This window comes from Pogona vitticeps, chromosome 3 (genome assembly GCF_051106095.1).
Source record: "Pogona vitticeps strain Pit_001003342236 chromosome 3, PviZW2.1, whole genome shotgun sequence".
NCBI lineage: Eukaryota > Metazoa > Chordata > Lepidosauria > Squamata > Agamidae > Pogona > Pogona vitticeps.
Window position 1 is genome coordinate 897,171 of NC_135785.1, and position 139,674 is coordinate 1,036,844.

The following is a 139,674-nucleotide window of genomic DNA, read 5'->3' on the forward strand; positions in this document are numbered from 1 at the left end:
GCAGCAGCCATTTTGGAACAGCCGATCAGCTGTTTCCCAAACATCGCTATGCGAAGATCGGTAAGCGTTTCGCTTACCTATCATCGCAATGCAATGTTTTACCTATTAAAACATTGCAATGCAATTGCAAAAACAATTGCAAAATCTGCATCGCTATGCGGATTCGTCGTTAAACAGTGCACTCATTAAGCGAGGCACCACTGTACTTTTTATCAACTCTGGTTGATGGCCTGGCTGTACCCCAGCTCAGAGAAGAAATGCCTCACAACAGTGGTTCATACATTTGCTAGACTATTGTAACACTCCCTACTTAGGACTGCCCTTGAAGTCAGTACAAGAACGTCAGGAGATCCAGAATGCAGCAGTCAGACTGATCACAGGTACCAACAGATATGAATACATATCTCCAGTTTTGACACATCTCCATCGGCTTCTTGTTAGTTTCCATGCTCAATTCAAGGTGCTGGTCATCACCCATAGCAATTTAGAAACTAAACACCTCTCCGAATGTCTCGCCTACAAAACAGCTACTCGTCCCTCTTGCTCTGGGCAGTTCACAATGTTAAAAATAGTGACACGTAAGGAGGCCAAAGGAGTGAATATCAGGAACAGGGCTTTGGGGGTTGTGACCCCATAGCTCTCAAACTAACTGCCAAGAGAAAGTTCAACCCTTCCATCTACATTTTTAAGAAATTAGTTAAAACAGGGGCCGTCCTTCTGGTTTCTTGATGGCTGGTTGCTGGTCTAAATTCTCTGTTGACTCAGAAATGTTTTTTTTAAATTATGCCTGTTTGGCCGAATGAATTGCTAAGTGAGTACTGATTAAAGTCAGCTAAGAATAATGAGACAAAGATCAAGAGGATTTCACACCATATATCGGTATGAAAGCTGAACAGTAAAGAAAGCTGACGTGAAAAAAATTGATTTGTTTGAAATGTGGCTCTGGAGGAGAGATTTACTGGTACTCTTGGACTGCTAGAAAGGCATACAAGAGTAGATCTTTGGTCTAGGTGGGCGGGATAGAAATAAATCAAACAAACAAAGAAACAAGTGGACCCTAGATCAAATCAAGCCTGACCTCTCTCCTGTTGATCCTGAGGCTGTCCTGCTTTGGTCGCATCCTGAGAAGGGTGCATCCTGGAAAAGACCTGGAAAAGGCCATCAGGTTGAGAAAGGTGGAAGGCAGCAGGAAAAGAGGAAGCCCCAATATGAGATGGACTGACCCCCTAAGAGAAACCATGGGTTTCACTCTGCAAGAGTTGAGCAGGGCAGCTGAAGACAAGACATTCCGGAAGCTTCTCATTCCTAGGGTTGCCTTAAGCCGGGGTGATGTGACAACATCTATCAACAACAACAACAACAACAACAACAACAACAACAACAACAACAACAACAACAACAACAACAACAACAACAACAGCTGCATCGCTAAAACCAACCACAAGGCCGGGAGGGGAGCGTTATCCTTCAGCTGAAGAACCAACGGCGTCCTTCCAGGGGAGGCTTCCGCCAAGCAAGGGCCTCATTCACACCCTTGGACCGGAGGCCGAGGCGTTCCTGTCTTCTGTGGGCCGCCCTTCTGAGCGTTTCTCTAAATTCTTATCGAATACCCTGGAGGCCTCTCTCCATGGTGGAGAGGGGAGGAATCCGATCAGATGGCAAGACACGCCGGGTGGAGGTAGAGCGGCCCCTGCCTGAGACGTTGCAGCCTCCTCAACCCTGCTCTCCCTCCAGCCTTTCTCCAGGGCGGCTGGTGGGCTGGCTCAGTGGTGGTTGTTCACCCAGTTGCTTCATCCTCCATCGCGGCCCCTGACCCTTTTCTTCCTTGCCTGATCCACAACGGAACGGCACCAGATCCCTTTGAAGGGAGGCCACCACATCCATGAGCCTGGGAGCAGCACGCCTGGCTCAGGAGGGCGGCCGCTCTCCGAGGGAGGGCCTTGGCTGGAATGCCTGTCAATTAGACATCTCCTTTTCCCGACACATGTACAGTGAGTGACGGATTTTATCTAGTCTGTATGTGGCCCTTATGAAGTGGGGAAATAAGCCTATAGAACCAGGTATATGGTACATGGTCCCACCCCCATTGTCTCGTCATCGGAGGCAACTGACTCACCCAGCCCAATGGTAGTGCCGGCACTGGGCGACTGCTCCCCTATCAAGTGATGGGAAAGACCCTGGGGAGCCCCCTCAGTGGGTCATGTTGGGTGGCAGAGTTGGTGTGAGGAAACTGTGGTTTTAAAAATAACCTTCCTCTTATAACACAACAGGTAAAATAGTTCAGGCAGGAACCTACTGAGCAGATTGAGGTGCAGTCCCCTTCAGCAGACCTCCCCTGATTTGTTAGTTTACTTCAACTCGTACTTATTGTCTCCATCAGTCTTGAAGGGTCTCTGTTAATGAGAAATAAAAAAATGCTTCAATATACTCATAATTCTTCTTATATAAAAACAAACGTATTGAGTAAAATTGTTAACATGTTACACCATTGATCTTAACTGGTTAAACTGCTTCATTATTAATGGATAATGATAATATGATATTTGCATAATGCTTTTTAAATATTGCAATAATTTATTGTTTGGGTTTTAATTTTGTTTCTTTTAAATACTGTAAGCTGCCTGGGATCCTACAGGAGAAAGGTGACATATAAATGCTTTAAATAAATGTCATAAATAACATTAACTGACTGCTTACGTGGCTGACAGAACACGTCCCTCTAACTGTCCACTTCTGACAGAATCCATTGCTGACACAGACAGAACCTTTTTGGCTGGAAAAAGGTGAGGGGAAGAACCTGAGGCAGAGAGGGAGCCATGGGCTGCTCCTGAGCGGACTGACAGCCACCCCAGTCCTGAAAGGTCCCTGCCAGCCAAAAAACTCCTCCAGGGCATCCTAGGGAGCCTGCACTGGGCTGGGCGGAGTGTGTTTGAGGTTTCATGTCAACATCACCACTACTCTTTTCTGCCCTCCGTCCATGCCCTGCTGCCAAGACTGGATGCCAGCCCCCACCCAGCCTGTTTTCTCGCAGTGGATATTCCCAACTGTGCAATCATTTCCTCCTTCGCAGTACTTAGCCTGGCAAGCCTGCATTCCCAGGAACAGGAGGGTGGCGGGTCAGTTATACTTGGTTTCAGGGAGTTACCTTTCGGCAGCTCTGTGCTTGGCACACACGGAAAAGAAACAGAGACTCATTTCACCTCCAATGGGAGATCAAATCACAACAACCCAAAAGGATTAGCAGCTGCAGGAGCTATTTTTGCCATTGTGAATACCAGAATAGTATTCTGGTAATAAATAACAACACAGAGTCTCTGTGTTGTTTCCCTTCATGTAGTGCAGAGCCCCCCTCTCTCTGGGTGGCCTGACAAAGAGCGCGGGATCTTGGCCAACCAGCAGAAGATAATGGTTGTGCAATGGCACCCTCTCACCTATGCCTTCTCCAGAACCGGAGAGGTGCCCTGATGGATCAGAACAATGTCCAACCTTGTCCTCCAGTGTAAACCAAACCAAACCAAACCAAACCAAACCAAACCAAACCAAACCAACCAACCAACCAACCAACCAACCAACCAACCAACCAACCAACCAACCAACCAACCAACCAACCAACCAACCAACCAACCAGCCAGCCAGCCAACCAGCCAGCCAGCCAGCCAACCAGCCAGCCATCCAACCAACCAACCAACCAACCAACCAACCAACCAACCAACCAACCAACCAACCAACCAACCAACCAACCAACCAACCAACCAACCAACCAACCAACCAACCAACCAACCAACCAACCAACCAACCAACCAACCAACCAACCAACTGCCTTTGGCTGAAGGGTGGGCTTTAAATGTAATACACGAGTAGATATAAATAATAAAGTCACCAGGGGAGTAACCCTGCCTCACAGAGTCCCTGTGCTGTTTTCCTTTTGTGTCGTGCAGACCCCCCCTTCCAATGGCCCAACAGGGAGCGCAGAATCTTGGCCAACCAGCAGAAGATAATGGTTGTGCAATGGCACCTATGCCTTCTCCAGAACCAGAGAGGTGCCCTGAAGGATCAGAACAATGTCCAACCTTGACCTCCAGTGTAAGCTTTAACTTGTAAACCACCCGAGTAGACATGGTCTAGAGGGGTGGGGTATAAATAAATAAATAAATAAATAAATAAATAAATAAATAAATAAATAAATAAATAAATAAATAAATAAATAAATAAATGGGGGTGTTTATAAATCCAATCCAATCCAATCCAATCCAATCCAATCCAATCCATCCATCCATCCATCCATCCATCCATCCATCCATCCATCCATCCAACCAACCAACCAACCAACCAACCAACCAACCAACCAACCAACCAACCAACCAACCAACCAACCAACCAACCAACCAACCAACCAACCAACCAACCAACCAACCAACCAACCAACCAACCAACCAGTCCTCCCTCCATGGCCAACCAGACAGCTGTTGTGGGAGAGACTACTGACATGTCGGCCTCCAGATGCTTTTGGGCCACCCCTCCCCTCCCACTGTTCCTCTGCAGCAGCAGCTCCAACTGAAGGGAGGGGTGGCCCAAAACCTTTATTGTTGTTGTGGGCCAACAGCATCTGGAAGGGCAACACATTCCCATCCTTGGCCTTAGGGAAACACACAAGTAGGACAAGAATAGAACAGCAGCACCTTTCTGCCCATCTCTGCATTCCACTGATGTTCACAAGGACGAGTTTTCCATCAATCTGGCTTTACCACCTTCCTAGCTATCTGGGTTGGGGTTGCATCTGGCCTTGGATGGTCATGAATTCCATAGGTTAAGCATGTGCTTAAAATGGTTAAGACATGCTGCTCTTCGTCTTAAAGCAAATTGCTGGTGGAGGGAGGTCATAATATACATGTCACCATCCTTATGAAATCCAATAAAACACAATGTTCTCTCCTTGCCCAAATGTAGGAGGCCTCACCTTTGCATTTTCTCCATTCTGACGCACTGACGGAGCTGTTGGTCCAAAGGCCTGGCAGAGACGTTCAGTCTTCATTGGCGCTCCAAAGCACCACACACCCTTATTCTGATCTAACTTCCATGTGATGGGAGGTGGGAGGGGTTTTTTTGGACTCCAGCATCTCTGGGCCAGGCCAGCTATGGTGGGTGGGGTGTTCCATTGCCTGAGGGCAACTCTACCACTGAGGGGAACCTTGCCCTCATGGAGAGACCCATTATTTATTGCTGTGGCCCATTCAATTGTTATAGGCCTGGCTGCTTAGATTAGCCAGGCTGGGCAAGGGTCAAGGGAGGAGGTGGTGGCTTGACAGCGGTCAAGTGCTCTGTCTCCCGTATCTGATGTCACAAGCTGAAAGATACTACATCTCATTGGGCAAAGTGGAGTGTTGGACGTCTCTGGACTTCATTTGGTGCAGGCACAAGAGCAGGCCTTTTCAGTGGCTGCTCCCTGAGTCTGGATCTGTCTTCCTCGGAAGGCTTCTTTGGCCCTCACCTCTCTATCCTTCCGTTGAGAGGCAAAACCTTTGTCTATGTAAATGAGCAGCAAACCAACCAACCAAACAACCAAACAACCAACCAGCCCACCCGCCCGCCTGAAGGTTCTCCCCTACAGATCTCAAGTCACAGGCAAGATAACCAAGGGTGAAGGCAGTGATTGTTTGCTTGGTTCCTTTTCTGATCCCCTTTTTTCCTTGCCTTGCCTTGGTTTTCTGGGTTGCTTTTGAGTGTTGCTTTTGTTTATATTCCTGTGCACCTTCGCCATCTCTGCTGTAATAGAACAGGGAAGGAGGGAGTGCACTGGCCAGGACCTGATGGGCAGTGTTTCCAGCAGCCGCCCCCATGAAGAAAAAGTACAAAGCAAGGACTTGCGTAAGGCTGAACGCCCGAGAGGCTCATTAAATGGAACAGGTTTTCTCAGCTACAGGGTTAACCCCAGAAAGGGTGTGTGCGCTGGGAGGCTTAAAGGGAGCCGGCAGCCCCACGGGGAAGGTGCTTCCTGCCCTGGGTTCAGATCAGCTGCAGCCGGAGCCACAACGGTTCCTGCACCTCCAAGGAAGAGGACCCGGCAGAGAGTGACGGCGGCCGAGCCAGATGGCAGCGAAGCCTCCTCCGGGAGACGGCCACCGTGCCCTCCTCTGCCAGGGGAAGGAGGACGAGATGGTAAGCCTTCCCCCGGGATGCCCTCTTTCCAAAATGGGAGTCCTTTCCAGGTAACTCTCCGGAGAGGCCACCCTGGCCCCCACGGAGAACGGCTGGGCTCCAGGAGCATCTTGGCTCTTCATCCGAAGCTCCCCAGGTGGCAAGTGTCTGCCAGAACCGGCACATGAGAGGAAGGAGATGATCTTCTCTGAGTCTTGTTTGACAACCTCTTGCTTTCTCCTCGGGCCATTGGAGGAGCTGCCAGGAATCTAATAATAGTGGTGTGTCGTCAAGTCAGTTCTAACTTAGGGCAACTCTTTCCAGGGTTTTCCAGGCAGAGAATAATCAGAAGGAATTCACCCTTCCCATTCCTTCTGGGCCCTCCCTGGGAGGAATGTGCAGTTTGGGATGGCTTTAAGAGGTTGGCAGGAAAGACGGCAGACTCGGTTGGTTCCCCCAGCTTTCTCTGGGAGGGAGAGATGCTGCATTGGGGTGGGGGTGGGGAGCTTCTTGAAGAGAAGTCCTTGCCAGTCATGCTGGAACTAAGACTATCCTTCAGGTGGCGGGGCTTTATCTGTAATAGAGAGAGAGCTGGAGCACAGTGGTCGGTCTCTGGTCCCACTGACTCAGAGAAGATCTTTGGGCTGGCCTCAGTCACCCTCCAAAACCAGGCACAACTGCTTTGGGCAGCTTTGTCTTTGCAAAACATTATTCCGTTATTCCCCCTTCTCTAATACAACCAGAACCCACTGGGCTCCTGGAGTGAAGCTAACAGATAAAAAGAATGGGTTCTTCTCAGGGCAAACAAAGGAGGTGCCGAATTTGGTGGTGGGGGAGGGCCCTCTACTAGAAGGAGTTTGGGCAGATTCAAGGAGGATCAGGTTGCCTGTGGCTGACCGGTCAGGATGGCTGTTTGCCAATTGTCAACACAGAGCCATCCAGGAGGACCAACCGGTGGACCTCAGGCACATCCCGTGTGCAGAGTAGAGCACGCTGCCACCAAGGTCTAAGGAGGGCTCCTGCCGAAACAGCTTTCTGGCTTCTTCACTGGGCGATGCTCTTTCAAATGCCAAATATCTCATGGCTTCTCAAATCATGATGGATACAGAGTGAAAGAAAGATCAAGTTGAGGCCACACTTTGATATTTAAACGTTAGGCTAGCCCTGCCATGGAGAAAAAATAATCTACCTTTTGTTTTCACTTGTTTGACCTTTTTTACCTGTTGCATCGCTCTGGGATGTTAGCTGGGAGCTGAGTTGGATGCTAGCCTGAGTAGGGGAACGACTGGAAAAAGCAAGAGAAGGAGGAAGAGGAAACCCTGGGAAGTTTGTCGTTGCTGGCGCTGTTGTTCTTCAGATTGTTGTCTTTGTGGTGGCTGTAAATGTTAAGTTTGTGGAAAGAGGTTTTAGATACTGAGGAATTGATAGCATCCTTTTTGGAAGGGCTAGTCCTGCATTTAATGGTCTTGGCAGTAGCTCTTTGAGCTATTTCCTCTAACATGTATCCCAGTAAATTAAACACATCTTACACATGGTGAATGTGCATACTAGTAGGCATCCTTCAGTCTCGAGAGACCATGGTAACGTGCTCTGTTTATATTTATCTATTTATGATTAGTGAAAACATATAAAAATAGGGGGAATAAAGGGCTGTGACCTGAGATGGGAAGGAAGGGTGAAACTCAGTGCCATCAACTACTGCTTGGTCTCCAGGACGCAGGCTAAGCTCCTGCCTGTTTTCTTGCGTCCTCTTCTCCCTACCCCACTGGGAGACATGCAATTTAGATACCTTAGGCCAGTTTTCCCCAACCTTGGGTCTCCAGATGTTCTTGGACCAAAACCCCTGGAAGCCTTCACTACTAGCAGTGCTGGCCAGGATTTCTGGGAATTGTAGTCCAAAAACATCTGAAGATCCAAGGTTGGGAGCCACTGGTTTAGGTAAAGGGCTGCTTTACATGGCTCTTTCTCCCTATTTTCTCCCAGAAACAACCTGTAAGGTAGATTTGGCTGATAGAGAGTGGCAGGGATGTAAATGGGGGGGCGGGTCTTACTACTCCAAATCCAGCACTCTAACCCTTCCAAGTTGCTGGCACGCTCTGATCAGCGCTTACGACAGAAAGGATGCCAAGGTGCTGAAAAAGGGTGAGTTAGAAACAATGCAATCAGCAAACTGCTCTGTCTACATAACGAACAAACAGTAACATTAGCTACTTAGCATAATGTGGAAAGTAATCTAGGCAGACCTGGAGAACTGGAATACAGCAACCCTAGCTGGTGACCTATATTCACTTGGACGTTATGTCCCATAGACCAAGATCCAGGTCTATAGAGCCTGTTTCCTGAGCACACTCCTCTACTGCAGTGAGTCCTGGACCCTTTTTGTGCACAGCCGGAGAGGAAGCTGGACACGTTCCATAGGTGTTGTCGCAGATGCATTTTGGTATCACCTGGACAAAATTCCATATAGAGTAGTCCTAGCACGAGCTGGAATTTTTAGCAGGGGACAGATGGTATTTGTCTTCACTGTGGAAGGGATTGTGTCACTCTCGAATTGGCCTTCTCAGCCACACTAGACGCTGTTCCAAGTCCTCTCTTCTGAGCATGCTCCCATCATCTCTTGAGACTGAAGGATGCCTATGTCCCATTAAGCTCTGTGGGACCTGGTTCTGAGTGGGTCTGCATAGGATGACCCCGTTACCCGCAAGGTTCTGTCTGGCATAGCCTCCCTTGGCAGAACTCCTCCTAACACAGACCTCCAAGAGTCCCCCCCCCCCAGGTGTTGGCCACTTGAACAGCCAAGGTGAAGGAAGGCGATAGATGGGAGATATTCTTAGCCTGTCCAAGCATCCCTGTTTTTGTCCATGGGATGCTGCAAATGTGGGCACCAGGCTCTTCCTAGACATTCCCCAGGGAGGGGCCGAACATGTGCAGGTGCATAAGAAGAGGCAAAGGGCCCCCCTAACCCAAGCTTATGTCCCCACAGCAGGATGTGGCTGCCTCAGTTCCCAGGCAAGGTCAAGGTCCCGGCCTCGTGCCACGTTGGATGGTGCTGGGGATAACATGCAGCCACTGCTCTCTAGTAGCCCCGGAGAGCCTCGCCTGGGAGCAGGTCCAACCCCCTTTTAAGGACAGTCACGCAGCTGGCTGCAGTCTACAGTTGGGGCTGGTGTGATTACGGAACTTGTGCTAATGAAGCAAACATTAGCGGGGCTCCTCGGTAGGTGTGGGGAGATTTGGCCAAGCATGTGGGTTTCCAGGGGAAGAGGGACTGGCTGAGGGAAGGAGAAGGGCAGGAGTGGGGCCTCAGAAATACTACAAGTCAGCTGAGCTGAGCAAGAGAAAGTCAGAGGAAGGAGGACGAGAAGGAGGAAAGTCCTTGGGGCAGGGCCAACTGAGGTCCCTTCTCAAAGGCTGGTTGAGCAGGAGGCGCTGGAAGCACTGAACAGGATGACCCATCTTGGAGGGCCTTCCAAGGTTCAGGGGAAAGCAAGACTGAGCAAGGGTTTCTGGGCCACAGGGAGAAAACCACGTTCTTTCCCAGTCAATCCCTGCCATCAGGAAGGTGAGGCTGGTGCAGGAAAGGCATTGACTGTGGTGGAGAGAAAGCAGACCAGGCTGAAGATCCAGGGAAGCTGCCATGTAGGACAGGGGGTTCAGGAGACCCCCAGGAACCCGCTACACCACAGCGGTCAGGTATTTCTCTGGTTTGCTACCCCTCTGAACAAGAAACCTGGAGGTATAGGCGCTTGACCCTGGTCTTCTTCACAGGAGATATTCGGCTACAGAACTCAGGGCTTCTGGAAGGCGCTGTGCCTGGCTGGGTACGTCCTCTCCTGTGGAGCCCTCTGGCTGGTGTTCTACTGGAAGCCCGAGTGGGGCGTCTGGGCGACCTGCCGGCCGTGTGACCTGGAGGAAGCCAACACCGTCCTGCTACGAACAACGGTAGGTGGCTTGCATTTTCCCCGTCCTCTCCTCTGTGCTGGAAGGCAGGAAGTCCCCCCTCTTGCCTGAGCAGGTGTCTGTGCTCCCCTTCCTTAGGATGAATTTCAGAAATGCACCAAGAAGAAGGTGATCCTGCTCGACCTGTCGAAGGTCCTGGAGAGTGAAAAGCTGGACCACCTCTTCAGTGCCGACCACGAATCCGTCATCACCAGAGCCATCAGGAAGCCTGACTTGAAAGTAAGCCTTCTCTGGCCCTCAAGATGTGAAGAAGGAGAACATCCAGAGGGGCCTCCAAGCTTTTTCTCCTTTGCTTCCTTTTGGGAGAAGAGTAGACCAGGTCCTGAATCCTCCTGAGGGTGGAGGCGGGCCAAATGGAGCGGGTGGCACCTCTGGAAATGTCCAGGCTTCTCCTTCCCCCCCCCCAAGATTTTTATTTTTTTTAACATAAGAGGTGACAAAAGGGAAAAGCGGACTTGGAATTTATGAGGAAGAAGAAAGACAATAACATACTAACAACCATTCTATACTTATCGCCATATCAAAGTTTTAAGTTATTCTGTTTACTCTTTTCTGCCTTCTAGATTAAGTTCTCATTTCAATCTATGCTATTTACACGCTGCCTGTTAATTTAGTCCATTTGTTGAATACGTCCCATCTTTCTGTTGCCTTTTGTAGGGGGTAGTCCTTCATGACTTCTGATAAAATGTCCATTTCGGCTATTTCCCGTATTTTTTCAATAAGATCTTCTTGTTTCGGTACCGTCGGACTTTTCCAATTTTTAGCATTTAAAATTCTAGCTGCCATAACAATATACACAACTATATGTTGCTTTGACTTATCCGTATTGTCAGGTATCATACTCAATAAAAACAATTCTGGGGTTAATGGCACATTGCAGAGCAATATTTATTGTAACATAACATGTACTCTTTTCCAGTATTTTTTCGCTATTCCACATGACCACCACATATGATAATAACTTCCCACGTGTGTTTCACATTTCCAACACTTATTTGGTACATCTGTATACATCTTTGACAGTTTTTCTGGGGTCATGTGCCACCTATAAAACATTTTATATATGTTCTCTTTAAGGTTAACCAATCTTGTAAGTTTTATGTTACTTTGCCATATTTTCAGCCATTGATCAATACAGGCTTCTCCTAATCCCACCTTTGTCTTGTCCATGTGCCACTCCTGTAGGTGAGGTACATCCAGGCACAGAAAATCCGCTACGTCTGGGACATCCTTGGGAAAGAGTTTGTCAGAGTCGGGTGAGTGTCTCGTCTATGATCAGGAGACTCTGAAGGACCCAAGATTCCCCCTTCTGGGACGTTTGTCCACTTTTCTGCTTTGCCTCCTTTCTAGGTCACTTGAGGACAGCAACACCTGTTCGGACATTCACCGCAAATTCGGAGATGGGCTGACGAAGAAAGAGAAGGACCTCAGGTAGGGTCCGTAGGGGAGAGCAGACCCTACTGGTCAGTGCCTGAGACGAGGGAGGTCCCCGCAGGGTCTCTCTCCTTTCTTCCCCTTCCCTTTTCAACCTTCCTTCACTTCTCTGGAATTCTGGAAGTGGGCAAGATTGTGGGATCCCCCATTCAAGTCTGTCCCTAGAAACAAACTTAACAGGAAAATCTGGTGTCTGTAAGAATCTCTGGCATGATGTTGGCTCTCAAGACTATTTTTCCATTTCCCCAGCTTTGATTACTGACTATGACTGAGAGCGTGACTAAATGAGGAAATAGGTCACAATTAGAACTGCTTATGGAGCAAGTCTGTGTGATCTAGTATTTCCCGGTGATCACACAATGCAATGGGGGAATACATACTTCAGCCTGAGCTCCATCCTTGCTCAAGCTGGGTTTGTTTTGGTCTAGCTGTAGGGCTTTTTATTTTTGAGGGCTGGGCTGGGGCGATTCTCCTGCAGACAAAAGGGTCTGTTTAAAGGAGATTGCGCCCATTAAAGTGAACCTTTCCAGTGGGACCAGACGGACACCTTTCCCGCCATCTGATCATACTGGGAGACACTGGGAAAGTGAAAGTGTGTCCCCTTGGAGAGTTTTCAAGGGGAAAGTCACAAACTGGCCCAAATCCTTATTAATTGAGAATGAATGTTTACCCTTTTTTTGAGCTGGCTTTATGATCTACTTAGATAACACAATCCAATTGGTTATAACTTTGTCACACTTATCAGTATATCAGACAAATTAAAAAAAACAAGAGAAAAAATATTGTGACACCTTAAAGACAATGTTTTGGTGGGCTCTTCTAGAGCCTAAGGGAAGAAGTGGGAAGACGCTCTCCCTCCACTGTCCCCGCGCAGACAGATGGCCACCGGAGGAAATCCAAGTTATAGGTAAGCAAGCTGTCCTTTTCACCTGTTTTTCTTTTTCTTTTTTTTTCCAGGAGGCTGGTGTGTGGGCCAAACACAATTGAAATAGAAATCCGCCCCGTCTGGAATCTGCTTTTTAAAGAGGTAACCAAGTGGTTTCCTAGAAACCCCCTGATTCCCCCCCCCCCCCCGGGGACTTTCAACAACTTCCGACAGGCTCCTCTAGCTTGGCAGGCTTTGAGAGAGCAGCAAAAGGGCTTTTGCAACAAGGTGGAGCTTGGCTGCCTTTTAACAGACGGTGCAGATGCCTTTAGGTCAGAATCCCCACCAATGGAGTCCTGCCCCACCTGCCTGGCGACAACCCCCAGAGCCAGCCAGGATCAACAGGTTGGCAGATGGATGGGCATTGCAGCCCAGGGCATCTGGAGGGCACCGGCTCAAGGGAGTCTCTTCTCTCACCTGGGACGACGGGAGCCTTTGGGAGGAGGCAGGTTATCATAACTGGTTTGCCTTTTTAAGCAGCCCTCTTCCCATACGTGCTGCTTCACAGAATAAATGCCCAGAAGCAGGCCCAGCCACCAAGGCAGTCGAGGGAGAGAGGAGTGGCGTGAGCAGCAGCAGCACGGAGAGGGCTGTGAATGGAATTCCTTGGGTTACTGGAGCAAAATGCATTTAAAAAAATATAATGCCGATCTTAAATTCTTCAGCTGCCACTATTGCACATACTGTTTTGTTGAATCAGCAAAAGACGGGTGGCTGCCTCCAGATGGGACCCTCTTTCTTGCGTTTTCTTGAAGTGTGGCATGGGCCTTGTCGAATCTCACTGAAGCACTCTTAGGTTTCTTTTATTTCAGCAGGGAAGAAGGTGGGGTCAGTCAGGGCAAAACCGAGGGCTCTCCTAGCAGCCACACCACTTTCCTTTCCCTAAGTTTGTGACTGTCCGCTGACGGTCGCCGTCTCTCTCTCTCTCTCTCTCTCTGCCTGGGACCCAAGGGGAAAGATTCAAGTAAGATGCAACCTAGCCAAATCCAGATGTCCTGAAAGAGATCTGGCGCCAGGGTGTCCTGAGGCTGCCGAGGGGGCCCAGCTCCCTTCTTCCTGGCTCCACAGTTCGAGGAGAGGTCCAGGGAGAGGCCACAGACCCATGGAGGCCTGGAGGCTTGGCCTGCGGAAGCTGACCCACTTCGGGGGGAGGCTTTCTGCCTCTGAGCTGGGGAGCCCTAGCGAGTCAGAGGCGTGAGAAGTGAGGAGCGTGCGATGGACCTGTGCCTCTGACGTGTCGCAACCTTCATTTGGCAGAGAGAGGACAGCTGGGTCATCTTAGGGCACAGCGCACACACAGAGTGAGTCAGGATCCGTCCAGACGGTTCCTGGACCTCAATCCAGAAGTAGCCTGGTGCATTGAATGGGTGCTGCCTGGCCCTGTGCTCTCTCGGCAGGTTCTGAACCCTTTTTACCTGTTCCAAGCCTTCACCTTGACTCTCTGGCTGTCCCAGGGATACTACGAGTATGCCAGTGCGATCTTAATCCTGACCGTCATCTCCATTGTGGTCACCATCTATGACCTTCGACAGGTGAGTCTCCCTCTTGGACGGGATTTGCCCCCCCCCCCCGCTCTTCCTCTGCAATGCCCAGAGAAGAGACTGCCCTGGCCCTCAATCTGCCCCCCCCCAACACCTCTTGTGCTGAGATGGAATTCAGCACCACCGCGTGTGAGAAGGTGCCGATGGTCCAGCCTCTCAGGGGGTAACAGATTGTGGCCCGTAGGGTGTGAGGGGGCTCTTTATCGCACAAGGTTCCACGTTGTCCTTTCCTTAATTCTTAGATGGCTCCTGGGTCTGTGGAAAGGGCCTCCTCTGGGGACGCCAAAGGCTAAGCCTCCCCCCCACACACACACACTTTCTCTCTGACAGGATGGGGGCGGAAACTCCTGGCCATGGCCACCTTGTTCTTCAACCCGCTCTTCTCCTGCTCCAAAGAGCTTGGAAAGGTGCTGCCAGCCAGCATTCCTTTCCAGCCGCACCGCAAACGCATGAACGTGGCACCCTTTGTGTGGTGTGTTGTTTGGGGGAGGAGAAGAGATTCCTCAAATTATGGCCGGGAAGAATGCCAGTGCTTGAGGCGTCTCTGGGGGTGTCTCTGCAGCTGGCTGAGCCGGCTGGGTTCCTGAGAGAGCCAGCTGGGTCACCTTAGGGCACAGCACACACACAGAGCGAGTCAGGATCCGTCCAGACGGCTCCTGGCCCTTTGCAGGTAAGTGGCGAAGCCTGCTCACAATCTTCTGTGCCTGACACTTTCCAAGAAAATGGCTGAGCTTCAACAAAGAAGCAAGAATTCAAGAAAGGGAGGGAAGAACCCATAGCAGCTGAGAAGCCGGGCATTTGCGCGCATTTGCGCTCTGTGTACAGGAAGCTCTGAGTTCATTCTCCACCTGCCCCCTCCACTTCAGAAATGATGAAGGCATGGGCGAGGTCTTCCTGAGATCCTGAGCACTGTCCATCTGAGCTGGCCATGCTGGGCTAAATGTGTGAATGGCTGGAGGTCTTCAATTCAGCCCCTAACACCAGACTCAGAAGTTTTGGCCAACAATCCGTGATGAAACGCCCTGGAACACAGAGCAACGTCTAACTTAAGAAAATAAGGCTGAACTAAAAAGGCCAAGGATGATCCGGGCCTCTGAGGAAGGGGTGAGAGCCCCAGACAGCGCTCCTCACTTCTGACCCAGGACCAGAGATGAAAACGAGCCCAGCCTGCTCGTAACCTCGGCTTTCATCTCCAGGAGGATAACTGCGTCATAATTTCCACCATGGTATTGGGGGGGGGGGGTAGGCCACCCAAGAGGGCCTGGCGCCAGGTTGAGCGGTTTATTAAGTAGGTTAAGGTGTGCTGTCAAGCGGATCTGTGTGGATGGTGAGGCTTTTATCTCCGGCCACCGGTGTAGCCTTGGGCAAGACGGCGGGTCTCTGGGCTCCAGCGGAAGGAGGGACGGATAGACCATCCCTGAGTTCTGTGGCTAGAAACGCTTAGCAGCTGGAACTGGCATGCGGCTGCAGCGGCAACGGTGGTGGTTGTTGTTCATCTTTACCTGGCAATGAAGTAACATACCTTGGGAACAATCGAGGAGGGACGGGCACACCTTTCCCCGTGTCTGTGGTGCTTCTTGGCCAAGAGTTGCCACAAAACCAGTTGTGCTGATTTTCTCCTGCCTGCTTCCACCCGGGAATCCTAAATTTCATTTCCTTGTGTTAAGTAATTTAGGCATGGGGGGGAGAGAGAAGGAGGGAGGGAGAGAGATTAACTGCTCCTTAGGTTTGCCAGGGGACCAGATCCCAAGTGGTGGTGGACTCTGAATTTCTCTGTCCGGCCTCCGTCCTGCCCTGAGGCTGAGAGGACCGTCCAGCCCACCCCCCCAATGCCCATTCAAGCCTATTCTCCTCCTCTTTCCTGCAGCAATCCGTCAAACTGCACAACCTGGTGGAGGAGCACAACAGGGTCGAGGTCACAGCCTGGTCTAAGTACGAAGGTAGGTGGCGGGACCCTGGCTGGGGACGGAGAAGGGGGCTTCTGGGTTTTCCCCTCCACACCAGCCTCTTCTCGTCCAAGCATCTCTCAACACAGGTGGGGGGGAACTGCAGACACCCACAAAAAAGGGTCTCCCAACGGCTGTTCCTCCACTTTTAGACCACCTCCCAGGGGAGGTCAGCCAAGAAGCCCCCCAAAAGGCCCCCGTGACTCATTTCTAAGGTGTCCCCCTCCTGCACCCGTCGTCCTTTTCTCTCTCTCTCTAGGTGCCCAGAAGATGGAGTCCTGCCACTTAGTCCCCGGGGACATCCTTCTCCTGGAAGGGCAGAAGTTTTCTCTGCCCTGCGACGCCATCCTGCTGGAGGGAGGCTGCGTGGTCAACGAGGGGATGCTGACAGGTACGGAGGCCCCCCCTTGCCCCCTTGCCCCCTCCCACCTGTCCAGCTTGGACCTTCTTTTCCCTGGCCAACTGCTTCCCCTGCCATGGGCCAAGGTCGCCTCTGGCTCAGAGAAAGAAGACCTGGCCAAGCCACAGGGTCTGATCCTGATCAGCTGCGGAAAGGACCGGGGCGGTTCCTGATGGGGGTCGCTGGTCCGGTTGCCAATGAGGCTGAGTTGCCCTGAGCCTGGTGTGATCCGTGCGGCCCTTGCAGGCGAAAGTGTCCCGGTGACCAAGACCTCCTTGCCCCACGCTGACCAGACCCTGCCCTGGAAGAAGCACAGCACGGAGGATTACCGGCGCCACGTCCTCTTCTGCGGCACGGAGATCATCCAGACCAGGAGGGCCAGCAAAGGACCAGCCATAGCGGTTGTGCTGCAGACGGGTGAGTTGAACGGATCCGTGGCTTGGCTCCTTTTCACCGTGAGGCCAGGAGCTCCTTCATACATGAAAAAGGGGGGCATCAGGAAGACCGGGAAGTTGCCGTTGTAGGTGGAAGCGTGAGGCGGAGCCCAGAAGGACAGGGCTGCAGAACTGGCTGGGCTCCCTCAGGGTCATTGAATCCCATGCCCTGGCAATGCAAAGCTTCCCAGTCTTGGGTGCCCAGATGTTCTTGATCCAAAACTCCCACAAGCCTTCACCACCACCAGTGCTGGCCAGCATTTCTGGAAGCTGCAATTCAAGAACATCTGGGGAACCCAGGTTGGGAAGCACTGGCTCAGTGTGAGGAGCGGTTGGCCACCAAGGAATGGGAGACACCAGTTTGGACAAGAGGCATTAATGGGAGGTTTCCATCTGCCGTGGGTCCCAGTTTGGGATGGATCAGGCGATCCCTTTGCCATAGGTCTTATTGGATCCAGCAGAGGATAAAATGAGCAACTAGGAGCAGAGCAGCCTGCGATTTGCCTCCACGTCTCCCTCTTTCTCCTCCTCCTCCTGCAAATATAATAAAGAAGTTGATGTGATATACAGCTGGGCCTTGTCCTTTGTTTAAGAAGGAGCCATGCCAGTAATATAGGGTGTCTTCTGCTGGTGCCCACGAGGTCAGAGTCCCTTTGCGGTGCGAGGCAATCCCAGGCCAGGAGGGGATCCTGCTGCCTTCTGGGGGTTTTCTCCTCTGCCACCCGCATGCAGGCCAGCTCTATTCACCGACCCCACTCAACGTTTTTGCTGCAGGTTTCAACACCGCCAAGGGAGACCTGGTGAGGTCCATCCTCTACCCAAAACCACTGAACTTCAAGCTCCACAGAGAGGCCTTCAAATTCATTATGTTCCTGGTCGTGATTGGCATTGTGGGGCTGGTATATGCAGCCTGTGTCTACACAAAGCACAAGGTACGTTTTGGCAACACAGCTGTGAAGTGAATACAACCCACAAAATATATTAACCGATTGCCATTAGTTCTAAGCAAGTGAAACGCGTATGCTTTGAGTCCTCACCTAGTTGGCTTTTTGGCATTCCTGAGCCACCACCACCCCCTTCAGAGTTCAGCTGAAACGGATTTTAATTGCTTCTAGATCTTAGAAGATGAGGTCTCTCTTTCTGATAGCCCACTGTGCTCATTGGAAGTAAAACTGTAAAGTCATGTATCAAGCTAACATAGTGCAGACCCCTTCATGCATAGTAAAAAGCCTCTCAAGGAATAGAAAAGAGTTTTTGGCCTTAAGTAGATAGAGGAGTGAATATCATGCCAGCCAAAGGTATAGGACAGCTGGTCATCCTTTGTGTTCTGCGTCCCCTGATTTTTGGGCACCTACAATTGCATCTGTGATTTCTAAGTTCAAAATACTGTAAATCATTCCACTCCAAGAAACTCTCTGGTTTCTTTGTCCTCTGCTCAGTTGCCTGAGAGCCGTTAACTTTTCGGAGTTGACAATGACCCTGCCAAGGGGCCAGAAGGGTGCCGTGTCTGAGCACTGCCAACAGTCTAGGAAGCTGAGTGGGTGGGGGCATGGGATTCACCCTCATGCCGGAACGGAGTGCCTTGCTTTCATTCTGCCTGGGCTGAAGGCATTGATCTGAATAGTTTGGCAGGATACCTACCTGCTGTGATCTTTTGGGGAGACACTGATCTATGGGGGCCTGAGCTGAGTGACAGCAGGGTAGCAATGCTTCCTCGCCGTAGATGAGGACTCTGTGGCCTTGTGGTGGGTTGGAAACCAGAGTGCGAACCCGTCCCTTATCCCTGCTTTGCAGAAGAAACTTGCACCCCTTTGTTGTTGCTTTGGTTCTCCCTCTGCCGTGTCCTCCAGTCCTCCCTGGAGTCTCCCTCCGCCCTGACTCTCCGTGGCAGGCTCCATCCGGTGTCCTTCTGCCACATCTGGGGATGAGTCACCATCTCTCCCCCTCCTTCAGACTTCACACTTACGCTCCGTGTTGTGTTGGGTTTTTCCATTTTCCAGCAACCGGTGTCCGACACCGTGATTATGGCCATCCTCCTGCTGACGTGTGCTGTGCCCCCAGCGCTCCCGGTCGCCTTGACCACCGGCATCGTTTACGCCCAGAGGAGGCTGAAGAAGAAGAAGATCTTCTGCATCAGCCCCCAGAGGATCAACATCTGCGGGCAGATCAACCTGGTGTGCTTTGACAAGGTGCGGCCCAAGGAGGACATCTTTGGGGGGGGTGGCGGGTTGGAGCCCTCATGGAGCAGAGAGGGAGAGAGGTTTTGAAGACCTCTATGGTCTCCAGGATGACTCCGTTTGCTAAGGGCTGAGCTGTCAGGGGTTCAGCTTCCATGGACTGTGGGGGTAAAAAGCTTTGCACCCCACAGCGTATCCCATTTTGCCCTGCCTTCCAGGCTCCCACCCTCTGCCCCTCCCCACTCTTGGCTGGTGGCCCCTCCCTGACAGAAGGTCCCGGGCTTGACCCCTTCCACTGAGACCGAGGGGAGGATCCTGGCCGCTCTCTGTTGCACTGACGTCCTCTCCCTCTTTCCTCGAACGCAGACTGGCACCCTGACCGAGGACGGGCTCAATCTCTGGGGCGTCATCCCTTGCCAGAAGAGGAGGTAAGGCGTCTCTCTTGGCCACCCCCCTGGCCTGGGTTCAGGGAATCTCATGATTTCCTTAATTTCCAGAGATCAGGACAGTGTGCAAAGGAGAAGCAGTTCTTCCTAGTTGGGCCCTAGAGATGGGCGCGCTGGTTTGGCATTATGCCCTAAAGGGTGCTGAGGCACAGTGTGGGTTGCTTGTTTTACTCATGGACATCATCCGCAGTGTCGCTTTCAGTTTGTGGCCAGAAGGGCTTCCCTCTCTGGTTCTTCTTGGCCTGCCCTGGTTTTGTCCAGGGCAGGGGCAGCTCTAGGGAGCCCATGGCCCATGGAGAAAGTGTTTGCGTGGCATCTTGGTGGCCACGTTTTTGAGGAACGGCGGTGGTGGAAGGAAGGAGGCTGTCGAGGTGTCTGGTGGCCATTTACCCACTGATCTCAGACCGAGCTGCGAATGGAGACCTCCCCAAGTCCCCGACGTCCTTCCCAAGAGGGGCGGCTGAAGGCTAATTCTCACTTTTTGGGCCAGTTTCCAGGACGTCCACTCCTTCTCCTCCGGCTCCCCTTTGCCCTGGGGCCCCCTGTGCCGAGCCATGGCCACCTGCCACTCCCTGTTGCTCTTGGACGGGAGGATCCAGGGAGACCCGCTGGACCTGGAGATGTTTCAGGGCACCGACTGGGTGAGCAGCATCTCCTCTGCCTATTTATTCCTGCTGTGCTATTTCTTTTTAAAAAATCGGTTTTGAATGGCCTCTGCCCTTATCCCTCGAGGGTTATGCTTGTTCGGCAGTCTTTCATGAAGGACGTGGCCAGAAGCTCTTTGAATGCCTAAACAAAACTGGCCGTGTGGACCATCCTGCTTGCATCCTTATTCCCACTCACCAAAAACACTGACAGTGAGACAAGATTTAGTTTTGTGGAAGTCATGTTGAAACTTGTCCAGCAGGGACTTGTATCACCTTCGTCATTTTATCTTTAATCTGTTTCTCCAGACTTTCCCTTTTTCTAGACCTCAAGTTCACTGGCCTGTGAGCTTCTTGGTTCCCCAGAATCATCCTTCATGTTTCTGTTATGTTAGCCATCCCCAGTCCTCCGTTGCATCTCACAATGTGGCCTTTGATTTCCTTACAAACTCTCATATGGGTACAATCTGGACGTGGTGGTTGTCAAGAATGTCTTTAACTTCAGCTCTTGTCATGATTATTTGCCTCAGCTCACCAAATCATAGAAGCATAGAGTTGGAAAGGGCCTTGTGTTGTTTTTTAGTAATTAAGTTGTGTCTGACTCTTCATGACCCCATGGACCCAGAGCACATGCCAGGCCCTCCTGTCTTCCACTGCCTCCCAGAGTTGGGTCAATTTCATGTTGGTTGCTTCGATGACCCTGTCCAACCATCTCGTCCTCCGTCATCCCCTTCTCCTCTTGCCTTCACTCTTTCCCGACATCAGGGTCTTTTCCAGGGAGTCTTCCTGTCTCATGAGATGGCCAAAGGATTGGAGTCTCAGCTTCAGGATCTGTCCTTCCAGATGACCCTTTTAGTTAATATTAATCTTTAAACTTTTTTCTTCCTTCCTCTCTTCTTCCTCCTTTTTCTTCCTCTCCTTTTCCCCTTTGAGGATCTCAACTGACAGTGAGCCTTGGTTTCCCAATGCCAGCCCTGGCCAGACTATTCGGATCTTTCCTTCAGGCACTCAGTCAGGCCTCCGACCAGGTCTTCAAGGTAAACTCCAACAAAGCAATGATATATAAGGTCCAGTCATTAACAACCATCTCTTAGTTTTTCACAGCAGATAGGGATATTGGTCCTCTGTCTGAGGTTGTTTTGCAAAACCAAAACAAAATCTGCACAGACTTGTGTCCCTCTTCAGCGTACATTTATTCTCCAATAATATTCGTCACCCAACAATCACAACAACAACAACCATTTTTCAGGGTATTTAGTCAGTAACAGCACAGAGTGTCAAGCTGGTTAATAGCTGTATTTTCCAGCTGTAGATATTGAGGAGTTGATGGTCAATTAGGCAGAGTCTTTCCAATTATAAATATTACCGTTGAGAAAGTATCAGCTAAGAAGTTTAGTTGTGTTCATTCGTTATCTGCTTCCTTGAAACAACTTATCGGAGTTTTAAAAAGAAAGAAAGGAGTAAATAGAAAACAGAAATGGGCCTGCCAGCCAGCTGAGCTTACGAATTTCACCCCAGGTTTTGGAAGAACTCCAGTTCTAGAGGGTATCAAAAAAGAAAACAAAAACCATCTGCATTTATAAAATAAATGCATACATCAGCAAGTGGAAGAGAGCAGCAAGCTGTTGCATTCAGCTTGGCAACTAGCCCAGAAGTTCACTCCAGGTCACCATCTGCTTCCTCTCTTTGATTGGGCAGCCGGTGGTAGACTCCAACTCCCATGTTCCTCTTTTTCTTTCTTTCTTTTTTGCCCCAACTACATTGATCCAGATGCTCTCGATGGGACAGCCAATCTCCGCCTCCTGTATTTCTGTGCAGGAATGTGCATTTTTTTATACTCAACTCCTAAAATCCAGTGTACCCATGTGGCTAAGCTCTGTTTTTGTCTCTTTTGAAACTAGGAACTCAAGCAGAATGCTCCAAAGCCCAGTCTCTGGCCCTTCCTGCACCTTCTACAGTAACGGCAGACCCAGAGAACAGATTCAGCCCTTCTTCAGTCCCTTTCTCTGCCCTTGCAGATTCTCTGCCTCTTGCAGATCTTCTCTATCATCTTCCAGTCCAACAACCTCCCCAGCAATGTTGCTCCTTCTGATGTATCTATGGATTTCTCTCTCCCCCCCCCCCCGTTGACATTAATGTTACTAGCAATGCACTTTTCCAGCTGGTCTCCTCTTCCTCCCCTTTTGCTGTTATTTATTAGCTACATACATTTCATTTTGTGTAACACATTGTGTTTTTTAAAAAAAACTTCTTTGGGACAGATTTCCAGGTTTTAAGGGAGCACCTTTTCTCTAATGATCTTCCTTGGTAATTTTCCACTTTTGGTCACTATTCCCAAGTGGTTCAAAAACTCAGTCCCCTCCACCACCACCCAGGAGTGGATTGAGCTTCAAGTCCTGTCCAGCTTGACACGTCGGTGAACTTACACTGGTTCCTTTTGGCTTTTAGGATAAAGCACAGGATGACCTCCACTCTAACTAGTTCTTTGTTGTTTTAAGGCATAAGTGTTTTGTGAGACACACATTTTCTCATTCTTTTTTTGTGAGGATAATTGAAATCCCCCATAAGAACAATGATTTCTCCTCCTGAGAGCTTAGCTGGCAGTTGTCAGGATAAACTCAGCAAGCACAAACACCAGAGAGCTGCATTTTGTCCTTTTTCACATCAGAAACATTGCATTGGCCTTATGCCGAGTTTCCAGGAGCCCCCCCAGAATGCCTTCCAGTGATGCTCTGGGTCTTCCCCCCCCCCCCCCGCCCCTTCTTGCAGGAGATGGAGGAGTCCCCTCGAAAGGGAGGCACAGGCTGCTCATCACAGACACTGTTAACCATCGTTAAGCCAGGACCTGCTGCTTCCCAGGTAAGCACCGCATCTCCCCGCGAAAGGACGTTGCCCCCCCACCCCCTGCAGGACTTTGAAAGCCTTCTTACTCTGCAAAGGGACCGCCTGCCAGGGAAAGATGATGCTGGATTTGCATCATCCCTTGGGATGAGGATGTGAGCCAAGTGATCAAGCTGGCTGGGAAAATGAGGGGAGACCCACACGGGAAGGAGGATGCTGAGTGGGTGAGCCTCAGCTGCCCTCCTGAGCACAGGAGGCGAGGAAGAGGAGAGCCGGGAGGAGGCGCACACAGGGACCTCTACCTGTCCAGAAAAACCATCCTGTTCTGAATGGGGACATGCTGGGGGGGGGGACAAGAGTTCGGGCAGCCGCTGAAAAGAGGGGTGAATCCACAGGTGCAGGTTGGGCTGGGTCAGGGGCTTCTCTTCCAGGGCGGAGCGGAACCCCAAGGGCCAGCGGGCTTTTGGAAAGGACCCGGCTGCTCCGTCTTGCCCACCTTGTCCCCCGGATAGAACCCCTTGGGGGCTCCTCAGGGCAGCCTGGGTGCCAGCTTGCACGGAGATGCCCAGCCGGGCCCTGTCCTCTTTTTGTCCCTCACAGGCCCCGGTGGAAGGGATCGCGATCCTGCGCCAGTTCCCCTTCTCCTCCGCTCTGCAGAGGATGTCCGTCCTGACCCAAGAACTTGGCAAGGAAGCCTACGAGCTCTACATGAAGGGGGCCCCAGAGAGGGTGGCCAGCTTCTGCAACCCAGCAACGGGTAAGGAGCACCGACTCCCCATGTGTGGGGGGATGATCACGACCGCAGGCTGGGAGGGAGCTAATCCTGTACTGAGACATCCACCTGCATACATGACAGCGTGCTCCATGAGACATGAGAGCATTCCAAGGTTGTACCCCAAGAAGCTGCTGCGTAGAGGCCTCTGCCCCAGTCAGGTTTTACGAGACGCATGTACACTCGTGTTTCATCACATGCCTGTGGAATATCTTTACCCGTTATCGTGTTGCTTCAGCACACCTTTCTGAGCATGGAGAAGTGCATGGGAGACCGCTGTCCGTGGTGCTGAAAAGTCCTGGTTTAACTCTTTCCCTGAACAGGACCCCAGCCCTGTTTTTCCTGACTCACTAAGAGAATGGTAGAGGAGGGGAAGGTCCGGGTGGCAGCTTTACCGGGGCCCATTCAGGCCGCACAGGAAGGCGTTCGAGAGGAAGCTGGCTATTAACCCAGAGGGTAGGAGGCTTCCTTCCCTGGAGTCAGTGGTCTGCAGAAGGACTGCAGGGGCCCTTCCTCTCTTCCCAAAGCACTTTCCTCTGCCTTCCATGCTTCACCAGGACCATCTGAGCACACCGGAAGCTCTCGAGGCTCCGGATTCTGTGCCTCAAATGGGAATGTCTTCTTCTTCTCCTCCTCCTCCCCCAGTTCCAGCAGACTTCCAGTCGGAGCTCAAACACTTCACGATGCAAGGCTTCCGAGTTCTTGCCCTGGCACACAAGGAGCTCTCCTCGCAGGGAGGGGTGGACGTGGAAGACCTGGAAAGGTGAGGCCTGCAGGAGGCGAGCCAAACTCCATGTTGACCTGTCTCAGCCAGCTGTCCTCTCCGGAGCACTCCAGCAGTTTAGCTTTAATGAAATAAAACCCAATGCCTGGCACATTTAGTTATAGGTATTTTGAACCCCTAAGTAGTCCCTCTTTTCTGTGACACCTTGAGGTGCCTCCAGACAAGGTTGTCAACTCTCTCTCTCTCTCTCTCTGTGTGTGATTTTCTCCCCAAGTGGCTTCCATGTGTATCTGATCAAATGTGTGCTGAATCCTTTTGCATGGATTGATTTCAGATCCTTAATCCTCTGGGCTGTGGGGCTGCTCTCTGGGAAGGAATTTATTTTCTTATTCCAGTCGTGTTCAGGTGCAAAGAGATTGCACGACCTTTTGTCCAGTGGATAGAGATGTCCTTGGGTAGAATGATGGGACCGATGAGAATGGAGCAACGGAAAATTCTCCGCTTGCTCTCTTGCTGGATTTGAATGTGGGCAATTTGATTCCTTGATGGGAGGAGAAGGCAGTGCTCACCCATCTCCTGGGGTACCAAACACCTTTTGCCAGCCCCTTCTCCAGGCATGTTGTCTTAATCTGGCACGTCTACTGAAGAAAGCTGCCGGTCTGCTTTCTCCGTGGGGCGCATGCTTGCAGCTGCTCTCGCGTTTTCCGAGCTCAGGAGCCCCCCCAGGGCAGCAGGTCCCCTTTGAGATCTGATCGCCTTTATCATGATCTTCAGGGCAGGTCGGCTTTCAGCCGGGCCAGCGACGTCAAAGCCTTCCTCCTGAGTGATTCCCTCGCTGTGGGTGGGGAGCATCTCGGCCTTTTTGTGTCATCCTAGCACCCAAGGCATAGCCTCTTCTTTTCCCCTTGGGGCACTAACTCTTGCCTGGCCCCTTCTCTCCCCCCTCCTCACAAGGGATGAGGTGGAGTCGGACCTGACCTTCCTGGGCCTGCTGGTCATGGAGAACCGGCTGAAGAGCGAGACAAAGCCGGTCCTGGAGGAGCTGAGCAACGCCCGCATCCGGAGCGTGATGGTCACAGGTACAGCCAGGGTGGGTGTGTGTGTGGGGGGGGGAAGATCTCCCTGTCTGGTGCTGGGGAAGGAATAGCGAGCCCGGTGTCACTTCACATCTGCAGGGACTGAAGCTGGTCTTCAGGGACAGGTTAGCTTTCGTGACACTGGCAACAACCCCGGTTCCCACCAGAACACCTCCAGTCACTGGCGACCCAGGCCGGCTCCGAGGTGGTGCCGTTTCCTCTTCACTGGCAGGCGGAAGAACCCCTAGATGAAAATGAGGTTCCTGTTACCCCAGTGGGTAGGCGGGCATAACCAGAAATTATACTAGGGTACTTGCAGGTATAATTAATGGGAAGATGAATTTAAGTTTAACACTGAGAATAGAGAGAAAATAATGTATGTTGTTAATTCAGAAAGGATGGAACATTTTCAAGGTGCAGCCCTTCAAGAAGAAAGTGATAACAGGCACAGAATCAAACCTGTTGTTTCGTACATGAATTTTCCCATGCAAAGGAAACTATGATTCTATTTTCTCTAAAGCTGTTTGAGTAATACAGTCCTGAGCAAACTACTGTATCTTCCCATGTATAAGATGATACTTTTTCCTAAAATAGTTAGAATAAACATTGAGGGTTGTCTTATACATGGAAGTAAGAAGGGGGAAGGGATCAAAGGGCTGCAGGATCACAGCCCTTTCATTGTGCAGCCATATCATGGCTGCTTTACCAACTTCCTAAGCCCTGTGGGGCTTGTTGTTGTTTAGTCACTAAGTCATGTCTGACTCTTCGTGACCCCATGGACCAGAGCACAACAGGCCCTCCTGTCTTCCACTGCCTCCCAGAGTTGGGTCAAATTCATGTTGGTTGCTTCAGTGACCTGTCCAACTGTCTCGTCCTCTGTCGTCCCCTTCTCCTCCAGCCTTCACACTTTCCCAAAATCAGGGTCTTTTCCTGGGAGTTTTTTCTCATGTGATGGGCAAAGTACTTCAGGATCTGTCCTTCCAGTGAGCACTCAGGGTGGATTTCCTTCAAAATGGAGAGGTTTGTTCTCCTTGCAGTCCAGGGGACTCTCAAGAGTCTCCTCCAGTACCACAATTCAGTTCTTCAGTGGTCAGCCTTCTTTATGGTCCAGCTCTCACTTCCATAGATCGCTACTGGGAAAACCATAGCTTTGACTATGCGGACCTTTGTCCAGACTTTCCCATGATGTATTCTGCATATAAATTGAATAAGCAGGGGGACAATATACAGCCTTGTCGTACTCCTTTCCCAATTTTGAACCAATCAGTTGTTCCATATCCAGTTCTAACTGATGCTTCCTGTCCCACATATAGGTTTCTCAGGAGACAGATAAGGTGGTGAGGCACTCCCATTTCTTTAAGGACTTGCCATAGTTTGTTGTGGTCCACACAGTCAAAGGCTTTTGCATAGTCAATGAAGCAGAAGTAGATGTTTTTCTGGAACTCTCTGGCTTTCTCAATAATCCAGTGCATGTTAGCAATTTGGTCTGTAGTTCCTCTGCCCCTTGGAAATCCAGCTTGTACTTCTGGGAGTTCTCGGTCCACATACTGCTGAAGCCTACCTTGGAGGATTTTGAGCATAACCTTGCTAGCGTGTGAAATGAGTGCAATTGTACAGTAGTTGGAGCATTCTTTGGCACTGCCCTTCTTTGGGATTTGGATGTAGACTGATCTTTTTTTCCAGTCCACTGGCCACTGTTGAGTTTTCCAAACTTGCTGGCCTATTGAATGTAGCACCTTAACAGTGTCATCTTTTAAGATTTTAAATAGTTCAACTGGAATGCCATCACCTCCACTGGCCTTGTCATTAGCCATGCTTTCTAAGGCCCACTTGACTTCACTCTTCAGGATATCTGTCTCAGGGTCAGCAACCACACTATCTGGCTTGTCTGGGACATCCAGATCTTCCTGGTATAATTCTTTGTTGTATTCTTGCCACTTCTTCTTGATGTCTTCTGCTTCTGTGAGGTCCCTCCCATTTTTGTCCTTTATCGTGTCCATCTTTGCACAAAATGTTCCTTTAACATCTCCAATTTTCTTGAACAGATCCCTGGTTTTTCCCTTTCTATTATTTTCCTGTATTTCTTTGCATTGTTCATTTAAGAAGGCCCTCTTCTCTCTCCTTGCTCTTCTTTGGAAGTCTGCATTCAATTTTCTGTAACTTTCCCTATCTCCCTTGCATTTTGTTTCCCTTCTCTTCTCTGCGGAGCTTAGGCAATGGGTAAAGCAGCCATGAAAGGGCTGCAGAATCGCAGCCCTTTGATCGTGCAGCCATTTCATCATGCTTTACCCGAAATAGGAACGAAGTAGACGATCCCCACTTTTCTTATTTGGGGTTGGAAAAATTGGAGTAGTCTTATACATTGGGTCATCTTATACAGAGAAAAATACGGTAAATTAACTACACCACTGCAGGAGTATTCCGGATACCTTGTAGTTGTGGTCAGGTATATATTGGAGCAATAAAATGCAGTATCCACACCATAATCAAAGAACATGAAAGACACTGCAGACTAAAACAACTGGAAAAATCGGCAGTAGCTGAACATGCCCTAAAACAAGCTGGACATGAAATTCTATTTCAAAAAAACAGAAGTACTGGACAACATCAGCAATCATTATGTTATACTGCACGGGGAAGCCATTGAAATCCACCAGCACCAGCAGAGCTTCAACAAAAAAGAAGAAAGTTTTAAACTCAACAAAGCCTGGCTCCCAACACTGAAAAATACAGCCTGCAAAAGGTCAACGAATTCTACCCAGCCACAAGGACTGCACACACAAGACTAGCTAACTGGTCACTGCACAGAAAAGACCAACTCGCGACTTCCAGCAATCACAGTGACAGATAATATCTCCTCCTTATCACAACAATACACCCACAACAAAAATGCGCTGATCACCATAATCACCCAATTTCCTGAAAGGGACAAAAGCTGATCCCACAGCTATAAATACTCAACTATCCAACAAACTGCATCAGAGCACAGTCAGAATTCTGAATCCTATCCTCTGAAGATGCCAGCCACAGGGACTGGTGAAACATTAGGAAGAAAAACCTTAAGAACACGACCAAACAGCCCGGAAAACCCACAACAACCACCAAATTAACTAAAGACCTAAAAGTTCCAAGTGCCTAGCAGCAAAGCTGTCAAATTGAAATATGATTAGAATAAAAAATAGTGGAGCATTATATCAACCTGGTTGTGGGGCTGAGGCCGGTGGGTGAGGCCCCGCATGGCTGAACCTCCCTCCTGATACGGGGCGCTTCTTTCCAGGGGACAATCTTGAGACCGCTGTCACCGTTGCCAAGCACTCTGGGATGGTCTCCGGCAGCAGCAAAGTGATCCTCGTGGAGGCCAGCGAGCCCAAGGAGACACAGCCAGCCTCCATCACCTGGCAGCTGGTGGAGGAGACGCAGCCGTGCAAGGGAGAAATCCAGGTAAGGCTGCACTTCCAGAGCCTTTACGAGCATTCAGTCTTGGTGAAAAGGGCAAGCATGTGGAAGTAAGATGGGCAATGTTAGCAACCTTGGGCCGGGAAGCTCTGTCGGCAGCCCCTTCTAGAGACAATGGCATCCTCTTCTGTTGAGGTCTTCCCTACCGGTACATTTTTACTCCGGTAGCCATTACTCTTCAGGATGGTTCTTCCGATTTCTATGATCTTCTCCAAAATGGAAGGCATCAGATAAGAACACTCCCAGTCTTCTTGTCAAGGCATGTGCCACCCGGACACGGCCAGGCACAGTTGTTTTTGCCGCCAGATGTCAGAGAATGTAATGAAGGTTTGACCTTCATTTCCTCGCAATAAAAAGCTTGGGCACCCCCAGGATTTTTAGGGTGGAGGAAAGAGAACAAAGTATAGGTCAGGGTGGGCAACTATCAGCTGCTTTGGCTGAGTCCGAATTATTTGTCTTCCAAATCACAGCTGATTTGCTTCTGGCTGGTTTGTATCCAAGTCATCTGAAGTATTTCTGAGTCTTTGTCTATGACTGATGGAAATGGGAAAAAATTATGTGCTGTGACCTGGGATGGGTTGACATCCAGTGCCTTCAGCTCCTTCTGGACTTCCAGTATGCAGGCATGGATGGATGGATGGATGGATGGATGGATGGATGGATGGATGGATGGATGGATGGATGGATGGATGGATGGATGGATGGATGGATGGATGGATGGATGGCTTTCCTCCCCCCCCCCCCCCGGTTCCCCACCAGAAGCAGTGAAGTTCTGTATCCCACTCAGGTCTTGCTCGATGGCAAGAATTTCACAGATACAGTACAGGAATTCATTTGATTAGATTGAGGTCTGCAGCTGCTAAAGAAGATGTAGAAGAAGAAATCCCCCCAATCTCCTGAAAGCGAAAGAGGGACAGATAACAGTTTTCCTCTGTTCTCTAACCTACCATGCTTACAAAATAGCCAACTGTCACATGACCGAGAAATTTATTCCCGGGGGCTTCATCACTGGAGTTTCTAGGAGAGCTTGGACTTTTCCTTGGCAATCTCCTTTTTGCCTGGTTCCCAATTCTGTTACATGGTTAATTTCATTCTCACTGTAAGGGGGAGTGTTTTTTAAACAAATTGAGGGTTGGCTTGTTTTTTAAATCCAAAAGGTGATGAACCAGTATTGAGGTCTTCAGGAAGTCCTACTTCAATTGAACTGCTCCTTGGACTCTAAAATTAAAATAATTTCCAAAATTCTCTCTCTCTCTCTCTCTCTCTCTCTCTCTGTGTGTGTGTGTGTGTGTGTGTGTTTGTGTGTGTTACACACACACAGAGAGAGAGAGACTGGGGGGGGAGAGCAGGTCCAGGTCCACCAGGTCAACTTCTCATGCCTCCCCATCTGAAGCAGAAAGAGGTCAGATGGGATTCTTACCCCAGCGGAAGGTGGAGACACTTTGCCTGGGACCATCCCCACTTCTGTCCCTTTTGTTTCTATTCACTTCCACGCCTTCCAAAAGAGTTGGAAGGAGATCACGGAGATCAACCGTGGGAATAATTTTCTCCTGACTTTCAGACTCATTGCATTACCGTTGAGACCAACAGCAGCAGCAGCAACTTCCATTTTGCCTTGAGTGGGAAGTCCTATCAGGTCATCAAGAAACACTTCAGCAGTTTCCTACCCAAGGTAACTTGTGGGGAAATGGTTGGGGAGGAAATCTGTGCAGCTGGGACTGGTTGGGAATGTGACCCCCTTTCTGGCTGGGTCAGATCCTAAACAAAGGGGGGGGGGGGGAGACAGGAAAGATACTTAATCATGGCTAGGGTGACACAAAAAGGCTAAGCGTGTACACACAAGCACACACACGTACCAAGCCTTGCCTTGCGTTGCCTGTGACTACATGGTCAAGTACTGTGTGGAATTTACTCCACTTGTGAAACAGGTGAATTTGACATACTTTTTACAGATCACATTGAGCAAAGGTTGATTCGAATTGGTTTAGCGTTTTTGCTCCCAAAGCAACTTTGTTTCTCTGCTACTTTTTCAAGCTGGAATGATTGAGAAAACAGCTTCATGGCAAACCATAAAAGGATCAGCAGAGGAAGGAAGGAAGGAAGGAAGGAAGGAAGGAAGGAAGGAAGGAAGGAAGGAAGGAAGGAAGGAAGGAAGGAAGGAAGGAAGGAAGGAAGGAAGGAAGGATGGATGGATGGATGGATGGATGGATGGATGGATGGATGGATGGATGGATATGGGCAAGAATGTGAATTGCATTGCATCCAGTATGAACAATGAACTCTCTAACATAATGCAGGCTGCAAGTCAAATTGCAACATAGGCACACTAGTAGTTCTACTGGAGCTGTTCCAGAGCAGGGCTTTGATGTTGCCAGCCCAGCTGAAAGCCAGTTTGTTGTTATGATCATTGTAAAGGAGATTATAGCTTAGATGTTACAGTGGGGGAGGGATTTACCTTAGAAGATGATGGTGTGCACAATTCTGTGTTCTTTGGAGAAAGTCAGTAGTTGCTTTGATTGTTGTGATATTGATGTTTTTGTTGATTAATTTGTTCTTCATCTGTTTGCAATTTGTCTTTTGCCTGGCTTAAAGATGTCTGTTACCCAACTGGAGCTCTTAGTCTTCAGGGATGGATGGATTTCCATGGGACAAACAAACAAACAAACAAAAATGTGTTGCTTAAAACTCTTTACTTTCGTCAAATGAATGCTGGTTGTTGCTGAGCATCCCGTTTTCCTTCCTCCAGATCCTTATGAACGCCACGGTATTTGCAAGGATGTCTCCAGGCCAGAAGTCCAGCCTTGTGGAAGAATTTCAGAAACTGGAGTAGGTGGCTTGGCCCAAGGCAGGGAGGGAGGGAGGAAGTGGGGCTTTCACACACATGCACACACACACACACCAAAACCCCAGGATGTGTTTGTGGCTCTCCTAGGAGGGAATGGGGGCGCGGTAAGAAGTGACAGGAGAGGTGACACCTGAACGCCATCCCCCGGTTCAAAGGACTGTGCATAAGTGTGTGTGTGTAAAACCAACCATGTGAAGTGACCACACACCCGTGTCTCTCTTTTTCTTCATGTGTCTTTGGTGGGAGGCTGGGAGTGCCCCCACACTGCTCTGCACATAAGCATGGGTTGGATGATGAGTATAAAATGTGTTGCATCACAGCTGGTTCATCCGTGTCTGATCCTCTGCCGGAGATTAGCTCCAATTTCCTTGTGGCCTCAAAATCTAGGCTAACAGGATGACCTGATCATATGTGGCAAGGCGGAAGGAGGATGCGTGCTGCTTTCTGCCTCAAAGTTGGGGAGCGGCCCCCAAACACCCTGTCCCATGGGTTAGAGGGAGCCCCGTTGCAAAAAAAAAAAAAAAAAGAGTCGACAGCATAAATGTTTCTTTAGGAAAACAACTTTGGTCGGCCGATATGTCAGTCCAGTTTGTGCTCAGGACGCGCAGTTTTGTTGGTGACGCCTACATCATATTCTGTGCGTGCAGAGAGAGAGAGACGCAACATGTTTCCCCGCCTGGATGCCCAAGGGGTAAGGAACGACTCTTTTCTTTTTAAGAGCTTCACGAGCGGCCTCTTCTGTTTTCCAGTTACTGCGTGGGGATGTGCGGAGACGGCGCCAACGACTGCGGGGTAGGCCACCCTCCTTGTTCCCTGTCGTGCTTTTTTGTTAAAAATTGTTCTCCACACCGATTATGACATGCCAAGATTGTTGCACCTTGCAAGATAGGCTGCCGTTCTGTTCTTGTTCAAGTTGACCAAGGGAATAAGACGAGACAGAAAGTCTCTTAAAGATTCAGGTGAGATCATGTTATGGCCGGACGCAACCCTCCGTCAGCCTCTGCCGGCAGCTCCAGAGATACCCGGGTGTGGTCCCTCGGAGCCACCAATCTGCCCAGGTTGCACCGAAAAGCCGTGAACGAGGCCATCTTTAGTCCACCAAGAGAGGTTTGGCTTCTCCGCCCGCCCCCCCCCCCAGCATTTCCCATTTTTAAAATAAGTTTCCTGGTGAAGGATTGTCTCCTCTCCTCCGGAGACTCAGAAGCCATCCTCAGACCATTGCAAAGCCTGAGCCAGGAGAGGGCTTCGGCCCCAGCCCAGCCCAGCCCAGCCAGCAGCTGTCCGGAATAATTTCTCAGGTTCCCTGGTGGCTCGGAGAGGCTGCACTTGGTGAAGGCTGCCCGCTCTTCAGGCAGGGCTTCTTCAGGGGGAGATGACACCCCCCCCCCACTGGTGGGGCTAGGATTCTCTCTCACATGCACACACCCTGCTCATGCTTTCAAGTTAATCCTCTTGAACAGGGCTGCAGTGTCTGGAAGATGGCAGACCCAATCCCCCCCCCCCCAAATCCACCTCCATTTTCCTCCGGCACATGAGAATGCCTTCCTGCTCAGCCGGACGGGCTTTGTTTCATTGTTGTTCCTCAGGCTTTGAAAACAGCTCACGCTGGCATCTCCCTTTCCGAGCAGGAGGCCTCGGTGGCTTCGCCCTTCACCTCCCAAACCCCCAACATCGAGTGCGTGCCGGAGCTGATACGGTGGGTCCTGCTTCACCCCAGTCAGCAGTTGTGATGCTGGTGCCAGCCCCCATTTCACACACCCCCGAAGGGGACAGATAAAGCATGGCGGCTCTCCTGCCCCTTCCCTTCCCATTAGGTGTTTCCAGAATGAACGCACCCGGAGCGAGCCTGGCCCGGCTTCCAGGCTGGCACGTGCTTGGCTGCTTGCGCTCACCACAGCCCTTCCTTTCCGGAGGGCTGAACCTTTCCTTCCGAGCCTTGCGCCGCCTCCTCATCCCTGAGCTGCTCCGGGCAGATCCCTCCGTCCTCTTATCCTCTCCGTTCCTCTCTCCACCCCAGGGAAGGCCGGGCCGCCCTCGTCTCCTCGTTTGCCGTCTTTAAGTTCATCACCCTCTATGCGCTTCAGGCCTTCATTGCCACTGCCCTGCTTTATTGGGTATGTATTTGCCTAGTGAGTTGGCACAACCAACAGAGGGTGGGTCTCAGACGGCATGTCCTGGAAGTGGGAAGATGGAGCATCCTTGTTGATCAAGGGGAGCTGGAGAGTTTGGTCTGGGAGCAAGAGAGAGCAAGGCCACCCTTGGCGTCTTAGGCTGGGCAAGAAGAAGACACGGTCGGGAAGACCCATGTGAGCCTCGCGTTGTGTCTCCACCACTGTTTCCCACCCACCCCCAGGAACCCGCACGCCGTCACGGCCATGCTCCACCTCCAAAGTCCTGGGCTGAGAGTGTGTTATTTTGGGGTATTTCTGTGAAGTTCTTTGCCTCGTGCCTGACAATAAAATGCTAATTTAAAGGCATCTATGCCCTCAAAGCCTTCATTGGGCCCCTCCCTTCACATCCTTTTGGCGACAGCTCAAAACCTGCCTTTTAAAGCAGGCTTTTAAGAACCAAAGTGGGCAAGGCTGGGTCTGTTCTTGAGGCTTTTAGAGGCCTTCTGAAAGCTTTCAGAAGTTTGGATTTTGTTTGCTTTAATTCTTTGTTCAACTTCATTGTGTTTTTAGCCTGACTTCTTTAAAGTCCATCACCTTGTGAGCCACCTCAGGTCCCCCTCATTGGGAAAGGGCAGTAACTATGGACATAACACAAAGAAATGAACAATAAATGTTCACTTTGTTCTTTCAGCAAATACAAATCTTGGGGAATTTCCAGTACCTGGTGCAAGATGGCATTTCCCTTGCAGCTGTCCTAACAAGTAGGTGACTTGCTCTGTTCTCTGTCAAATGGTGAAGGGTCTGTCTCACCTGATCTTACCCAGAAACAGGTACCACTGCATCCCATGATGCAAAAATCACCCTCTTCCGATGTGAGAGATGGAAATGTGTGCGGTTTGAGGATTTGGTCTGCATTTCCCACCTTCCCGAACAAATACTGTTCAGGTTCAAACCAAGAGGGGTTTTCCCTAACTCTAGGGCTGCCCTGGAGAAGGGCTCTGCCAGTGTGGAGACCTGCCCCCCACCCCCCCACCCCCGCCTGGGGCCTCCGTGAACAAAAGGTGTCTTCTCCTCCTCCCTTTTGAGGACACCATTGGGCCAGACTAAGCCCATTCTGGGAGCTCGGCGCTTGTTCCTTTCCACTTGCCCCTCTGCCCGCAACCAGACATGGGCCTTTGGGGGGGGGGGGGCTGTGCTCCTCAAGAGGTGTTTGCTCCTGCTGAAATGGGCAGCGTAGCCCAAATGCCCTCTTCTACCTTCGCGCCCTTCCTTCCTTCCTTTGCCCTCCCCACAAAGGCCCATGTCTGGGCTCTGTAGAGCCTTGGGGCTCTGACCGAGAGGGTCAGGGAGCCGTTCAGAACCCGGCCCACCCAGATCTATGGGGCCCGTTGTCAGGTGAGTGCCCAGAGAGTGAAGGTGGGTCAAAGACAGTGAAGGTCTCAGGTCAAGGAAAGTGTCAGGCTGCCCTCCCTGGGGAGGGCAAGGGCTTTTAAGGGGCTTCCAGGGCACAACGTTGCCTGGGAGCAAGCCAGACGTCTGGTCACGGACAGCCCAGGCTCACACACAGAGTTTCCAGCAGGAGGTCTGGCAGAGGGGTTGGGGGGGGGGGGGAACGACTGAGAGGCAATCCCAGCCTCAGAGGGAAACGTCTCTGCAGAAGCTCCTGGAGACCCACCAAGGTTGGCTGAGGAGAGGCTTCTGGAGAAAGTCCTCCTGATGCCCTCCTGATGGGGGCTCTTGGGTGGGCAGCCTTTTGGCTTGGCGATGCAGGGCTCCCTTCCCGTGGCGGCAGCGATGCTCCCACATCTCCGGACAGCCCAGACCTCCTGGGTCTGTTTGGGTTCAGGCCACTCCAGGGTGCCACAATGTGGTTACAACTCACCCTCTTTGGAAACGATACTGTCTCACCCTCCCACCCACCCGCCGTGGTAGGCGACATGGCCTGGCTTCTGCCAGCCTGCCCTCTCTCCGTCCACCTGGTGCTGATGCTCCGGGCAGTGGGCAGCTTCCCTCCAGGGCTCCTTTCTCTTCCGACAGTGAGCTTGTCCCACGCCTATCCGAAGCTGGCTCCCTACCGCCCGTCCGGACGGCTCCTCTCTCCGCCTCTGATGCTCTCCGTCATCCTCAGCGTCGGCTTCACCCTCACCATCCAGACCTTCGGCTTCCTGTTTGTGAAGCAGCAACCTTGGTTCTCGGAGGCGCGCAGCTATAGGTGAGCCCCCCCACCCCCACCCATCCCCAGAGGGCTCCCAAGGACTAATTCTTAAGACGCAGAGCCGGACCTCACCTTCTAACATGCAAAATCCTTCCCCTTTCGCCCGCCAGGGTGAGTGGCAAACCTTGTCCTGGGTGGGGTTCTTTCCCTCCCGACCAGAAGGCCAAGGCTTGTCCCTTATGATCAGGAGCCTTGGCATTTCTCAAGGGCTCAGCCCTGACAAAATATGGGCCTTCTGGGGCTTGGCCTCGCCCAGAGGTGGCTGGAAAGACAGCCTGCAAGGAGGGGGGGGGGGCGGGAGGTAGGGGCAAAGCCTAGGGTGAAGGCAGGTGGACCCGGGATGGAGAATCTCAGGGATCCTTCTCCTTCCAGGGAGTGTCCTTCTGGAAACCAGCCTGCCTTCCTGGGCAACGGGACAGCCAACTCCACGGCCGAGGCGCACCGAGTGCTGGGCTATGAGGGCACCACCCTTTTCTACCTGATCATCTTTGATGGCGTGATCGTGGCCTTTGTCTTCTCCAAAGGGAAACCCTTCCGGAAGCCCATCTACACCAACTGTAAGTGGCCCTGTCTGAGTCGGCCCTCCTCGTTTGTGGCTAAATGGAAAACAACAACAACAACAACCCTCTCCTCGCCACCTCCCAGTCAGGCTGGAGGCGAAGCACCCTTGGCGGCTGAGCCCACACGCCAAAGGAGGAGGAGACCCGAAGAGATGAGGTTACACTTCTTCTCATGTCATAGGGTGGGTCAGGTTTCCTTACGGAGCTTCCAAACCATTGCCCCATCACCCCTTGGAGTAGCCTGGCCTGTGAGATTCCCACCTTCCCCTTTGGAGGCCTTCCTGGGGCAGAGAACCACCGTTCTCCTCCTCCTCCTCCTCCTCCTCCTCCTCCTCCTCCTCTGGCCAGGCACCCTCCCTGTTCCCTAGGGCAAGATGAGAGGTCCTGTCTACAATCACCCCAAGGGGGGATTAACAGGGGCCCCTTCTTTCCGATTCTCCAGATCTTTTCTCCATCCTGCTGTGCCTCCAGCTCGGGGTTTGCCTCTTTCTCCTCTTTGCGGACATCGATTCTGTGTACAAGGGGTTGGAGGTGAGTGTGGCAAGACACCCACAGGACGGATCTTTCTTCCACTTGTTCTGTAAGCAAGGTCGTCCAGAGCATCCTGCTGGTTTCGGGATTCGGGCCACCAGTAGGAGACGGAAAAGCATGCTGTTGGCTGGCCTGTGAAGGGTCTTTGCTCAGGCTGAGCTGGGGCAGGGGGACGGGGTGGGCGGGATGGGACGGGATGGAGGCAGCAGAAGACCTGCCATGCCAGGTCAATGGAGCTGAGCTGAGGGAGGAGGAAGGGTCTAACTGCCCGGGTCCCTTCTCTTTCCTCACAGCTTCTCTGCACCCCAGTCACCTGGAGGGTTTACGTCCTGATCATGCTGGTGGTCAAGTTTTTGGTCTCCTATTTTGTGGAGGTGAGCAAACTATTCCCCCCCCCCCTTCCTTTATTGGGAAGTGCACCCACCTCCTTCCTTTTGAGCAAAGGGGGTTCCTGGGTGTTGGGTGCAAGGAGGGTGGGAGGATTATGAATTGTTGGAAAAGGAGTCTATGCCTCTCAGCACCTCCATGGCTGTCCACTGTGTCCCCACCCACCCACCCCCAGGCCTCCCAGGTTCACAAGCAGGAGAGGTGTGGGCTGGTACCACAGAGCTCTCCTGCACCATGACAGGACAGGACATCCCTCACGCTTGCATTTGGTTGCAGAAACCACATAGGGAAAGGAAGGAAGGAAGGAAGGAAGGAAGGAAGGAAGGAAGGAAGGAAGGAAGGAAGGAAGAGTTAAGGTTTATAGTTTGGCTTAATGTACACTTCTTGTCATCTCCTGGCTCCTGAGAATTCAGGGTTCGATCAAACAGCTGCAAAGGTGTGTACCTGACTGCACTGGAAAGGTTCACTTCAAGAGACACAATCTCCCTTAAAGCAACCCTTCTTTCTGCTGGGGAATCGCTCCAGCCAGACCCCCAAAAAGGTCCTGCTTGGGCAGGGATCGGGGTCTGGCTGGAGCACGTTTCCCCATTGGTTGTGCTGGAGGTCAGGAGAGAGATCGCACCTGATGGCTCCAGCAAGGATCCAAATTGCAACCTGTCTCTCTGTGTGGTTACACACATAAGTTTCCAAAATCTGCACAACCTGAGTCCTGAGTGTTTGTTTCACCCAGCAGAACCAAGACCAAACAAAACAAAACAAAACAAAACCACAAGGCAAAGGACGTGGCGGTTTCTCTTGTTCACTCCCAGAGTGATGCGCTGCTGTTTCCTTTTGAGTTGGGTGGGAAGAGGTCTCCTTATCTCAAGGTCGAAGGGATGAACCATGGCAGAGGGAGGTTGTGGCCCTTTACTCTGAGGCTTAGGAGTTGTTTTGGAATAGTGGGGAGTGCCTGCCTTTTAAAAAAATGGACACAGCCCTGGCAAAGAAAGAATGAGGCAGCCTGTGAAGGGGTGGGGGGGTTCATGGGAGGGGAATGCCGTCCCACGGTGGGCAGCCAAGCTCCGGGGGAAGGCAAGGTGTTGCTTGCCACTCTCATTGCCTCCCGGACCTGAAAGCAGGGGACCCCATTCCTTCCTAAGCCCTGCCTGGGAGTCGGGCCCTGGAAGACTCCCTGAGATCTCCTGGACTGCCAGGGAGCCTCCCCTTTCCCCCTTCTTATAGAGAGAAGCAGACCGACTCCTTGTCTCTCTATTCCCCCCACCCCACCCAGGACGCCATCCTGCACAACCACCAATTCTGGCTCTGGATCAAGGCTCTCTTCGGAGTCCGTTCCTCCAGCCAGTACCGGAAGCTGCAGCGGCAGCTGGAAGCGGACACCTCGTGGCCTCCCGTGAACCGAAGGGATTGGGCCACCGAGGGGAGAAGCGAGGCCTACATCAACCCCGCCTTCGATGACCAGGAAGAGAAGTAGGCGCCCGGCGGGACGCACCGAGGACTTGGCCCCTCGTCCGCACACGCTGAACTCCTTTTTCAAAGAGACGGGCCATGATTCTCACGGGAAACGGTGTGGCGCAGGAGACCCTGGTGTGTGGACAGCTTTTGGAAACGGGTGGCCAGAGCTGAGCCCCCACCCGAAGGGGACTCAGTTCCTCTCTCTGCTCTGTGGCAAAGTCCTCACAGACATTTCCACAGGGAGCGGGAAGACGACGAAGGCGAAGGGCCAGGGCCTCTGCAGGGCAGAAACACCCCCTAGAGAGGGCTGGCGGTGGCAGCCAGGGCAACCGGGTGGATGGGGTGGGGGACCGGGGTGGGGGGGAGGACGAAGGAAAAGGGTGCTGAGCAATGAGGAGAGCACCAGCTTTTCAAGCAGTGCACATTTGCTGCCAAGGCAAAGAAAGAAAGAAAGAAAGAAAGAAAGAAAGAAAGAAAGAAGAAGAAGAAAGAAAGAAAGAAAGAAAGAAAGAAAGAAAGAAAGAAAGAAAGAAAGAAAGAAAGACAGTCCCGTCCCGTCCCGTCCCGTCCAGTCCAGTCCAGGGCACAGAGATCTCATCACAAGGACTTCAGAAAAAAATAGCCCTGGTTTATTCCCTGGTGGAGGCGAGAGAAAACCCTGCGCTGGGGACAGGAAAGATTGACTGTGGATTTTAGTCCATTTCGAAGGCAGGGTTGGAGATCTGGATGGTGTCTCTCATGGCAGGAGTCTGTGCACGTTTTCTGTGCGGGGAAAAGAAAAGATTGTGCCCATTAAAAAGGCTGTGGTGCCAGAGTCGCCACCCTTTGCCCTTCCAGCGTCTCCGTGGCTGCCCTTGGTCCACAAGACTGCTTCCTCGGCTGGTTCTCTGCTCTTTGGGAAAGGGGAAGTGTGTGGGGGGGGGTTGGAGGGGGAGAGGGGTTTCCGCGGTCGTGGTGTGGACTAGCACTTCTCTGGCCACACACTACTGTGTGAGGGGGTTCCTCATCACCCCTTCCTTGACCTGCTCACTATCCCCTGTTCTTTTAGGGCTCAGCGCTGAGTCTCATAGGCATCCAGTGCTCCCCAGTCCCTTCGTGCCCACAAGTCTCAGATCCCCTTTATACGATCCTGACGGAAGGGCTGATGCTCAAGATCCAAAGGGGGGAACTCCTTCTTACATCCTAAGGCCACCTGGATCCCAGGGAGGGAGGGAAGGACAGCACATAGATAAATTGAATGAATGATGAAAATCAGATGCCCGAGGCTGCGTCTTTCCCTCTGGAAACCACACTGGCCCCCTGTTCCCTATGACCCCACAGTGTGCGGGAAAGCTTCAGCTTCAGAAAGTCTCTCTTCAGCCTAGCTGTTGCTGGACGTTCTCAGGATCACCGCCTGCCTTGTAGACGGTAATCTCTCTCTTCCCCCCCCCCGCCGTCACGCTGCCCTCCTCCCACCGGGACTGAGGGAGGCTTACCTGGGAAGGCACAAGCACAGCACGATGGCAATGACCAAGACAAGGACGATGGTGGCTGCTGAAACGCCCAGAACAATGTAAAGGACGGTGTAGGAGTCCTTCTCTGGGGGAGCTGGGGAGGGAAAAGAAGGAAAAAAGAGATGAGGGAAAACTCCGGAGCGTCTGTGCCGAGGCTGGGGGGTGGGTGGGGGAGAAGGCCCCCTCCCTGGCCTTTGGGGTCGTCCTCCTGGAAAGGCCTTACTGGTTCTCGGGAAGTTCATGAAGGACCTGCTTAGCTCAGACAAAGGAGGAGGTAGCCAGGCGCTCCGTTTTGGTTTTTTAAAAGAGATACGTAGATGAGCAGGTTTTTTTCACCTTCCATGTAGCCCAATGCAAGTGGGAGTAATCCCAGAGGCTCCCTCAAGGCCTCTGTGCATGCCCAGAGACTTAGCTGAGTGGAGACACAGCCGAGATGTAGACACAAGTGGAGAGGAGAGAGCGGAGGCTTCCGGGGTGCAGCGTGAAAACTTAAGGCAACCTGCCTAGTTGGCTGGGCCAGAGCCTTTAAAAAGGAATGGGAGTCTTCTCACGAGAAAAGGACGGGGCAATTCCCTGGCAGAAGAGAAAGAGGCTCCGGCGAGGGGAGCAGCCTAGGGGTGGGTCAATCAAGGCAAAGGCAGAGGAAAGGAGCTTTACCTGTTAGCTGAATTTCATCTTCACAAAGGTATCCCTGGTACCTTTCAGGGCACTGGCAGTAAAAGCCTTGGGGGTGATTGGCTTCTGTGCAAACGCCATCATTCAAGCAAGGACTGGAGAGGCAGGGGCCAGCTAGGGGCGAGAAGGAGGAGGAGGAGGAGAGAGCCGTGAGCGAGGGACTTAGGAAAGAGGGCCACAGGGAGTTGCCCAGCCTGACCTTCCTCTACGTCCAGTCTGGGACAGGCAGAGCCTGTTATTCCAACCAGGCAGGTGGCTCCACCTTGGAGGATGGTCCCCCCATCCCCTCTTGGTGGGAGAAGAAAGGCTCGGCAACTACGCACAGCGATAGCAGCCCCGGGTGAAGTTGGCCACGGTGCAGAGTTCCTTGTCGACACAGGCCGTCCTGGAGCAGGAAAGACCGGAGCTGCTTGTGCACACACAAGACTGGCTGCAGTCGTCGGTCATAAAGCTCTCCCCCACCTGGAACAGAAGGGCAGAGAATCAAACTTGCACAGGGGAGCCAGAACCAAGACTCCTCCTGCCCCTTCATCTCCCCAGCTTAGAAACGTTGATTCGTGGAGGTGGAAGGGGCCCCCTAAGGGGCATTGAGTCCAACCCCCTTGCTCAAGGCAGGAACACAAATCAAAGCAGGCTGGACAGAGGGTGGTCCTATTTTCTCTGGAATGCCTCCAGCATTGAGAGCGCTCACCACCTCCCTCTGAGGTCATGGGTTCCACTGTCGTACTGCTCTAACAGTTAGGAAGTTTTTTTTCCCCCCTGATACTCAGAATCTGTCTCCTTGTCACTTGAGCCCATGGTTGCATGTCCTGCACTCTGGGGTGACCGGGAACCGATCTTGTCCCTCCTCTGTAGGAGAACCTTTCGAGTCTTTGAAGAAGATTGCTATCTCACTCATCTTCTTTCAGCTTCAGGCCTCCCTTTCCCTACAGCTGCTGCTGGAAGTCCTTCACCGTCAGCTTTCAGGGGCAGCTGGTTAACCAGCGGCTGGCCTTCCTGAGCCTTTTCTAAAGGTACTGGAAAGATGTTCAGATTCTGCACCCCAGCCCCACCTCCCAGCTGTGGCTGAATCCATGGGGAGGAAGGGACGGGAAGGAGAAGCCTCTGCCAAGGTTCAGATACGCAGACCTTGGGGGAGGATTCAGCTCATCTCTACACCCACACCCACTAGGTTGTTGGGAGGACTTTGAGAGAGGAGGCACTGGTGCTCTGGACTGGGCGGTGGCTGATGGAAGGCAGAGGGGGCATCATCCCACCGTACCTGGTAATATCTTCCCAAGAAGGTGCAGCCACACTCTCGGAAGGGCACGCAGTCAAAGCCGCTGAGGACATGTCCAGGGAGGCACTCGCACCCTTCCAGGCAAGGGGCCTCGCACTCTGCAGGGGCAGCCAGATCCGCACACGAGGCTGGGCAGGCGGATGTGCAGGGGCTGTATCTGCTGTTGGGGGGGCACTGCGGCGCTGCGAAGAGAACACCGCCGGAGCCTCTGAGCATCCTGGCCCTGGGGAGGGGCAGGGGCTCCCCTGCACACACATGCAATGCCAGGCTCTCTCTTCACTAGCCCAGGTCCCCTGATTCCGAAGGTGATGGCCGAGATGCCAAGGTCACTGAGGGCCACCGGGAAAGGTTACAGACATCTGAGGAGGGGGCTCTCCTCCCCCCCTCCTCTGTCCCCAGAGAAGGAGAGACCCACCAGCCATGTTCTGGCTCCCTAAGCTCTGAAGGAAACGGAGCACTCACTGCACGCGGTCGTCGTTCTCCAGTCCCCGAGGGTGACCCCCTCCACCTGGCAGGCCAGGGCGTATTGCTCCAAGGTGGGGCACAACCGGGCGGTCCTGTTGGCTTCGATGCACATGTCGAAAAGGCAGCCCCTGCAAGAGGACAGGACGGACAACTGAGAGCCGGGATGGCATTACGCGCATGCGCGCGCACACACAGGTTTGCTCGCCCTGAGCTCTGGGATGGCTTCCCTTGCAGAAGGGCTCTGGGCTGAGGAATGGCCGTGCAGGGGGAGTCAAGGAAAGCTGCCAGGAGTGAGAAGGCCATGGAAGGAATCAGATGGAGAAACCGAGGCTCCAAGCATACATTATAGACTGCCTATCATTGGGAGAGGAAATTCCTTATAGGTAGAGAGACATCTGCTTGTCACAGCAGGACCTTTTCACACATCCCCCAGTTTTGCAAATCATCCCACTTTCTTTTGTGATTGGTTATCGGGAGGTAAACTCTACGGTTGGAGGCAGAATTAATCAGGAAGGAAAGTGTGCTGGAGGCATGTCTCTGGAACAATGGAGAGGTTTCAACTTCTAATAACATGCCATCTGGAACTAATGATCAGATCTTCAGAGAAGTCCATGGACAGCAATGGAATAGGCGAGGGCATTCCGAGATGAAGCACCGATCCAGAAGAGGGAGAGCGATCCTATCCAGAACAGGCTGGACTCAACCTTCTTGGTCAGATGGACCAAGAGAACCTCCCCCCCCGGCTTCAGTCAAGTTTTTCTGCTTAAAAGCCCCCTGTTCAGTCAAAGTGGCTGCTCTTGTGAATCCTTTGGTCTACTTCTCAAATAAGTGGTTGTGTTGATTATTGGTTACCTACAGGGTAGGGAGCGCTCCTTGCCTGGGCTGCAAAGGGACAGCCTTCCTTCCTTTCCTCCTCCTCCTCCTCCACGGTTGACCCTCATGCAAGCTGCAGGCCTCTTGGGTCATAAAGGAAGAGCAGGTGAAAGGAAACCCATTGCACCTGGGGGTGGAGGGTGGAGGCTCTCCTCAATCACGGATGAGAGCCTCTTTGAAAGCTGGCCAAAGGGGCCTCTCTGTCTGTCGCTGTCCAGCCTGCTGAATGTTTTTCATTCCCCTTAAATGGAAGTTGTGTAGGGGTAAAGCATGCCACCGGATTTTCTGGTCCTACGAGGATAACTCCCTTCTGCCCGTGTTTTCTGTTCAAACTTCCTTCTAGGGCCCCAATCCCCTTGCTCTGAGGTAGGACCTCAGGACTTCCTGGCTGACGCAAGACATTCTGGGGGCCTTTCATTAAATCAAGGAGCTTCAGGGAGACAGAAAAGGCACCGGAGGGTCACGAGATGTCAGATGTCACAGACTGCAGCGGGCCAAGAAGCAGGGAGCCTTGCCTTCCCCTCCCAGGGACTCTCACCACCCTCTTCCATACACAGGCCAGCCCAGTTTGGATTGTAGACCCACCCATCTCAAAGGCCAAAGGGCTGACCACCCTGGCTGGACGTGGGAAACGTGAACCAGGCCTCAGCGGCTCAGTGGAAGGGTTGCCCCTGGGTGAAGCCCTGAGCTAGTTCCCCAGAGACCCAGCTGCCCCTTGGTGCCAGCGGGAAGATGGTTGTAAAGCCACCTGGATGAGTGGTGGGAGGAAAAGAAGGGCTTCCTCCATTGCCCCATCCTTGAACCAACTCAGTACACACACACACACCCCATGTGTTTGGCCTTGTCCAAAGCTGGCCAAAGGGGCTTTGCAGAAAATGCCCACTGAGGCTAAACATGGAACTCTGGCCATCGATGGCTGTGGGAGGGTGACGGCTGGCTGCTCCGTCCAGCTGCCTCCTTGAGATGCTCACCTCAGGAAGGTGCTCGGAGGGACCACATCAAAGCATGGCTTAAAGGGTCCGCTCGGGTCGGCCAGAATCCCACAGCTGGAGCTGCCGTTGGCTTGGCTCAGCTGCCCGGGGGAGCAACGGAGGGCAAACCCTGTCTCCAGTTCAGGCCCCTCGTCATCGTTGTCTTCTTCTTCTTCTTTTGGAACGGCCTCTCGTCTGGAACAGAGAAGACGGGCTTAGCGAAGGCATTCCGTGATGGTGGAGCAGAACCTGGTCTCCCTTGGGAGAGGTCTTGGCTGTTGTAAAAGCAGGTGCTCTTAGATGCAAGCTCATGAAACATGGAAGGGGCTTTGAGCTGAACACGTCCAGTTGAGCCCTCCAGCCTGCATGGCCTCTATCGCGCCCCCCCTCCAAAAATACCACTGCAGTCCAATCTCTTATTGAAGAACTGCAAGGGACTATGCAGACACACACGACCGACATCAGCCGTCTTTCCTGCCCATGAGGTTACAACCAGGTCATTCCAGAGCTATCGGCACAGGTGTAAACCAGGACCCCAAGCACCCCATGGGCAGGGACCCTGGCGAGCACAACAGAGGCCTCCCGAAGTCTCTCTGGAGCCAGCCGTGAACCTCTGTGGAGGACTGCCCTCCATCCATCCGTCTTTAGGAGAAGGGGAGTCAGATCAGGACCGGGCCAGCTTGTAAAGCACGCAGTCCGATGCGGTCCTCTTTCTGCGTGCTGCCAAATCAGGACGTCTCATCGGAGTCCACAATGCCGTGGCATTCACAGCAGGCAATGCGCTGTGCCTCCCTCCTTGGCCCTATCCACAGGCCAGGATCAGGGGTGATGATCCGGCCCTTTTATGGGCCACCTGCCTCTCTCCCCACACCCTCTCCGGGACAGCTGCTCTTATTCCACAGCGGCTTGTTTTTGAGACTCCCCAGTTTAGTTTCCGAGGAGGCCCTTCGGCTCTCAGCCGCCCATGGGCACTGCTACTCAGGAGAACCGGCGGAGTTGAGCCAGCGCTTTGTCGGGAGAGTCCAGGCCAATTCCCCCTTGCACCCTGATGGCCGCCCTGAACTGGAGGGAGCTTATGGCCTGCCCTCCATTCTCTACTGGATCACCAATTCCTTGGGAGCTATGGGGTGAGATGATCGGGAACCTGCCCCCTCCCCTCTGGTGGGATGATGGGATGCCAGCTGCCATCCAGTTCCTGCTCCCGACTCTTCTTGGAAAGGTCCCTCTGAGCCAAGCTGACTCAGGGTCAAATAATACACCACAAATATCCTGCCGTCAGAGGCTGAACTCTTTTCATGTTTGAGAGAGGGTTAGGGTTCCGCAGACTTTGGGGGATTAACCCTGCCTGCAAAGGAAGCCTCTGCTCGCCTCCTGATGTTCAGTCCCCAAACATGGCAACCTTCAATGCAAACCACAGGAGGCGTCATGCGACAACTGGCTGCCCTCAGCGCCTGCGGGTGTGTGTGTTTGCCCTCCTCCAGCATCCGTCTGGTTGACCCGTACAGCTTGGCTCTCTGCTGCAGATGGAGCAGTGTCTCTGCTCGCCCTGCAACACCTGGCACCGCTCCTTTTATCGCCTTCAGCCTATAAAGTTGGCCCGAAGCCAAGCCCTGTCTCTCCCCATGCACACCTCCCACGCACACGGCCACTCCAGCCCAGGAGCCGAGCGGTCTCAGGGTCATCCTTCCTTCCAAAGAGACCCCTGCCCAGCTCCCGGCCTTCTCTGGGCAGTACCTGAGCCGTGTGTTTCCTCTTTGGACTGGGACCCGCCAGCTCTCCCCAAAGACATCCACGTCCTTGACCCTCGTGCCGTCAGGCGTGGTGAAGTCGTTCTTGTACTTGCCGTCAAAATTGCCACACAACCCCTCGATCTTCTTTTTGTAAGGGTTGGACAGAGTTAGGTCTGAAAGGCCGAAAACAGGCTTACGGTGTGAGTGGGAAGGCACGGAGGGTCAAGCCCTTGAAAGGATTCAGGCCTTTTGTGCTGCATTGACCGCACAACAATTTTATGTTTACCGTACGTCCCCTAAGAGGAGCCGGCCCTGCTGTTAGGGAGAGAGAGAGAGAGAGGCAACCACTGGAGGCAGATGTTTTAAGAAAAGATGCTTGTGGGATTTTCTGCCTTTCAGGTCAAAACAAAGGGACCGGCTTTCCCTACTGTATTCCCTCGGTCACACCATGGTATTGTCTGCAGAGGGCCTGCATTGCTTTGCCTCAGGTGGGGCAATGTATTGGGCTACGCCTCTCCATAGGACCTCTGCCCACCTCTGGATGAACTGGAGGGATTTGCCTCAGCTGCTCCTGCACGGACGGAGCGTGACCCACAGAGGGTCCTGCTTGGGTCCATTGTTCTCCTGCGCTCGCCTGTGCTCGCCTCAATCAGCTGCCTTTAAAGAGCTGCAGCATGCACCCCGTCCTTTAGGATGATGGAATAGGTGAAAACCCCAAGGGACCCTGAAGAAATGCCATCTTCCTCAAAATCACCCCCCCTCCCAGCCCGCTTCTCAACAACGCAGAGCTTCCACTAACCTGCGTTTTCAGCACCGTCAAAGCTGACAGACAGGCCGAAATCGGTCTCCAGGTAAATTCTTGTGGCTCTCTGCTGAACACGAAGGCCCTCGTGAGGCTGTGCGGGAGGCACTGTTTTCACCCCGTCCACCTGTACAGGAGAGACAAAGGTCTTAACGACCTTCGCTTTACAACCTTAAAAACATTCTGGAAAATCAGGCCGGTCCAAACGCCAGCATCCAGCCTCTCCCCCCCCCCCCAGTTCCCCCCCCCAACCCCATGCAGGCTGAAATAATAAGCAGATCCCATCGCTTTGGAAGAACATGGGGGGGGGGGCGGAAGGGGGGAAAAGGAGACAGGTTTTGCAACTCGAGCAAGAAGCGAACCTGGGCCCAGGGCCCAAAGAATGACTTTTGGTATCTGAACACGATACCAAAAGGGGACTGCCCCCCCCCTTTTGCTCCCACCAGGTGGACATCCATCCGTGGACAAGCATCGCAGGACATAAATCCACCGAGCCGAGTGATTCAGAGGCTGGTCTGAAATCTAGTTCTGAGCACACCCTCCTGCATCTCTTCCGTGACTCAGAGGCACAGACCTGCCCTCTGGCAAAGCACCAGGAACCATCTATTTTAGTAGAGGGGGCTAAATGAAGGAGCGGTGCCTTCAGCCCCCTAAGGAGTGGGCCTGAGGCCTCTTGAGGACAGGCAGCCCATCTCTTGAGGGCTCGCTCCCTCCTGGAGTGGGGCAGCTCCTTCTCCCCTTGATCGCACAAGTGGACCCCAGGGAGGGAGGGAGGGAGGGAGGGAGGCCTTCTTCTCACGAGGGTGAAGCACGCAGAGATGCACTGGGACCTACGGGCGCTCGTGAAGGAGAACGGCTTCTGACGGGTGGGCGTCTGTAGCTGCTGCAGGATGAGACCCGCCTCCATTGGGACCTCAGGCCATGAGCAGGTCAGAGGGCCAGGTGGAAGCACCCATCTGTGCCATGCAGCCCGACCCCAGGGGTTGCAGCTGGACGCGGGCTTGGGGAAGGAGGCCTGCGGTCCGACGGGCTGATTTGCCCCTTCAACTTGACCTCCCTTCATCAGTGGGGGGTGGGGGGGTCTCAAGCTGCCTCACGTGGGCCTTGGGCTGACCAAGCTCAGCCAAGCCCAAAGTAACAGAAGGTGTCCTCCAAGGAGCAGCGTGCCGCTTAGCCGCCTCACCAGCGCTCGGAGACCCCTTGCCTTGCCCGTTCAGGCTGCCGGTGACCTCCGGGAGCTGCCCGTGTGGCCAGAGGCCAGCCCCAGGCAACCCCCCCTCGCCCTTACCACAAGCGTCTTTCCCTGCTTGAAGAGCACCGTGTGGTTGTAGACGGTGACCAGCAGCTCCTTCAGAAGGGTGACCCCGGGGAAGTCCGCCTGCGCCTTGTTCTGCCCCTCGATGCTGAAGGGCTCCAGGCGCTCGGGAGCGTCCGGCCGGCTCTGGGACACCACGTAGGTGTGTGCCCCTTGGAAGTGATGCAGCAGGCCGTCGAAAGTGAGGTAGTGGGGGTCCCCGGTGATCAAGCACTTCCCGAAGCCTGCAGGAAGAGTGGGAGTCGGTGGCCACAACGTCCCTCAGGCCACGTGCCAAGGGGAAGGGAGGGGGAAGAACCTTTTGGGAAGCTGGTTTTCACACCCAGGGAGGGGCCCCTGGCGATTCTCCCGCGACTCTTGCACTCTTGTGAATGCTAGACCCGCCCACAGGACCAAAGTGCACCAACTGGGGAGTGAGAGGGGCCCAGGGTCTTCTCTGGCGTGAACTGGACGACCCCCACCCAACCAGTAGGAAATGGAAATGGGTGCCCGGGTGGGAGACCTGGGGACTCGTCCCCCCCCCTGGAAACATGGTTCTCCTGCAGTCCCTTGCGTCCCACCATGCAGAGCTCCGGATCTGCTCTTCGAGGTTCGCTGTGGCCTTATACAGCTGTGTGTGTGTGTTTTTTGTGTGTGTGTGTGTTTTCACTCTCTCACAGGGCGCTCTCGTACCTGTGGGCTTGCAGCCGTACTTCCCGTCCTTCTTGAGCTGGCAGATCTCCCCGACCTCACAGCCAAAGCTCTGGCATTGGATGACACCCCCGGAGCGGCACCAGCATTTCTGGCTGCAGTGCCGAGTGACCCAGCTCTCGCCCACCTGGCAGAAGAGGAACACCCACCCCTCGGTTAGCATCCCAGGATGGGGCCAGACGGAGTGGCCAGACCACGAGCCTGCAGAGCCGCTCACCCACGGGCCCCGTGGACTTTCCTTTTCTCCCCCACCCCCCACCCGGGAGAGGGAGCTTGTTTGCCACCCGCTGGCTCCTTCCCCTTGGAGCGAAGGTGGCACAGGTGGACGGGGGAGGGAAGGGGGCGACAGGGGTGTGGAAGGCGACCGTACCTTGTCAACAGGAGGAGGGGATCGAGACCCTCCTGCCGCGCAGGGGCCCGGGCATACCAACACACACCCAGCCCTCCTCCCCCCCCCCCCGATGAACCTGTCAGCCAAAAGGGAGGGAGGGCTCCCCACCCACCAAGGGCTCACCTTGTAATAATTGTCGTCCTGGTCTCGGCAGCCGCACTCGCTCAGCGGCACACACTGGTCGTCACTGAGGACGTAGCCCTCGCTGCACACGCACCCCTCCATGCACTCCCCGGGGGGCTTCTCGCAGAGGTCGTGGGCGTAAATGTTGCTGCAGGTGGGGGGGCACAGGGGGACGCAGTCCGTGTAGAAGCTATTGGAAGGACAGGGCAGGGCTGGAAGGGACGGGGGGGGAGAGAAAGTGAGGGGCTGGGCTTCTGGGCTGTGCCCCCCCTTCCCATTCCACCCCATTTCCTGAGCTTCTGGATCCCTCCCTCCCCTGCCCACGCCTGGGCCAGGCAAAGAAGCCACCCCCCCCTTTCTGGGACCACCTGGTATTTTATTTTATTTGTTTCATCCTAATGATTTTGCATAAGAAATCCCATCTCCTTTGGGGAGGCATCTTCGGGGCTGGGAGTGAATGGCCCCCAGGGCTGGGGGGGCAGGGAGCCTTTGAACAGCGCATGATTCACAACCCCACACGGCTGCAGAGGTGAAGCCCTCACATCTACAGCAACCCTGGCAAGACGGAACTGGGCTGGACCCTGGGGCATGCCCCCCCTCTTCACTCGCTTCCTGCCATCCTGCAGAGGTCCAGGGTGCTGAACCCTCGTGGAGGCCTCACCACCAAAGAGGCTTTCCGGAATCCCCCCAATGTGACCTCCCCACCGTGACCCCTCCCCCATTGTGACCCATGGAGTGGCTTCCCCTGGCCAGCCCCCCCCCGTTTCTCAGTTGTGGTTCTTCCCGCCCCCCCCGCAACTGTGTTGACGTACGGCAGAAGGTGCTGTTCCTCCAGCGGATGGTGACTCCTTCCGTCTTGCAGGCATCCACGTAGGCTTGCACGAGGGCGCACAGCGTGGAGAGCATCCCCTCAAATTTGCACATGTCGTAGGTGCAGCTCTGGATGAAGAGCTCGGGCCTGACCAGGGGGTGGCAGGGCACAAACGGCCGGGACTGCAGGACCTGGCACTGCTCCTCCACGGACGGCCTCAGCTGAGGGGTGCAGGGGGGCCCCAGGTCCGGGCGGGTGTCCGGCAGGCAACTGCAACAAAGCGAGAAGTGGACCTTCAGGCTGGGCGGAGGCCTTTGCGCAAAGCCATCACCGGGCTCCTCTGAACGAGTGCCTGCTGCAGAGAGACATTTCTGCCCCCTCCCTCTGCCCGAAACCTGCCATTGCAGAGCGCAACTGGGGGGATATTTTGTTTCACTACAAAAAAGGGATGGGATTCTGCTTCTTCCACAGACTTCAGAGGCATCTTATATAACGACTCTTATATACTTCATTCAGTTCCTAAGAAGCTGTAATAAAGTAATTAGAGAAGCACAAGTAGGGATTTGATAAACAAACAAAGCAATCCCCTCTCTCTGCTGTCCGTCAGCCCAAATACAAACAGTTAGGAGCTTTACTCTTGTCTGTTTCAAAAAGCCCACTTGATTTTAAATAACACAACACAGACATATAAGATTTTAATTGGTTGGGCTGAATCATCCATTAATTAGGTAGCGTAAATTCAGTACTCAAAATGCATTCGGTTTGGTCAGGAAAGAACATAATTTTAAACTGTCAAATAGACAGAAGTATTTATTAAAGAATTAAATCAACATAACTCTAATATAATATAAATAGATATTTGTACAATTTTTTTTTTACTCTAAGCAGTTTCCCTCCCCTTCATTGCATTTCTCTAGAAAAATACTTAAACACATTCTCTAAATAAAAAAAAATTATTATCTCACGTCCTTGGATACATCTGGTAAAGCACAGAAGTTTTTTTAGTTGTAGGGATATTTCAGCAACGACTATAAAATCAATCATGTAAATGTTTCTTCAGTCCATCATAAATCTCCATCTTGTCTTCTTCCTCTCAGCAGCAAAAAATGAACTCTCTCCTTGCTGTTTTTTAAACTGTCTTTTTATCTAGGGAAACTCCCACTCCCTTCGGCCAGCTATATTATTTTTTTTTTTCCAGTTACCAGATAAGCAATGTGCAGAAAAAACTAGGTGAAAGTTCTTGCTGCCTAACTTAATTCCTCACACGCCCCCCGAAATTACACAGAAATTCAGATTAGTCTACTTATCTAATTTATAGTAATTTGATACAAGGAATTAAGAAAATATAAAACATGTTATATATCAAAACTCTACTACAAAAGTATATATGAAATAATGAAACACTACATTCTATGAAATTACATCAGATATCTAAGTCAACGCTCAGTGTTGCATGAGTTTTCTTCTTCATACATTCTAGAAAGACTATCTGCTACTATATTCAATTTTCCTGGAATATGTTGGATATTAAAATCAAAATCTTGTAATGCCAAACTCCATCTTAACAATTTTTGGTTATGAGATTTCATACTTTGTAACCACACTAAAGCTCGGTGATCGGTTTGAAGCGTGAATTTGCGCCCCCATAAATACGGTCTCAAAAGATTCAATGCCCAAAAAACTGAAAGTGCCTCTTTTTCAGGAATAGCATAGTGTTTCTCGCGTTCCAGAAGTTTTCTAGAGAAATAGGATATCGGATAAAGGTTTCCATCTTCTCCTTGTTGTAATAAAACAGCTCCTAGACCTAATTCAGATGCATCAGTTTGTAATACGAAAGGTTTGTTGAAATCAGGAGATTTCAAAATAGGCGCATCAACAATTTTAGCTTTTAAGGCATCAAAAGCCTTTTGACATTCAGGAGTTCATTTTACTTTGACAGGTTCTCTTTTTCTAGTTAGCTCTGTCAAAGGTGCTGCCAAATTACTAAAATCCGGAATAAACTTTCTGTAGTAGCCAATTAGACCTAGAAACGAGCGTACTTGTTTCTTAGTTTTAGGAATAGGCCAATTATTGATAGCTTGAACTTTTGCTTGTATAGTTTGAATTTCTCCTTGCCCAATCAAATGTCCTAAATACATGACTTTTCCCTGCATCCATTGACATTTACTGGCTTTTACTGTCAGTCCTGCTTGTTGAAGTCTGGACAAAACAGTTTCAATGTGTGCCAAATGAGATTCAAAATCATTACTAAAAATCGCAACATCGTCAAGATAAGCATTAGCATAAGGTAAACCTTGCAAAAGTTTATCAATCATCCTTTGAAATGAAGCACCTGCATTTTTCAAACCAAATGGCATTCTGCGGAACCGGAAAGTTCCCACATGTGTGATGAAAGCGGTCTTATCTCGTGATTCTTCTGCCATATCTAATTGCCAATAAGCATTCTTTAGGTCAAGGATACTTATAAATTTAGCCTTAGCAAGGTGTTCAATCAAATCATCCATTCTAGGCAAAGGGTAAGGATCCGATTTGGTAACACTGTTCAACTTCCTATAATCAACACAAAATCTCACTTCTTCTTGAATTTCACCTGTAGCAGTCTTTTTAGGGACTAGTACCACAGGTGAAGTCCAAGTAGGGCTGATTGCCTCTTCAATAACTCCTAGAGATAACATCTTTTGAATCTCTTGCTCGATTTGTTTAGCATGATTACCAATTGCTCTGTATGGGCTCGACCGTATAGGTTGAGCATCACTATCTGTAGTGATTTCATGACTGACTAAATTTGTGTAACCTGGTTTGTCTGAGAACACATCTTGATGTCGTTCTAGGACCTGGTACAACTGATCCTTCTGATCTTGATTACCTGTTAAGATAATATTATCAGACCAATCACCCGCATCTTGCAATTCTGACAACATATCAATTGGTTCATTGGAAGAATGGAAATACTCAGCATGATATTGAAAAACCATTGCAGATCTATCTTTGTAACGTTTCAGTCTATTGACATGGTAAAGAACAGGTTTCTTTTTAGAATCCAGCATTTTAACAAGATAATTAACATCTCCAAATCTTTGAACAATTTCTCCTGGACCTTCCCAGACCACTTCTAACTTAGAAGGTCTGAGCGGGTTCAGTACTAACACCAAATCACCCACTGCAAATTCTCTGTGTCGGGATTTCTTGTCATGATAGTATTTCTGTTCAGCTTGAGCGTTCATCAAGTTGTCTCTAGCTAACTCTTGAACAGCTAAAAGTTTCTCTTGAAGTTGTCGGACGAATTCTGCAACTGGTACTGAACTAGATTTGACCGCACCTTCCCATTCGGATTTCAGGATATCCAAAGGTCCTTGAAGATTTCTTCCAAATACCAACTCGCTCGGGGAAAATCCACCTAGTGAAGAATGAGCGGAACTTCTATAGGCAAATAAAGCAAAAGGCAAGAGTTCGTCCCAAATGTTCCCATACTCTTGGGTCATCGTCTTGATCATACGAAGTAAAGTCTGTTGACCTCTTTCCACCATTCCGTGTGATTGAGGATGATGAGAAGTACTGAAGCTAAGGGTGATACCACTTATTTCGCAGATTTTCTTCATGAGTTCACTAGTGAAAGCTCCTGCTTGATCGCAAATGATTTTGGATGGAACACCAATACGTGAGCATAAGTCCACGATGATTCTAGCTATGGTGGTAGCTGACAAGTTGCTGATTGCATAAGCTTCAATCCATCTGCTTGCAGAACAAATAAAAGTGATGATGTACTTCTTCTTGGTCTTAGTAGGGATGAATGGTCCTAACACATCCATTTGTAGATACTTGAACACTTGGTCGGGTATCTCCATAACTTGCACTTCAGCCTTGGTTTGGTCTGTTTGGTGTCCTACTCTTTGGCAAACATCACAGGAACCAACATATTCCTTTACGGCTTTGGAAAGACCAGGCCAGTAAAAATGTTGAGAAATTCTCTTGAGTGTCTTTCTCATACCTTGGTGTCCACTGGAAGGATGATCGTGTGCCATTTCAAGAATTCTCAGTCTATAATCTGAGGGCACTACTAACTGTCGCACGGGTTGAGCTGCCATAAAATCCTTGGGATAGTACTCACGGTATAACAGTCCATTTTCTCCCCATAGAAAGTATGCTGACTGTTGGACAGGCTGTTGAGCGTATTCGTTTGCACGGGTTCTTAAAGATGCTAAAGAGGGATCATTAAATTGCTTTTGTCTAAAGACCTCCGATCCTTTAGGAACGATTTCTTCTATTTCGGCCTCAATTGTAGTTGAGTCATCAGATTCGGTCTCAAAGAGCTGTTGCAGTGTAGACTCTTCTCCTTGAATATCATCAGGAGTAGGCTCTTCCTCTGGAATATCATCTGGAAATACTTGATCTTGTTCATATTCTGAATCTTGTTCCTCATCTGGCTCATAACTTTGATCTGGCTCCTCCTCTTCTGGTTCTAAGTCTAGTTCTTCTATTGGTTCAACTTCTCGCATCTTCTTGCTCTGGGATCGGGTAACTACTTGAATTACAGGTGGACCTTGGCTTTGTATTTCGTCCAACACAGCGAGATCATTTCCTAGAAGAAAGTCAGGTTTCCCCTCATGGGTCAAAATATGTTTTACTCCAGTCCAGGACTTGTATGTAATTTTCAGATACGCGACAGGAATATGTTTTAGCTCATCTCCTTCGCTTGCATAGGTTCTTATGGGGCATCTCAAGTTATACAAGACCAAAGCTGGATCAAGAAACTGACGGCTTATTGAAGAAAGTTCAGCTCCAGAATCTCTGAAAGCACATAAAGCTACATCTCCGGATGGTGTATGCAAAAAAACAGTCTCGGTGAACTTCCTTATAGTCCAGTTCCTTTGGTAATCTGGTATTATGGTGTCAGGATCCAAAATAGAGTATTTTTGTCCATCAGCAGTTTCTCCGATGTAGTCTGAGGTTACAGAATCCATTCGTAAGTTCAAAACACGAGGTACACCATAATTAATTTTGGCTTGAGCCCCATTTGCTTGAGTTGAGGTTCTAGTTGCTCTTCCACCCTCTTGACTATGTGAATGTCGAATGCTTGACTGGAAGGGTACTGATGATGTAGTACTGTGAATATGGTCTTGAACAGTTCCTATTGACTCTATACTCGTATAAGCCATCTTAGGAGCACTAGGTCTGCCTTTGGGTTGTACTGGAGCAGATGTTCTTCTCCCAGGCTCTTTCTCCTGTTTAACCGGAATGTTTAACTTCGGACAGTCTCTTCTCAAATGAGAACCACCACACTCGAAACATTTGAGAGGTGGTCTTGTCTGTCCCGGAGCTATACTCTTACGTGTATCTTCTGTCCTTCGTCTGGGATCTTGCTCAAAAGACTCTCTAGTTTGAAATGAACTCTGTTTCCTGGGGAACGCTGGTGCAGTCTTCGGCCTAACCGTCGGGTCAGGTCGTTTGAAGGAAAGTAACTCATCGGTTCTTAAGGCCAATTCTTGCAGATCCTTGAACCTCTTCTGCATCAAGACACTTCTGATCTCTGCAGGTACTAAAGAAAGAAAATGTTCTTGGTACATCAGTGTTCTCATGTCTTGGAAAGTACTGGCACCTACTGAGTCTAGCCATTGATCCCCAAGTTTTTCTAACCTATCAGCCATTGCAGAGTAGCACTCATTAGGTTGTTTTTTCAGTTTCCTGAAATTTTGTCTCAAAATTTCTGGAGTGTATCCAAATTTTCGTTTGATATATTCACGAAAAATCTCCCACTCGACGTCCTCATTAGGTACAGTTGCCACAATCTCAGCAAGAAGTCCACTACATTGTGTACGAATCAAAGGTATGTACCATTTCTGAGGGATCTTCAAATCTTGGCAAACTTTCTCATACAAAGATAGGAATGATAAAACGTCCATACCCTCGTGATAAAAAGGTAGGTTATTTCTGTTCACACTGGCAATCGATTTGTCATATTCCTCTTTTCGCTTCCTTTCCTTTTCCATTTGCTGGAGTTTTGCTTCTCTGTACTGTTTGGACAACCTTAACTCCAATTCTCTGATTCTCTTCTCTTGATTTTGGTTAGCAATAAAACTAGCAAACATCTTGGATAGTTTGTCAATTGGGTCTAATTCTTCATCCAGTTGGGATGCTGCTGCTGCTGCTGCTGCTGCTTCTTCATCATCTAACCTTACTTCTTCTCCTCTTTGGTCTTCAATAGCTTGATCTTCTTGAACTCCAGCCATCATCTCACTTAGTTGCAACCGTCTGCTTACTGGAGATAGATGAGCTGCACTTTCTGTATCAGCTTCGTAAGAATCTGAAATGTCATGCTGCAATAATGTCTGAAGACCACCAGGTGTCACTTCGACATCTCCTCGGAGCAATGTACCCCGTAGACCATGAGATGTCGCCCTTCTCCTTCTCTCTGATGCCAAAAAAGATGCAAAACTGTCCATGTGCTTTAAAAATGAAATTAGCACATAGGGAAAAAAAATCACTGCAGAAATGCTTGTGAAGTTCAAGGAATTCACTCAGAGAAAAATGTACATTTAATAAGCCAATTTAACTTTAAAAACGTTCTTTCCTACCAAACTCCTGCATGGCTAATGTTTTTATCAAAGAAAACCCATTAGCTTTTCACTTACTCACACAGCTCTGCTTTAAGCAGACACTGCTTTTAATGCCATAAATCAAATATATAGTAGGCTAACGTCTTACTTTTACGATCGTTGCCTAGCTATAAATCTTCAAACTGTTGCCAGCAAAAATAAACAAAGCACGTGTTTCATCCCACCGCTGCCACCATATAACGACTCTTATATACTTCATTCAGTTCCTAAGAAGCTGTAATAAAGTAATTAGAGAAGCACAAGTAGGGATTTGATAAACAAACAAAGCAATCCCCTCTCTCTGCTGTCCGTCAGCCCAAATACAAACAGTTAGGAGCTTTACTCTTGTCTGTTTCAAAAAGCCCACTTGATTTTAAATAACACAACACAGACATATAAGATTTTAATTGGTTGGGCTGAATCATCCATTAATTAGGTAGCGTAAATTCAGTACTCAAAATGCATTCGGTTTGGTCAGGAAAGAACATAATTTTAAACTGTCAAATAGACAGAAGTATTTATTAAAGAATTAAATCAACATAACTCTAATATAATATAAATAGATATTTGTACAATTTTTTTTTTACTCTAAGCAGTTTCCCTCCCCTTCATTGCATTTCTCTAGAAAAATACTTAAACACATTCTCTAAATAAAAAAAAATTATTATCTCACGTCCTTGGATACATCTGGTAAAGCACAGAAGTTTTTTTAGTTGTAGGGATATTTCAGCAACGACTATAAAATCAATCATGTAAATGTTTCTTCAGTCCATCATAAATCTCCATCTTGTCTTCTTCCTCTCAGCAGCAAAAAACGAACTCTCTCCTTGCTGTTTTTTAAACTGTCTTTTTATCTAGGGAAACTCCCACTCCCTTCGGCCAGCTATATTATTTTTTTTTTCCAGTTACCAGATAAGCAATGTGCAGAAAAAACTAGGTGAAAGTTCTTGCTGCCTAACTTAATTCCTCACAACCGCCATTTGGAAATGAGGGAGAATCTGCATGCAAGGCACAGTTAATTAGGAACCTCCCTCCCTCCCTCCCTCCCTTTGCCCCCTTGTCTGTGCTCCTTGAGCATGTTCCGCCTTTGGAAAGGGATGGCACCAGCCATCACGTCTGGGACCCAAAGTTTCCCTGGGTGGGGGAGGCTGAAGCCCTTTCCCCTCCTTTGGGAGGCTGAGAGCAGAAGGAAGTTGGAAGCCCACACGTGGAACAAGCCCAAGGGAGGGGACGGGGTTCTGCCCCCTGGCCCGACACAAAAGCCAACTTCAGGGATCACTTGGTGAACTTCAGGGGCGATCGCACAGGGAAGCAGAGGGCAGTCTGGGCTGCCTGAGGAGCCCCCTGGTGCCATTTGCTCCAGACCCACATCGGATCCCTGCTCAAGCTGGACCGTCTCAGTCTGACAGTAGGGCTTCCTCTCTTTTTTGGAGTCAGAAGCCAGCAGACCGAAGGGTCGGTTTAAAGGGGAGTCACTCCCATGAAAGTGACCCTTTCTGATATCATCCATGTGGGCCTTTGCAGACATCGGATGGCACCCTAAATTGCGGTTTCTCTTCGGACTTGCGCGATTTCCCCCAGACTCTTGAAACGTACGTTTCTTTCCTACTTGCTGGTCCCCCCCCTGACAATTCAGGGGTTTTGTCCATGGAGGAGGCGCAGCCGCAAAGCAGGGTCGGAGGAGCTTTTACCTGGCCTCACTATCTCCGTCCACTTTCCAGCTGTTCCCAAACTGGGTGACGTTCTCGGCCTGGCCTCCGTCGGGCATCAGCAGCTCGTCATCCGGCGAGCCGTTGTAGTTCCCACACAGGCCGCACACCTGCAGGCGAAGCTCTGGTTAGAAAGATGCACTTGGGCCAGAAGGACACCCCAGTGCATTGTCACGAGTCCACCCACTGCCACGGCTGCCCCCCCATGTTGATTACAGTCTGTCCGTTCCCCCCCCCCCCTGCAGTGGTGGCATCATAGCAAATGATCAGTCTGGGGGACACTTAGGAGGGGAACTTGATGTTTCTGGATAGATGAGCAGAACAGAGGCGTTAAGGTCCCTGGAAGGAAAATAAGGGTCACATCCTGAAGACACTCTGAGCCAAGAAGAATACAAAGATGGTTATCAAGTCTCTGAAGGACAACCTCACCCGCTTCCCTCCCTGCCCGCCTACCTCACCAGCACCACCTCTGAGCAAATGCAGTGGAAATAGGCTAACACGAGGCCATAGAGAGAATGGACAGAGACGAACAGTTTTTTAAAAGTGGAATATTAACTGAAATGACTGGAACTAGAGTGCATCTCAGAGGGCAGGACACACAACCATCGGCTCAAGTGAAAGGAAGCCAGATTTTGGGTGAAGATCAGGAGAAACTGGAGTTGGTGAGCGCTCCAACCCTGGAGGCGTTCAAGGAAAACTTAAGATAATCACCTGGCAGATCCGCTTTGATTTGTATTCCTGCGTCAAGCAGGGGGTTGGACTTGATGGCCTTGTAGACCCTTTCCAACTTCACTCTTCTATGTTTCTATGATTCTAACTAATTAACTATCATTACAAATTGAAAATACAATTTTTTTAAATGCTCTTATTTACATTTACACATTTTTAAAAGGCTGTTATTTAGGTTTCTCCATTCACTTTCAGATCAATCCTGCATGAATTTCCCTCATAAATACACACATTCAGGAATGCCACACCAAACAACCTCAGAAGAAAATGCAAAACAGATACATAATCTACTAAGCCTGAGGGGTAGAGAGACTCTGTCCTCAGAATCAGGTACAAAGCAGCCCCTAGACGGAAGACGCATCACGAACATGCAAATGCATTTCTGAAAGAAATTCCACCAAATGGGACTTGGCTGCAACACGTTGTCAGACAAATCTGCAGTCCAGCCGCATGCGGAGTATTTTAGGCTCTTCCCTTTTAGCTGTGGGGATATTTGCAACTTTCGCCGTGGATTCGTGAGATATCCTGTGTGGAGTCGCATATCCCTTCATATTCCACTCTGCTACTTTTAATCAAATTGTATTAATATTTTAATTGCATTTTATGATTATCTATATTTTATAGTGTCCATTTTGTAAGCCGCCCCGAGTAGACATCGTCTAGAGGGGCGGGGTATAAATTTAATAAATAAATAAATAAATAAATAAATAAATAAATAAATAAATAAATAAATAAATAAATAAATAAATATGCGGGAGCCTCCGCATGGTTTTCTCACAAGGAAAGTAATGCTCAGGGGGCCTTTTTATTTCACAAGGAAGGGACGTACAAGAGGGGGTAGGGGTGGGGGCGAGGTGAAGAAGGAGGCACGGTGGGGGCCACAGGCGGAGAAAAGGGGAAAACTTTATCTCTCTTTCTTAACGCCAAGACTCCAGATCATTCCAGAAGATTGGGAATAATTGCTGGACGAGCAGAACGGAGGCCTCCTCCTTCATGAACCCAAGGAATTATCTGCTGGAAGACATGGTTTTAGTAGCCCCTAGCCTTAAAAGGTCACTAGGCCAACCCTTAAGTGGGTGTGGGTGGGTGTGGGTGGGAGGATCGGTTCGATCAACAGCAGCTGTCTTCTGTGAAGGCGAGAAGGGAACCTTCCTGTCCAGAGGTGGTCTACCTTCTCAGCACAGGTATATGGGATGGGCAGAGATGCTGACGCCGTGTGTGTGTGTGTGTGTTGCTTGTGGGCTTCTGGAGACGGCAGCCACCGTGGGGGGAAAGGCGGGAGGCTGAACTCAGTGGTCGGACAGGGCTGCGTTTAAGCTTCCGGCAAAAGGCCCCTTCCTTTCTCACACCAGCGCGGCAGAGGAGGGAAGCTGCGCACGGCCACTTCCTGCACGAGGAGCCAAAGAGGCCTCCGGGATGGGGCGACTCACCTGGGAGAAATAGGTGCTCGGCAGGCTGATCTCCAAGTGCTGGTTCCCGTCATATTTCACCACCAGTCCAAAGTCAGTCTCCACCACCATATAAATGCCCACGTTTCCCACAGCCACGGAGTTTCCACGGGACCTCCTGTCCACGGGCGCGTAGACTCTCTCATTGTCGAACTGTAGGAAATGAGGATCTCTCAGTGGCAGGAGGAGGAGGAGGAGGCTCTTCCACGCTAGGGTTTCTCCCTTTTGCACACCCGCTCACGTGCGTACATACGTGGAAAGAAGGGAGTGGGAATGACCCCCAAATGCAACACGTGGAAAGATTTTAAGAGCACGACAGGGGCTCCCCCCCCAAAAAAAACCCCTGGTGCCCCCATCCATACCAGGATCCTCTTGTTTTTCTGAAGGGTGACACGTGTGCCGTAGACGTCAACGTAGACCTCCCGGAGGTAGGCGGCTCCGCTCTGGCCCCGGTCCTCGTTTCTGCCGCTGACGGTGACGGGGGTGACGCTGCTGTTCTGGCTGCAAACCGTGACCAGGGTGTAGGTGCAAGTGCCCAGAAAGGTGTGCATCACTTTGTCGAAGGTGTAATAGTGGGGATCGCCGACCACCTGGCAGGAGGCTTTGCCTGCGGGAGGACGAAAGGCAACGGGTCGCTCGGAAGGATCAGAGCCAGGCCTTTTTCCTAAATTAGGCAGGGCACTATGGCCAGCACCATCCAACCTGGTGAGCGCAGAAGCCCTTGGATCTGCCTCACATCAAGGGGTGTCCTGCACCTCTTAAAGCCCCGGCTGACATTTCTTTGTTCCCTTGGAAAATTTCGCTCCCAGCGTTTCCCACTTCAAGGCCCCATTGACTGCTTTGCCCCTTCGGGCCCTCCTGTCCCCCCACCCCCAAGAGAGCCCCACCCCACCTACCAGATGCCGTCACCCCCCCCAGGGAACCTCAGCACATCCCCCAACTCACTGCTGGCATGGCAGCCCTGCACGCCTTCTTCGACACTGCACTTCTCCAGCACCCCACATTCCCAGGGGCGGCAGGCGATGGTGCCGCCTTGGCCACAGGTGCAGCGCTCACGGCACGTCTCCTCAGGGAACCAGCTCTCCCCAAGCTGCCAAAGAAAGGAAAGGCGTTAAGCTGTCATGTGGGCCGCTGGGTCGGGAAACCAGAATGGCCGCAACCTCACTGTAGGGTCCTGGAGCGAATGAGTGTGTGTGTGTGTGTGTGTGTGTGTGTGTGTGTGTGTGAGAGAGAGAGAGAGAGAGAGAGAGAGAGAGAGAGAGAGTGATTCCACCTTTCAGCGTGTCTTTGAGAGATTCACCAGGTTTTGATCAAGCTCCCACCTGGATTAGCCCTCCTGACCCCAGGAAACAGTCAGTCCTGGATACCCAGGTCCCTCTGACAAGCTGCCTTATCTCGGATGCTTTGGTTTTAGAAAGGGAGAGAGAGGGTTAGGGCTTGGTGCTAAGTGTGAAAGAGGAACACCTGATCTGTAGAGCAAAAAAGCAGGGAGTTGGGAGACCCTGCTCAGAAGTCTCCAGAAAAGGCTTCCGTGGATAGCAAAGGGGAGAAACGCTGTTCATACATTTAGAGAAGCCCCCAGAGCTGGCTTCCATGGTCAGGTGGACACCATCATGCAAGAGGTGCCCCACCTCTGGTTTTCTCCAGCTGGGAGATCCAGAAAAGAGGAAGAGATCTCGAAGGAGGAGGAGGAGGAGGAGGAAGGAGGGAGTCTCAGAGGAGCAGCCTGGATGCAGGTGCAGAGAAGACCGAGCAGGGAGGGACAAGCCAGAGGAGCTGCCCGCTCCCTGGGAGGGCTGTCCTGCCTTGCACCTTCCTTGGTTTCAGTCATACTTGCTCTGTGAGGTGCAAGGACTCAGCGGGACCCTTTCGCTCCAGCCCCACTTGATCAGATCGGCTTCAGCCGGGGGTCCTGCCCACCCTTGCCTGCCTGCCTGCCTGCCCACCTGCCGGGGCGGCTTCTTCCCTCTTCTTAGACGCACACACCAGTCGGCTCCATGGGTGCCCTATTTCCTATAGGAACCGCGTTGTCATAGGTGGCCAAGGCCTCTCCTCCCCACCCCTGCCCCCTCCCAGTGCCAACCCATTCAGGAGGAACTTGCCGGGTAATAATGGCCGTGGCGATCCACGCAGCCGCAGCTGCTCTCGGGGACGCATCGGTCTCCGCTCAGGATGAATCCCTGGTCACAGAAGCAGCCTTCCACGGGCAGAGCACTGCAGGACCGGAGCAGGGATGAGGCCACACAGCTGGGGGCGCACCTGTTCCCACAACTTTGGTAGTGGCTTCCTGCAGGGCAGGAGATGGCTAGAAGGAAGGAACAGGGCATATGAAGTCAGGAGGGAGGGTGTGTGCCGGGGGGTGGGATGGGGGAGTACCCTTTATCAGAAGGGTCTTTTGCTTGGGGCCTCCTTGGAGGGCAAGCAGGAGGCGCTGTGCATTTGGGGGTTTCCTCCACCCTTCGACCTCCTCTTTTGCTAAAGGGTCCTCCCTGTAAGCCACCCCACCCACATGCTAGGCTGGAGGGGAAGCAGCCAAGGAAGGATCCTGCCTAAGGGCCCTTTCCACCATTTGGCCCTCCAGGGGCAGACCCGTGCTTTTGTCCAGACTGTATTTGATGGGACAGAGAGAGTTTTGGGTGCATGATAAATCATTTAGATAGAAAAGGGCTTGCTACCGCCTGCAGAACAATCACACACAGACACACACGGACAGACGCACAGACAGACACAGACACAGACAAAAGGCAGGTGCATCTGCTCTGGCTTCCACGTGCCTTCATTGGCCCTGAAGACGTTTCTTCCCGGAGGGGCTGCTGGTGATCGGCCAACGACTGCGGAGCCCTCCGAAGGTGGTGGTGCAAAAGCACAGCTGCTGTCGCTGGCCTCCAGCATCCTCCCCGGGGCAGGGAGGTGGGAATGCGGCTCGGGGGGGGGGCTGCCTTAGGAGAAGGCTTTCAGAAGCATGCCACCACATGTGGCCATTTCCTGCTTCCAGGTCTTGAGCCGGGCCTGCCTTTAAGGGAAAGGGAGAAAAGGCTTTCTCCTCTCTTTGGCCCTCACAGGCTCCCAGTTGGGTCCTTGGCCTCACTGCTGGAAAGCTTATTCTTCAGATGTCTGGAATCCCCCGGGATTCCAAAAGGCCCTTCTGCAAGGTCTCCCGGGTCTCGCCTCCCACCCGCCCCTCCCGGCAGGGCTTCTCTGACCGGCCCTGAGCTTGCCCCGGCCGCCCTCTGCCTCACGGGCCCCGTCCCACAGCAGGAAGTGTCGCAGCCCCACTTACGGCAAAGGGTGGCATTCCTCCAGTCCAGGCACGCGCCGGCACGGGCGCACGACTCTGCGTATGCCTGCAGCCCGTTGCAGAGGGCCCTCTGCGGACTGTCCGAGAGGCAGGTGTCATACACGCAGTTCTCCAAGAAAGGTGCAGGATCCACCACTGCGTGGCAGTCGCTGAAGATGCCTGGGCAAAGGGAGAAAGAGAGGTTAGCACACTCATAGGGCCCCTACCACCATCACCACCAAGGAGGCCCTGGACCTCCAGCCATGGCGGTGGCCGAAGGGGGCAAAAGCAGAACCAAAGCATGGGCCTTTCCTGGGAAGGCTCTTCCAGAAGAAGAAGAAGCTGGTGAGTTCCTCTGTTTGGGTGGTGCTTCTCAAGATCTGCCTGCCAAGGGCCTCCTCCTGGTCGGCTATAACACTGGCCCCAGACAACCTAGAGAGACCAAATTTGCAGGGAAGCATCCTCAGACGCTTTCCTACATGTCCTGAAAGTTTGGTGAACATTGGATCATGGAACCCCAAGTCATATGGGGTCAGTGTTACAGCCCTTTAAACTGCAGATGAAGGATGGATTGCTTCGTTGGTTCCCAAGCCCTGTGGCCTGGATTCGTTCAAAGCAGGGAGTGGGGAACCTCTCCGCTCCCCACGCCACTGGCAGGATTTGATTTTGCCTTCTGTGTGGTTGTTGTTTGGTAGCTTTCCACATTTCTTTATACATTTGATGGAGACCACTTGAGACGGGTGGGGTGGGAGACATGGAGGTGTCAGAGGGCAACCTCCTGGAGAGGTCCATTCAGAGAGGCAGACAGAGAAAGAAAGAAAGAAAGAAAGAAAGAAAGAAAGAAAGAAAGAAAGAAAGAAAGAAAGAAAGAAAGAAAGAAAGAAAGAAAGAAAGAAAGAAAGAGAGAGAGAGCTTTGCATGCTTAGCTCTGTCCCTTGTCTCTTGGACCCTGTCAGGGTTGCCACCTCTTTTTCCCCGAGAGGCTCCTCATCTCTAGCAGCCTCACAGCAGGCACAACGTGGGCTTCTCCGCGTGGGGAGTGGGAACCATGGGGCTTGCTGAAGTGATGGAGAATGTTGCCTGGTTCCCTCTGGGAAGGGCATTTCTCCACAACAGGGGAGGAAACAGCTTGAGATTTTGAAAAAAACAAACCTGAAGGTGGGAGGAAGTGAAGCCGACGGATCTGCCTGTCCCTGACCACTCGTTTGCCAGGGGTTTGCAGGCAAACAAGGAACAAAGCCTGGAAGGTCAGCTCCTGGAACCTCCCGCCTGCTCCCACGCTGTCCATCTCTACGGTGTGTGGAGATCTCTCTCTCTCTCTCTCTCTCTCTGTGTGTGTGTGTGTGTGTGTGTGTGCACGTGCGCGCTCAGAAGCCTACCTGTTGGATCGGAGATCATCCTGCAAGCCGAATCCCTCCGGATTTGGTCCTCCTGTTCTGGCGGGCACACCGTTTCCGGTGGCCTGGTGCAACTGCCCAGGGCAAGGAGGCAAGGAGGAGAGAGGAGAGAGCTTGATGGTGCTTCCGTCGGTCGGTCGTCATCGCTGCTCTCAGGGGAGTTACCAAAGGGAGGGGAGGGGAGGGGGCTCTGGGCATGATCTGCACCGCAACTCGGCACCACGTCCCACGGCTCAGGCTCCAGGGGGAGGGATGAGCGGGCAGGGGCTGCTCACCTCCAGTTGAAGAACGACAGCACAGCCGGCCAGCCGAACCCCAAGCCACCTCTTGTGGGTAGACACCTCCCCCCCCCCCAATTCTCTCTCTCCCCCCCCCCGCCCCATGGCTGTGGAGGCTGGCCAGTGCCTTCCCCCTCTCTACGCAGTGATGGGTTGGGGGGTGGGGAACACAGTGGGCAAATCCAAGCCTAACCCCTCCTGGGTCAGGGCTCCCTGGTGCATTCTGGCCAAAGTGAGCCGGGGGGGGCATTAAGAGAGAAGGATGACCACCTACTTCTGGCCGTTTTCGGGGACGAGCCAGCTGTCCCCCAAGTCAGTGGAAGTGTCCGCAGGCTGTCCGTCAGGCTTCAGGTTGTCATCTCTCGGGTCGCCGTTGTAGTTGCCTTTATGGGGAGGTGGGATCAAGACAAGAGGTAAGGCACTCACTCGCCCCCCCCCCCCAGCCGTGCATCTCCACCAAGTCTGCTCTTCACTCCTGGTTTTCAATCTTTTTTGGGGTGGGGGGGAGGCTGGGGAGCGAGTTTGATGAGTGGCTGCTGCCCTCTGCTGGTCAGCTGAAGAGACGCAGGACTTCTCCCCCCAAGTCGGCAAAGAAGTGTCTCTACATAAGTTTGGTGGCCAAAGGGTCCTCCTTTACTCCCCCGTCTCTCCCCACATCTCGCCTGTTCCGGACACCATGAACTAGGGATAGAATGGTAACCTCGGAACAGCAGAGCTGGAAGAGGCCCTTTGGACCATCGAGTCCAGCCTTGGTCAAGGAGGCACCAAGGGGGAGTTGCAGTCAGATGCCTAAGCCCCAGATGGGGTGGGGTGGGGTGGGGTGGCAGGACAGGGGTCAAGGAGAGACTTCCTGCTCCTGGCATCCCACGTATGTTTGCATGGAGCTCTCACAGGCAGAGGCTTCCTGCATGTCCACTAAGCTGACTCTTTCTAACCCTCTTGAAGCCAATGCATTTTTAAAATCGATTTTAGTCTCATTGCTAAGGCTCCCTTTCTCCCAACGGGGAGACTCAGTTATGAAGCCGGTGGAGGTTTCTGTGCTCTGTCTGACAAACACAAATTCTGTTTTCAACAGTTGTTGGTGATACCGTGTGGATTCAGGATTATTAGGAGTGCATAGCAGAGCATTTGCCTTTAACATGAACCCCACGGTGATGTTGATTGACAAATGGCGTCCCCTAACTCTTTTGCAAAAATGCTCGGAACACAGGGAGGAAATGGCCCGTGCATTCCCCCTGTTCCAGCAGCCTGTGGCGGAAGGCTGATTTGAACTCAGGGCTTTAGGCCTCGGGTCGAAGGCAAGAGCCACCAGGAAGCGAAGGAGACCTTTCTCTTCATGCAGGCTTTCCTCTAAGCCAGCTGTTCTCAAGCTTTTTTGGGTCATGGCTCTTTTAGGAGCTCCGCTCGGGCGCCAGGGTCAAACCACGAGAGCCTTTGGCCGTGAGCAAAGCTGGTTGCAACCCAAACAGAAGAAGGTGGGGTGCCCTCCCCATGTGCCAGGGCCCCCCCAAGGGGGCCACGTGGCCCCCGTTGAGCCCAGCTGCTCTGGATGACTGATTGACCAAGAGGATTTTTAATGGGATTGTCTTATTCTGTCTTTTTAACATTGCTTTTATTTATGAGTTTTAATATGGCACCTGTTTAATGTTTTCTAAATGTTGTAATAATTTGCTATTTAGTTTTTAATATTATTTCTTTTCATGTTGTAAGCTGCCTTGGAGCCTTAGGAGAAAGGCGGCATATAAATGAATGAATGAATGAATGAATGAATGAATGAATGAATGAATGAATGAACTCCTTTGATAAGAGCAGAAAATGATTTTTGAATGTAAAGAACAATGTGACAGGTTTAAAGAGGCTTGACTCTTGCCCTGGAGAATCCTGTTATTTTCCTGACCTGAGCTTTCACAGAAAATAGCCTACCACTCTTATGACACAGGTAACATGTCATTAGAAGCAAATGTCCTGTAAGTGCTGAACATCCTCTGATTGTCATAGTGTGTGTTTTCCCCACCTCCTGTAGCTTTGTCTTGGAATGAGCCATCAGGAGAGGAACATAACCTTATTTGCAAGTCTGATGGCTCAGTCACAAGGGTCTGCCAGAACCTGGCCCCTGGAACACTAACATGATTGGGGGGGGGGGCGGTTTTCTAATTAAATGTATTATTTGACCCTCCTCTACCAGATGCCTGAAATTGGGACACTGGATTCAGTAAAGAGGTCTGGTTGGTCAAGGGAGGATAGCTTCAAGTGAACAAGGTGGCCTTCAAAGTGCGTTCCTCCTCTGGTCAGAGAATAAAAGTCCGTGTCCACCCCCCATCCCACACACCCCCAGCTCACCACACAAGCCGCAGAGCTGCTCCCAGTAAGCTGGGGGCACAGAGACTTCCACGTAATGGTTCCCATCGAATCTAACGCCCAGGCCGAAGTCGGTCTCCAAGAGAACGTAGCTGCCGCTGGCCTGCACCACGATCTTGGTGCCCTCAATAAGGACCGGCAGGTGGCTTTGTGTGCCATTCACCTGAACGAAACAGACAAGAAGGGTCAGGCTCCACTCCCCTGTCCCACAACCACTGTGACCCCCGTCCCTTCTCAGGGGAGACGAAAAAGCCCCCTTTGCTTGCTCCCTTCGCACGACCAGAGTGACTAGGAGCAGATCGCTCCTAGAAAACTCCTCCGTGCCTGCTCTGCACCGGTGGAACTCCCCGCTCCTAGAAGCCGAGGCCTCTGCTTTGGAGGCCAGGTGATTTCCCTGGGATGGGATGGGGGGGCAGTTTGGTGACCAAGACAAGACTCTGCAGAGGGGCAAATTCTCCCTGGTGCTCTTAGGAGCTTGGTGTTCTCTGGAAAGAGGCCAGTTTTAAAGCATGGCCCACTCCAAGCCTGTAGGATGATGTGAGCCAAACACTTCTGTAACCAGTTCTGTTCAGCAAGCACCGAACCCTCCTATGGCTCGACTCGGAGGCAGGCAGGCAAGCCTCTGCCCTTGGTGGAGATGGGAGGTTACTAAGCGCGGGGCCAACAGACTCCAGATGGAAAGGGGAAACTTTGCCTCAGGTAGCAGATGGCTACGGCACGGCTCTGGTGTGGAAGGTGCCCCACCATCACCAGAGGCACATCCTGGGTCCTTGGACGAGGAAGAGAAGCTTCCAGGACCCAGCAGCATCTCCGGTCAAGGGGCTCTCTGGCCTCCTGGCCAGCAAAGGCTTCTCTCTCCGCCTGAGAGCAGCTGCCGGTCAGAGACGGCACTACAGCATCCGCTGAGCCGATCACCCAAGACGAGATGCATCAGCCTCGGAAAACATGGAGCGTTTAGCTGGCCCTGTTTCCTGAAAACCTGGCTGCCTTTCTGACTCTTTCCCATCACGGATGGTGTTGCTTCATCTCCCAAGGAATGCCAAGAGACGTTTCGCTGCTCGCTGACCCGCCACCCACCACCCGCTCTCTAGCCTGGATGCCGCATGCATTCAGTGCTCTGTGTGTGTGTGTAGGTGGGCGGCTTTAACTTCTCCCCCCCTCCCGGTATTTCTGCCCTTGCTGTTGCAACCCTAAGGACCAGAAAGCCCCCCCCCTCAAAAGAAACATGAAATTCTGCCTCCTTAGGCAGCTCAGCCCTGCTGTTGCCACCAGGGTTGAGGTGGCCAAACGTTCTGGCAGGCCCTGTCGCGCACCACGGCCGCCCCATGCTCCCAAAAATCAGAGCATGCAAAAAAAAGGGAGCCCTCCTCTAACTAGGGAGCACCCTTCCCCTCCCCCTTTTTCATATGCATGACCATGAAAGCGCAGGGCAGGATGACCGGGTGGCCACCCCGAGCTGGCCAACCCAGGCCACGAGCTCCTTACGTGGACCTTCTTGTTCTTCAGCAAAGAAACCCGGGTGCCGTGCGCCTCCACGTGGACAGAGTTGACGTAGGACACGGCCGTGTTGGAGCCCCGGTGCTCATTGGTGGTGGAGATGTGAAAGGTGCCCGGCACGCTGGTGGTGTTGGCGCCGCAGACTTTGGTCAAGGTGTAGGTACAGCTGCCCATGAAGTGATGGACACGGCCGTCAAAGGTGGTGTAGTGGGGATCCCCGGAGGCGCTGCAGGTGGCGCGGTCTGGAAGGGGACAGAAGAAGGATTCAACCCCACTGGCTCGGGGGGGGGGGACAGGTCCATCCCTGCCCCCCATGGCTGCAGAGGAGAGGAACGTGGCTTGGTGGGATACAGCTCCCCGAATACTCATGCCAGGATGGACAGGGCAAAAATACTTGCTGTATATAAAATGTACTACAGGGCCAGAAGGTGCTAGAGATCAATCAGTAAATCTATGCTCTTAAGAAACCTATACAGTAGATACTCAAGAGATCACAGTTCTCTTTGCAGATCATCTGTTATAACATTTGAAAAAAAAAGTAAGAGTTTAAATGGAACATGAAATGAAAGATTCTAGTTGTTATCGGGTGCGGTCAAGGCACTTCCAGCCGACGAGGACCCTCATGCAATGACCTCAAAAAGCTCCCGTTCTCAGCGGCTCTGCTCAGCCCTTGCAAAGTGAAGTCTTTAGGGAGTCGATCCATCCCCACCTCCCCTCTTTTCCTGCTGCCTTCTGCTCTCTCGACATCCCTGTCTTTTCCAGCGAGCCTCATCAGCCCACATTGTGCCAAACACAGGATAGCCTCAGTGTTGTCACTGCTGCTTAAAGGCACTTCTTAAAAAGAAAGAACCAATACGCAGCCATATATGCCCCGTGCCATTCTGAGAATCGTGGTGTAAAAAAAGCAGCTTTTCTCAAGACCAGGATCTGAAGTGGTCCAAGGGTGACATGGCTTAAGTAGTTTAAGTAGGTTTTAAACCAAACTTTAAAATTTTCAATGCTATTTTTAAAACAATATTGTTCCCCCTTTGCACATTGGTTTGGAGCTCTGGTGGACACCAACGGCAATAATAATAATAATAATACCCATAATAATCCTCCCCTCACTTGTTCCAACCTCTGTGGGCTCTGCCTTCAGTGGCTAAAGAAACAGTGTACCAAAGGTTCCTGATTCTCATGGAGTTTGGCTATGGATATTCTTTAAACTGAAATAAAAACAGGATTTTTCCTCCAACCCTGGTGAAATTCTGCCCTGCACGAGATGGAGCTGTTCTCGGGTGGCTGAGCGCTGTCGAGATGCATCCAGCATATGGGGAGCCTGGTTGGGTTTCTGAAGCTTTGGGGTGTTCAAGGAGAGCTTGGTCCCGACCAGCAACAGCCCCGGTGAGTTATCGCAGCTGAGCTGAGATTCAAACCCAGAATTCCCCGTTCTCTCCAGTCGCACTTCGGCAGTGCCGGTGACTCAACTCGGTTTATTAATTTTTTTGGTTCAATGACTCCAACTCAATTTGCAGCTTGGAACCGGCCCAACCTTCCCTTTTTTGTGGGGGGAAAAAAAGGTTTGTTTTTAACGGGGATTCAGACATGGGACTCGGGACTCCAGATCTGGTACCAAAGGATTTAGACCCAAAGACTTGCCAACAGCGCTGGAAACCAGGCAGAGGCTCTCTCTCTCTCTCTCTCTCTCTTTCTCCCCCAGGTGCGCCCCTTCCATGGGGACATTTCTCCTGTCCTGACCAGGGTGGCCCAAGGGGCGCCTCCACGGGGACGGGCCCACTTTGCTGGACGGCACACCTGCCCGTGGAGGGAGGGCGGGAGCGACATGCCCGCCGGACGATTCCCCCACTGGCAGGACTCACCCAGGAGTGGAGGAGGCGTCCTGGCTGTTGACGTAGTCCCGGAAGTGACCCCTGCGGGCAGGGACGTGGTTGGCATCAGGGGTCCCGGAGAGGATGTGATTGGGGCGTGGTCCGTTGGAGGTGGGCCTGAGGAAAGAACAGCACCGACATCAGGAGTCATGCTGAGAGCTCTTCTGCCTCTGAATCGGGCCCCTTGAGCACACACATACACACCCTTGGTCCCAAGCAGGAGACACCCCCCTACACACATCCCCCCATCACCCGCAACTAGAGATGGAGGCTTCATATTTGTAGACAAAGACCAAGCCTGCCGGCACAGGGGACCAGCCTGAAACCCACAGGACCACTTACTGAGCACCGCACGGGGCATGTGGTTGGCATCATCAGCAGCAGCACACCCATCATGGCAACTGTGGAGTGGCTGGGTGAGCAGGGAAGCAGGGCTGTGGCAGTCAAGCTATTGGCTGCAACTGGTACACTGATGATGATGATGATGATGATGATGATGATGATGATGATGATGATGATGATGATGATGATGATGATGATGATGATGGCCCCATGCGCAACACGGCACACAGTAAGTGATCCAGCGGGTTCTGGGGGTTAATTGGACCAGCCACCGTTGCTGGAGGGCTTCATATTTGTCTATGAATATTTATTTATTTATTTGCTTGTTTGTTTGTTTGTTTGTTTATACCCCACCCATCTAGACCAAAGTCTACTCTGGGCAGCTAACAATAATAGATAAAATAAAAACAATATAATAAAATAAAAAACAACAGTAGTAATATAGCTCAAGATGGGAAAAAATAGTCAAGTGATGACAGGAGGGAAAGCCTGCCTAAAGAGCCAGGTCTTAAAGTTGGATCTTAAAAACGTCCAGTGAGGGAGCCAGGCAGATCTCTGGGGGGGGGGCAGACTGCTCCACAGGTGAGGGGCCACTGCCGAGAAGGCCCCGGTTTCTTGTTTTTCTCTCTCCAGGCATCCCTTGGTGTGAGGCCCCTCAGCCGCCCTTCCTGGCTAGAACGAGTGATAGGATGCCCCCATCTCTACCCACAACTGTCTTATGCACTGACTTATCCATCCATTAGAAATGTGCAAGACACTCAAAATAACTCTCTTGATAATATTTGAGGATCCGCACGCTCTCTCTCTCTCTCTCTCTCTCTCAATCTCTCTCTCCTTTCTCCCTTCCTCCTCCCTCTCCTCGGCCAGTATTCCATTTCGCCAGAAGGCAATGCGTCCTACAGACATGTGTGGAAATAGTTTACAAGGAGCCACAGGGACTAACCACAGACGGTCTCGGCTGCCCAATCTCCAAGCCCGATTCCAGCTGCCTGGCAAGCGGCCGCATAAGACCGGAGCACATTGCAGAGCTGTGCAGCGCTTCCTCCGGTGCCACAAAGGTCCTGGGTGCAGCTTTCAAAGTAAGGCTGGGGCGGCACCGCGGCATGGCACCAAGAGAAGGGACCGTCCCCGGCTAAGAGGACCTGGCACTGCTTCTCGGCTGCTTGGTGGTCCGGAGGAGGGCAAGGCTGAGGATCGGGAATGGTGGGGCTGCACCTGTGACCGAGCAAAAGAAGTCACGTTCAGCGGGGTAAACGTCGTCAGCTGGAAGAGAAAGACAATCTGGAAGAGAAGCGGAGGGGAGAACTTGGGGAAGAGGGAAGCCCAAGGGAACTGGAAGACGTTCCTCGGAAGCAGCTCTCTTGAGGAAAAGCAGGTTAGCTCTGAGAACCCAACAACGGCACCTGGGGATCCAGGCATGACAGACGGGAAGAGGACCGGGGGAGCTTGGGCCAGGTGGTCCTTCAGAGCCCCACCACTGGCCCCATGTGGCACCGGCTGGCATCTGCCTTTCCCATGGAACAATCCACGTTTGGACATGATGCTTCAGTTGGCAGCCACCAGCTCAAGGACAACGGGGCCCACGACTCACTGCCACTGGTCGTCCGGCACCCTCCAGCTGTTTCCAAACTCATTGACGTCGCCCACAATGGCTCCATCAGGGGTGGAAAAGTCGTCCTGCGCATCCCCAGTGTAGGTCCCACACAGGCCACAAAGTCTCCCTTGATAGTTCTCTGTCACGCTGATCAAGAGGTCCTGGTCCCCATCGAACTGAATCCACACCCCCACGCTGGTCTGAAGTCGCACGTAGGAGCCAATATAGTCGATGGTCGCCTCAGGGAGATGGACCGTGGACGGCTGGGCTAAAACACCATTAATCTGAAAGGGAAGAAAGAAGCTCAACTTTCATTCCCCCTCCCAAAAAAAGAAGTGGGAAAAACATCGGTCTCTGGCAACAAAAATGTTCAAGTGGCATCTTTAAGGCTTGCAAGTTTCATTTGGCCCTTAAGCCCATGTCTTCAGAGGCTCAGAGTAAATGTCTCTGTAGGCAGACATTTCTGTGGGGATGACAGAGGCCCATTAAGGCTTGTTGACAGCACTTGGTGCTGACAGATAAAGGCCTAAACCACCACCTCCGCCACCACCACCACCACCTAGCTCCCTCTCTCTCACTCCCCTGGGGACCGGCCATAACCCCTTAAGTGCCCCTGAGAGGCCACCAACAGGCTGGACCTCTCGCTTTCCCAGGTCATTCCATCTTCCACTTCCTCACTGCCACGGTATAAATGTCTGTCCGGTGGCGCTCTATGCCCTGCTGTGGTTTCCGTGAGCTTGTCCCAAAGGAATCTGGTTAGTGATGTAACTGCTATAGGGCTCTCTGTCCTGAGCAGCTCCTTACTCTCTGGTTAAAATGGAGCCAGCTGGTGGAGGCGCAGCCTTGTGGCTTTCCATTGGGAAAGTTTGCCCTGTTTTATTCTTCTTGGGCCAAGTCTGGATGTGTTTCATCCACTCAAGGTAGGTCCTCTCATGCCTTTTCTTCATCGCCCCCCACATGCCAAATTTCCAAGGGCCAGCTGGATCAGGGCATGTCCTGCGCTAAATGGCCAGGCACGACGGGGGGGGGTGTAGATGCTGAAGCCTGCTCCTGTTTCTCTCTGCCTGCTCCACGTCCTTCCCTGACCTCAACTTCCCCGATTCTCTTGTCCTAGGGAAGCCAGGGACCCCTTCGCTCCATCAGTGACACTTCAGACTAGGAGACGTCTGGTCCAACCTTCCTGTGTCTTGGGAGGCCTTCAGAACTGTATGGGGGGGGGGAGAGAGAATCAGGGAGCAGGGAAGGAATCGAGGCCACGGAAGGGTGAGCCAAGAGAGGTGCTTACGTAGACCGCCTTGCCCTTCCGGAGGGCCACGTGAAGGTCCTTCAGGGTGAAGGCGACCGAGTTCAGGGCTGTCCAGCTTGGATTGCCCCGGTGTTCATTCCGTGCTGTGATGACAAACGGGGCGCTGGTGTCGTTGGTGCAGGTTTGCACCAGGGTGTAATTGCAGCTGCCCTGGAAGTGGTGCAGCCTCCCGTCAAACGTGGAGTAATGAGGATCTCCGTAGACGTGGCAAAGGGCTTTCTTGGCCGGGTAGCAGCCTCTCTGCCCGTTCTGGACCTTGCAAACCTCCTCAGGGTTGCAGGATAAGGGCGTGCAGACGGTGCTGTTGTTTCCCTGGCAGACGCAGTGCTTTGTGCAGGCCTCAGATACAAATTTCTCCCCTTCCTGCAGAGAAAGACATGCAGTCTAAGAGAAAAAACTATCATTCGCCCCAGGGTTCGCTCCTTTCTGCACCAAAGGCCACGAGATTTACACGAGAAACAGAAGCATTTTGGTATAAGGAAGAGGAGAGCTAAAATGTTTTTCTGAGCAAAATAAAAAAAGGAGAAACTTTGGGGTGCCCTATGGTCCCCTCTACTGTTTCTAGTCAAGAGTCCCAGCCATGCGGTGAGAAAGCGAGACGGAAGACACGGCTCTTCCCTGAAACCACCTCCATTTTTACTCACGTGGTAGTACTGGCCCAGATAGAGGCAACCGCATTTGGAAACAGGCACACAGTCCCCGCCGCTGAGCACCAGTCCAGCATCGCAAGCACAGCCTTCGACGCAAGGGCGGCTGCAGCTCTGCGGCGCTTGCGGCTGGAGGCACGTGGCAGGACAGGCGCTGGTGCAGGGGTCGTAGTGCGTGTTCGGACGACAAGCGAGAGCTGCAGAAAAGAGTCAGGAAGTCCTTAACGTCCAAAGGGATCACCTGGGAAGGTAAGCAAGGCTTGGGAGGAAGGATGGTGGAAGAACTGGAAGAGTTCTAGCCGCTGGCTCCAAAAGAGCTAGGGAGCAATTCTCTCAGTGGGACTGGCCGGGGTGCTCTCAGGAGGCAAGGGCTGGGTTCCCTCCCTGCAGCTGGCCCGTAGACGGGGGCATTGGGAGTGGGTGACGGGCGACAGGCTTCTGACCACCGGTGCGGCCAGGCCAGGGCTTGGATTTAAGGGGGTGGGGAACTGGAAGGGAGGACTGTGGGGTGGACACCCTAGACTCGGAGGGGTATGAAGCCCCAGTGGTCACACTCTCTCTCTTCACTCAATGATCACGGAGCCGACCCACAACCGCACATCCGAAAGGATCGCCTCGGAAGGCGTCACCTTCAGCCTCCCAGAGAGGACAGCCTTCGGAGTGCCAGCCAACGAGCATCCGCATCATGGCAAGAAAACTGCAGCAAAGTCTTATTTCACACCTGAGGCCTCCTGCAAAAGGGTTCTGACCTCCAGAAGCGAATGTACCTGTCGTCCCACGGCTGCCTCAGAGGAGGTCTCAAACTAAACTAGGTGGGACGGAGACGAGGAAGGAAGGAGACCTTGGAAAACTCAAAAGGCTGCACTACAACTTCTAAATAAATAGGCACTCATCAAAAAGGGAAATTCATCTGAAGGACCAGAAGGGGGCCTTAGAAACATTCAGGGATTTCGCAACCGCCACAGGTCTATGCCAGCCCGCACTAACCAAAGGATAGGAAGAGAGCAATCATTATTGCAAGCAGCTTTTACCAGAGAACAAGGGGTACCTGTCTCCACCAGGGGTACTCACGGCAGAAAGTGGCATTCCTCCAGCTCGGCAGGTCCACGCCCGCCCTTTGGCAGGCATCGGCGTAGGCCTCCAAGGCAGGGCACAGGAACTGCTGGCTGCCCCCCAGGGCACACAGGTCAAAGACACAGTTCTCCAAGAAGCTCCAGGGACTGATGACGGACAGGCAGACGGCAAAGGGTCCCCCGCTGCTGGTGAGGAGCCCGCAGAACTCCTCGGACCGGTAGAGAGCCTCCCGCTCCGGGGGGCATGGCTCGCTCTCGTTGGCGTGGCCACAGGAGGGCTGGTCGTACTCTGCGTTGGGAACCTGCCAGCTGTTTCCCAGCTGCGTGGAGTCCTTGGCTTGCTCCCCGTTGGGCATCGCGCGGTCGTCCTCCGGGCGGCTGTTGAAGTTCCCGCACATGCCGCAGGTCTTGTTCGAGTAGCTGGAGGGCACCCGGATTTCCACCGAGTGGTCCGCGTCGTAGGAGACGGAGAGGTGGAAGTCGGTCTCCAGCGTCACGTACCGGCCATCCCTGCCGACGGTCACGGAGCCGTTCAGCATGGTCACGGGAAGCGTTCTCCACACGTGGTTCACCTACGGAGGAGGCAGAGGAAAAGGAACAACATCTTCCCCGTAGGAGACGCACAGAAACTAGGGAAAACACTTCCCTTCTGTTTAATAAGGAAACGGGGAATTGTCTCTCTTTTTTAATGGGTGAGAGAAAACCACTGAAAGTCAGGTTTTGAAGCAGAGCGGAGAACGTGTCGCGCCTTACCAGCACTTGGCCCCTCTCGCTTTTGAGGATTTCGACCCGTTGTCCGTAAACCTCCACAAGGACCCGCTGGACGTAGGAGACGGAGGGGATCCCATTGCGGTGCTCGTTCTTGGCCTCGACATTGAACGGGGTCAGCCCTGCGGCTTCTCCGCACACCTTGGCCAGGGTGTATGTGCAGGTACCCATGAAGTGGTGCACCACTTTGTCAAAGGTGTTGTAATGGGGGTCGTTATGGACACGGCAGACCCCCACCACGTATGGGTAGCAGCCTGGGAGGCCGTTCTGGACCCCGCAGAAATGACCCTTTGGGCACTGAGCGCCGGAGCACTCCAGCCGCCCGCCCCGGCGGGGACATGTGCATTTGGAGGAGCAGGTGTCGTCGGTCCACACTTCGGAGCCCACAGGGTAGTGCTGGCCTTGGTGCCAGCATCCGCACTGGTGGCTGGGCACACAGGCACCGCTGTAGAGGAGGAACCCGCTGTCACAGACGCAAGCCTCCACGCAGGGCAGACGGCACGTGGCGGGGGCCATGGGGTCCACGCAGGTCGCAGGGCAGGCATTGGCGCACGGTTCGTAGTGGCTGTTAGGCACACAGGAGACGGCTGTGGGGAGAAAGGGCATCCGTGTTAGAGCTCTCTACGACCACCATCTCTGCCCGCTGTGCTGGGACGATCCCATGATGCGATTCAGAAAGGATCTCCAAAACCTCAAGCACCCAAACGAGGCTGGCTGTGTGAAGGAGGGACGACAATCACTCTTCCTCTGAAGGATGGGCCAGCCCAGCAGCACATCCGCATGTAGGCAGAATAATGCTGGCAGTGGACGTGGTTTGCACCACTTCCGACGAGGCGGGCAAGCCATTGGGTATGGGGGGGAGAGCATGACATATCCCTAGCAAAATCATAGCCCTCAGCCAAGGACATCGCTCCCCCTTCCCACCATGTCCAGACTCCTCTCAAGCCTCCCTCTTTCCGCTCCCAAGGCAAGCTGAGGCCACGGGCCCTCTTCCTCCACACTCACGGCAGAAGGTGGCATTCCTCCAGGGCTCTATGGGGGCCCCCAGGGACCGGCAGGCATCCGCGTAGGATTGCAGGCTCCGGCAGAGGGAGTCGGGGTCCAGAGACAGGGCGCATTGATCATAAACGCAGCTAGTGAAGTGCCCCGTTGGGTCTAAGGCTCCGTGGCACTCCCGGAAAGGTCCCGTCCCGTCGGTGATGAGTCCGCAGAGGCCCCGGCTCTCGGCTGCTTCCAGTTCGGCCTCTGAGCAGACAGGATCGCTCCCTGAGGAACAGCTAGGAGAGCATAACAAGAACCAAGAGTTAATAGTCTGTCCTCCAGTTTTCCTTTTACGATAATATATCTGCCTTCTGGGTCTCAGATATAATTGATCAAATTTTGAATTCTTCATGAAATTATTGCCACCCCTCTGGCCTTATTTGTTCTATTTGCAATAGAATGTTCTCCTAACATTGGGTGCTTAATAATCTCTTTCTTAATCTTATTTTGAGGAGTTTCCTGTAGTAACATCTACTCCCAATTTTTGAATAGTCTTAATGACTCTTTATTGCAATCATATGTTGTGTATGCTGTCTTTGCCAATATAGGCTTTCTCAGTATTTGTCTAATAGGTTTTTTATTACAGTGTACAGTGGAGAATCATATTTCACTAAACAATAATAGGTCAAGCAAATGTTACGCGGAAACTTTTAAGATATGTAAAAGAATTTGCCTGGGGAGAAATTATTCTAGGCAGAGACACAAACTGTATTTTAAACAAAATCGATATGACATCAAAAAATAGAAAGGTGTTAAATGATTAGGAAGCTAATAGAGAGATCAGGTTTAATTGATGGGTGGATATGTTTATATCCTAGAGTAAGGGAATACACGGGGAATGGTGTAAGTCAGTGGTTCTTAAACTTTGTTAATCGGATGTTTTTGAACTGCAACTCCCAGAAACCTCAGCCAGCACAGTTGGTGGTGAAGGCTTCTGGGAGTTGCAGTCCAAAACTCCTGAGTAAGCCAAGGTTAAGAACCAGTGGTGTAAGTGACACTTTATGAAATGTGGGGATAGCAAGTGGTCCACAGTTAAATTACATAATAAGTAAGATGATAGATTACTATGTGAAGCCTTGCATGTATAACTTGTAAGATGAGGAATCGTCATGATTTATATAAATCAATAATTCTTTTTAAAAAGGAACAGCTAGGAGAAGAAAACATGGCCTTGACCTGGTGACCCCCCACACACACACACACGCACACATCGGAGTGGGAAATCGGTGCGCTTGCGAGGCGCCCGGCACAAACCTGGTGAGGTTGGAGACCTGCCAGCTGTTCCCCAGGCTGGTGGAGTCTGGCTCGAGTTCCCCGCGAGGGTTGAGGAAGTCGTCTGCGGGGTTTCCGTTGTAGTTCCCGCACAGGCCGCACACCCGGCCCTTGTAGGGACTCGGGAGGCTCACCTCCACCTGGTGGTCCCCGTCAAACTTGACCCTCAGCCCAAAGTCCGTTGAGACCACCGAGTAGAAGCCGCTGGTGGACAGGTGGAGCCCCGGCGTTGGGGTGGAGGGGACCGTGGTTTCCTTGCCGTCAGCCTACGGAGAGGTTGAGGCACAGCAGATCAGGACAGATGCTGGAGGGAGAGATGAGGTGCCCAGATACCCGATCCACAGTCCTCCCCGCTTGCTCCCCTCCCAGGCCATACATACCTTCACAGCTCCCCCCTTCTCCAGGGTGATCCGGACACCCAGCACGTCAACGTCCACACTCCGAACGTAGGACACGTGCGTGTTGCCCCACCGGTGCTCGTTGCTTGCTTCCACGTTGAAAGAGGCCAGCTGGGAGCCCTGCGGATCGCACAGCTGCGAGAGGGTGTAGGAGCAGTTGCCCATGAAGTGATGGGTTTGCTTGTCAAAGGTGTAGTAGTGGGGGTCACCGGACACAAGGCAGGTTTCTGGGAGGGAGTCAGAAGAGGGCGAGAAGGCCGGAGCGTTCAGAAACAGGGGAGCAGGACCAGCCTCGCCCCACCCCTGCTCCTTCACGGGGGATTCGGCTGGGAGGCTGAGAGAGGTCCTTTCCCATTGCACAGAGGAGCAGAGAAGCGTTCAGAAGGGACACGCACACACAGGCCTTGGGGAGACCTCGATCCTGGGGTACTCACCTGAGGTGGGAGGAGCTGGGGTGCTCGTAGTGGTGGTAGTCGTGGTGGTGGTGGTGGTGGTGGTGGTGGTGCTCTCGCTGGGGGTGGGCGGGTGCACATAGCCTGTGATGAGAAAGGACATCTGTCTTTGATCCCACCAGACTCTGGAAGGAGGGGTAGCTGATGGAGACCGTCACGCAGGGCTCCCAACCACCACACACGCACTCTTGGACCCGCAAACGCAGACACAGGGGCACGAAGGGAGTTCTAGGCAGGCTCCGAGGTACAGACCTACTCCGAAGGGCATCATCCCCTCAGGGCACACCTAAGCCACTGAAGAAGAATACCAGCCTCCAGGAGGAAGGCCGCTGACAGGGGTCCGGACCCAGTTCCCACTCAAGCGACGAGCAGGACGACCAGCAATCTCCCCTGCGCCTACCTGGACAGGATCCCTCGGTGAAAGAGATGTCGTCCACCGCCACGTCGCTGCGGAAATCGCCCGCCCGCCCGCTTTCCAGGAGGATCTAGGGAGAGGGAGCACCTCCAGTCAATTTTTGGGATGGGCAGGGAGTCCCCTGGGAGTGCCCGCGTGGCCCTCCCCGCTTTACCTGCACCCGTCCTTTGTGAGTCACGCTGAATTCGCCACTCAGCCACCGGTCGCCCTGGTGTCCCATCCGAGACCAGACCAGCTCGGGGGCTGCACCGTCGGGGACCACGTAAACACGCAGTGTCATGTCGCGGGCCACCCCGTACATGTGATACCAGAAGCGGAAGCAGTAGGGCCCGGAGAGAGTGCACATCGGGCTGAGCAGGCGGGCCACGTCTCCCGGGTTGCCGTGGTTGCCTTCCGTGTAGATGTAGTAACCGTCTGAAAAGGAGAAGCACATGTCGATGCGCAGGAAGCAACAGTGCGGGAAGCAACACAGCATGTTTGGCGTTCCCGTGGGAGTCTTGAAGGGGTCCTCCGCAGGCCGGTCCGCGTGGGTGAAGCCATCTTGCTTGGATAAAGGCCGACCCAGTCGCCTCACTGTCGTCCAGCTCTTGAAAGGAGGTCGGCTTCTCTGCTCCGGTCCAGACACGGCCACCTCCCTCCTCCTTTCTTAGCTCTACTAGACTCAGACTCTTCTGCCTCCTCCCCCTCGCTTTCCCTCTCACCTCCTGTGGTGTGGTCATAGGACGGCCCCGTGGTCACCGAGGGTGTCGAGCCTTTATGGCGAGTCCACTCAAAGCTGCTGGTGGCCGACTGAGTCCAGGAGCAGAAGTCCACGTCAAAGGAGCAGGAGAAGTCACACTCCGGGGAGGGAGCTGGGAAAGAACCAGGAAGGAGACCGAGAGGTGACTGGGAACGCCTTGCTCCAGCCCTCGCACGGGGGCAATTCTACCTCAAAACGATGGGGCTTCCAGCTGCAGGGACCCACCAAGTCTTCAAATATTCTACATTATGAAAATCCTATATAATATTTGATAATGAATCACATTTTCGTAGAAGAGTGAAGTTGTAAGGGGCTTCAGAGGGACCACAGGGCATGCTGGTAAATGCCCATCGTGGCCTCCGAGGGATACCTTTCTTCCCCCAGCAGATGGGAAGGGCCGGGCTCCAATAGGAGCGCTGGCTTGAGTTGGACTCCATGGCCATAGAGAAATATTTTGAATGAGTAAATCATGAATGAATGAATCATAGGCCCCTCCCAACTACACGACTGAATGGTTCTATGATCTACCTGGTCTTTGCATCAGAAAGTAGACTGCATTGAGGAGGTGGTGGTGGGTTCTGGGAGAATCAAGAGAAACTGACTGGAGAAACTAAGTCAGGAAGCAGCAGCTCTATGAAACTCTCATGGTTGTGACTTTTCCCCCTTATGTAAAGAAAAAAGGAGGAAGGGCTGACCCTCGGTTTGTCTACAGCCCTACCACCGATGCCCTCTATCTCCTCCTTGAAATGGACTCATCAGCCAGAGCACTCGTTGCGATGCCCTCTTGGCTCCATCTGCAGGAACTGACAGCAGATACCAAGGACTGACCAGGAACTGCTGGTGTCCCAGGACAAGAGTTGGAAGTGGAAAGAGCTGGTGGAATAAAGGGCATGATGACCCCCTAAAGGTGGAAGAAATGGACACCCTTCGTTTGACATGTCGGGTCTTGTTCCCTCAAGGGGTTTCGGGACCCATGCTCTCCAATTCCTGAAATTGGGGACTTGGTCTCAGCCATGTCTGACCCAAGGGAATATTTTTCATGTCAAAGAGAAGGAGAGGGAGAAAGAGAGAGCCTTCCCATTGCAGACCAACATTAGTTCTGCATCCTATGTGTCTACTGGCTGTAGACACCCTCCTAGGAGCTTATCAGAGCCCCCAACTCCGTGGGGTGTTCAGTTCCGCCTGGGTTCCACTCAGAGGGGATGATGCTCAGGAACAAAAGAAAAAGGACTTCTTTTGTTTCCCTTTTTTGGTCTGTAAAGTACTCCACCCCCCACAGCTCTGTTATTTTTTCAGGTGGCAGGTGGGGTGGGGTGTGAGGTTCAGAAACTGCCTGTAGCACCAAGAGTCTGGGAAACAGGGAAACTGAGGAGAGCCAGGATCTGTTCTCCGTCAACCCAGAGTGCAGGACATGCAACCATGGGCTCAAGTGACAGGAAGGCTGATCTCTATTGAATAGCGAGAAGAGGTTTCTAACGGTTAGAGGATTTTGATCATGGAACCAGTGACTTCAAGAGGGGGCGAGCGCTCCATCACCGGAGGCCTTCAAGGTAGCATTGGAACGCCACCTGGCAGATCTCCTTTGATCTGTATTCCTGCACGAAGCTGGGGGTTGGACTTGCTGGCTATGAAGCCCCTTCCAACGCCACTCTTCTAACATCCAGGGAATTTCCTCCTCCCTTCTCTCACAAGCAGGACCAAGCCAGCCCCAGAAACCCCACCAGCAGGAGGTGGATCCACAGGATCAGAGAGAGGAGCTGGAACCTGTCACAGGCCGAGTCCAATGGGAAGATCCCCCAAAGAAGCTACGCGGAAACGGAGGGGATCCTTGCGGCTGCCTAGAGATCCTTCAGGGGCACAAAGGAGACTTCAGGAAGGCCCCGATGACACTGGTTTTACACCCCTTGTGGCCCTCTGGCTTCCTTGGGGCCACTGGGATCGGTCAGGAGGCAGCCACCCACCCCACGGCCGCTCACCACAAACGGTATCCTCCCTCCAGTCCCCGAGGTCCACGCCGCTCTGCTTGCACGTGGCTGCATAAGCTTCCAAACTTTGGCAGAACTGGCCCTCGTCTCCCCCCGTGGCACACTGGTCGTACACGCAGGTCTCAAAGTACAACTGGGGAGGGATGTTCCCGTGGCAGGCGGCAAAAGGCCCCGAGGAGGCCAGCAGGACTTGGCAGCGGTCTTCAAAGCCCACTTCTTGCCCCGGGTCGCAGGCAGGGGGATCGATCACGGAGGGGTCACACCTACGGGCCAAAAAGGAACAGAACGCGTTGAGAAGCCTGCCGTTGCCGAGGACAGGAGGGGAACTCGGTGGGCTGAAATTTGGAACCCAGGTGTCAAGAAGCTGAGGGCCAGGCAGGATTCCCCTTTCCTCCACCTTTCCTTTGTTTCTGGGGGAAGGCTCTTGATTCTGTAGGGAAAACTGGGTTCCCTGACTTTGGGGGGGGGGGGTGTGACTCGGCTGTGGCTCCTAGTTTGGAAGGAACCTTCGCAGGCTCCGCACGATCTGAACCCTGCAGAGTAGGACGCCGTTTGTCAACAAACACAACCGCCTCCAGCCTTGGGCCGCTAATGGAGAAGGTCAGGGCACGGGGGACAAGACCAGGCTTTGAGGGACGGGGTTTCCCCCCATTTCCCCTGGGAAGTGGGCTTTGCCCAGGGCCGCGACTTCAGCGCTTACGTCCACTCGTCGTCGGCCGCTCTCCAGCTGTCGCCAAACACGTTGGGATCGTATTCCAGGGTCCCGTCCGGCTGCTGGAAGTCATCCAACGGGTTCCCGGAGTAGGTGCCACAAAGCCCGCACAGCTGGCCTTTGTATCTCTCGTCCACCTGGACAAACAGCTGCTGGTCGCCATCAAACTTGGCCAGGAAGCCCAGAGGATTCTGGACGACCACGTAGGGAGGACGCTCCGCCACTCGGATTCCCAAGGGCAGATCCACGGGAAGAGCCACTTTGGCCCCGTTCACCTGCAGAGAGGAGGAAAGGCGCCAATAGGGACATTGGCCAAAAGTGGGAGCTGGTGCCCGTTGAAGGCATTGCACCCGTCCCGCTGGTTTCTTGGACTCCAAACCCATCAGCCCTACTCAGAATAGCCAGTGGACGTAGGGCATGGGAGTTTGTGTCCAAGGGGACCCGAAAAGCCAAGGGGGGGCCTCTCCCCACCCCCACCCTCGGTATCCTGACACTGGGTATCCAGGGTCTCCTTCCAAAGCTCAAGGGTGCCTGAGACCTGTCGGTGGAACACAAAGCAGAAACCCGTGCCCGCTATTGTGTGTGAAACGGTCTCCGCTTTGCCCGAACCCTCACTTTTGGTCGAGAGAGACCTTTTCTGAGCCAGGAGAGCCCTCGGCGCTCGCATGGCCTGGGTTTGGGAGCCTCCTACTCACATAGACTTCGTTGTTTTTCCTCAGGGCAATGTGCAGGTCTCTGAAGGAGACAGCCACGGAGTTGAGTGCAGTCCAGGCCGGGTTCCCTCTGTGTTCGTTCCTGGTCGTGACAGAGAACCAGTCGGAAGAGCCAGCGCAGGTCTCCGCCACGGTGTAATTGCAGCTGCCCTGGAAATGGAAGAGTCTCCCGTCGAAGGTGACGTAGTGGGGGTCCCCGTAGATGTGGCAGGTGGCCTTCGCCGCGGCGTAGCATCCCAGGATCCCGCCCTGCGCCTTGCAGATCTCGCCCTCCTGACACGTGGCGGCCTCACAGACTAAGCCGTCGTTTCCAGCGCAGCGACACCGGCCCACGCAATCCGGCTGCCAGAACACTTCCCCTTTCTGTTGGAGAGGAGCACAGAAGGCGGGTCAGAGCCAGGGGGCCTTTGGGGTAGGCTGTCTCCAGAAGATGGAGTCACGGGCCCAGCGCTTCGACGGGGCCTGGAAACAGACCTGGTAATATTGGTCTCCCTTGAGGCAGCCGCACTCCGCCACCGGCACGCATCGTCCCCCACTCAGGACAAACCCCGCGTCGCACTCGCAGCCCTCCACGCAAGGCTTGCTGCAATTCCGGGGGGCCTGCAGGCTGGAACAGGTGGCCGGACAGGGGCTGGTGCACTGGTTGTAATGGCTGTCGGATGGGCACGGGAGGGCTGCAAGACAAAGGGAGCGGGGTCAAGACCTCAGGCCGGCACCGGCCAGGCCAACGCCGAGAGGCACCGGTCTCTCCACCGCAGCCCAGGCTCTTCCCCTGTCTCCTGGCTGAGATCGCGGAGGTGCCCCCGACGGAGCCTGCGGTCACGCCCTAAACCCAAGCCCACCCCCTGGACCGCACCCTCACGTTCCTTATCCATGTTGTCCCAGGACCAAATTCACAGCGGGGGCAGAGTGGGGGGGGGAGACAGAGAGCTATCAAGAGGAAGCGCCGCAGAGTTTCCTGCCTTCCAGAGAAGGTGCCATGGCTGTCTTTCTCCAAGGAGACCCATGAGAATCCGGTGGGGAGTCCCATCTCTCCTGCCTGTTTTCAAGGAAGAGGATCCTGCCCCCCCCCAAATTGCAGGAAGTGGTCAAGCGGTCCCTCTCCTCCCTGCCCTCTGCTTCTCTAAGCTTTAGTCCTCCACACTGCTCTTTGAAGGTCCTTCCTGAACCCTTGTACCTGGTTCTCCTGAAAGAGTTGTGGCAGAGAATTACTCACGGCAGAAAGTGGCATTCCTCCAGCCCGGCAGGTCCACGCCCGCCCTTTGGCAGGCATCAGCGTAGGCCTCCAAGGCAGGGCACAGGGATTGCTGGCTGCCCCCCAGGGCACACAGGTCAAAGACGCAGTTCTCCAAGAAGCTCCCGGGGCTGATGATGGACAGGCAGACGGCAAAGGGTCCCCCGCTGCTGGTGAGGAGCCCGCAGAACTCCTCGGACCGGTAGAGAGCCTCCTGCTCCGGGGGGCACGGCTCGCTCTCGTTGGCGTGGCCACAGGAGGGCTGGTCGTGCTCTGCGTTGGGAACCTGCCAGCTGTTTCCCAGCTGCGTGGAGTCCTTGGCCTGCTCCCCGTTGGGCATCGCGCGGTCGTCCTCCGGGCGGCTGTTGAAGTTCCCGCACATGCCGCAGGTCTTGTTCGAGTAGCTGGAGGGCACCCGGATTTCCACCGAGTGGTCCGCGTCGTAGGAGACGGAGAGGTGGAAGTCGGTCTCCAGCGTCACGTACCGGCCATCCCTGCCGACGGTCACGGAGCCGTTCAGCATGGTCACAGGAAGCGTTCTCCACACGTGGTTCACCTACGGAGGAGGCAGAGGAAAAGGAACAAGATCTTCCCCGTAGGAGACGCACAGAAACTAGGGAAAACACTTCCCTTCTGTTTAATAAGGAAACGGGGAATTATCTCTCTTTTTTAATGGGTGAGAGAAAACCACTGAAAGTCAGGTTTTGAAGCAGAGCGGAGAACGTGTCGCGCCTTACCAGCACTTGGCCCCTCTCGCTTTTGAGGATTTCGACCCGTTGTCCATAAACCTCCACAAGGACCCGCTGGACGTAGGAGACGGAGGGGATCCCATTGCGGTGCTCGTTCTTGGCCTCAACGTTGAAGGGGGTCAGCCCTGCGGCGTCTCCGCACACCTTGGCCAGGGTGTACGTGCAGGTGCCCATGAAGTGGTGCACCACTTTGTCAAAGGTGTTGTAATGGGGGTCGTTATGGACACGGCAGACCCCCACCACGTACGGGTAGCAGCCTGGGAGGCCGTTCTGGACCCCGCAGAAATGACCCTTTGGGCACTGAGCGCCGGAGCACTCCAGCCGCCCGCCCCGGCGGGGACACGTGCATTTGGAGGAGCAGGTGTCGTCGGTCCACACTTCGGAGCCCACAGGGTAGTGCTGGCCTTGGTGCCAGCATCCGCACTGGTGGCTGGGCACACAGGCACCGCTGTAGAGGAGGAACCCGCTGTCACAGACGCAAGCCTCCACGCAGGGCAGACGGCACGTGGCGGGGGCCTTGGGGTCCACGCAGGTCGCAGGGCAGGCAGTGGCGCACGGTTCGTAGTGGCTGTTGGGCGCACAGGAGACGGCTGTGGGGGGAAAAGGGCGTCCGTGTTAGAGCTCTCTACGACCACCATCTCTGCCCGCTGTGCTGGGATGACCCCATGCTGCGATTCAGAAAGGATCTCCAAAATCTTAAGCACCCAAACGAGGCTGGCTGTGTGAAGGAGGGACGACAATCACTCTTCCTCTGAAGGATGGGCCGGCCCAGCAGCACATCCGTATGTAGGCAGAATAATGCTGGCAGTGGACGTGGTTTGCACCACTTCCGATGAGGTGGGCAAGCCATTGGGTATGGGGGGGAGAGCATGACATATCCCTAGCAAAATCATAGCCCTCAGCCAAGGACATTGCTCCCCCTGCCCACCATGTCCAGACTCCTCTCAAGCCTCCCTCTTTCCGCTCCCAAGGCAAGCTGAGGCCACGGGCTCTCTTCCTCCACACTCACGGCAGAAGGTGGCATTCCTCCAGGGCTCTATGGGGGCCCCCAGGGACCGGCAGGCATCCGCGTAGGATTGCAGGCTCCGGCAGAGGGAGTCGGGGTCCAGAGACAGGGCGCATTGATCGTAAACGCAGCTGACGAAGTGCCCCGTCGGGTCTAAGGCTCCATGGCACTCCCGGAAAGGTCCCGTCCCGTCGGTGATGAGTCCGCAGAGGCCCTGGCTCTGGATTGCTTCCAGTTCGGCCTCTGAGCAGACAGGATCGCTCCCTGAGGAACAGCTAGGAGAGCATAACAAGAACCAAGAGTTAATAGTCTGTCCTCCAGTTTTCCTTTTACGATAATATATCTGCCTTCTGGGTCTCCCATATAATTGATCAAATTTTGAATTCTTCATGAAAATTATTGCCCCCCCCTCTGGCCTTATTTGTTCTATTTGCAATAGAATGTTCTCCTAACATTGGGTGCTTAATAATCTCTCTCTTGATCTTATTTTGAGGAGTTTCCTGTAGTAACATCTACTCCCAATTTTTGAATAGTCTTAATGACTCTTTATTGCAATCATATGCTGTGTATGCTGTCTTTGCCAATATAGGCTTTCTCAGTATTTGTCTAATAGATTTTATATTACAGTGCACAGTGGAGAATCATATTTCACTAAACAATAATAGGTCAAGCAAATGTTATGCGGAAACTTTTAAGAACTGTAAAAGAATTTGCCTGGGGAGAAATTATTCTAGGCAGAGACACAAACTGTATTTTAAACAAAATTGATATGACATCAAAAAATAGAAAGGTGTCAAATGATTAGGAAGCTAATAGAGAGATCAGGTTTTATTGATGGGTGGATATGTTTATATCCTAGAGTAAGGGAATACACGGGGAATGGTGTAAGTCAGTGGTTCTTAAACTTTGTTAATCGGATGTTTTTGAACTGCAACTCCCAGAAACCTCAGCCAGCACAGTTGGTGGTGAAGGCTTCTGGGAGTTGCAGTCCAAAACTTCTGAGTAACCCAAGGTTAAAAACCAGTGGTGTAAGTGTGACTTTATGAAATGTGGGAATAGCAAGTGGTCAACAGTTAAATTACATAATAAGTAAGATGATAGATTACTATGTGAAGCCTTGCATTTTTTACTTGTAAGATGAGGAATTGTCATGATTTATATAAATAAATAATTCTTTTAAAAAAGGAACACCTAGGAGAGGAAAACATGGCCTTGACCTGGTGACCCCCCCACACACACACACACACACATCCGAGTGGGAAATCGGTGCGCTTGCGAGGCACTAGGCACAAACCTGGTGCGGTTGGAGACCTGCCAGCTGTTCCCCAGGCTGGCGGAGTCTGGCTCGAGTTCCCCGCGAGGGTTGAGGAAGTCGTCTGCGGGGTTTCCGTTGTAGTTCCCGCACAGGCCGCACACCCGGCCCTTGTAGGCACTCGGGAGGGTCACCTCCACCTGGTGGTCCCCGTCAAACTTGACCCTCAGCCCAAAGTCCGTTGAGACCACCGAGTAGAAGCCGCTGGTGGACAGGTGGAGCCCCGGCGTTGGGGTGGAGGGGACCGTGGTTTCCTTGCCGTCAGCCTACGGAGAGGTTGAGGCACAGCAGATCAGGACAGATGCTGGAGGGAGAGATGAGGTGCCCAGATACCCGATCCACAGTCCTCCCCGCTTGCTCCCCTCCCAGGCCATACATACCTTCACAGCTCCCCCCTTCTCCAGGGTGATCCGGACACCCAGCACGTCAACGTCCACACTCCGAACGTAGGACACGTGCGTGTTGCCCCACCGGTGCTCGTTGCTTGCTTCCACGTTGAAAGAGGCCAGCTGGGAGCCCTGCGGATCGCACAGCTGCGAGAGGGTGTAGGAGCAGTTGCCCATGAAGTGATGGGTTTGCTTGTCAAAGGTGTAGTAGTGGGGGTCACCGGACACAAGGCAGGTTTCTGGGAGAGAGTCAGAAGAGGGCGAGAAGGCCGGAGCGTTCAGAAACAGGGGAACAGGACCAGCCTCGCCCCACCTCTGCTCCTTCACGGGGGATTCGGCTGGGAGGCTGAGAAAGGTCCTTTCCCATTGCACAGTGGAGCAGGGATGTGTTCAGAAGGGACACGCACACACAGGCCTTGGGGAGACCTCGATCCTGGGGTACTCACCTGAGGTGGGAGGAGCTGGGGTGCTCGTAGTCGTGGTGGTGGTGGTGGTGGTGGTGGTGGTGCTCTCGCTGGGGGTGGGCGGGTGCACATAGCCTGTGATGAGAAAGGACATCTGTTTTTGATCCCACCAGACTCTGGAAGGAGGGGTAGCTGATGGAGACCGTCACGCAGGGCTCCCAACCACCACACACGCACTCTTGGACCCGCAAACGCAGACACAGCGGCACGAAGGGTCTTCTAGGCAGGCTCCGAGGTACAGACCTACTCCGAAGGGCATCACCCCCTCAGGACACACCTAAGCCACTGAAGAAGAATACCAGCCTCCAGGAGGAAGGCCGCTGAGAGGGGCCCAGACCCAGTTCCCACTCAAGCGAGGAGCAGGACGACCAGCAATCTCCACTGCGCCTACCTGGACAGGATCCCTCGGTGAAAGAGATGTCGTCCACGGCCACGTCGCTGCGGAAATCGCCCGCCCGCCCGCTTTCCAGGAGGATCTAGGGAGAGGGAGCACCTCCAGTCAATTTTTGGGATGGGCAGGGAGTCCCCTGGGAGTGCCCGCGTGGCCCTCCCCCCTTTACCTGCACCCGTCCTTTGTGAGCCACGCTGAATTCGCCACTCAGCCACCGGTCGCCCTGGTGTCCCATCCGAGACCAGACCAGCTCGGGGGCTGCACCGTCGGGGACCACGTAAACACGCAGTGTCATGTCGCGGGCCACCCCGTACATGTGATACCAGAAGCGGAAGCAGTAGGGCCCGGACAGAGTGCACGTCGGGCTGAGCAGGCGGGCCACGTCTCCCGGGTTGCCGTGGTTGCCTTCCGTGTAGATGTAGTAACCGTCTGAAAAGGAGAAGCACATGTCGATGCGCAGGAAGCAACAGTGCGGGGAGCAACACAGCATGTTTGGCCTTCCCCCGGGAGTCTCGAAGGGATCCTCCGCAGGCCGGTCTGCATGGGTGAAGCCGTCTTGCCTGGATAAAGTCCGACCGAGTCGCCTCACTGTCGTCCAGCTCTTGAAAGGAGGTCGGCTTCTCTGCTCCGGTCCAGACACGGCCACCTCCCTCCTTCTTTCTTAGCTCTACTAGACTCAGACTCTTCTGCCTCCTCCCCCTCGCTTTCCCTCTCACCTCCTGTGGTGTGGTCATAGGACGGCCCCGTGGTCACCGAGGGTGTCGAGCCTTTATGGCGAGTCCACTCAAAGCTGCTGGTGGCCGACTGAGTCCAGGAGCAGAAGTCCACGTCAAAGGAGCAGGAGAAGTCACACTCCGGGGAGGGAGCTGGGAAAGAACCAGGAAGGAGACCGAGAGGTGACTGGGAACGCCTTGCTCCAGCCCTCGCACGGGGGCAATTCTGCCTCGTGTAAGGGAGAACGATGGGGCTTCCAGCTGCAGGGACCCATCAAGTCTTCTGTCTGTTGCCTCTCCTCACACTGACGGGTCACTCCTGGTCTGTTCATGTGTTTTCCCCCTCAGATCCCCATGCTTGGCCACCATTCCCTAGTGGAGGAGAAGGTCCATTCTCTAATACAGCCCTTCTCGTCTGCCCCCCATGCAGAAGCAGTAGCAGATGGATTTGTGTACCTGCTGTGTTGATTGAAGTAGTTCTTGCAGATGGGGTCGTGGTGGTGGGAAGTGCTGGGTGGATCACAAAGAGTGCGTGAATCGAGACTGTCATTACAGGATTGTTTTGGATTGTTTGGTGGACAATCTTTTTGTCCCTTCTTGCTCTTTCATCTCTGAGTTCTCAGCATGCCTTGTGCATTATGAAAATCTTGTACGTTTGATATTGAATCACAGAACAATGAAGATGGAAGGGGCTTGGAAGAGACCAACGGGCATGCTGGTAAATGCCCATCGTGACCTCCAATGGATGCCTTTATTTCCCTGGCAGATGAGAAGGTCCATGCTCCAAAAGGACCACTGGCTCTCACTTGGGAATTCTGGCAGGATAGGGTCCCCCCACCTCTCTTGGCCCGCTGCCCGCCACCCCCTTCCAGCTAGGACTGAAGGAGCGACATACGTTTCGTGTTGTTTGATGTGGTTCCTTCAGGCGGAGTGGTAGCAGTGAGAAGTGCTAGAGGGATCAAGAATAGTTGGTTGAATTGGATGGTAAGCCAAGGAGCACATTTTCAGCAGAGGAATTCGTTGCCTTTCTGGCCGGCTTATCAGTACAGTGTGTACATTACAGAATCAAATACAGAACCATCATTACCTCGTGAAGGCAGAGAGAACTACAGAGAGCAGCAAGAAAGCAGTGTTAAGATTGCAAATAAAGATGTGAATTTAAGGAACACTTTCCCCCCTCCAAACCATTGGAAAGCTGGAGACTCAGCCGAAGGTATGGTGAGGCTCATTCTCCAAGAGAAAAAGAGGTTCAGGCTGATCCTTCTGGCAGTACAGGGTCTCTCCGCTTCTCTCTGCCTACCACGCCCAAACCCCAGATGCAAAAGCACTGGTAGATGGATCCACGTACCTGCTGTGTTGATCAAGGTAGTTCTTCCAGATGGGAAAGTAGGGGTGAGAAGATCTAGAAGAATCAAAAACAGTGGGTTGAGTAGGACAGTCAACCAAGGAGTGTTCAGGGTTTTTTAAGTGGATAATCTATTTACCCTTCTTACTAATTCTTCTCTGATTTATCAGCATGGCCTGTGCATCATACAGGATTGGATACAGCATCATAGAATCATAAAATAATGAAGTTGAAAGGGGATTGTAAGGCCATCAAATCCAATCCCCTGCTTAATGCAAGGATCCACATTAAATAATATCAGAGAGATGGTTGTCTAGTTTTTCTTGAATTCCTCTAAAGGTGGAGTGCTCACCACCTGTGAAGGCAACTAGTTTCTTTGCCGTACTTCTCTAACAGTTAGGAAGCGTTTTCAGATATTCAACTAAAACCCAGCTTCCAGTAACTTGAGCACCTTGTTGCGTGTCCTGCACTCTGGGCTGATCAAGAACAGATCCTGCCAATCCTTTTTTGACTGTGTATTAAGTATTTTACCAATGCTATCCTATCTCCCCTCAGTCATTTTTTTTTTCTAAAAGTTGAACATGCCCAGTTCTTGCAGTCTTTCCTCGCAGGGTTAGGTTTCCAGACCCATGATCATCCTTGTTGCACTCCTCTCAACTTGTTCCAATTTCTTAGCATCCTTCTTGAAGTGCGGTGTCCAAAACTGGACACAAGACTCAAGACGGGGCCTAACCTCTGAAGACAGATAGAAGTACACAGAGATGGATCCACTTACCTGCTGTATAGATTGGGGTGGTCCGTCCCAGATCATCATCGGGGGTAACTTCTAGGTGGATCAAAAAAAGAGAGGGTTGAGTATGGCATTCATTCAATGGTGTGCATTATCTCTTTTGCTAATTCATCTCTGATTCATGAACGTAGCTTGAACATTATCACAGAACCATAGAAAAGTGAAGTTGGAAGGGGCCCAGAAGGCCATCAAGTCCAACTCTATGCTCAACGCAGGAATACAATCAAAGCTCATCTGCCAGGTGATTATCTAAGTTCAAAACATGTTTATAAAACCTTATAGAGCCTTTGATGCCGTAGAGGGATGGCCTACAAGGGGGAGGGGGTCCACTTACCTTCTGTACTGATTGGGGTGGTTCTTCCCACATCATGATCATCGGGGGTAACTCCTAGGTGGATCAAGAAAAGAGGGCTGAGCATGGCATTCATTCAATGGTGTGCATTATCTCTTTTGCTAATTCATCTCTGATTCATGAACGTAGCTTGAACATTATCAAAGAATCATAGAAAAGTGAAGTTGGAAGGGGCCCAGAAGGCCATCAAGTCTAACGCTCTCCTCAACACACAAATACAATCAAAGCTCATCTGCCAGGTGGTTGATTATCTAAGTTCAAAACATGTTTATAAGGTTTTAGAAAAACCTTATAGAGCCTTTGATGGCATAGAGGGATGGCCTACAAGGGGGAGGGGGTCCACTTACCTTCTGTATTGATTGGGGTGGTTCTTCCCACATCATCATCGGGGGTAACTCCTAGGTGGATCAAGAAAAGAGGGTTGAGTATTGCATTCGGTCAATGGTGTGTATTCTCTCTTTTACTAATTCATCTCTGATTCATGAACGTAGCTTGAACATTATCAAAGAATCATAGAAAAGTGAAGTTGGAAGGGGCCCAGAAGGCCATCAAGTCTAACGCTCTCCTCAACACACAAATACAATGAAAGCTCATCTGCCAGGTGATTGATTATCTAAGTTCAAAACATGTTTATAAGGTTTTAGAAAAACCTTACAGAGCCTTTGATGGCATAGAGGGATGGCCTACAAGGGGGAGGGGGTCCACTTACCTTCTGTATTGATTGGGGTGGTTCTTCCCACATCATCATCGGGGGTAACTCCTAGGTGGATCAAGAAAAGAGGGCTGAGCATGGCATTCAGTCAATGGTGTGTATTCTCTCTTTTACTAATTCATCTCTGATTCATGAACGTTATCCAAGAATCATAGAAAAGTGAAGTTGGAAGGGGCCCAGAAGGCCATCAAGTCCAACTCTATGCTCAACGCAGGAATACAATCAAAGCTCATCTGCCAGGTGATTATCTAAGTTGAAAACATGTTTATAAAACCTTATAGAGCCTTTGATGGCATAGAGGGATGGCCTACAAGGGGGAGGGGGTCCACTTACCTTCTGTATTGATTGGGGTGGTTCTTCCCACATCATCATCGGGGGTAACTCCTAGGTGGATCAAGAAAAGAGGGTTGAGTATTGCATTCATTCAATGGTGTGCATTATCTCTTTTGCTAATTCATCTCTGATTCATGAACGTAGCTTGAACGTTATCACAGAATCATAGAAAAGTGAAGTTGGAAGGAGCCCAGAAGGCCATCAAGTCTAACTCTCTCCTCAACACACAAATACAATGAAAGCTCATCTGCCAGGTGATTGATTATCTAAGTTCAAAACATGTTTATAAGGTTTTAGAAAAACCTTATAGAGCCTTTGATGGCATAGAGGGATGGCCTACAAGGGGGAGGGGGTCCACTTACCTTCTGTATTGATTGGGGTGGTTCTTCCCACATCATCATCGGGGGTAACTCCTAGGTGGATCAAGAAAAGAGGGCTGAGCATGGCATTCATTCAATGGTGTGCATTATCTCTTTTGCTAATTCATCTCTGATTCATGAACGTAGCTTGAACATTATCACAGAATCATAGAAAAGTGAAGTTGGAAGGAGCCCAGAAGGCCATCAAGTCCAACTCTATTCTCAACGCAGGAATACAATCAAAGCTCATCTGCCAGGTGATTATCTAAGTTCAAAACATGTTTATAAGGTTTTAGAAAAACCTTATAGAGCCTTTGATGGCATAGAGGGATGGCCTACAAGGGGGAGGGGGTCCACTTACCTTCTGTATTGATTGGAGTGGTTCTTCCCACATCATCATCGGGGGTAACTCCTAGGTGGATCAAGAAAAGAGGGCTGAGCATGGCATTCAGTCAATGGTGTGCATTATCTCTTTTGCTAATTCATCTCTGATTCATGAACGTAGCTTGAACGTTATCAAAGAATCATAGAAAAGTGAAGTTGGAAGGGGCCCAGAAGGCCATCAAGTCTAACGCTCTCCTCAACACACAAATACAATCAAAGCTCATCTGCCAGGTGGTTGATTATCTAAGTTCAAAACATGTTTATAAGGTTTTAGAAAAACCTTATAAGGTTTTAGAAAAACCTTATAAGGTTTTAGAAAAACCTTATAAGGTTTTAGAAAAACCTTATAGAGCCTTTGATGGCATAGAGGGATGGCCTACAAGGGGGAGGGGGTCCACTTACCTTCTGTATTGATTGGGGTGGTTCTTCCCACATCATCATCGGGGGTAACTCCTAGGTGGATCAAGAAAAGAGGGTTGAGTATTGCATTCGGTCAATGGTGTGTATTCTCTCTTTTACTAATTCATCTCTGATTCATGAACGTAGCTTGAACATTATCAAAGAATCATAGAAAAGTGAAGTTGGAAGGGGCCCAGAAGGCCATCAAGTCCAACTCTATGCTCAACGCAGGAATACAATCAAAGCTCATCTGCCAGGTGATTATCTAAGTTCAAAACATGTTTATAAAACCTTATAGAGCCTTTGATGGCATAGAGGGATGGCCTACAAGGGGGAGGGGGTCCACTTACCTTCTGTATTGATTGGGGTGGTTCTTCCCACATCATCATCGGGGGTAACTCCTAGGTGGATCAAGAAAAGAGGGCTGAGCATGGCATTCAGTCAATGGTGTGCATTATCTCCTCCTAACCCAAATCAGGTAACACAAATCAAAACTAAAACACAAGATATAGAAGGGAAAATGAAAAATACAGACGCCAGACTAGATAAAGCTGAAGAAAGTGTACAGCAGATACAGAGAGACCAAAGGCAATGCCAGGACAGGCTAATAATGCTGGAAATGGAACGTGCTCTTAAGATGCTAAGAATTCAAAATGTACCAGAAAAGGGATCTGAGGACTTGGAGACAGTAATGAGTGAAGCCCTCGCACCAGCAATAGAGATGGATGTAGCGGAATTCCGCCAAGGTCTGGAAGCAGCCTTCAGAGTGAGTACAGCATATGTTAGAAAAAATAATTTACCTAAAGAAGTACATTTGAGATTCACGAAGAAGGCAATCAGGGATAAGGTTTTAAGGGCTTCACAAGAAAAACAATTGATAATAGAAGACAAGAAAATTAATGTCTTAAAGCAAATCCCATGGCAAGTGAGACAGAGAAGAAAGGAATATGCATCTTTGGCACAGCTACTCCAACAAAATGGAATCTCATATAGATGGCTAACACCAGAAGGGCTATTTTTTCGGATTGATACACAGAGATACAACATAACATCCCCGATGAAGGCACAAAACTTCATAGAAAAAAATGAGAAGAAGCTAAAAAAAACTAACAACAAGGAATCAGAAGAAAGATCTCGAGAGGAACAAAGCCAACTATCACAAGCAGAATCAGAAACAGAGACAGAAGAACAAGAAGCAATAGAGCCAAGATGTACTAGAAGCATGATGAAGAAAAAACAAAAGGATAGTAATTTAAATCAAGATGACTAGAAAACAATTGAAGATTTTATCAGTAAACGTAAACGGCCTAAACTCACCCCAAAAGCGAAAAAAGATCTTTCTACAACTGCAGAAACAGAAATCTGATGTTATATGCATCCAAGAAACGCATGTGAAAAGAAAGGATTTGAAATTATTAGAATGGCCAAGATTAGGAAAACTATTTGCGGCTTCAGACGTGAGCAAAAAGAAGAAAGGAGTAGCTATTTTTATTAAGAAGGAATGGGAGCCCTCCCTGATTTTTGCCTCAGAGGATGGAAGGATAGTAATGGTGGAAATCCAAAGAGAATCTAAGAAATTCCTAATAGTCAATATTTATGCACCAAATGGAAATCAAGAAAACTTTTATAAACAATTGCAGCGAGAATTGGCAAATAAAGAGTATGATCATTACTGCATAATTGGAGATTATAATGCTGTTTTCGACAGAGAACTAGACACAAAAACAGAAAAATCTAATAGAAAGAAGAGAAGCACAATTCCAAGAAATTTCCTACAATTAGCAGAAGAATTAAATATGGTGGATGCATGGAGAACATGTAATCCAAAGACAAGGGATTACACTTTCTACTCTAACAGGCATAAATCGTGGTCAAGGATTGATACATGTTGGATATCAACAAACCTAATGAAAGAGTTGGAACAAATACATATCTTACCGAATACATTTGCAGACCATAACCCAATTTTGTTACAAATAGGAAGTAGAACAAGAGAATTCACTTGGAAGCTGAATATATTACATCTAAAAAATGAAAAATTTAAGAAACAAGTAAAAGAAGAAATGGACTTTTTCTTTAAACAGAATATGAGACCAGATACCTCAATGTTTATGATATGGGAGGCAAGTAAGGCCTTTTTTAGAGGAATAGCCATAAGATTTGCAGCTAAACAAAAAAGAGAAAGACAGAAAAAATATGAGACTCTGGAAAGTAGATTAGCCATAGAGGAGAGGCAGTTGAAACAAAACCCAACAAACAAAGAACTTATAGAGAAGATAAAACTTACACAACATCAGATAAATATATTGCTCACTGAAGAAACCGCAAAGAAGTTCAAATTTGCAAAGCAAAATTTTTTTGAGAATGCAAATAAACCAGGAAGATGGTTAGCATACAAATTAAGGAAAGAGAAGGAGAAGACAATAATCCAAACTTTGAAAGACGAAAAGGGAACAGAAAAATTCAAACAGGAAGAAATAAAGAAAATTGCTGAAGATTTTTATAGGAAGTTATATGAGAAAAAAGAAGTGGATGGAGAAGCCCAGGAAGAATATTTGTGGAAGCACAATAAAATGAAATTGACTAAAGAACAAATTCAGGCCTTAAATGAGCCTATAACGTATGCAGAAATTACAGAAGCCCTTAAAAAACAAAAAAATGGGAAAGCACCAGGCCCAGATGGACTACCAGCAGAATACTACAAAGAACTGGAAGAGGTGCTTCTCCAGCCATTTAAAAAGCTTCTAGAATGCATTGAAGAAGAAGGGAAAATACCAGCAACATGGACTGAAGCAACAATCTCTCTTATACATAAGGAAAACACGGAAGGTAAAGAAATACAAAATTATAGGCCAATTTCATTGTTGAATGTGGACTACAAAATATATGCGACTATCCTGGCAACTAGATTGAAAAGAATTTTAACCCACTTGATACATCAAGATCAGTCTGGGTTTCTCCCTAAAAGAAAGATGAAGAATAATATAAGGATAGTTTTAAATGCCCTGGAATACTATGAAGTACACCCGGAGAAACAGATGGCTATGATATTCTTGGATGCGGAAAAAGCATTTGATAATCTTGACTGGAATTTTATGATGCACACATTGAAAACACTGCAGGTTGGAGAAAGATTCATGAAACTAATTAAAGCAATATATACGGAGCAAAAGGCAAAAGTAAAAATCAATGGCGAACTATCAAAAGAAATCCAAATACAGAAAGGTACTAGACAGGGGTGCCCACTCTCCCCACTCCTGTTTATTTTGACTCTGGAAATACTAAACGAACAAATTAGAAACAAAAAAGAATTGAAAGGATTAAAAGTGAAAGGTCAAGTCTACAAACTCCAGGCCTTTGCGGATGATTTAGTTATCATATTGGAAGAACCATTGGATTCAATAGAGGACCTGATGACAACGTTAAGAATTTTTGGTGACATGGCAGGAATGAGAATAAACCAAAAGAAGACTAAATTACTTACCAAAAACATGAGAGAACATGAAAGACAAGAGCTAATAGAGAAGACGAACTTTCATGAGGAGAAGAAAATCCGATATTTAGGAATACAAATTACAAAAAAGACAAGTACATTATTCAAAGATAACTACATGAAACTAATGAAGGAGATACAGAACAATTTGGAGAAATGGGACAAATTACAACTATCGTTGTTGGGAAGAATTGCAGCAATTAAAATGACTATTTTACCAAAAATCCTATTCTTATTTCAGTCAATCCCTATAATATTAAAACAGTCATTTTTCAAAGAATTTAATAAGATAATCATGAGATTTATATGGCAAGGTAAAAAACCAAGAATTAAAATTAAGGCAATGCAAGATGCTAAGCAGAGGGGTGGCTTTGGTCTTCCTGACTGGGTTCTGTATTATAGAGCTTGTATTCTAGATTGGATAAAAGAATGGATAACTCTAGAAAATGATAGATTACTTAGCTTGGAGGGACATGATTTGCAATTAGGCTGGCATGCCTATTTATGGTATAAAAAGGACAAAGAACAAAAAATTTTTAATTCACATATGATAAGAAGAGCTTTACTGGGAATGTGGAGAAAAATTGTACAACAAATTTATTACAAAATACCTGTATGGGTGTCACCGTTAGAGGCCTTTATCCAACCCAGTCTTATGACAAAAACAAACTTTTTAAAATATCAAGATCTATTAAAAAAGGATGGTGAACTAAAGTCTAAAGAAGAGCTATAGTCACAGAATATATATATAGAGTGGTGGCCTAGAGCACAGCTAGAATCTAGATATACAAAAGATAAAATAGAAGGCTTCTACTTAGAGCAAACGATTTTTGACAAACTTTTATTAGGTTCAAAAGAACAAACTGTTAAGAAAATGTATAATTATATGTTGGAAATTAAGATGCAAGATGAAATGGTTAAAGAATGTATGATTAAGTGGGCACAAAATATAGGGCATAACATTGATATTGATCAATGGCTGAAAATATGGCAAAATAATATAAAGCTTACAAGATCGGTGAACTTTAAAGAGAATATATATAAGATGTTTTATAGATGGCACATGACCCCAGAAAAATTGTCAAAGATGTATACAGATGTATCAAATAAGTGTTGGAAATGTGAATCACAAGTGGGAAGCTATTATCATATGTGGTGGTCATGTGGAGTAGCGAAACAATATTGGAAAAGAGTACATGTAATGTTGGAACAAATATTGCTCTGTAAAGTGCCATTAACCCCAGAACTGTTTTTATTGAGTATGATACCTGAAAATATAGATAAGTCAAAGAATTATATAGTTATATACATAGTTACGGCAGCTAGAATCTTATATGCTAAAAATTGGAAAAGATCAACGGTACCGAAACAAGAAGATCTTATTGAAAAGATACGGGAAATAGCCGAAATGGACATTTTATCAGAAGTTATGAAGGACTATCCCTTGCAAAAGGCAACAGAAAGATGGGATCTATTTAACAAGTGGACAGAATCAACAGGCAGCTTGTGAACAGTACATATTGAAAGGAGAACTGAATCTAGAAGGCAGAAAAGAGTAAATAGAATAATTTAAAATCTTGATATGGCAATAGGTACAGAATGGATGAAAGTATGTTATTGTCTCCCCTCTTCCTCATCAATCCCAATTCCCTTTTCCTTTTTGTTATCCCTTATAAAAAAAAAATACAAAAAAAATGGTGTGCATTATCTCTTTTGCTAATTCATCTCTGATTCATGAACGTAGCTTGAACGTTATCACAGAATCATAGAAAAGTGAAGTTGGAAGGAGCCCAGAAGGCCATCAAGTCTAACGCTCTCCTCAACACACAAATACAATCAAAGCTCATCTGCCAGGTGGTTGATTATCTAAGTTCAAAACATGTTTATAAGGTTTTAGAAAAACCTTATAAGGTTTTAGAAAAACCTTATAAGGTTTTAGAAAAACCTTATAGAGCCTTTGATGGCATAGAGGGGGAGGGGGTCCACTTACCTTCTGTATTGATTGGGGTGGTTCTTCCCACATCATCATCGGGGGTAACTCCTAGGTGGATCAAGAAAAGAGGGTTCAGCATGGCATTCAGTCAATGGTGTGTATTCTCTCTTTTACTAATTCATCTCTGATTCATGAACGTAGCTTGAACATTATCAAAGAATCATAGAAAAGTGAAGTTGGAAGGGGCCCAGAAGGCCATCAAGTCCAACTCTATGCTCAACGCAGGAATACAATCAAAGCTCATCTGCCAGGTGATTATCTAAGTTCAAAACATGTTTATAAAACCTTATAGAGCCTTTGATGCCGTAGAGGGATGGCCTACAAGGGGGAGGGGGTCCACTTACCTTCTGTATTGATTGGAGTGGTTCTTCCCACATCATCATCGGGGGTAACTCCTAGGTGGATCAAGAAAAGAGGGCTGAGCATGGCATTCAGTCAATGGTGTGCATTATCTCTTTTGCTAATTCATCTCTGATTCATGAACGTAGCTTGAACATTATCAAAGAATCATAGAAAAGTGAAGTTGGAAGGAGCCCAGAAGGCCATCAAGTCTAACGCTCTCCTCAACACACAAATACAATCAAAGCTCATCTGCCAGGTGGTTGATTATCTAAGTTCAAAACATGTTTATAAGGTTTTAGAAAAACCTTATAGAGCCTTTGATGGCATAGAGGGATGGCCTACAAGGGGGAGGGGGTCCACTTACCTTCTGTATTGATTGGAGTGGTTCTTCCCACATCATCATCGGGGGTAACTCCTAGGTGGATCAAGAAAAGAGGGTTGAGCATGGCATTCAGTCAATGGTGTGCATTATCTCTTTTGCTAATTCATCTCTGATTCATGAACGTAGCTTGAACGTTATCAAAGAATCATAGAAAAGTGAAGTTGGAAGGGGCCCAGAAGGCCATCAAGTCTAACGCTCTCCTCAACACACAAATACAATCAAAGCTCATCTGCCAGGTGGTTGATTATCTAAGTTCAAAACATGTTTATAAGGTTTTAGAAAAACCTTATAGAGCCTTTGATGCCGTAGAGGGATAGACCTACAAGGGAGAGGGCGTCCACTTACCTTCTGTATTGATTGGGGTGGTTCTTCCCACATCATCATCGGGGGTAACTTCTAGGTGGATCAAGAAAAGAGGGTTCAGCATGGCATTCAGTCAATGGTGTGTATTCACTCTTTTACTAATTCATCTCTGATTCATGAACGTAGCTTGTACGTTATCACAGAATCATAGAAAAGTGAAGTTGGAAGGGGCCCAGAAGGCCATCAAGTCCAACTCTCTGCTCCACGCAGGAAAACAATCAAAGCTCATCTGCCAGGTGATTATCTAAGTTCGAAAAATGTTTACAGTGGTGCCTCACACAACGATGTTAATTGGTTCCAAAAAAATCAATCAAAAATGTTTAGAAAAAACTTATAGAGCCTTTGATGTCGTAGAGAGAAAGACTTACAAGGGGGAGGGGGGGTCCATTTACCTTCTGTATAGATTGGGGTGGTTCTTCCCAAATCATCATCGGGGGTATCTTCTAGGAGGATCAAGAAAAGAGGGTTGAGTATGGCATTCATTCAATAGGACATAGTTGGGTTGATTAACAAACTCTCGAAGACTAAGACTAAGACCTTTCTCACAGTATGGGAAGGTCTCATTTCTAGTAGCAAGTGGCTTGGATTGGCTATTCTGGCGGGACAGGATTCAGGCCACTCCCTCCCTGCAAATTCTATGAATGACAGATTCACCTACCTGTCGTTTCCATCTGGGTGGTCCTCTCAGTTGGAGGGGAGGAGGTGGTGATGAGATCTGGAAAGTTCAGGAAGAGTGGGTTGAGTACCATGGTCAACCTAAGGATGCCTTTATACGTGAAAAATTGACTGAAATCCTGTTGCTTAACATAGTATATTGCAAGAGGCATAGGCCCTATGGATCATTGGAAGATGCATGGGAGACTATTTGCTGAACCCTGCCGATTTAATGGGAATACTGAAGCTGTGACTAAATATGCTGAGCAACAGGATTTCAGCCAGTATTTCCATGAAGTAACCAGTGCAGTTCATCTCAAGCTGCATTTGATGCTGAAGGCAGATTACACATGCTGAAAGATGACAGAGGCCATGAGGAAACAGGAATGCAAATCACCGTGGTTGGGGCCCCAGGACCTCTGTGGTTGAGGACCACTGATCCAGCCATGGTGGTGGAGGTCTGGCGTTCCCCTTGGACTGAGCCTCTCTCCACTCCCCAGCCCCCACCCCACCCTGTGTCATTTATTACACCCCCACTACCCACTTTGTGGGATAAACACTGCGTGACTTACCTGGGTTTTGGGTTGGCGTTTCTGTCTCCATTGGGAAGCTGGTGGTGGTGGGAACTGCAAAGAGTAAGGGGTTTTTCTTACATAGTCAGATTTATACCCTGCTTTTTCTCCAGCATGCTCAAAGTGACTCGTTTGTCCTCCCTACTTCTTCATCACAACAACATTTAGCCTGAAGTCAGTCAGAACTACAACATAGATCTCCAAAATCCAACACTGGCAAAATAATTTTTTTTTTTTTTAAATCCTTTTTCAGACTGCCATTTCGTAAATTCCTCCAGCAAGCGCGGCCACTGCTTGGGGTGTTCTGCAAAAACCTAACTTTCCATCTTTGCCAAAGCGCCAGTTCAGCTCTCTAACTAGTGAGTTGAGCAGAACCGTCACCCGAAGGAGGCCTTGTGAGCTAACGATTCATTTGCACTTTATCTGATGAAGTCACCAGGACAGACTGTGCTTTGCCATGGCCCTAGCTGAGGTGTGAGAGGAGAGGCGGTGAATTTACTCCTTGTCCCATTTCTGGAAGAGAACCCAAACACTGTCTGTGAGTTTTTGGTGCTACTAGATGGGTGAGTTGAGATCCAAGGAAGGTGGGCTCTTGACCAACCCCAGGCCCCACTCCCAGCCAGCAGGTCGGCAGCAATGGGGACGGTCCCTGCACTCCCCTGAGAGTTTCCAAAAAGTCAGTCCTATTTTCTGCCAGGTTTGGAGGGTCTGCATCTTCTGGCAGAGTCAGGGTAGCCGGGGCACCTCCTTGGACCTGAAACAACGAAATGATTTTTGCAAAAAGGAACCTCCAGAGTCGCCCAGCAGAAAACGCGGCTGATCTGACTGGGGGATCCAGGGAACCAGCCCTGAACCACTTCCTAGAGCTGATCAGCTCATCCTGAGAGATGCAGAATCATCAAAATCCCTCCTGCTATTCCAACAGTTCAGCTTCTCCCTCTGGGGTCAAACTCCAGCTGGTATATCTGATTGCAGCCGATCATGGCTTGAGCAATAATGTATTATAGCCCTGACAGATTAACAAGATTATTCAGCTACATGACATTTTTGTAATTACTGCCAGAGGCTGAGGGGTGTGGTGGGGAAAGTGACAAACATATTCCACCCAGGGATCAGTGGCAGCGGCCGAGGACAAAGGACGGACGTGGCAGGGACAGTGAGGAAGGGGTGGGCGAAGGGGCAGAGGAGGCAGTGGGGGGGGGGGAAACAAAGCAGGAAGTTCATAAATCACTCCAAAATTCGTTGCTTTGGGAAAGCGATGAACCCAAACAGATCCGAAGCAAGGAATTTGAAAATGTTCGCAAATCTCCTGATTCATTTCGGGCTTCATGCCCATCTCTAATCATGTTGTATTTTTATCAGATATGTCGAAAACATTTTGTTTACACTGAATAGCTGATTTTTTTTTCCTGTGACCTTCTGGTTCAGGGTATTTTTAAAATTCATTTCTAATTATTGTCAGCAGTAGGCAGAACATTGTTTTGTATGTGTACGGCGTGATCTGCCATTTCAGAGCTTCAGTTAGCATGTAGTTGAGGACGGCCCCTACAGTGACACCAGCTGTGTGAGTGTGTGACCCCTCTTGCTTCCCTCCTACTGAGATTTTGTCTCCTGAACCACAAATAACAAGAGACGCTTTTAATTTAAAAAAAAAACAACACATTTTGCAGTGAAATCACAGTGGGTCGGTGCTGAACTCTTTGCTGCTCTAGCCCTGATTCTTTTCTTGCTGAGTGTTACACATTTCCCCATCCCTGTCTCCCAAAAAGCTGTCAAAACAATTTAACTAGTTCCTAGTTCTGTAAGAGCATGGAAGCAACGTTCCTTACAGCCAGCCAATGCTGCCTCCCAGGAGGGATTTCCAGCTAAGCCAGGGGGTTCTTCCTTGCTCTGGACCAAGCCAACCCATTGCTTGCCAGGAAAGACCGTAGGCCATCCTGCTATCTCAGTGTAGCCTACAGGCGGTTTCTGGAAGGGGTGTTTGTTTTAACACAACATTTCCATTCGGCCTCAAATGCAGAGCTGAGGTCATTGTCCTGCGCCACCCAGAACCTTCCAGCTAATGGTGCCAGGGGGAGAATCTGGGAATTGTACCTCTAGAAAGCGCGGCTGACATACCGTTTTAGAAAATGTCATACTTGTTTCCAAGCACAGCAAGAATGATGCTTTGCCCCACACAGCCCCTAACCACAGCCCCCCTAACCACACACACACCGAAAAAGCTTAAGGAAGAGACTAATGGATCAATATATCCTCTTTTTAATGAGAAAAAGCAGAGATGAGGAGCTTCACCGGGTGATGAGCTATTTTAAGGAAGCCTGTATTTTCTGAATAAATCTTCCAAAGACAAGATCTCTGCCTGCCTGCCTGCCTGCCTCTTTCAGGCCCCGGGAGCAGTAACTGATGTCCCTATAATGACCCCTTGAAGACAGTGAAGGCAACTGTTGACTCAGCTTCTGTCAGGAGTAAAGAAATTACAAAAGGGCTCTGACTAGGCTGGTGTGCAAAGTCCATCTAACATACCTCCAAGGTGCTGACTCCACTCTTCTCCCATGGCACCCATGATGAACTTGGAAGGTCAGGCACCTCCAAGTAACGCTGCCCACGCCAATGACCCCTTGCCCAGATCCCTCCTGTTTCCAGCTTAAACAGTTCTATGGGATGGGGGGAGGCAAGTGAATCAACCCCTGCAGACTCTGGCTGGCCAACAAACTGTAGCTTAAACTCAAAAGAGGCCAGAGGTGTTCTTGGTCACCAGGAACCCTGGTCCAAGACTGGTTCAAGGAGGGAGACCTGGCCATGTCCTCAGGCTAGACTTTGCACCTAGCTGGTTAGGTAGGGTGGGCAAGATGGGCTCTGAGTGGGGCAGACCTTCAATGATTGCCCTCTGGAAGGCCTTCCAATAAAGGGCATTCACCTGTTAAGAGGGAACGTTGGCCACCTTAAAGGGAATCGGCTTCAATTCAAAAGGCAACATACTCTCAGGGCAAATTCTGACTCTCCAGAGGGCATCCCTCGCCCCCGTCCTCCTCCCTAACAGACATCCAGCAAATGTTCTCATGACTCAGAGCATTGAAAAGCGCATCTCACTAACTTTTCTCATCTGTGCCAAAAAGGATGCTATGGGAAGGCCTGTCAAATGTTCCATAAGCAAGGCTGAATTGACACCACCATGCAGAAATCATGAGACAGGCCCTGTGCTGGTTGCTACCAAAAAGCAGAGACCATGGAGAAACCACTTACTGCAAGGCCCACGCCTGACAGCCACGTTGTCCACCGCCGTGTCACCATATTCCGTCAACCCTCGAACTGCATCGAAAGCCACCTGGCCAAAGGCAAAGGAAATACTACATTTTTCCATGTACAAGACTATACTTTTGTCTAAAATTTTTAGACTAAAAATTGGGGGCCGTCTTATATATGGAAATAAGCTGAGGAGAGTACAAGTGGAGGGGAAAGCAGGGTTCAAAGTGATCCTGCAGGGCTTTAATCCCTGCTTTCCCCTCTGCTTGCTAAGTCCCATGGGGCTTAACAAAAGGAAGGGGGAAAGAATCAAAGCAATCCCGTGGCTGTATAAGGGGGAAAGGGATCAAAGCAATCCCAGAACTGCACGATAATTTTGATCCCTTTCTCCCTCCATTTACTAAGCCCCGTGGGGCTTAGCACAAAGGGAGAAAGCAGGGATCAAAGCAATCATGCAGCGTTTTGATCCCTTTCCCCCTACACTTGCTAAGCCCCATGGAAGGGAGTTCCATAGTCTGGGGACAGCCCCTGGGAAGGCTCTCTCTTGCCTCCTCACCAGATGTATGAGGGTGAGTTTGCTGATGCCACCCATCCTTTGAGAAGCCTCAAGGTTTTTTTACCCAACCTTCCCCTCGTGAAGTGTCCATAGGCTACCTTGATGCGTTTCTCCCTTGGGAAAGGGACAGAGGCAAACCCATAGAGCCAGGTGGGGCTCTGGCTCCCTCTCCGGCTCCACACAGTGGATTCTTCCGCTTCGGCCAAGAGGACGACATTCAGCTCATTCAGATCCTCTGAGCCAAACATGTGATACCAGAAATCTATGCATATCTCTCCAGAGGCCACAAACTCTGGACTCTCCAGTCTGTTGGTGTCGGAGGGAACAAGGTTGCTGGCCTCTTGGTAGATGAAATAGCCTCCTGCAAGAAGAGAAGGAGGGAGGGAGGGAAAGAGAGAGAGAGAGAGAGTAAAGCTCTAAAGGAAGAGAACTATCCCGTACGGCCTGGGCCAGGAGAGCTGGCATAGAGGTGGAGTGCAGCGAAGTGGAAAGGGAAGGGAAGTGGAACACAAGAACTACCAACCGTAGCAAAGCAACATCCTCACAGCAAACAAGAGTGTGCCTGATTAAAGGCCGGGTGGTGGTGGTGGTGAGGGAGCATTGGAAAGTTCCACTGAGGTCGGCTGTGAAATATCAGCAACAGCAGGACTGGGTTTACCGAGGGAAGAGCAGGGGGTCGCGGGTGAGGGAGCAGTTCCCCTTTTACAGTCCCAATGATCCAGGGACCCCTCCCCAGGCAGGAAAACCAGCCTCCTCCTGCTGCTCCTCGGTAAAGGTTGGAAGTCATTCAAGATTTGGAACACAGAAAATTTACTCTGACGTTACTGCTCTTTACCTCTTAAGAGTTTTTCCCCAAAAAATCCTAGGTGCATTCGACACTTTATTTCATTTACTTATCAAAATATTGAGGCTACACTCTATCTCCATGGATTGAGGAGAAGCCATAGACTGAGCACCAAAATGACACGAAACAAATTATTTCAGAAAGCTGAAACAAAGGAAAGCCATTTCAGCTGATTTGACCTAGTACAGCCTGTACACAGTACAAGGCAAGAGTAGACCCTTGGTCTAGATGGGTAGGATAGAAATATAATAAATATAATAAAATAAAATAAGTCTATAATCTGGTCCCTCTACTATTGCTGGACCTCAGAACCTTTTGCAAAGAGCCAGAATTGGACTCTGCCCTGGAATGAGGCAGAATTATACCATGAAAAGGGTTGAATGGTGCATGCTGTGTTCTTCTTTATGGAGTGGCTTTTGGTCTGCACAGGACACCTCCCTCTCTCTGTCGTCCGGAATTCAGATCTCAGTGAACCCAAGCTGAGATGTGAGCTGTGTTTTTTGAACAAACACACACACACACACACACACACACACACACACACACACACACACACACACACACACACACACCGTAATGGGGGTGAGTGGCATACCAATTTGGATCAGGAGAGTCCAAATTAAACACTGGAGGTAAAGAGATGCCCAGAAACCCACAGGACAGGAGATGCATCTGGTAAACCACACGCCTCCATAGCTGAGAGTTTATGACCACCACCCCCACTACTCGTAGGAAAGGACCACAGAGAAAAGCATTCAGAGACTCCATGCGTATCAAATGCCTGTGAAATGTGAAGAGCTGATCAAACCAAAGTGCGACTGATTCCGTTGATATCTTGATCTGCCCATGCCGTGCTCCACCCAGTGGTCCCAACTGGCCAGCCTTTCAACGAGTTGCAACAAAATGAGCCCTTACTTCCATCGGGGTAATCGCCCTCTGGTCCGGTCCCTGGGGTGGGCGTGGCATGGCTGGTCCGTATCCAGGTTCCATAGCTGGTGCCACAGCTCTGCGTCCAGTCACAAAAGGGCTGCGAATTGTTGTTGAAGTCACACCGGACCAGGTAGTCTGAAACAGAGGCATTGTGAGGTGGAGCTGTGCCCCTTCCTGCACCGTGGGGCACGAGTGAGAAAGCCGTTCATTGAGAGAGGGGCACTCACCTCCAGCAGAAGCCCAGGCTCCCTTTTCTTCTTCTCCGCTAAGAGAAACAATACATGGATTATCATCAGAACCCATGAAAATATAACCAGAGAATAATTGCGTTGAAAGGAGCCTCTCAGGCCCTCCGGTCTGACCTCTAAGCTCGAAGCAAGAATATAAATCAAAGCAGATTGGGCTGATGGTTGTCCCGTTTTCTCTTGAAGGCCTCCAGTGCTAGAGCGCTCACCATCTCCCAAAGTCATCGGTTCCATTGTCGTAGTGCTCTAACAGTGAAGTTTTTTTCCTGATGCAGCCAACATCTGGCTTCCTTTTGCTGGAGCCCACTATTACGTGCCTTGCACGCTGAGATGATCAAGAACAGAGCGCTTACTAAATTACATCTTGAACAAATGGAACCAGTGATGAAACTGGGAAGATTTCCACGACATACCAGTCCCTGACGGACTCTGTGTTTGTGGGTCACCAACTGTGGAAAATTTTGCCTACTGTGTTAGCTATAGGAGAATGTTATTGCGGTCCCTTGTTAAAGAGAGTGAAGCAGTAGGAAGGGAGATTCCCTTTGGGATTCTTGCCACAAGGCTCGCTACAGACCCATCTGCAACCAGAAAGGCTGCGCTGTTGGCAGGGAGCCATCCGGAGACTCTTATCTCTGCAAATTGACTGGAAAACCTGACGTTCCAATGGCAGCCCAATAAAAACCTCTTAATGCCACCTGCTAGTAGTTAATTTCACCTGCATTGTGGAAACAGGAACCTGTTTTACAAGCAAAGTCTTGATTTTTTAGAGGCAATGGCTATTCAACATGAACACATGCTTCACAAGGATGACTGTAACCCCACTGGCATGGGTTAGCACAGATGCCCCCTCCTGCCCCCAGTTTGCAAAAGAAGGGGTCAAGACTTGGACGGCTGAGCTTGCAGAGAAGTGTCCAGGAATGACCAAAGTGGAAAGTCTTGTGGTGGTCTTTCAAACCCACTTCTTCAGACCTTCAGACCTACCTACATGTGGGAGGTGGCTGGGGTGTGTGTCTCCCCATGTCCTCTTTTGCAGAAAATGGCCCTCTATTTGAAGGGCAGCCAGGCCCTTGTTATCCATGAAGACCCACCCAATACACATGGGCCAGCCTTAAGGGGCCACAAGGAATTATTTGGTTTAATTTTTGCAGGTAAAGCCAATGAGTCTTTTCCCTAACCTCCTGCAGGAATTCGCTCGTGAGTCAAGACTGCTCCATATTTATTTTACAATTGCTGCTGACTACGTGTCCCGTTTTGAGAAAGAGGGGTGCACATTTCTCCAGCTCAAAAGCAACTGGACTGATGGCAGTCTCTCTTCCCATATCTCCTGGCCTTTCGCAGAGGAATCTCCCTTCCATGGTGGAGGAAGGACCTGCCTTCCATCCCCGGTGATTTGCGGTACTCTGTGGGGTTAGCTATCGTTTAGGGCTAGATAAGGCAAGGAGAGGCAATCATTTCCCCAAATGCTGTGTAGGCATCCTTCAGTCTTGAGAGATGATGGTCATGTGCTCTGAATAGAGGTCTTGGAACAGCATCTAGTGTGGCCATCTAGAGAAGACCAATTCAAGAGAGACAATCCCTTCCACACGGAAGAAAAATCCAATCTGTCCCCTGTCCAGCTCCCTGATTTGGCTGGTTTGGGAACTGCCTCTTTGCCTCAGCCTGCTGGACAAGGGTCTCTTCAAATTGGGAGATGCTGTGATACACCGCCTGCCTCCAGGCTGAACACTCAGAGGTCAGGGTTTCCTATCTGTTGAGGTCTATTCCTAAGACCTTCAGATCCCGCTTGCTGATCTCCTTGTATCACAGCTGTGGTCTCCCTTTGGGGCAATTTCCCTGCACTCATTCACCATCCAGGAGAACTTTTGGAATCCGACCATCAGCCATTCTCAAGACATACCCAAATACCTGAACTTACAAATTAGAGATGGGCACAAAACAAAAAAATAGTGATTTGTTTTCATTCGAGATTCATCAAGGTCAACAAATCACAAATTACAAATTTATGAATTTGCTTTTTTACTTTAAAACCCTATAAAACACCCCTCGCAGTACCTAGAGACACGAAAACCACAGAGAAACTTTCCCTGATTTGTCTCTACAAGCCCTGCAAGTTTGGTCAAGATTGGGTTTCAGACATCTGAGTTATACACCCACAAAATGGGCCTCCTCTCAGGAAAATGCCCTTTACCAGTTGGCTTGGGGAAATCCAATTTTCACCAAACTTGGAGGGATTGCAGAGGAGAGTCAGGAGAAGCTTCTCTGTGATTTTGGTGTCTCTAGATCTCTGGGGGAACCTTCTTGGGTGGATTCTCTTTGTGGGTGTATAACCTAGATATCTCTATGTGCATTGGGGGGCATTTCATAGCCAAATGAATTGACAAATCAAAAATCACTATAAATTCATTGATTTGTGGTTCATCGCAGGCACTGAGTCGTACAAATGCAAATGAACGAATTCATGATTTAAAAAAACAGTTCTGGCGATTCATTTTTAAAATTTGTGCATACAGTATCTCGGCTGCTATGCAGGAATCAATGAAGAAAAACTGGCAAGACCTTTTTGAATAGCAGACAACTTTGCAAACTAATCTGAGGAAACAACAGCAACATTCAGACACTCAGAGCATAGGCACAGCAGCTGGCTGCCTGAGACAGAAGGGGCGGGAAGGAGAAAACGCCGGCCGGCCGTTGCCGGTGAAGAGCTGCCCCCTCTGTCCCAGGCGGTCTCATCCTAAGGCTGGTTCAAAGCCAGAGAGAAACGGAGCAGAAGGATTCCCTGCCCTTGGCAGGCTCCCCCCCCCCCCGGTTGGTGTCCTCTCCAAGCACCTGTGGTGGGCATTAATCAAGACAGATCACGAAGGAAGCAGGAGGCAGAACAGCTTACCCTCTGATGCCGCTCCCTGAGAGGCCCAAGAGGACCCACACGTGCCAGAGAGATGGCCTGGCCCCCATGGTGTGGGGATCGCCTGCCTCTGGAGCTCCTCCACTTCCTGCAGAGAGAGCCTTAATCCATCGCCTTGGCAAGCCGGGCACAAAGTGAACAGGGCACAGGTGAGTCAGAGACCTTAGCCAGGAGGGTGGAGGGCGGGGCAGAGGCAGGGATTTTAAAAAAAAAGAGGGAAGAAGAGGAACACACTCAGGATCTGCCCACCCGGATGCCTGGATGCAAGCAAAGCACAGGGGCAACGGGGGCAACAGGAGCCGCTCCTACCGCCCCCTAGCTTTCAAAAAAGGCAGCACCTTCCTGCATTCTGCCTTCTTCCACCACAGGGAATGCCAACGGTCACGCAGAGAGAATACAGGCTGGTAAGCAAAACTGGGCTTTCTGGCCAAACTTTTTTCATGGAGGTGGGGGTTTTTCATCCATGGGATTTCTTTCTGTAAGATTTGTCTGTGCTTATCCAGGTCCCCGGACGAGAGGGTTGGACAGGGTCATCGAAGCAACCAAAAATGAAACTGACCGAACTCCGGGAGGCCGTGGAAGACAGGAGGGCCTGGCGGGCTCTGGCCCATGGGGGTCACAAAGAGTCGGACACGACTAAACGACTAAACAACAACAATCCAGGTCCCACGAAAGCCTCTGTATTTGGCATTAAAATCCTTTCACATTGTGTCCAATACGAGATTTTCTGAAGGAAATAAATAGATTCTTGGGGGATGGGCGGGGGGAACCAACCTACTCACTTTTGCCAATTTACAGAGAGTAGCTGCATAGGCCAGCCTCATCGACAACAAGAACAAAAATTAAAATGAAAGCAAAGGCATAGCCTTTGAGGAAGAGGCACATCTCTCGGTATGAGTTTTTTTTTTTAAGGGTTGCAATCCAGTTCTTTGGACCCATCCTGCTCCTGCTGGAATCCATTGGCTAATCTCAAACAGGCCACAACCCTTGTCTTTTGCTTTGTTTTTGTTGTTCATTTTTTCACGGAAAAGTATCGAATTGGGGGAAAGGCACAAAAATTCTTGCAGTTTTGTAACTCAGCAGGAAGAAAAGTTGTGATTTTTGTTTTTTCTCACATGAATGGATATGCACCTGTACAGGTATTTCCCCTTGAGCTACAGGTAAAGATAGGCTCATTTTTGGGGGGAATAACTGAACAATAACTGAACAATTCACCAGTCTTCCCTGTGCAGAAATCCAGTTCCCTGGATTTCCTGTTTTTGTAGAAGTGTGAGGAGGTTGCCTCTGGCACCCTGTGTGAGTCGTCTGCCCTCACCCTGGACCCATTGGGAAACTGGGCAAAGTCCCAAGCCAGCACAGCCGTCAGGACCGGCAGGGAGGAAATGGCCCCAGGGAGGACGCAGAACACCTGCGGGAGGAGGCAATGGCTGCATCACCTGATTTTCCCAGGAGTAGAATAATTGGGAGGCAGGAAGGAAGGGGCTGGAGTGCCGCAATGCATCTGGAGAGGAAACGGAAGAGTCAGCGGATCCAAGCTCTGTGGAAGAGAGATGTGATGACATGCTGGGCGAGAGGAAGCCGCCACTCAGTAAAGCTAGGAATGCTGGTTACATCTCTGTGGAGGACCTAAGGAGACAGGGGGTTCTCATCTAGCTTCTCAGTACAGGCCAGGAGCCAGGATCTCACCTATAAGCCCAGTGGCTGGTGGCAGCAACAACATCTGAGGAGGCCTTCTACATCCTCAGCATTGCGGGGGCAGCTCTTGTCAGCCCGCCCTGGCAAGACTTCTGCTCGATCCCAGCAGAAGGTCCACTGGACCTTCAGGTCCCACCCTGACCCCCAAGGTAGCACTGGAGATGCCTCAGGCTACCAGCCCTGGCTAAAGGGCACAGGATTTGCAAAGACGGGACTCTGGACCCAGGCAACCGGCTGCCAGCATGCAAATGAGGACATGGAAGTCCACCAGGACCGAGACACGGCCAAGGTCTAGTAGCTGAAACTCAGCCCCTTGCAGGACTAGTCTTCCTTTCCTTATCTGTATCAGAGCTTTGCACAATTTAAAACTATGGATGTATATGAAATAGAGGTACAATGAAAAACAAATTGAAATGTTAAGATAATTAGACTATTTTTTTACCAGAAGCAGGCTGCTTCAATAGCATTATCTTGGCCATTTCCTAGATCTTCTTTTGAGCGTCAGGGGGAAGCAGGTGCCCTAAATGTGTGCTCCTCAAACACCGACCCTTATAAAGTCAAGCGCTAGCCATACGATGAGTCTCGAGTCTACAGAGGACCCAGTGTCAGAGGTGGAAGCTGCCACACACACCCCAGGCAGGAGCAGCAGCACACACAAGCAGCATCAAAGATGGATTATTTTTCTGCACCAGAAGAAAAGGTGCAGACCCTTGATGGCCAGGAAAGTCCACCCTCTAGATCGGTGGTTCCCAGCCTTGGGTCAACCAGGTCTTCTTGGTCTGCAGCTCCCAGAAGCTTTCATCGCTAGCTGTGGTGGCCCAAGTTTCTTGGCATTGCAGTCCAGGAACAGCCGGGTTAGCCAAGGTTGGGAACCTCTGGGCTGCATGAAACCACAAAACCAATGCTGAAGGGACTTTGACACTTGCCAGTGAGAGTAAAAGGAAGTAGGAAGAAAATTCTAGCAAATCAATCCAAGTTGTCATTGAAATAGATATTCTGCCCCTTCTTTCCACCTTTGCCCCGTTGTGCGTGTGAATGCTAGGTAATGGCATTTTATGATCCTGTTGCAGGAGGAAACAAATCTTCTTGAGCATGGCATGATGGATACGGGCATTTCCAACCCCAAAATGGGGTTCTGCTCTGTGGGACTTTAGGAATGCCTTTGGGCCATCCATGTTGTAGGCCTTCTGCCTTTGTCCTTCAGACTGTCTTCTGTATCACAAAAAAGCATAGATAGGTGGGCCTTGGTCCGGCCAGACAGATTTTCAAGAAGAGCCCATTCCGCTTTGCAGATCGAACTGTGGTTGCCCCCTCTGGTGAATGGGGTGGGGGTGGGAAGCCATAGCCAGTCTGCAGGCACCTGGCCTGTCACACTGGCCGCATCATGGTGTTGCTCTCGCCAAGGCCTCTGGGGCGAAAAATGACTTCTGGATCCGTGACATACTGGCCTCCGTTTTAAAGGAGAGCATGTTTCAAGGATGAAAAAAACCTTCATTTAAGAAACAAGCAAGATACTGCTGATGAGGAGGAAATTCTAATGGGAAAGCAAGAATAGCTCTCAGGCAGGAAGGGGACCCACCCCTGGAGGAAATCCAGGTTAAGTGTTCCTCCAGGCTGCTAGCTCGGGTTAAATGGAGCTCATACCTCAAGGATGATCCTTGTCAGCAAGGATTTTTTCAGAATGATGGAAGGCGAGGCTCTCTTTCAAGGGATCCTGTTTTAAGCTCTACTTCATGTCATTTCTAACCACCTTAAGGACAGTTTGCAGATGGAAAGAGAGGTGGGGGATGCAGGCCAGCCTTGCCCAGTCTGTTGCCATCCAGAGTATGACTCTCATCAACCCCAACAACATGGCCGATTAACGTCCTTAGGACTGAAACACTTCCTTGAGCGCATTGCATTGCTGATCCAGCCTAGCTTTCCCAAACGCAATGCTCTTGAGGAGGTATTTCAATCCGAAGGGGCTCCTTTTCAAGATAACGTAGGAGGTGCAGCCGAAGGAATGCACACCAGCTCAGCTGGTAGCTGGGAAGATTCCCATGGGGGCTACAAGGACCCAGGACCCAAAGGAGTGGCCCTGGATACCCCACCATATCAGGGACCCCAGCCGCACTCAAGGCGTCCATGCTACTTTTCGGGAGACCCACTGGAGTGCCCCCTCCGTTGCTTAAAATCCAGCGGCGATGCCCTCTGGCTGGTGCCCCTCCTGTTTGGAATGACATCCTCGTCCACCGAAGGGAGGGCTTTCTCGATACAGGCGCTCCAGGGGTGAAATTCTCTTCCGCCTCCGATACGCCACCAACTGTGACCAAAGGTTCCATACCAGCTGAAGGGCCTCTTTATTTACTTAGCTTTACGTTGAATCTGGGCGCTGCATTTTATAAATGGCTATTTCACTGCATATGTGTTTGCTGATCACCGATTGTACTGTTTTATTGTATTTTACTGTCTGCTAGTGTCATTTTCCCCTCTTTTTTGGCATTATTCTGATAAAGAAAACAGAAAATGCATTTTAGAAATTAGGGAATGAATGAATGCGTGCAGTTGCCACCCCTTTAGGAACTGATTAAGGACTGCCATGTATTTCAGTTGTTTTCTGGGGCCCCACCCTCAGCCTTCAATTTCCCATTTGTTTCTGTAGAGCTCTCTAGAGGTCCTTGAGCTTGCATGGTTTTTTGATAATGTTTTAAATATGTAATTAATTGTTGATTTTAAACTGTTTGTACGCCATCTTGGATCCCCAACTAACAGAGAAAGGTGTGTGTGTGTATAATGAATCGATCAACCAACTGACCAACCAACCGTCTGACCGAACGACTGACCGACCGACTGACCAACCAACTAGTCAAACAGACAAATAAGCAAAAATAAAATAAAATAAAGTATATCCTTGTTGGGCCATGGAGACTCACTCTATAAGCATCTCGCATATCTTGACATCCCTCTTAGAGTTGCCACATGTCAGAAATGACATGACTACACACAATGGTAATAATATGTGATGATAATACAGACACATGAGCTGAAATTGGTGAAGATGGTGGGTGAGGATGCTTCCAGCCTGATGCCTACCCCAATCCCCATCATAAGAGCAGAAAGTGGTAATATTGGTGGTGTTGTACTATTTGTATGAGGGATTATATATATATATTTTTAGAATGACACTGCATTTTGTTGATCCTATGCCAGTCCCAGGATTCCAAGTGGTTCCCAACCTTGGGACACCCACATGTTCTCAACCTGCCACTGCCAGAAGCCTTCCCCACCAGTTGTGTTGCGGTCCAAGAACACCTGGGTGACCCAAGGTTGGGAACCACTGAAATAGATGACCATTTCATTTCTGACCCTAGTCTTTTGTCTCACTCAACTGTGACTCTTGAGCCTTGAAGGAAAAAGAGGGAAATTCCCCTCTGCTAAGAGGCGGAGAAGTGTTCCTTCTTCGTGGTGCCCTTTGATTGGAAGAACAGACACGTGGGGTGTCACCAGCCTGCACCTGAATACTCAGGAAGGACATGACTTCAGCTTCCACCCCAGATGATCGAGTTATTTCCTTGTTTTATTTCCACAGCAGATAAGTTGATTCCTTCTGTCACATATCACTGCCTGAAATCCTGTTGCTTAATGTAGTAAGTTGCACCATTAAATCATTAAGGATTTGGTAAGTCAAGTCCCCTCTGAGTTCCACTGATTCAAATGGCCCTATTTCTGAGAATGGTTTCGTGCTCTATTGCTTTTAAATGTGTTTTTAGTATTGATTTTATTTACCATTTTAAATATGAAATCTGTTTAATTATTTTTTAATATTTGTATTAAAAATAGGGATGAATCAGAAAAATTGTGATTTGTTTTGATCTCTGATTCGTCAAGGTCCACAAATCACAAATTACGAATGTAGGATTTTTTTTCTGACAGACTGATGTATCGATTCATCAATTTCTTTTGGACTTTAAAATACTATAGAATGGCCACCCAAGCACCTAGAGGCACCAGCATCACAGAGCAGCTTCCTCTGACTCTCCTCTACAATCCCTCCAAGCTTGGTGAAGACTGAGGCTCCGATGTCTGAGTTATACACCCACAAAGTGCCCCCTTGGAAAGTGACCTTTAAGTTGGTTTGGGGAAACCCAATCTTCACCTAGCTTGGAGGGATTGTAGGGGAGAGTCCGGGGAAGCTTCTCTGTGACGTTGGTGTCTCTAGGTGCCTGGGGGTGGGTGGGAAACGTTTTACTGCCAAATGGATAAAAAATTGCTAAATGTTTGTTGATGCATGATTCATCAGGGGCATTGATTTGTACTAATACAAAATTTTGAATTATGGTTGTTGTGGGTTTTTTTTTTTTCTCCTAAGCCTAAGGTGAGATCCATAGTCCTGCAGGGAAGGCTGAGGATCTCTAAAAGGAGACTCATTCCTTCATATTTTTTCCACCCTATATTCTCTTCTGAATAGGCTCGACACAACTGGCAGCATTTTCAAAATGCAAACAACCGTCGCCCAAAGTTGATCCGCTCAGTATCTCTCCTCGGAAAAGGCCACCAAGCACAACTCCTGGGCTGATTCCTATGGCTGTTGAAGGTCCACAGGGGTGGTCCTTCTTTTTGCCAAGGTCAGCAGTTTTCAACTTTTGGGATCTCCTCTGGTTTGGACTTCATCTCCCAGAATTCCTGCTCCTTTTCCCTGTGATGCCCAGGCTGTCTGGAACCCAAAGTCCAAAACAGCCAGTGGGGCAAAGGCTGACAGTCAGAACCAGCATTTTCAGTTGGACCCGTCAAGAGAATGAGAACCAGGCACATGCAGAGGAAGGGAACCCAAACAGTTATGACCTGGGCCTAGAGCAGGGGCTGTGAAGTGCCATTAAAATTCAGGGACATGGAAGACCTTAAAAAGCTGAGTGTGGTCTCCCATTTTGGGACATTCCCCTTTGTCTGTGGTCCAGCCACCTCAACAGAAGACTTCTGCACAGAGGAATGCTACCATCTGAGGCACGCTACGCTGCAAAGACCAGCAGGAAGTTGTACTGATTCGAACCACTACACCAACAAAAAGAGGCAAAGGGAAAGGGACAAGACAGTAACTGGCACCCTAACTGTCATGACCTGTCCGCTCAAAGCCCATCTACTAAGCGTCCTTCCAAAGACAAGCGCACGTCCTTCTAAACAACCAGCAACAGCGGTGTGAATGTGGATACCCATTGGATTTGTTGAACTGGTTAACAATTTGCCTGTTGCATTTTGAGCTAACAGAAGTTTCCAAACTGTATTCAAAGGAAGCCCCATGCTGAGGGCGTAGCGGCAGATAATATCTCTTGATGAGTTGCCCTTGATAACCACATCGCGCCCGGAACTCTCAATTGCCCCCCTAATAGCTATAGAATTAAGTGGGCATCGCTACATGGCCCCTATATGAAGAAGTCAACTTGAGTAACCTTTAGATAAACAAGCAAATGAAAAAGAAACTTTTTTTTTTAAATGAAGCCATTTCATTGCAATTGTATAAGTCTGACTCAATCCTGAAACTGTTTACATTGGTTCCGAGGGCAATAAGAAGATCAGTTGCACACAGGCAAGGCCAGATTTGTTCCTTGGGTGAAGTCCAAAGGAAGAATGCAAAAATCAGTTACTTCCTCATTGTCGTGGGGCACTGTCACACCAAGCCCTTTTGCTTCCTGGCCAATCTCAACGATCCATGTGCCTTTTCAGGAAAGGATTATTAGCACCAGGAATTTGTGGGTGAGTAAAGTTCAGAAGTGTCCACCTTCTCAAAAAGGCCTTAATCTTTAAGCAAACAAAAAAGGAAGAGCACGGGAAAGATACTCAGACTAGGACTCAGGAGCAGCGATGGGAATGAATTTTAAAAATGAATCACCAAATTCAATCAAAAATCGCTAATTTCTCAGTTCATATTTGTATGAACCAATGCCCCCAACAAATACAAATCAATGAATTTTTTGTGAGTTTTGATTCATTGATTTGTTTCACTATACAGTGGCCTTCCAGGCACCTAGAGACACCGAAACGGCAGGGAAGATTCCTCAGACTCTCCTCTATAGTCACTCCAAGTTTAGTGAAAATTGGTTTTCGAATGTCCAAGTTATACACCCACAAGGTGTCCCAGCCCAGGAAAGTTCCCCCCAGGCACCTAGAGACACCAAAATCACCAAGAAGCTTCTCCTGACTCTCCTCTACGATCCCTCCAACATTGGTGAAGATTTGGTTTCCCAAGCACTATATGGGTGTATAACTGAGATGTTTGAAACCCAAACTTCACCAAACATGCAGGGATTGTAGAGGAGAGCCAGGGGAAGCTTCTCTGCAATTTTCAATTCTCTAGGTGCCTAGGGGGAACTTTCCTGGGGAGGCTCTACTTGTGGGGGTATAACTCAGACATCCAAAATCCAAACTTCACCGAACTTGCAAGGCTTGTAGAGGAGGGTGAGGAGAAGCCACCACATGAAATTCGTGTCTCTAGGTGCTTGGGAGGCTATTTGATAGTGTTTTAGTTTAGAAACCCACAAAATGATGAATTGATTTATCAGGAAAACAATCGTAAATTTGTAGTTCATGATTTGCTGACCTTGATGAATCACAAATCAAGACAAATTACCATTTTTCTGATTCACACCCATCTCAGGAGACTTGGATTCAAATTCCTGCTTTGTCACAGAAATTAATCTGGGGCTGCACTAATAAAGCACTATCTGAACTCCTCACATATCTTGGAAGCCCTAGAAAGATCACTAAAATCGGAAGTGACTTGGCAGCGCATAACACACACAATTTAAAAAGGAAAAACTTAAGGATGGAATTATTATGCATGGAGTACACAGAAAATTAATGACAATTGTCTTGATCGTTGCTATTGATGTCCCTTCTCTTGCATAAGATGGAAGCATGTTAATTGTAAACTTTTTTTAAAAAAAATCTACTGTAGGGACTCTTGGGCTAAATGCCACAGAATGTTCAACCCATACAAGCAAAGAAACAAGTGCTTCTCTGAGGCTTGTGAGCAAAGTCTGAAATCAGATTTTGGGGATGTATTTATTTCACCAAACAGAGGCCAAATTCTGAGAGCCCCCTGGTGGCCCGAGGCTGATGGGAGTCCTTGGGACAGTCCAGCCATTTCTGAGTTGTTTTGGTATGTGCATCTTCATGTGACAACTTTTAGTCCGGTTGTAAGTTGTGTGCTATATCGGTCCAGGGGACCCCACAGGCTTTCAAACGGCTGTATATGTAAGTGAACCGGCCCTTGGTCACTTCAGGTCCTGATGGTTCCTCAGCCCCTCATCATGTCGAAAAGGCATGTTGTTGTTCTGTATGGAGATTGTGTTCTGCTGTGTTTTGTCCTTGTGTAGTGCATTCTCTACCGCTGGACTAAATGGCCTTCTTAAACTTTATCCCAAACTCACTTCCTGTGTTCTACTACTCAAGTTTCAGGCTTATATAATAAACATTCCACAGATAAGATCGAAGCTTCATAATGAGCCAAGGAAGTAGTAATAGCCCACTTATGTTTATGCTGAAAACTACAGTCTCCTGTAAAAATATAAATATTGTGCGGCAGTGGGGGAGGTGGCAGTGGCAGCGTGGGGCAGGGGGCTTTTTCTTTATTAGCCCACACACACACACACAAATCGACAAATAACTTCATCATTCGTCGCTTCATGGGGCAACTTCATGCTTCGTGTGTCAACTTTTGACGACTCACGAAGCGGGATGACTCACCAAAATGGTGAGTCGTCCCCATCTCTAATGGAAATATGGTGAGTTCCCAGGACCTCAATTTTAGACCTTTGTTTTCAAGAAGCAGGGGTCAGATCTTTGCAAATAAATAGAAGCCAATTTATTAATTTATATGTTGTGTTTTCCAAAGCTCTGATCTCTATCTCATATTCTAGACGTACACTGGAATTTATGACTGTAGCCGACATCCGCTGTTTTCTTCTCCTTGTTTAATTCCTTTGCAAAGGAGTTCCTTCTTTGCCTTACGGAAGCAAAATTTAGTCTTAAAGAGGCACACGAGATGTCTAAGCGAGAAGTGGAAATCAGATTTCAAAAGCTCCGGGTAGAGAAAATGGACCCAAGGTGGGTCATAAAATAAACAGAAGTTGGGCGGCAATGCAACTAGGCTCACACTGGGGCACATGACTGAAAGGTCATCAGGACTTGGTCTGTTGTAAAGCGAAGTGATCAGGGGAACAAACAAGCCATTCTGAGTAACAGGACAGATAAAAATGTTGTGGTGAGGGAGTGAGAAGGGAGCTTGGACTATACCAAGGGGCAAATTGAGGCGATGATGGGTGGCCTCTGGCGTCAGATCCAAGGTGATGTGGTGAAGGCAGTGGGAGCAGTCCTCTAGCCATCCTGCTCCTCTAGAGGAGAGAGCTCTGTTCTGGGCAGCCAGGCTTGGTGCCCTCAAGAACATCACCAGGGCAGAGTAAAATTCTACAGATAAGCTGTGTGTGTGGGAGTGTGAGGTGCAATCCTGTCCATTAACTCAGACACAAGATGCTTTGGGACTGGTGACAAAAGGGAGGGTAGTGGGAACCGGAAGCGGGCAATGGACGATTGATTGTTCCCTGGGTGTGGCTTCTCTCTCACCTTCTGTCACTTTGAACAGTGGACTGTTTTCTCCGCTTCGAAGGGGGTGTTTCCTTTCTTTGTGAGACACCAGACACGATGCCCCTGTAAAGGGAAGCCAAGATGGGCATGAATCAGGAAAATGGTGATTTGTTTTGATTCGTGATTTGTCAAGGTCAATGAATCAATTTGTCAATTTATTTTATTTTAAAATCCTATAAAACAGCCCCCCAAGGGGCTAGAGACACCAAAATCACAGAGAAGCTTTCCATGGCTCTCCTCTACAATCTCTGCAAGTCTGGTGAAGATTAGGTTGCAGACATCCAAATTATACACTCACAAAGTAAGTCCCCCGCAGGAAAGTGCCCTTTAACATCTGGCTTGGGGAAATCCAATCTTCACCAAAATTGGAAGGATTGTAGAGGAGAGTCAGGGGAAGCTTCTCTATGATTTTGGTGTCTCTAGATGCCTGGGGGAACCTTTTGGGGGAGGGCTCTCTTTGTGGGTGTCTGAACCAAATCTTCACCAAACCTTGGAGGGATTGTAGAGGACAGTCTGAGGACACATCTCTGCAATGTTTGTGTCCTTAGGATCTTCTGGGGGCATTTAGTAAAACAAACTGACAAATCAAAAATCACTAAAAATTCATTGATTCATATTCATAGTGGCATTGATTTGTATGAATGCAAGTCAATGAATTAGCAATTTTTGTATGAATTCGGTAATAAATTTTTTAATTCATGCCCATTACTAGAGGCAAACCTGGAGGAACATGGAGAGGAACTGAAAGCTGTTCTCTCACAATTATTTGTGTGCAAATACCCAGGCCTTGAACAGGTCCACATGGCAAGTTGAGCAACCTTACACATGTTTATGCTGTGTTTTACCTGAATTTTCAACATTGTTCTTATACTGAGTTTTAATACAACATTTGTTTAATGCATTTTTAACTATTGTAATAGTTTATTACTTGGCTTTTAGCTTTTAATTCTTTTAATACTATAAGCCGCCTTGGATCCTTTAGGAGAAAGCAGCATATAAAAAAATAAAAAAATAAGCAAATAAATAAACAAATAAATGAATTAATGAATGAACGAATGAATATTGTTGCCTCTACTGCGCTAGTGCAGGATATGGAATAAGGAAATATTCAAAGTTTGTGCAATTCAAATCATAAAAGCTTTTGAAGCTGCTCCCCCTCCCCAGTCCCCCTTGCTGGCCAACGCCTCATTTTGCTCAGCTGGATGCAAAGCGAGAAAGATCACATCAACTAATCACCAGTGAATTTCCTGGAACGCTGTGCCAGCCTGGCTTCCAGATTGCTGGCAGCGAGATAACACCAAGAGCAGGCTGCGGGCATTGATTTACCTCCTGGCTCCTTCTGTTGCTCTAGAGAGCATTGCCCTGGGCAAAAAAAAGGAGTCTCTTATTTCCTTATCAAGACATGGTGAGTGCTCATGGTTCTCCCTTCTCTAAACACTCATCTCTAAGAGAGGGAACAGTATGACTTTATGGATGTTAGAAAAGCCCTGGGGGGTTCCGACCCTGGCCCTATGCTCAGTGAGGCACCCACTCTGTATCTCACCATTGAGGGAGCAGTAAAGGGTCAGGGTTAGGCACAAGGAACACCCCACTAACGTGGGTGTAGCGGGCAGGAGGGGGAACGGCTTGTACAATTAACATCCTATACACATTTTCCCAATAGGGACTGTGGTTCTTGTACTTTAAAGGTGAATTAAGCACATCTCATGGCATTTATATTGTACCATGAGTCCACATCAGCTATTCTGGAATGGAAGGATGGTCCTTCCTCAGGGTTGTATGGTTAAGGATGGGAAGGGGCTGAAGCCTATTTTCTAGGAAACAAGACACCAGGGCACTTGAACACACCCAAGGAAGATGCCCAGCATGATCTTTTCTGTGGTGCTGCTTAGGCTGCCGAAAACCGTCTGAAATAAGGGACCGGAGAGAGGGGCAGGCGCAGGAAGGGTTGGGTGCTGCCACCTGGGGGCAAGAAACAGTTTTGGGAAGCAGCTGGACCCCTTCGGTAAGACCAGGCTTGGCAAATTTGGAATCTCTCCCCAGTTGGCCCTCAGACTGGCCAAACAGCTGGACGGATTTGGAACTTGGCTTACCTCCCATTCGTGCGTGAAGAGAAGTGTGGAGACCACCGCTCTGTGGTCACAACCCTCTCCTTGGAAGAAAAAGGAAAAGAAAGCCACCCGCCTCGCTGCTTCTCATCTAAAGGAAACAAGCCCTTTGACTAAGAGTACAAGGCGTAGGTTCTCTCCTTTCCTCTGGCCTGGAGCGAACTCTCCACACATCTGTCCTCAAAGAGCCGGAGACCGGGAAATGAAGGAGACAGGAAAGGCAGAGAACAGCTGCAGTATTATGTAAGGGGGGGCACCCAAGAGGGTATCAGTTGCCCCTAAGCTGTCCCCCAGTTTAAATAGCTAGAATAGCCTTGGTGGCACACACACACCCCTGCCCAGCATGGGTTGAAACCGCTGCTGCTAAATGCCAGTTTCGTCCATGGGGAAAAAGCACCCATCCAGGACTTGATCCTGGATGAGCGGGCCGATCCGGCTTGCATTACAGAGATTTGGCTGGATGAGGCACGCACGTGTGTGTGTGTGTGTGTGTGTGTGTGTGTGTGTGTGTGTGTGTGTGTGTGTGTGTGTGTGTGTGTGTGTGTGTGTGTGTGTGTGTGTGTGTGTGTTTCAATCTCCCCCAGCTTTGTCCACCAGCAGTTTCTGTGCAGCAGCAAGGAAGACCTGGGGGGGGGGGATGGTGGCAGGGAGGTAGAGTTGCAGTGGTCTTTCATGCTGCTATTCCTCTGACCAGGTGCCCCATCCCCCAATGTTCTGGGTCTGAAGGTGCGTATCTGAAAGTGGGGGCCCGGGACGGGGCAGGGATTCTCTTGGCGTACAGCCCACTCCACAGGTTTCCTTCCGGAGCTCCCTCTCCTTGGGGGTCGATGCTGGAGTCTCCTCGGCTTGTGGTGCTGGGGGACTCCCACGCCCATGCCGAGCCAGCTTCGTCGAGAGCGGCTCGGGACTCTGTGTCCTCCATGACGCCCGTGGGGCTGCCCCTAATGGTGTCGGCCCCCATCCGTGCTGCAGGGCACACGTTGGACCTGGATTTCTGTACTGGAGTAGATGTTGGTGACCTGGGCGTGAAGGAACTCTCTGCACGTGGGTCGTCGTAGACAAATCCTGGAACGTGGAGCCTCTGCCGGGACGGTGGACCACCTAAGACGGTCCATCACAGACGGCGGATGGAGCCAAACGAAAGCTTCCTGTAAGCCGCCTTGGGCCCTTTCTTAAGGAGAAAGGTGGGGTAAACCTATTTTAAATCAACAGTAAGTGCTGCTGAAGCCCTGTTTGATCTCTGGAGTGGGGAAATGGCCAAGGCCACTGACACAAGGACCCGCTCCTAAGCACCCCCTCCCACAAAGCAGAGCCCAGCTGGCCTCCTGTTTCTTTCAAACTGGTGAGGAGACCAGCAGGACGTTGACTTGAGTGGCGATGGTGGAAAACTCAGAGAGAATCCGACCAAACGTGGGCTAGGGCTCATTGGAAGGCCTGTTCCGTGGCTGTGGTGGCGGTGAAGAAGACATGCTTCTCTGCCCCCTGTTTGCGGCTGCCCAGGGGAGCTTTCTTCGAGTGGTCGAGAGTCTCTTCCATCATGGCCCGCAGGAAGAGTCTGCAGGCCATGCTGTGGCTCTCTGTGAATAATTTGCATGAGAGAGAGATCCTTGCAGAATCACTCGGATCCGCCCCGACTTGGATGCTGTAGTTGATTCAGGTCCCGTGGATATAACCGTGGCCCTTGCTGGTCCTTTGTTCCTGGATAATTATCAGTTTCCGCAGCCCGATGATCTGATCGGGTCCCTTGGAGAAAGAGGTGAATAATGGCTACCGCACATCTGCCGGACCCTTGCTTTCCCTGGCTCATAAAAGCTGCCAGAAATGGGACAGGCTGAGCAGGTGCGAGGGGTGGGGAACGCCTCCGTGGGGCAGGATAGGATCCCACCAGGCTTCAAAGAGGCAGTAGTAAGTCCCTTATTGAAATCAGCCTTCCTTCAGTCCCACAAGAATGGGTCATTACCGGCCAGTCTCCAACGTCCCATTCTTGGGCAAGGTGCCGGAGCGGGTTGCGGCTTCTCAGCTCCAGGAGTTCCTGGATGAGACGGATGATCTTGATCCATTTCAGTCTGGCTTCAGGCCAGGTTATGGGGCAGAAACTTCTTTAATTGCCTCGGTGGATGACCCGCACTAGGATCTGGACAGGGGGAGTGTCTCTCTGTTCCAGGGACAATTCAGAGTGCTGGTTCTAACCTATAAAGTGTTCAATGGCCTGGGTCCAAGCTCTCTCAGTGGCCTGCTCAGGTGTTAAGGTCCTCAGGAGAGGCCTTCCCCTCAGTCCCGCCACCCTCACCGGAACGTTTGGTGGGCACACGAGAGAAGGGCCTTCTCTGTTGCTGCTCACAGACTCTTGAACTCCTCTCCCCCTGCCCCCCCCAACCCGGAGGCCAGGCTGGTTTTCACCTTTGCTGTCTTTCCACAAGCAGGCAAAGACCTTTCCCTTCAGTGAGGTTTTTAAATGGATGGCCTTGCGTGACTGCTTTGAATGTGTTTTTGGTGCTCCTTTTGTTTACTTGGAAAGGATAACATCCCTGCTGAAGTGCTGTAAAAAGATCATCACCACCGAACTGTATGAAGTCATTTGTCTTTGCTGGAGGGAAGGTGGAGTACCACAGGACATGAAGGATGCAAACATCGTCTCATTGTACAAGTACAAAGGAGACAGGGGCGACTGCAATAACTACCGTGGCATCTCTCTTCTTAGCGTTGTAGGGAAGCTGCTTGCCCGTGTTGTGCTGAAGAGGCTCCAGGTGCTTGCAGACAGAGTCTATCCAGAATCTAAGTGTGGATTTCGAGCTAATAGATCCACCACTGACATGGTATTTGTTACATACAGCACTGATGTTACCTGTCTGTCATGGGTTTGGAGGGAAAGTTCCATCCTATGGGGAGTGGAAGGCGGGACATCAGGAGGAGGGGCTGTACTGTATATATATGTGATGCCTGTGTGGTGAGAGAGAGATGCTGAGAGATGCTAAGAGACACTGGGATGTGACGAAGCAGCAGCTGGGAAGAAGGAGCTGTTGTGGGAGTCTGTGTGTCAGACAGGGTACTTCTGTGTGTCAGAGTACCAACCTGATAGGTTCAGGTGTCTGTTGGTTAGCCAGAACTGATAGGTTCAGGGTCTGTGCTTTAAGTTAAGGGTTCTGTGTGAACCAAACTGTATGTATGTATGAGTGAAACCAAGCCACGTTACTTTATTTTATTCACCTGATTGTTTTATTTTTCCCTGTGTGTATTTAAATAAACCTTATTCTTTTTATTGTTTGAAAATCCATCCCTGGTCTGTGTGACTTCTTACAGGGAATGGTTGGTGGCAGCTTAGTGTAACTGTGTGACATATCCCAGTAGGTCTGGGTTTGTCACATTGATTGGTGTCCAGCGTGTGGGATACGACTGGTCCAGTTGTCCAGTGGTCCAGCAAAGCCTTGGCAAGTGTGCCCAGAGCAAGGGGGGTCTAGTCAGGGACAGTCTGAGGCGCGTAGGTAATCTTCTAGGTGTACCTCACGGGGAGGTGCGCTAGTAGAAGAACGTGCCAACTGGGGAGACTTAGATTAAGGTGCTCTGAGGCAGCCTAGTTTTGGCGGGAAAAAGCTGAGGCAAAACTGCGTAGTAACAGTGAGCTAGCTTGCCAGCTGAGAGGCCCAGCAGAGGGGGGTAGGCTCTGACTCGATACTGTTGCAAGTTAGTGCTGAAGAACAGCAGCCTAGGGAGAGCTGGTTCTGAGGCAAAAGGAAAAAAGTGGTCGTTTTATTTTGAGGCTTGACTTTTTAAAGCAGCCTGTTCTGAGGGGGGATTATGCCCTTGACTCGAAGCCAGATGGCAGAAATGAGTGGAGTGAAAGACCCCCAGATTGACCAAGGTTCTGAGGATGAATTTGGCTCAGTGCAAGGTGACAGCACAGGAGAGCAGGACCCAGAACTCAGAAAAATACTCCTAGCCCAACAGCATGAACTGAGGGTGAGGGAAATGGAGGAAAGATTAGAGAGAGAAAGAAGGCAATTTGAAATAGAGAGATTGGAAAGAGAAGAAAGATTAGAGAGAGAGAAAATGGCGTTTGAATTAAGAAAACTGGAACTGATGAACCAGAACAATAATAACAATAGGGATTCTGAGGGAGGCCAATTGTCTAAGGCTGACCTGAAGAAATTCCCTGTGTACCACAAGGGAGATTGTCCTGAGGTGTTCTTTTCCTTAGTGGAAAGAGCGTTTGTGGACTTCTCAGTGAGGGAGACTGAGAAGATGACCATCATGCGGTCTTTAATCAGTGGTAGCCTGGCTGAGGTTTATGCCGAGATGCCTGAGGAACTGATGAAAGATTTTGCAGAGTTTAAAAAACTGGTGTTTGCCAGACATGGGATAAATGCGGAGCAGCTGAGACAAAGATTCAGGTCCCTCACAAAAAAACCAGAACAGACTTTTACCCAAGTGGGGGCCCAATTGGTGAGGCTGCTTGAGAAATGGCTATCTCAGGAAGGGACAGAGACCTATGAGCAGCTTAAAGACTTAATAGCACTGGAACAGTTCTATTCAGTCCTGCATGGGGAATTGAAATTCCAGGTGAGGGAAAGGAAACCGAAATCTGTGGCAGCAGCCGCAGAGATTGCAGATTTTATTTCCCAAATAAGAAAGCCCTTGGGTGAGGGGAAATCTGTAGGTAAACCCAAAGAAACCTACAGCAAGTACTCTCAGGGACCAGGGAAAAGCCAGCAAGGGGGAGGGGCCCATGGTGAAGGGAAGCCCTCAGACATGAAACTAAGACCTCAGATTTTGGAGGGAAAACCAAAACAAGATGAGAGAGAATCAAAATACACCAGAAAATGTTATTTCTGTCAGGGAAAGGGTCATCTAATCTCAGAATGTGAGAAATTAAAGCAGCTAAAAGGAATGGTGCCTCAGGAGTCTAGTGGAACCAAGCCAAAAGCTGTGTTCTGTGTCCAGAAAGAGCAAGGCTCAGGGTCACAGAGGGAGCCTGTTGCCATGACTACTCAGTCTGGAACAGCTACCTCTGCTGATCAGGCTGAGGAAAATGGTCCTCTTATAGAGGTAAAGCGCTGCTTGCTGATAAAAACAGATTCTCAGTTGTTTGAGACAGCAGGGGTGGACGTAGGAATACTTGACCGTCAGTATAGGGGGCTGCGGGACACTTGTTCCCAGGTAACCCTGTGCCATCCAGATATCATCCCTAGGGAGTTTATAATCCCAAATGAGAGCATGAAGGTGGCAGGGATTGAGGGGCAGATAATCTCACTGCCAGTAGCAGAGGTACCTGTCAACTTTCAAGGCTGGAGGGGAGCTTGGCGGCTAGCGATTTCATCGACTCTGCCAGCAGCCGTGCTCGTGGGAAATGACCTGGCTGAACATGTGAAACGGGTGCTAGTGATTACACGCTCACAAGCCACCACGGGGACAGTTCAGGGGGGTAATGATGAGCCAGAGACGGAAGCAGAGGGGAGTTCAGAAGCTGTGGTGGAAACCTTAACCACAGACAGCAGATTTGGACAGGAGCAAAAGGCAGACGCCACTCTCCAAAAGTGTTTTGAACAGGTGACTGACGCCCAGCTAACACCTGAAACCCCAGTGAGATTTCTGGAGAAAAAGGGGATTTTATATAGAGAGACCCTGAGGAATATCTCAAAAGGGGGAGATGGGATCAGAAGTCAGCTGGTGGTACCTGAAAAGTATCGCCCCATGATCTTACAAAGGGGTCACTCTGACATGTTTGCTGCACACTTAGGGGTGAAAGAGCCCCTTGATTTGATCAAGCAAGATTGGGAGCAGATCACCCAGGATGACCCACAAGACGTTGTGACATACATAGACACCTTGATGAATGACCTAAGGAGAAATCTAGAGCTGGCAGCAGAAAACCTGCAAGCTCAGAAGGTCAGACAGAAAACATGGTATGACCACAAAGCTAGAGAGAGGCACTTTGACCCAGGGGAGGAAGTGCTTTGGCTTAGGCCCTGCAGAGAGAATAAACTGCAGCTCAAATGGGCAGGACCATATAGGGTCATTTCCAAGATGTCAGACCTGAACTACCTTATAGAGCAGGAGGGGAACCAGGCAAGGAGGGTGGTTCATGTGAATGCCCTAAAACCCTACTACAGAGGGGAACAGAGGGTTTTATTCGCGATAAAAGCAGCTGAGAGTGAGGAAGCTGAATTACCCTTCTGGGAGGGTAGAGGGGAAGTAAAATACAACCCAGAGGAGGTAAAGATCAGTCCTGCACTCACCCAAGACCAGCAGCAAGAACTAAAAATGCTGCTTAGTAAATATCAGCAGGTGTTTTCCAACAAGCCGGGGATAGTGAAGGGAGTGATGCATCGGATCCACACAGGGGATGCACCCCCGCAGGCAGTATCCCCATACCGAGTAACAGGACCCTATAGGGACAAGGTGCGGAAGGAGCTGGACGAGATGCTGAGGGAGAACATAATCGTCCCCTCTTCTAGTCCTTGGTCCTCTCCGATAGTCCTTGTGGACAAGCCTGATGGGAGCATTAGGTTCTGTGTCGATTACAGGAAATTAAACCGTGTAACCACTCCTGATGCCTACCCAATGCCCAGGCTAGACAACCTGATTGAAACCATAGGGGGTTGTCGGTTCATCTCATCATTGGACCTGGTAAAGGGATATTGGCAATTAAGAATTGATCCCAGGGATCAAGAAAAGACTGCCTTTTGCAGCCCTTTTGGTCTCTATGAGTTTCGAGTCCTGAGCTTTGGTCTCAGAAATGCACCAGCCACATTCCAAAGGCTAATGGACCAGACCTTGGCAGGGCTCAGTGACTTTACAGTGGCCTACATTGACGACATAGGGATCTTCAGTAATACCTGGGAAGATCACCTGATACACCTGGAGTTAGTGCTGCAGAGGTTAAGTGCAGCAGGGCTAACAGTAAAGGCCAGCAAGTGTCAGCTGGGTAGCCCAGAAATAAAATACTTGGGTCACATGGTAGGGGGAGGAATGATAAAACCCCTGGAGGCCAAAATAGAAGCTGTTCGTGATTGGCCTAGACCCAACACCAAGAAAAAGGTCAAATCATTTCTTGGGTTGGTGGGCTACTACAGAAAGTTCATCCCGAGGTTTAGCGAGATTGCGGCTCCGCTGACCGATCTGACGAGGAAGAAGGCTGATGACCGCATCCCGTGGACCAGCGACTGTGAGGCGGCGTTCCAGAGGTTGAAGGAGGCGTTAACCAACTATCCTGTCCTGCGGGCTCCAGACTTCGACCGGGAGTTCATCATCTACACCGATGCGTCTAACAGCGGGGTAGGAGCAGTTCTGTGCCAGGAGGATGAGAATGGTGACCAGCATCCAGTGTCCTACCTGAGTAGGAAACTTCAAAAAGGTGAGAGACATTTGGCAACCGTGGAGAAGGAGTGTTTGGCCATAGTCTACGCGATCCAGAAGGCCAAGCCTTACATCTGGGGAAGACATTTTACTCTGTGTACTGACCATTCACCATTGCAATGGTTAAAGACAATGAAAACCCACAATAGCAAACTTATGAGGTGGGCTTTAAACCTACAGGACTATGACTTTGAAGTGAAGGTGGTCAGAGGGTCAGTGAACTGTGTTGCTGACGCCTTATCAAGAAGACCTGAAGAATGAAGACGGCGAAAGAACATGGACTATGTGTATATAATGATGACAAAAGTTAAATGTACCTGGTTTTGAATTTGGTTTGTATGAATAAAGGTAAATGGATGTAATGTATATGGTAAATGTTTAAATGCATAATTGCTATGGTTTAACTTAGAATGTAAGTATAAGTAAGTATGATATGGTATGTATAACTGTTGTTGTGTGTTTTATTCAGGTTGTTTTTTGGTGAAAAGCACCTTAGCTTTCCCCCTACAAAACAACTTATAAAGAGGGGAGGTGTTACATACAGCACTGATGTTACCTGTCTGTCATGGGTTTGGAGGGAAAGTTCCATCCTATGGGGAGTGGAAGGCGGGACATCAGGAGGAGGGGCTGTACTGTATATATATGTGATGCCTGTGTGGTGAGAGAGAGATGCTGAGAGATGCTAAGAGACACTGGGATGTGACGAAGCAGCAGCTGGGAAGAAGGAGCTGTTGTGGGAGTCTGTGTGTCAGACAGGGTACTTCTGTGTGTCAGAGTACCAACCTGATAGGTTCAGGTGTCTGTTGGTTAGCCAGAACTGATAGGTTCAGGGTCTGTGCTTTAAGTTAAGGGTTCTGTGTGAACCAAACTGTATGTATGTATGAGTGAAACCAAGCCACGTTACTTTATTTTATTCACCTGATTGTTTTATTTTTCCCTGTGTGTATTTAAATAAACCTTATTCTTTTTATTGTTTGAAAATCCATCCCTGGTCTGTGTGACTTCTTACAGGGAATGGTTGGTGGCAGCTTAGTTAATGTGTGGCAGATCCCAGTAGGGACAGTTGCAGGAGAAATGTAGGGAACAACAACAGCCATTCTTTGAGGCCTTTACAGATCTCACAAAGGCCATTGATTTGGTTACCAGGGATGGCCTTTTTAAAATACTTCCCAAGATTGGATGTCCTCCCCGCCTCCTTAGCATCATGAAGGTCACCAAAGGGTCACTGGGTCCCGTCTCTACCAACACAGTCTAAATGACCTTATCTCCAAAGAGAGAGGCCTTTCTCTCGGTCCCACTAACCTCAGAGGTGTGTCTGAAGGGGACATGGGAGAGGGCCTTCTCTGTGGCTGCTCCTTTAGACTCTGGAACTCCCTCCCACTGGAGGCCAGCCTGGTTTTCATTTTTGCTGTCCTTCTGCAAGCAGGCAAAGACCTTGCTTTTCAAGCACACTTTCCCCTAATAATTGGCTACCTGACTAAGATTTTTAAATGGAAGGTTGTACCTTACTGCTTTGAATGTATTTTAATATTGTTCTTAGTTACCATTTCAATATACTACTTGTTTAATTCTTTTAAAGTATTTGTATACTTACTTTTTTTAGCTTTTGAATATTGTCTTTTTAAATTATGTGAGCCACCTTGGGTCTCTTTTGGGGAGAAAGATGGGATGGTTGTTTAGTCGTTAAGTCGTGTCCGACTCTTCGTGACCCCATGGACCAGAGCACGCCAGGCCCTCCCGGAGTTGGGTCAAAGTCATGTTGGTCACTTCGATGACACTGTCCAACCATCTCGTCCTCTGTCGTCCCCTTCTCCTCTTGCCTTCACGCTTTCCTAACATCAACGTCTTTTCCAGCGAGTCCTCTCTTCTCATGAGATGGCCAAAGCATTGGAGCCTCAGCTTCAGGATCTGTCTTTCCAGTGAGCACTATCCTTCAAAACGGATAGATTTGAAAGATGGGATAAAATTATTTAAATAAAGAAATAAATAAATTACAGAAAATCTTAACTTGAGCCTCTCCAGCAGACAGTCATAAATAAAAATCCATCGTGAAAGAGCGTCTAACACCTTGCAAGGTTGTCTCATCCACTGTCAGAACACCTTTTGTTACCCGAAAGTTCCTTCTCAAACTCTTTCCTGATAAGTTGAAACTATTGGGTTAAGCCTGTCCCATATCTTAGCTGAAAACAAGTCTTTCCCCAGCCAGGATGCAAATAGATTTAGCCTTATGAAACAGCACACATTTAAGGGAGAATAGCACCCATCAGCTGCTGTCATCAATCCCTATCAGGCTGCAAATCTGAAGTTAAAAATTTCTGCATCTTTACAGGATGACATAAGAAACCCCTGGCGTCATATTTAGACTGATTAATCTGGGCTTCTGGTTCCTGCCAGTAAGCGTTGTTGACAACATTCCAGTCTATTATTACATAATTGAACGAAGATATCTTGCCGTTTCCTATCATGAAACCACCACCTTCTTTTTCATTGACATTCATACAGCAATTCCTTCCTGTCGTCTCATAAATCATTCATAGTGGGAAGTAGCTGTGGTTTACAAACACAGAAGGATATATCTCTTTGGCTTCTCACTCTTCAGAAACTTCAGCTTATTGTCTCTTTTGCTTTAAGAACAAACTGAAGACCTGGCTCTTTAGGCAGGCTTTCCCTCCTGTCATCACTTGAATATTTTTCCCATCTTGACCTATATTACTACTGCTGTATTTTATTTTATTTTATTGTTTTTATTCTATTATTGTTAGCCGCCCAGAGTAGACTTTGGTCTAGTTGGGTGGGGTATAAATTTAACAAACAAACAAACAAATTATGTGTTCAGGAATTTCCAAAATTGCTGTCACCATGCACTCATGGCCAAAGAGCGACACAACATGAATGCTGATGACAAAGAAACTGAAACAGTTAATAGATTTTGTATACCTTGCTTCAACCATCAATCCCAACAGAGACTGCAGTGCAACCCAAGGCCACAAGGGGAGGTGGAAGCCTTCAAGAGAAGCCTGGCAGATCAATCCCCTGGCAGATCTGTATTCCTGCACTGAGGAGGGGGTTAGACTTGATGGACTTAAGAGGTCCCTTCCCACTTCAATGTTCTCGGATTCTATGCAGCTAAAAAGACTGAGATGAGGAAGGGCAGCAAGGAGGGAGTCAGAAAAGGACAAGTGTAAGAAGGATGTGTTACTGGAGACCAAGACTGTACACACTCTTGTGTTCCTGATCACTATGCACAGGTCTGAAAGCTGGACAGGAAAGAAATCTGCCAGGGAGAAAAAGGATTGTTTTTGAAACGTGGAGCAGGAGGAAAGCTGTGCAAACACCCGGGACTGCCTGATGGATAAACAAGTGGGTCCTAGAGCAAATCAAGCCTGAACAATCTCTGGAACGATCAGCAGGAAAAGAGGAAGACCAAATACAAGATGGACTGACTCCCTAAAGGAAGCCACAGGCTTGAGTCTACAAGAGCTGAGCTGTTGAGGACTGGGTCGTTTTGGAGATCAGTCATCGTAGGGGTACCATAAGTCGGGGGCAATTTGGCAGCACATCACAAGGACAATAACATGCCACTGCCTGTTGGCCATTACTCAGAGTTCCCACCTGCAGCTCTGTCCATCTCTTACTTTTTGTCGATGTATAGTCGTTAAGTGGTGTCCAACTCTTCATGGACCAGAGCACGCCAGGCCCTCCTGTCTTCTACTGCCTCCCGGAGTTCAGTCAATTTCATGTTGGTTGCTTCGCAGACACTGTCCAATCACCTCGTCCTCGGTCTTCCCCTTCTCCTCTCGCCTTCACTCTTTCCCAGCATCAGGGTCTTTTCCAGGGAGTCTTCTCTTCTCATGAGATGGCCAAAGTATTGGAGCCTCAGCTTCAGGATATGTCCTGAGCACTCAGGGTTGATTCGCTTCAGAATGGATAGGTTCGTTCTCCTTGCAGTCCAGGGGATTCTCAAGAGCTTCCTCCAGCACCACAATTCAAAAGCATCAGTTCTTCAGCACTCAGCCTTCTTTATGATCCAACTCTCACTTCCATACAACACTACAGGAAAAACCATAGCTTTTACTATTCGGTCTTTTGTTGGCCAGGTGATGTCTCTGCTTTTTAAGATGCTGTCCAGGTTTGTCATCGCTTTCCTCCCAAGAAGCAGGTATCTTTACATTTCATGGCTGCTGTCACCATCTGCATTCATTGTGCAGCCCAAGGAAGTAAAATCTGTCACTGCCTCCATGTCTTCCGCTTCTATTTGCCAGGGGGTGATGGAACCAGTGGCCATGATCCTAATTTTTCCGATGTTGAGCTTCAGACCATTTTTGGCTCTCTCCTCTTTCACCCTCATTAAGAGGTTCTTTAATTCCTTCTCTCTGCCATCACAGTGGTAACATCTGCATATCTGAGGTTATTGATATTTCTTCCGGCAATCTTAATTCTGGCTTGGGATTCCTCCAGTCCAGCCTTCCGCATGATGTATTCTGCATATAAGTTAAATAAGCCGGGGGACAATATACAGCCTTGTCGTACTCCTTTCCCAATTTTGAACCAATCATTTGTTCCATATCCAGTTCTAACTGTTGCTTCCTGTCCCACGTATAGGTTTCTCAGGAGATAGATAAGGTGGTCAGGCACGCCCATTTCCTTGAGGACTTGCCATAGTTTGCTGTGATCCACAAAGTCAAAGGCTTTTGCATAGTCAATGAAGCAGAAGTACAGTGGTGCCTCGCTTAGCAATCGCTCCGTTGAGCAATGAAATAGCTTTGCGATGGACTTTTGGCCATCGCTAGACCGATCGCTTAGCGATGGCCCCTATGGCAAAAATTCGCTTTGCCATGATCGCGGGGAAGCGATCATGGCAAAGCGACCTTTTTAAAACAGCTGATCGATTGTTTCAAAATGGCTGCCGGAAAAACAAAATGGCCGCCCGCTGTTTTGCCTCGCTTAAGAGGCACCGAAAATGGCAGCAGAATGGAGGATTTTCGCTTACAGGTACGTTTTGAAGCCATTAGGAATGTATTAATGGCATTTTAATGCGTTCCTATGGGCTTTTCAGTTCCGTTTAGCGATGAAATCGCTTAGCAACGTTTTTCCTGGAACGGATTAACGTCGCTAAGCGAGGCACCACTGTAGATGTTTTTTTGGAACTCTCTGGCTTTCTCCATAATCCAGCGCAGGTTAGCTATTTGGTCTCGAGTTCCTCTGCCCCTTCGGAATCCAGCTTGTACTTCTGGGAGTTCTCAGTCCACATACTGCTGAAGCCTACCTTGCAGGATTTTGAGCATAACCTTGCTAGCGTGTGAAATGAGTGCAACTGTACAGTAGTTGGAGCATTCTTTGGCACTGCCTTTCTTTGGGATTGGGATGTAGACTGATTTTTTCCAATCCTCTGGCCACTGTTGAGTTTTCCAAACTTGCTGGCATATTGAATGCAGCACCTTAACAGCATCATCTTTTAACATTTTAAATAGTTCAACTGGAATGCCATCACCTCCACTGGCCTTGTTGTTAGCCAGGCTTTCTAAGGCCCACTTGACTTCGCTCTCCAGGATGTCTGGCTCAAGGTCAGCAACTACATTGTCTGGGTTGTCCAGGATATCCAAATCTTTCTGATATAATTCCTCTGTGTATTCTTGCCACCTCTTCTTGATGTCTTCTGCTTCTGTTAGGTCCCTCCCATTTTTGTCTTTTATCATGTTCATCTTTGCGCAAAATGTTCCTCTAATATGTCCAATTTTCTTGAACAGATCTCTGGTCTTTCCTTTTCTGTTATCTTCCTCTATTTCTTTGCATTGTTCATTTAAGAAGGCCCTCTTGTCTCTCCTTGCTATTCTTTGGAAGTCTGCATTCAAGTTTCTGTAACTTTCCCTATCTCCCTTGCATTTTGCTTCCCTTCTCCTCTCTGCTATTTCTAAGGCCTCGTTGGACAGCCACTTTGCTTTCTTGCATTTCCTTTTCTTTGGGATGGTTTTTGTTGCTGCCTCCTGTACAATGTTACGAGCCTCTGTCCAAAGTTCTTCAGGCACTCTGTCCACCAAATCGAGTTCCTTAAATCTGTTCTTCACTTCTACTGTGTATTCGTAAGGGATTTGGTTTAGATTATACCTGAGTGGCCCAGTTTTTTTCCCCTACTCTCTTCAGTTTAAGCTTGAATTTTGCTATGAGAAGCTGATGATCAGAGCCACAATCAGCTCCAGGTCTTGTTTTTGCTGACTGTATAGAGCTTCTCCATCTTTGGCTGCAGAGAATATAGTCAATCTGATTACTGTATTGCCCATCTGGTGATTTCCATGTGTAGAGTCACCTCTTGTGTTGTTGGAAAAGAGTGTTTGTGATGACCAGCTTGTTCTCTTGACAAAACTCTATTAGCCTTTGCCCTGCTTGGTTCCCTGTTGTTCCTCGTGGCGCAGTGGTTAAACCGCTGTACTGCAGCCAAAACTGAGCTCCCGACCTGGGGTTCAATTCCAGGTAGCCGGCTCAAGGTTGACTCAGCCTTCTATCCTTCCGAGGTCAGTAAAATGAGTACCCAGCTCGCGGGGGGGGGGGGGCAATGTGTAGCCTGCACAATTAACTTGTAAACCGCCCAGAGAGTGCTTGAAGCACTATGGGGCAGTATATAAGCAGCACGCTTTTGCTTTTTATCTCTTGGCTCCCTACTTTAGCATTCCAGTCCCCTAGAATGACAAGAGCATCTTTCTCTGGTGTCAGTTCTAGAAGGTGTTATGAATCTTCATAGAATTGTTCAATTTCAGTCTCCTCGGCATTGGTGGCTGGTGCATAAACTTGGATTATTGTGGTGTTGAAATGTCTGCCTTGGATTCTTATTGAAATCATTCTATCATTTTTTAGATTATATACCATTACAGCTTTTCTCACTCTTTTGTTGACTATGAGGGCTATTCCATTTCTTCTATGGGTAGTAGATATGATAATCATCTGAATTGAATTTGCCCATTCCCATCCATTTTACTTCACTGATGCCCAGGATGTCAATGTTTATTCTTGCCATCTCCTGTTTGACCACCTCCAGCTTCCCAAGGTTCATAGATCTTACATTCCAGGTTCCTATGCAGTATTTTTCTTTGCAGCATTGGACTTTCCTTTCACTTCTAGGCACGTCCACAGCTGAGCGTCCTTTCGGCTTTGGCCCAACCACTTCATTAGCTCTGGAGCTACTTGTACTTGTCCTCCGCTCTTCCTCAGCAGCATGTTG

General features: G+C 50.1%; 4 protein-coding genes and 2 long non-coding RNA genes across 6 annotated transcripts; 1 reads left to right on the forward strand and 5 right to left on the reverse strand.

Annotated features, from left to right (window-relative positions):
* The first annotated feature begins 6,087 nt into the window (after positions 1-6,087).
* On the forward strand, positions 6,088-39,348 carry ATP13A5 (ATPase 13A5). Its single transcript, XM_072993284.2, has 30 exons — positions 6,088-6,156; positions 9,904-10,077; positions 10,174-10,314; positions 11,281-11,351; positions 11,446-11,526; positions 12,487-12,556; positions 13,852-13,986; positions 15,863-15,935; positions 16,201-16,332; positions 16,588-16,758; positions 17,550-17,707; positions 18,776-18,964; positions 19,319-19,380; positions 19,889-20,039; positions 22,812-22,901; positions 23,484-23,640; positions 24,301-24,418; positions 25,334-25,458; positions 28,733-28,896; positions 30,473-30,583; positions 31,658-31,737; positions 32,506-32,548; positions 33,343-33,452; positions 33,774-33,870; positions 34,559-34,628; positions 35,905-36,079; positions 36,455-36,639; positions 37,085-37,173; positions 37,467-37,547; positions 38,831-39,348. The coding sequence occupies exons 1-30, from the start codon at positions 6,088-6,090 to the stop codon at positions 39,029-39,031; spliced, it is 3,573 nt and encodes a 1,190-aa protein (XP_072849385.2). The 3' UTR covers positions 39,032-39,348.
* Positions 39,349-39,619: 271 nt separating this feature from the next.
* LOC140705552 (IgGFc-binding protein) lies at positions 39,620-90,486 on the reverse strand. Its single transcript, XM_072993283.2, has 47 exons — positions 90,375-90,486; positions 89,923-90,167; positions 89,525-89,808; positions 88,234-88,505; positions 87,213-87,814; positions 86,458-87,031; positions 85,716-85,915; positions 85,224-85,604; positions 84,517-84,803; positions 83,808-84,079; positions 81,794-81,943; positions 81,247-81,506; positions 81,078-81,162; positions 80,660-80,761; positions 80,208-80,452; positions 79,810-80,093; positions 78,520-78,791; positions 77,500-78,101; positions 76,745-77,318; positions 75,671-75,870; positions 75,006-75,389; positions 73,718-74,004; positions 73,070-73,341; positions 71,776-71,901; positions 69,905-70,158; positions 68,402-68,582; positions 66,336-66,444; positions 65,766-65,857; positions 64,390-64,566; positions 63,212-63,414; positions 62,055-62,199; positions 61,472-61,716; positions 61,092-61,262; positions 58,915-59,042; positions 50,632-50,900; positions 49,820-50,031; positions 49,288-49,432; positions 48,589-48,839; positions 47,298-47,427; positions 46,503-46,671; positions 44,769-44,963; positions 42,922-43,052; positions 42,442-42,641; positions 41,504-41,642; positions 41,163-41,294; positions 40,488-40,599; positions 39,620-39,774 (listed from the first exon to the last, which is right to left on the reverse strand). The coding sequence occupies exons 1-47, from the start codon at positions 90,484-90,486 to the stop codon at positions 39,705-39,707; spliced, it is 10,932 nt and encodes a 3,643-aa protein (XP_072849384.2). The 3' UTR covers positions 39,620-39,704.
* Positions 90,487-90,838: 352 nt separating this feature from the next.
* On the reverse strand, positions 90,839-92,046 carry LOC144587761 (MAM domain-containing protein 2-like). Its single transcript, XM_078389004.1, has 3 exons — positions 91,953-92,046; positions 91,500-91,649; positions 90,839-91,212 (listed from the first exon to the last, which is right to left on the reverse strand). The coding sequence occupies exons 1-3, from the start codon at positions 92,044-92,046 to the stop codon at positions 90,869-90,871; spliced, it is 588 nt and encodes a 195-aa protein (XP_078245130.1). The 3' UTR covers positions 90,839-90,868.
* A 798-nt stretch (positions 92,047-92,844) lies between these two features.
* Positions 92,845-94,399, reverse strand: LOC144587953 (uncharacterized). The gene is made up of 3 exons (XR_013543222.1): positions 94,331-94,399; positions 93,617-93,667; positions 92,845-92,898 (listed from the first exon to the last, which is right to left on the reverse strand). It is a non-coding gene; the product is annotated as an uncharacterized LOC144587953 (long non-coding RNA).
* Positions 94,400-102,408: 8,009 nt separating this feature from the next.
* On the reverse strand, positions 102,409-108,307 carry LOC140706105 (thyroid hormone-induced protein B-like). The gene is made up of 6 exons (XM_078389006.1): positions 108,292-108,307; positions 107,867-108,129; positions 107,213-107,294; positions 103,970-104,023; positions 103,402-103,458; positions 102,409-103,186 (listed from the first exon to the last, which is right to left on the reverse strand). The coding sequence occupies exons 1-6, from the start codon at positions 108,305-108,307 to the stop codon at positions 103,050-103,052; spliced, it is 609 nt and encodes a 202-aa protein (XP_078245132.1). The 3' UTR covers positions 102,409-103,049.
* A 147-nt stretch (positions 108,308-108,454) lies between these two features.
* LOC140706106 (uncharacterized) lies at positions 108,455-112,754 on the reverse strand. Its single transcript, XR_012085842.2, has 3 exons — positions 112,672-112,754; positions 109,770-109,807; positions 108,455-109,677 (listed from the first exon to the last, which is right to left on the reverse strand). It is a non-coding gene; the product is annotated as an uncharacterized LOC140706106 (long non-coding RNA).
* Between the last annotated feature and the right edge of the window lie 26,920 nt (positions 112,755-139,674).

What these genes read in the sequence shown, in the direction of transcription:
- ATP13A5 (XM_072993284.2), top strand. Translation starts at nt 6,088, where the DNA reads ATGGCAGCGAAGCCTCCTCCGGGAGACGGCCACCGTGCCCTCCTCTGC. An exon ending in GGAATCTGCTTTTTAAAGAG is followed by an intron (nt 12,557 to 13,851) that starts GTAACCAAGTGG and finishes CTCTCTCGGCAG; the next exon opens with GTTCTGAACCCTTTTTACCT. An exon ending in CAACGAGGGGATGCTGACAG is followed by an intron (nt 16,333 to 16,587) that starts GTACGGAGGCCC and finishes CGGCCCTTGCAG; the next exon opens with GCGAAAGTGTCCCGGTGACC.
- LOC140705552 (XM_072993283.2), bottom strand. Translation starts at nt 90,486, where the DNA reads ATGTCCTTTCTCATCACAGGCTATGTGCACCCGCCCACCCCCAGCGAG. An exon ending in CCCAGCTCCTCCCACCTCAG is followed by an intron (nt 90,168 to 90,374) that starts GTGAGTACCCCA and finishes ACTCTCTCCCAG; the next exon opens with AAACCTGCCTTGTGTCCGGT. An exon ending in GAGGAATGCCACCTTCTGCC is followed by an intron (nt 87,815 to 88,233) that starts GTGAGTGTGGAG and finishes TTCCCCCCACAG; the next exon opens with CCGTCTCCTGTGCGCCCAAC.
- LOC144587761 (XM_078389004.1), bottom strand. Translation starts at nt 92,046, where the DNA reads ATGACAGTCTCGATTCACGCACTCTTTGTGATCCACCCAGCACTTCCC. An exon ending in TACTTCAATCAACACAGCAG is followed by an intron (nt 91,650 to 91,952) that starts GTACACAAATCC and finishes GTTCTTTCCCAG; the next exon opens with CTCCCTCCCCGGAGTGTGAC. An exon ending in CTATGACCACACCACAGGAG is followed by an intron (nt 91,213 to 91,499) that starts GTGAGAGGGAAA and finishes TCTCCTTTTCAG; the next exon opens with ACGGTTACTACATCTACACG.
- LOC140706105 (XM_078389006.1), bottom strand. An exon ending in TGTCAGGCGTGGGCCTTGCA is followed by an intron (nt 104,024 to 107,212) that starts GTAAGTGGTTTC and finishes TACTCTTTGCAG; the next exon opens with TTCCCACCACCACCAGCTTC. An exon ending in AACGCCAACCCAAAACCCAG is followed by an intron (nt 103,459 to 103,969) that starts GTAAGTCACGCA and finishes TGAACTTTCCAG; the next exon opens with ATCTCATCACCACCTCCTCC.